We start from the raw sequence: 140643 nt of genomic DNA, 5'->3' as shown, positions 1-140643 counted from the left end.
TGGGAAAGCTATTCACTGTAAACAAACCACTGCCAAAGTGTTAATGATAAACATAAGAAACAGTGTAATAAATAGTTTTAGTTAAAAAAAGTGCTTTATTATTTGGGTTCTTAGATGTAAAGATCAGAACAGGGCATAACAAAATGCATTAACCAAACATGGACAAATATTAATACATGGTGCACAAGGATGCGTGTTGCATTCAGTTTATGAAAGATTTAAGGAATATAATGTGCCAAACATTAACATGGAATGTTAAATGTCATCACAATTAGAAGCTTTGAATGTTTTTTCAAGCTGTTTTCATTCCCACCCCCCCCCACCCCACCCCCTCCCACTGTCAGATTTTTAGTTGCACTCCTGGTTTTTGTCAGGTTATTCGACTTAAATCAACACAGGCTTCTGGCAATCTGTGAAAAGCAAAACAGTCACATATATTTTAAATACAGATAAAAATACGTGACAGAGAAAAAGAACAACATGTTTACTTGTAACAATGATTCAAACTGTTGATGAAAACATGGCACCCAACATGTGCGGTGTTTGTGCAGGGGTGATGGGAATGGTGGAGATGGACGAATTTGGAGATAGAGAGATGGACTTTTCTGTGTGGGACATGACGGATCCAGAGTCTGGAGAGTTTCAGGTAAAATCCCTGCTTCTTCATGTCATCACTATGATGCAACAACTGAGAGAAGACATTAAGTTACAGTAGGTATTTAGCTGGTGGAATATTTCAATTGTGTTGATTTGTTTATGATGGCTGAAGGTAAATAAACACAGACAGACACATGAAGCACAGACTAAGGGTATTGGGTAGGGATGGTAACTACAGGTGTTTGTTGCTATTTGTGCTTTCAGGTGGTGTGTGTGTATAACAGCAGTTTAAAGCAACTGGTCATGCAGAAAGGTCTGAACTTCCAGTGGCCCGGAGGCTCTCCACCTCCAGATGTGCCCAAGTGTGGCTTCAAGAACGACAACCCAGCCTGCCTCACACGTACGAAATACACACAGACATATATTGATATAGCTCGAGATGCAACTACAGACACAACTACAGAGTACAGACACAGCTAAACACAATGAAATACTCATAGAGACACTGTAAAAACATACAAAGAGGCACACAGCTACTGTCCACAGTACAAGTATGAACTATGGACACATATAGTCACAAATTAACACAGCAGGCACACCTAAAAACACACCTGGAGGCAAACTTACAGACCTCATACTGCATGTATAAACACATTGACTGACCCCAGACACAACTACAGACTACAAACACACCTACAGGTTGCAGACACACCACCTAAAAACTAAAATACACCTATAGACAGATATTAACTTTGCACAGACATCTTTAGTACTACAGCTATGCATATACACAAATAAAGAATCACAAATCTGCATACACCTACAGCTGCAGACACAGACTACAACCATGCCTAGGCACAAAAACAGACTATAAATGCACCTACATACATACATACAAACTGCAGAAACAGAGACAGATCAAGAAACACCTACCAACACAATCATAGATGCATCTTTAATGACCAGAGAAACAACTGCAGACATCAATTAAAAGACAAACACCCACAGCCAATGTGTGACACCTTTACTTGTTATGAATATTTTCATGGACACATGAGAGTATTTCCAGATCATGGAAAGGGTATTCCCCCTGTCAATGATCCGGTTTCACAAATTAAGTTAAAGGTATACAGATTCTTCTTGTTATGGTAGCCATGTAAAAATAATGACAGGAAGCTCTCAGGTCTTGTGATAAAGAAATAACAATTAGGTACTGAAAAAGTTCAGTGAAATTAAGTGAACCATGCAATATCAAACTGGATGTTCTTGCTTCCCTCTTATTCAAAATGAGACATTATTTTTCATGCAATGGGAAAATGTCTCACTTTCAACATATGATAGGCTACACATGCATGTAAAGTGAACAGTGTCTGCAAATTCTGATCAAAATTTCCTTCACATCTCGCCCACACAGGTACAGTTACAATGCATCAGATGGTTGCCATGGTGATTTGCTTTGTCTTTGTCATCATTGTTACCATCACCATCTTTATCTACAGGTGAGACACACATACAGTATGTTTGCACTCATTTTTGTAAACCTTCACTTGCAACCCTTTGAATATCTGTAGTAATATGTGAGGTTCAAACTGTCCTCACCCCACAAAAAAATGTCCACATTCCGAAGTCTTAAACTTAAATCGGTCCTCACAAAGATAGCTGCACAAGAGCGCACCCTAATTTCTGGTGGTTCAGGCTCTCACAGCACCTCTGTCTCTCTCTCTCTCTCTCTCTCTCCCTCTCTTTCTCTCTCTTTCTCCATTTTATTTTTATTTTTCTGTCGTCCTTCCCTTCCTTATGTTTACACATTCTCTTCCATTCTTTCTCTCTGTAATTATAGAGAGATCACAGCGAGGCCCAGAATGAGTGGATGGAGAATTACTATTTAAAAAAAGAATAAAAAAAAGAGATCTGACTTTTATAGTTTCCATACATACAGAAATTTCTGACCTTATAAAAACATCCTCACTTTTCTAGAGGCTTTGCACACTCTGAAACCAAGCTCAGTCACAAACCCCACTGCATATGCTTTAAAAAATTATATAAATTTTAACTTTTTGATGACACAAACATATTCTGCCATGTTTGCACATGACTTGATGAATATCTCATCATAGTGGTGGGATAACTTTGTTAGTAATGTATTAGTACAACAGACAATGAATTGTATGTTCATTAAAGTTTGTAGGTGAGCCTGTTTATAATCTGTGCAGTGTAAGTTTTCTATCAATAAATCAACACATGGGGAAAAAAAAGTAAATCATAAAGAACTCAAAGTCAGGTTGAGTGAGTTGTTCTGCTGAAGGCAAATTAATTAGTATGAAATCCTGCATTCAGTTATCTTGCTCTTTTCCTCTTTGTTTAAGTGTGAATAAACTTATCTGTGAAGCAAAAACCTAAAATGTTTGTGGTTTTTTGGAAAGCAAATAAATTGATAATGATAAAAAAAAACATTAATTCAAGTGTAATTTTATTCAGGTTTGAAAGGACTTTCAAGATGTTTATGACAATAGCACAAGGAAACAGAATCACCATGAACAGACTGAATGTTGAAAAGAGAAGCCACTATGACATCTCTCACATTCACCTCATTCTTCTCTGAAGGTTGATGCACAGAAGTTGTGTTCATCTCACACACACACACACACACACCCACACACACACACACACACACACACACGCTTTAAGATCCACTGTTTCTGTTTCTGTCTCGCTGATAAACTCACTTAACACTTCTTTATTTATCACTCACATCTCTCATTGTTTTCTTCTTGCTCATTTATTTTTTAACACACCTATACACCAGCTCTACCAACACACACACACACACACCTGTCCTCCTGTCTGTTAACTAGGAAGTTGAAGCTAGAGAGTGAGCTGGCTGCTCAGCTGTGGAGAGTTTGCTGGGACGACATCCAGATGAGCAACTTGGATAAAGTTCTGAAGAGAACATGCAGCAGGCTCACCATGTCATTGGTAACATACGTATTCTCACTCAAAACAAAGTTTCAGTGTATGTTTGCATAATCTATTGCTTATAAAGTTGTTTTTGTAGCACATAGATGATTATTTGCATCTCTTGAAGTCTGTTTTGAACTTTACAATCCACCTCTTATATAAGATATTAAAATTTGACAGTAATAGATGCATCGTAAAAAGAATGGATTTTAGTAAAAACCATGATCATTTGGTAACCCTACCAAAGTAGTGTTATTGTCTAAATCCAACCAGAAAGTGAGAAAAATATCCTAGTGTTATGTCATACTAATGGAACAAATTTCGATCTCACATCATAGAAAGACCATTAGTTGAAAGCGCTACACTACTGTACCATCCAATACCTTCTGCCTCCTTATGAGGACTTTGTGGCTTATAAATAACAGACTTAACAATGGTATAAGTGCCAGTGTGCTTCTGTTATGTGGGTTGTAGGCTCAGTACTTTACAAGGCACCTTTATAAGTCTTGTTAAAAATGACCTATATGGCCGTTTTAGATCATTAACTTAACCTAAGGTCTGCTTTCACAGAAATTGGTGTATATATAAATATAGTAAATTGAAAATTCTGAACCTTTATGAACTAATATGAAACTGAGTTATTTCATGTTTAATAGCTTTACCTTCTTTTGATTTGTGAATATATGGTCATTTTTTTGCACTTTAGGCCTGTAGCGTATTCCAAAAAACAGTTGGGACTGTCAAGCCCCATAATGCTGACAATACTTTTTACAGTACTTAAATGGGTGCTCTGGAATTGCATATACCAAGAGATAACATGTTTCAAGCATTTTTTATATTTATTTAACCACATTGCTAATCATAAATTGCCCTGCCCTCAAGTTTTTTTTTTCTGGAATGTGTTGCAAGCCTGAAATTAATGCATGTTAACACTCAAAATTATGTAATGAACATGGTATCTGTAGCACCATGTGGGTATGTCTACAATGACATAAAAGCCATAGTACAGAATTTTTTTGTACCAATTTCTTGTGATTTTAGGCTTTATTTTTATTAAGTGTAAAAGAATTTCACTATGACTGGAGTTCAGTTACACTCCCGCTGTGTAAAAGAACAAATATTTGAATTCTAAATAAAAAATATGACCAAGTGGCTCAAACTGAAATGGAAATATTGTGTCCACTCAAGTCTGTTTTGCTTCTCTACAGAAAGGATCCAACTATGGCTCTCTGATGACCATGGAGGGAAATCTTCAGATCTACACCAAAACTGGGTACTACAAGGTCTGTGACAGACTTATACCACCTGACACACTCTGACAGTAGTATTGCTTGTTTCTTGAAGGGACTATAGCAAGATGGTGTCATGAGTAAAGAAATTACCTTTCCAATTCTGTCATTTTCAGGGGAATCTAGCAGCGATCAAGTATATCAACAAGAAACGCATTGAACTGACGAGGAAGGTTCTGTTTGAACTGAAACATGTAAGAACTATCAAGACGCTGCCATTCCTAATGACCATCTTGTCTTACCTTATTGACAACTATATGTATTTTCTGGGTTAGGGCCCAACATCTGATGTGCTGGGGGTTTTGGCATGATTTGAACCTGCAGCCTCTGTGTTTTTGCAGATGCGAGATGTTCATAATGAACACCTGACTCGCTTCATTGGTGCCTGCATTGACCCACCAAACATGTGTATCATTACGGAGTATTGTCCCAGGGGAAGCCTTCAGGTACAACACATGCAAATCTGAACCTAGGAACTCAGTGTACCAAGTATCAACTGTCAGTACCCGCCCACCTGTATCACTTTGCTGAATAAGTCAGTAATACTGCTGTATAAACCATCAGAACACCCAATTTGCTTCTATAAAACCCCAGTACTTCTCTATCAATACCACGCTTTTAGCAATCAATACCACCATTTCAACCAACAGTTCTCTACAGCAATCTACACCATCTTATAGACACCTACATCAACAATAAATACTGCTTCTTTTATTATATGTGCCCCTTCATCTACTGGTGATACCCTTATATCTACTAACAATACTTTTCTGTCGATTTCAGTACACCTGAATGCATCCATCAATACCCCTCAATGAGCCATTTTTCATCTGTTAACCACTGACATCCCACTATCAAATATCAACACTCCTCTATCAACTGTAGAAATCATTCTGTGGTCCTTCAATACTGATTTTACTCTACACTCTTAGAAAAAAAGTGCTGCCTATATAAGGTTCTTCAGCTTAGCTGAAATGTTTTTAGAAGGTTCTGACTGGAACCTATCATAAAGGGTTACACCCAGAACCATCAGTAGAAGGTTCTACCCAGAATCCCCTATGAGAGGTTGTACAATGAACCCTGCAATGATGTAGTGGTTCCACCAATAACCCTTACTGGAGGTTGTAGCCAGAACCCTTTTATGTCCCAAAGGTTTCATCCAGATTCCACACAGGGAGTTCCATGGAGAACCCTTTTATATTCATATGGTTTTATCTACAACCCACATAGACTTCTTTTATGAGGATTTGACCACTAACCCCCCTGTCTTTGTTATAGTTATAGAATAAATTGATGCAACATGTTAGGCACAACTATTAAATAACATGCACACTGTATATTAAGTCTATTCAAAATCGTTGAGACTGAAAAAGCATTTCAGTTCAACTCAGTTCATTTCAACTTCATTTAAATCTGTTTTTATTCAAAAACCCTTACGCAATGATAGATAAGGAAGGCATACTCTTTGAGGAGAGTTTATATTGGTCCTATGGGGAATAAAGGTGAGCATAAAGGCCGGTGGAATCAGGCAGCCCAAGATGCCCTCAAGTGGATGAATATAATCTCCAGCAATGGTGACACAGAAAGGAAAGACAAAAAAGTCAGTTAGTAGCGTCTGTATAAGACATAATTACTACACTAGATGAATTACCAACAGTAATGGAAGGTCCAGTGAGAATACTCTGAGAAAAGACACATAGTAATAGTGACAGTGGAATATACTAAAGAAGCTTGTCCTCTAATTCCTGCGACACAAGCCTCCATTGGAACACAATCAGATGGACATGAAGGGACCACTTTCAACAACAAAACTGGGTTCACTTGGTATAAGATATTTTAGATATCTTCTTAGTGTTGTGGTTTTAATAGAACAAATGGGACACATAAAATTCATAACATCTCACCCAAAGAAGCGGATGCAGGTGATGAGAAGCCATTACACATGATCCCTGAGGGTGGGGGTGGGGTTGCAACCACATGATGTGATGCAGTCATCAGTGGGGTTAAATCAGGGGGGCAGGATTCTGGGGGTTTGCTTCAGACAATTAGCATGCAGTTTGGAAGTCAAACAATGGAGATGTTCCAGAGCACAATTGTCCCAAATGTTGATTGATGGATGTCCTGACATATGCTCCTGCTAAAGTATGGTATATGGTTTGCATGGAGGTATAATAAAACCTAGAGACATTCTGACCCTATTAATTTCCATTGCCAATGATAGGCTACCAAATTCATGTAAACAAAAGGTGCATCCATGTTTCAAATTGACTGCTCATGGGACTGATTTCTAGAACCATATTTATGACAACTAATTGACAACCACAGTGTAGAAGAGGCAATGAAGCTCATGCCAGACCACATACTTTGGAGTGAACACATGTCATAACATCCACCAATCAATATTCAGGAAAATGGTGCTTGACATGACTGACCCCCTGGAAAATGTCAGCAGCTAAATTGCATGCTAACTGGCTGAAACTCTGCCCCCCTAGGCGCAAGCTTCATTGTGTGGTCCTGTCTCATTTACACTGTGACTGCTGATTGGCTCTCTTGTAAAAATAGTGCTAGGACTCAGCCCCATGGTTTAACTCTGACTGGTTAGCACAGTTGTCTGTCATAGAGACTGAGGTTCAAAAGCAAGTCTTGCAACATTGTTTAGCAAAACAGCTCAGTACATTTAACTAGTCTATGACATGACATGACACTTCAGACATTGGCAGAACCAGTAGAATGAATTGATTAAAGCATTTCAGACACAGGCATTAAAAATACTTTTAAAAACATGAATATTTGAGGGTGATGATGTCCTAACACCCATACTTTCACCAGGCTTTGAAGAACTTTTTCTCCCAAAAAGGATTATCTCTGCATTAAAGGGGTTCCTAAAGAAACCCTTATTCTTACAGAGAACCCTTGAAGAAGCCTTGATGGACCGTTTCAATGAAAAGGGGATTTTCAGACTCAAATGGGTAGAAACTGTACCCTTCACGGGGAACCCTTTTTGGAATCCTTACTCCTGAGAGTGTACGGCCAAGCATGCAGCTTAAATGAACCACCAGCTGCAGGTTTTATTCCAGATCCCCTCCAACACTTTTTCATACAGCAGATGTATTTCCAATTTTTAGTTATAGTTATCTGTCAGTACTGTAACCTAGCAACCTCATGGCATGGTAACCTAGCAACATGAGAAGATATGTCAGCCTGCAGTGGGCTGATGTGGGCAGTGTCAGGTTGTTGCCAGATGGTCGCTGGATTTAAGAGCTGTTTGAGTTATTTTCTGCCCTGAGAGGAAAAAGGTATTTTCTGTGTTATGGATGTATAACTGTCCTAACAGTGCAGAAATGGTTTGACATTAGCACAATGTCTTCTCAGGACAAAATGTCCTTACAATGCAGAAATGTTCTTATAGAGCAGACACATACTTACTTAGCAGAAATGTCCTCATATTTCAGAAATATCTTTATAGGGCAGAAATAGTTGCAGGATGGAATCAGATTTAGGTTGAGGTTTAAGACCAACTCCTTCAATCAGAGAAAGTTTCATTCTGTCTGTATTCAAGTAAAACCTGAAAACTTTCTTTAGGTCCAATCAGGTGTGCAATCTTGTGTAACACATTACAGTCTTATGTCTTTTATTACTCCTTTTTAATGAGTCATGTGCAATAATGGGGATACAATTGTACGTTATGTAATTGTATGTATTTATGTTGTACTTTTTTTAGGATTATTGTTATTAATCAACCTGCCAAGGAACAACAGATGGAAATTAGCCAGTTGCTAAAATTGGACACATTTACACCTCAGTGTTAATTAATGTGCTCTGGCCCTATTCTTATAAGTTAAAAAAATAAATAGATAAATAAATAAAAAGCAAGGGAGGGCTTTATATCAGCTGGGGTCCCCAAATATGAAGTTAGGCCAACATGTGTGTGCTTATCCTCCAGGACCTGATGGAGAGCGACAGCATCACTTTGGACTGGATGTTCAGATACTCTCTCATCAATGATATTGTCAAGGTAACGATTTGTCTCTCAAACTAGAGCAGAGTGTTGATGGGTGGGGTAACCATGAACAGCACTTTTCAATCAAACCCTGTTAGGGAAGTTTCTATCATTCATACTCTTTGACTATGAGTTGTTTTGTGGTTTCTGTAGGTTTCGTTTTTTAATCATGTTGTGTCTGTTATTATATTGACTACATCTGATTCTCGCCCAACAAGAAAACAACACAACCGATTTTAAACAATGAATTTGATTTTGCGGGAATAAGAATTTAAAAAGGCTTTCTTACTGTGAACTTAAATTGTTTGCTATTGTCATTTATCTGTTTAGTAAATGTGTATGTATGTATTTGTTTGTTTTTCAGGGTATGGCGTTCCTCCACAACAGTGTCATCATCTCCCATGGTAACCTGAAGTCATCCAACTGTGTGGTGGACAGCCGCTTCGTCCTGAAGATCACAGATTATGGACTGCAGAGTCTTCGTACCAGCACTAGCCCTGAGGATACACATGCTTACTACGCATGTATGACACCCTTTCTGCTAATAAAATTCAATATTTACAAAAAAGTGTAACAAAGTTGTTTTTAAATTACTATTCATTTCATATTACAAATTACCTGGCAGGTAAGCTGTGGACAGCTCCAGAGCTGTTGAGGACAGAGTGCCCTCCTCTTTGTGGGACCCAGAAGGGAGACGTCTATAGCTTTGGTGTGATACTGCAGGAATTGGCTCTACTCAGAGGAGTCTTCTACCTCGATGCACACGCCCTCACTCCTAAAGGTCAGTGTGGACGACAGGACATGAAGGGCCCCGAACACAATGTCTCTTATCAAAAGTCTATCTGAAAAAGTCTACACTGAAACACAAGTGTGATGACAGTGTTGGTTTATTTACATTCCTGTAAAACAGTTGGATAACAGCCCTGTCAGCAAACACATTAACATATCAGTTATTCTTTCAGGAGCCATCAGCTCACACTCCATGTGTTGCATGTAATCTGAACTCCTGAAGCAAAAAAATGTAACTTTAACAGCCGAGGACATTCACATTATTGTGACTCTATGGATCATGCTAGCGTCACACTCCTTTACTGTTTTTTTTCACTTCACTTTCCTCATTTGAACTCTTGAATAATTTTATTTAACAAGTTTCTCAGGCTTTAGCAGCTTATTTTTAACTTTTTGTAGCATTGAATTTGAGCCCAATTGCTTCTGTCTATTTCATTGCCACCTAATGAATTTACTTTAGCATTTAGAATAGCATTTAGCATGTGACAGAACATCTCTCAGCAGCCTCTGAAGGGAAAATGATGAACAAACTTACCTGAATGAATTTGAAATAATCAAAAATATTGTAGATTCAACATCATTTAGATAAATACAGTACCAGTCAAATGTTAAGACACACTTACCCATTAGATTTATCATGTGTCCAGTCATACATACAACCACATTACACATCTAGATGGACAATTGGGCACTAGATGGCCCTCTAGTGGACACTGTGGGTTTGTAACAATGTTTACATCCTGTGAGTTTAATTTCAAAGACAAGTCATGAGTCAGATTTAAACTTCAAACAAGTCCTGCATAAAAACAATCAAATACCAAATGAGATGTTGCCTCATTAGTGGATAAAAAAAAACACATTTCTGATAAGGAGAAGGGAGGATAGACCTTAACTGTGAACTAAGAGTGCAGCATCACAAAGGCGAGTTGTATCATTTTACCCTGAATAAACTTATCTGTGGTCAGAAGCATCAGTCAGCGCTAAATGAAACCTGCTGTCAGCATTTTGGTATTTTCAAAATCTGCATGAGCCAAGCAGCAACTCCAATAGACCAGGTCATTACCTCAGTCTCACAGAATCTGAGTAGACATAGTATTTATGCCTTTTTAGAAAAAAAAAAAATATCAGCATACATGATTGATTTAAGTATAAATTAAAATTAAGTAAACAGAGAAAATGTGCAGTATGTTAATAAACAGGATTTAGAACTGAAACTCAAGCATCCTCAAAGAAAAGGTTAAAAACATTATCAAAGAAAAAAAAATCAGCACGCTAATCTGAAAACATTGAAAGAAAAAACATTGAAATTGTCAAAGACAAGCAGATAAAATTACACACAGAAGAATCAGAGACCGTAAAATGTTGAAATCATGTGACATTTAGTGATGACAGTGAAATTACCAGTGGTGAAGCACACTGGATGGATAGAGAGCTTTGAATAATTACCAAAACCACCTGTCAGAAGTTAGATTTCATTTTCTGTCAAAGCTAAACTACCGTGTTAGACTTTTTAATCTGGATCAGATGGGGGTTTTTTTTTTTTTTTTTTTTTTTTTGCTTGATTAAAGATCCGTCATAGGTTCTCAACTCAAATACTGAGGCTGTACGGTTATAATCTAATCAGGCCCATTTGGTTACAGTCCACCTCAACATACAGCTAGACACAAATCAAACAACAACAAAACAAAAATGACTTAAACGTTCAAATGAACTTGCTGCAGTACAGACCATTTTATACTAATGACTTTTTTTGACACATAAGTTTTTAACATGATCTTCTTGTGCCCATTGCCCAGAAATCATCCAGGCATTGATTCAGGGTGGCGTCCCGCCCCTCCGTCCCTCCCTCTGCTTCCACAGCCACAGTGAGGAGCTTGGGGTCCTGATGCAGCGCTGCTGGAGTGAAGAACCGAGTGAACGACCTGACTTCAACACTATTAAGATCCTGCTAAGGAAGCAGCACAGGTGCAAAAAACAGGATGCCATGGCCCCAATAGGCCCATATTTACTCTATATAATTTATTTACACTTTATCTGGTTAAAAAAGTTTGCTTGTTTTTTCTTTTTTTGCTATAAAACAAAAAAAAAAAAGATTTAATTTAAGATATTGTGTTTTCGATCAGTCATCAAACAAATAAATTTTAAACGTTGGTAAATAGGTTGTATAAAAAGAAGTTATATGAGTTTTGCTATTAGATCGCGAAAGATGTTGTTTTCAAGAGTCTGTTAGAGGTTTGTCATTCAGTGAACATTTAAGACCAGAAATCTCTTTAGAACACTTCAAGGTGAAAGCTGAATATCTCTTTCCCACCTGTGTGTCTTCCTGTGTATCATTTTGTCTGTCTGTATGCCTGTCTTTTTGTCTTTAGAGGTTATGGTTCCAACATCTTGGACAACCTTCTATCCCGTATGGAGCAGTACGCCAACAACCTGGAGGAGCTGGTGGAAGAAAGAACTCAAGCTTATAATGAGGAGAAACGCAAGGCGGAGGCCCTGCTGTACCAGATACTGCCGCAGTAATTATGCTGAAATAATTCTGAATAAAATACTAATTAGTATTAGTGCTGCATCACATGCAATTACAGTAACAATATTGTATCACACAAATTAACTTTGAACTAGGAACTTTGCAGAGGTGTCATGTCTCCGTTTGTGTCAGTTCTGTAGCTGAGCAGCTGAAAAGGGGTGAAACAGTTCAGGCTGAAGCTTTTGATTCTGTTACCATCTACTTCAGTGACATCGTCGGCTTTACTGCTCTTTCTGCTGAGAGCACGCCGTTGCAGGTTGGTAAAACCTTGATTCACTGCAAATTTTCAACTTTGATGTTTGGACCACAACCTGCAACTACTGGGCTGCCATCTACTGGTTTGAGTCATCACTGCAGCACAGATTATGACTTTTCTGTCTTATTAACAGATTGTGTGGTCAGATTCAATTTTGGTTTGTTGTTGCATTGTTGCAAATCGGTAAAGAAGAACTTTGTGAAATATTTGCTCAGTAAAGAGCAAATATTGAACTGCGTTGTTTTTGTCACCTCTAGGTTGTGACTTTATTAAATGATCTCTACACTTGCTTTGATGCCATCATCGACAATTTTGATGTTTACAAGGTAATAGATTCTCAAACTACTTACAAAAAATCCCCACTTTCAATCTATGAAGAACCAGTAAGAATCAGACCAGTTTAAAGTTCTGTGAATGGCCCCTTCTCAGGTAGAGACCATTGGAGATGCCTACATGGTGGTCTCAGGTCTACCAGTAAGGAATGGTAAACTCCACGGTCGGGAGGTGGCCCGGATGTCTCTCGCCCTGCTGGATGCTGTTAAGAGCTTTAAAATTCGACACCGACCTAACCAGCAATTGAGGCTCCGCATTGGCATCCATAGTGGTACAATAAAACAACACTACATTCCAACAACACTACTACACAATGCCAATTCACAAACTGAAAGTATTGTTGTTCTTCAGGTCCAGTGTGTGCTGGCGTGGTTGGTTTAAAGATGCCCAGGTACTGTTTGTTTGGAGACACAGTCAACACCGCATCACGCATGGAATCCACAGGAGAGGGTAAGATCCGCGTCTTTGCAGGAACCTACAAATTAATAAGCTTCCTGTGTCTAAAACACCAAGATCTCGAGTCCTGAAACAAACACAACATCTATCAGAGATTACCTCAACAGCAAACATACACAATGGAATACAGTAACCACAAGATACAAAAGCCAGTTTTCCACATAACCCCTTTAATGGTTAAGTGAAGTTACAGAAAGCTGCATAAATTAGATAAAGAAAATGCAAATCAGACTTGGGCTGTATTGTTGTGTAATGGAGAATCCCAAAGATGACGCCCGAGGATTCAAATAGTGGCTGTGGCCTTTCTGTGAGGATTTTGCATGCATGCTCTTTCATGTTGAGCTCTTTCACTGTGGTCCAGCTTCCTCTCACAGTCCAGAAACATGCATGTTAGGTTCATTAGCAATTCTACATTGATTGTAGTGGAGAGTGTGGGCATGAATTTTTGTTTTTGTATCACTTGTCTTTTTTGGCCCTGTGGTGAATGTGTTCAGGGTATGCCCTGCCTCTCCCCTGATGATAGCTGGGCTAGGCCCCTTCCATAATTGTGAATAGTATGAAACAGGTTTGGAACATGAATTAATGAACCAGTTTGGAGCAGGGTGTGTTTGATCATCAGAAGATGGCAGTAAAGTCTAGGTGCTTTTTGCTGCAAATCCATCCATCCATCTATAATCTATTACCCACTTAGTACAATTAAGGGTCACGGGGAAGCTGGATTTCAACATTTAGCAGAAGCAGGGTACACCCTGGACAGGAGCTGCTTATTCATGTGAGAATATGTTTCCATCACAGACTTTTTAAAATAAAAAAAGAATGGTAAAAAATGTACTCAAGCAAGAAAAATTTTTGGATGAGCAGTTCCTTCTCTGACCATGTTGCTCTGTCAAAACAAAGACAAAATATGCTGTATCTGTCTCAGTATGCCAACCAATTCTTTATACAATTCATAGTCATTTCTCACTTTAACTACTGCAGTGCAACATATAGTCCAAAACGTGGATACACAACTGATGTTTGACCGCCCAAAAAGGACATCCCTAATTTGTTTATTTAACTTTACTGGCTTCCAAGGCTGCTTGAACCCAATTTAAGTCACTAATACTGCCTATAGTGACAGCAGGGTATGTATCAGCTATCTAAACCCGGCATCCTGCTTCTTCTTTTTCTGTGTTCCTCTCAAGAAAGCTGCCTGATACTGTTATCTCTACACATGCAACAGTCTGAGCCCATAAGCTTTTAGAGCATCAGGAGCTCTATATTCCTTTTGACTCCTAAACTGACTCAGATAATGCCTGTTATTCATACACAATCTCTCCTTTTTCCTGTGCTCTCCTGTCTATGACCTGGAAATCAATTTAAGGAAAACATATTGAAGAAAGTCTAAATTTCTAAAAGAGAAGGGAGAAGATACTGCAAAAGAAGTGAGGATGTGCAATGTATAAAAAGGGTTCATTCTCATCTGACAGAATATTATTAATCACAGCAGTGGGCTGTAAAACAACATTTGGCAAATGATTAAGCCCTGTCACATACAACAAAATGACCAGTTTAAAATGATGGCTCTGAGACAAGTTAAATGCTCATTACTCTGACTCCTTTCCACTAATGCTTACATTTCTGATTAGAGGAATGAAGACATGAAGAGAGGAGTTGAAGATGTGCAAATTAAGAAATGAGATAAGGGGGCAGCAAAGTCATATATGATACAGTACATGATGTTGTGCTTTGTCCCATCTGCATGACACATTTGTTGTGTCTCCTCAGCCTTGAAGATTCATGTTTCTGAAGCTACTCGCCAGGTCCTGCAGGAGTTCACATGCTTCCAGCTACAACTTAGAGGAGAAATTGAGGTGAAGGGGAAAGGATCTATGAGGACATACTGGCTGCTAGGAGAGAATGACAAAAATTAATAAAAGAAGGATGGAGACTGACAGAGGACTTGTGCGGGAACATCTTAAACTAAGCCATGAACAGAAAAACAAATGTCAGAAACTGCTTGTATTAAGCCTGTTCTTCTCTTCAATTAGTTACATGTGGCATCATTTAAAGTGACAGTTCTGGAACTGATTGAAATGAACTGGTTTTACAAAAAAAAAAAGTAAAAAAAAATAGATACTGAAGGGCAAATGTTTCACTGTAAAATAAGTTGTCTTGAAAGAAAGTTGTGTAAATACAAAAATAAAATGTGTTGTTACTTCTGTACTTGGGAATACTTCATCATTTAATCTGTTTGAATACAAAATGACTCACCAGTCAACAACTATGTAAAACAAACAATCAAGCTGTCAAAATTCAGCAGATTTTAATAGGTAAGATTTAGGTAATAGGTAACGCGACATATTTTATTTGAGTAGCCCTTTTTCTGCATTTCATTCCATACTAATTTTTTTATTAATAAATGGGTTAACAAGTATTTCTGAATACAATGAATTAGGGCAGCAAGATTTAACTGCCTTTTTTTCCTATCACCCACATCCCTTTTAAAAGTATGCTTGAAGCACAGAGTACATAATTGTTATACATTTCATATAAAGTATGGCAGAAGTTTTACTTTAAGAATATTTAAAGCATTACTGTGCTGAGAAGTATAGTTAGAGCAGCAATTATCAGAAACTATTATTAGAATAAATTTTGTAGTTCTGTGAAATTGTTGAGTAATAGCATATTGCAATGTTTAGTAGTGTTGATGTTCTTTGTAAACAAGGTGAAGTCACGTCCATGCAGGTGGTCTCCAGAATAGAATGTCAGGGATTGGCTCCAGATTTCTTCTATGTTTATTGGTTCATACTAACGTCACTCAAATCTTTCAGCGATTTGATTGGCCCTCACGCAGTTCGGATGCCACCCTGTCCCTCTGCTAGATCGGTGCGGATGTCCGTTATGTTACAGTGGTAGGACGGTGTCACAGAGTAGGATACATAGACCTAGCTGTCCCTAAATAAGTTTTTTAAAACACATAATAATAGACCGAAGCGACTCACAGCAAGTCTCCGATCCTTACCGCAGTCCCGAACTATTAATTATATCGGCACACACATACACACACACACACATCCATAACACCCCTGCACCAGCAGTCCCAGCACTTCACAGCTCCGCGGGGCCCGGCGAGGCGCGGCGGGAGCAGATGGAGCCTGCACCGGCGAAAGCGAAGCCACAGGGCCGGCTCCTAGTGTCCACCCAGCTGGACGCCAAAGACGAGTTGGAAGAGGTAGGCAATTAGTTTTTTAGGCCTGGATAGCAGATAGTCCCCGGAGTGAACCAGGACCGAGTGGAGATTTACTGGCAAATATGTATAGTTTTATTTGTGAACAAGCAACGGGTACAAAGACATGATGGAACCATTTTATCCAAGTGCAGACTGCTAATAGGCTAGTTAGCATGGCTAGCAAAAGGCTAGTAGCGGTAACCCCAGAGAGCAATGCTGTGAGGTGCGTGGATACATTGTTGGAGGTGTGAGGCTCAGTGTTAGGTAGTTACGACAACTGTTCGTGGTGTTTGTGCTCTCAGAGATGCTGCACTGTTAATACGAATCCTCAAATCTTATGAATAGTTAGCCTAGCATGCTAATTCTACGTAAACATAGGGATGAGACCTATGACAGTTGCGCATGCGCACTATCTCACGTGTCAGAACTACTTAGATTGACAGTTGATCCATTTAATAAAGTTTGTTGCATTTAATGAAACCAGATTTTTGGAAAAAGACTTTGTTGGGATTGCCGAGTGACTGATTGATTATAGAGCTAATGAAGCACTTTTTCTGTTTAATTAGTCTTATGTTTATCATTGTAATTGGTATATCTCTTCTGTTTGCCATGTTGGTTTTTGTCTTTCTGACATTGTGTTTATGAATAATATTATGTTATACTTTGTCATTCTGTTCAAGTGTGTTTGTGATTGTCTAGGTTTTTGTCTTCATATCAGCTCTAATTCCATATTTGTGGTTGTGTTATTTGTATGTTTATTTTGTTAAAATAAGTTTGACATTTGACAGTTAGTATTGTTATTTTAGTTGCTTTGAGGTTATGGTTGGTTATTTTTTATTTATTTGCTGTGCTGTTTTTGTGGTCAGTCATGCATGTTATTGTGTTTGTGTGCAGAGATTGGAACGATGTGTTGGAATTGTCCAGGCATTGACCAATGGACTGTCGGAGAGAGAAGCTAACGATGCACTCACTGCCAACGTAAGGAGAACACAGAGCAATACAACAAATTTCAAAAGACAAACAAATACTCATAAGTTGGCGGCCAAACTGCACAACTACATCAGAAATACTGACATAAGGCCAACACCTACTTCAGGAAACCCTAAACATTATCCCTGATGTCGTGCAATTTACACAAATCCCACTTCCATCAATTAAGGAATATTTTTTAATGTGCAGACTTTCTTTCCTAACAACTTTTTTCGTCTGGGTTAGATTGTTTTTGTCAGTATTTCAGTATTAATTTCCATTGATAGCATTGGTTTGGTACTTTATCTCTTAGTATTTTTCTTAATTACAGTAACTAGGAGAAAGCTATGGTTTCTTAATCAAAACATGTGTATTTGAACACTACAATTAAAAAGGTTTTGTTTTGTTGTTGTTGTTTTTTATTGTTTCTACGTACCTATCCCACAGGTGTGTAAAGGCCAGCAACAGCATGAGGAAGTGTGTCAGGGTCTGTTTACTCTGGTCCTCACAGAACCAACCCAGGCCCAGAGAGTGAGTTATCATTACATATTCAGTTGCTTTGACAGCATTGTGACACTGCTGTAATATCACTGTGTTTTTTGTTTCAAAAGTGTTACAGAGATCTGACACTTGTTAACAGAGATGGGATGAACATAGTTTTGGTAAAGATAAACCAGATACTGATGGAAAAGTTCCTCAAACTGCAGGACGTCCCTAGAACACAGGTAATCAATGTTCTGCAAAAAATTCCAAAATAAGGGTATACAGGTATTTGCAATGAGGACTGTACAGTCGTTGAGTGTTAGTATTTATTGGGAATATTAACTGGTGTTGATGTGTGTGCAGCTTGTGTGGCTGGTAAGAGAATTGGTGAAGAGCGGCGTAATGGGAGCTGATGGTGTCATTATGACGCTTCTTAAGCAAATTGCAGGTCAGACTTACATTGGTCACATCCTTTGTGTCAAACATTGAGTGTCATCAGCTCAATTTTAATGTTGCTGCTTGCTGTATGCAGGTGGAGACATCTCAGCAAAGAACCTATGGTTGGCTGAGAGCGTCCTTGACATCCTGCTTGAGCAAAAGTAAGCTTCTCTTCTTATTTTTTAAAAGTTGTTGCTTTTAGTGTGCTTTACAGTAAATGCTCAGTGTCCTTACGTCATTTACCTTGTTTGACCACCTATGGATTTAGAGAGAGATTTTACATTGCAGCACTTAAATGTTTTGACTGTGAAGCAGCTCAATATTTATGCAGCGAAACAACAGAATGTTTTTACTTGAGGTAGCTGAATATTCTGTTCTCTGAAGGGAGTGGGTGTTAAAGAGTGGCATGCTAATAGCAATGTCGGTCTACACCTACCTTCGTCTGATCGTTGACCATGGAACCCCAAACCTGGTGCCTCTGCGCCAGAAAGAAGTCGACTTCTGCATCAACATGCTGAGAGAGAAGGTAGTTTAAAAAAAAAAAAGGGGGGGGGGGTAAGGTTTGTCAGCTATATTTATCTTTCAGTGGTTTCACTAGCATCCCCATCTTTCTGCGTTTCTGTAGTTCATGGAGTGCCTGATCATCGGCAGAGATCTTGTTCGTCTTCTGCAAAATGTTGCACGGATCCCAGAGATGGAGCTACTCTGGAGAGACTTGCTGCACAACCCACAAGTTCTCAGTCCTCAGTTCACTGGTAAAACTGCACAACCCATAATCCCAAGTTTACCAGTAAATAAGTCTAACCCCTCGGTTCCACCCAATACAAAAATGCTGCAAAGTGGCTGTAACACCAGGAGCTTTCCAGAGCAGAGAGTGTCTCGGCTGCGGTTGGATTCTCCAATTTACTTAATTACGCAAGGATTGCAACATTGCGCGATAGTTGGTGGACTTATGGGCATTTAAAAAGAACAATAAACCAGCAAAAGATGATTTGGTCAGTCTGACCGGGCCATTGCTCTTATTGTGCGACTTTCCACCTCCAAGATAAATGTCTTGTCGTCCATGATGTCAAGTAACACATGAGACTATCTCTTACCTGATGGCTTGGTGCCTGTGTCGCCGGTTATGATGTAATGTTGATGTTTCAGAGTAAAATGACATCCAAAGTCTGGACATTGTGTTTTACTTGTAAAATCGTCCAACGCCACTTAGTTTTTCATTCGCTGACTTCCTGTCTGAATGATCAGCTCTGCTCTAGATTGATGTAGTTTCCACCTGTCAAAAATAGAACAGCTGTATATTTTTGGGAAAGCGAAGCGTCACGATGCCGGAGGGAAACTTCAGAAACGCTGCACTGCACGCCTGGTGGAAGCATTCTGATTCTGGAGTTGCCGTGATCAATGTGTTCTAATGTGTGTTATCTTGTGTTCTGTCCATGCTCTAGGCATCCTTCAGCTTCTGACAGCACGAACCTCTAGGAAATTTCTGGCTTGTCGACTCACACCAGACATGGAGACTAAACTTCTATTCATGACTTCTAGGGTAAAAACCCATCTCTGCTTTATTTTCCTAAATTTATCATAACCCGTGGCTTGGGTGTTTGTATGTTTCTCCACGTGGCTTGAGTGTCTCTGTATCTCCACTTATGCTCAGGTCCGTTTTGGGCAGCAAAAGCGGTACCAGGACTGGTTTCAAAGACAGTACCTGTCCACAGCAGAGAGCCAGTCACTGCGGTGTGATCTGATTCGATATATCTGTGGGGTGGTACATCCGTCGAATGAGGTGCTGAGCTCTGATATCCTGCCACGCTGGGCTATTATTGGCTGGCTACTTACTACGTGCACGGTAAAAGGACATTGCCATGGAAAGTCTGAGGGCTGCAGTTATTTAAAGTTGGTAACCAATCAATAATTTCCGTCTCTGTAGTCAAATGTGGCTGCTTCCAATGCCAAACTGGCTCTCTTCTACGACTGGCTTTTCTTCAACCCAGAGAAAGACAGCATCATGAACATAGGTAAAACACACAAACTAACTCAAGCATTATGAAGACCCAAAATTGTATTTTAAATGAATGCTGAAACTAGGTCTGATCCCTCAAACAGTGAAGTGTAAAGCTGACATTGTTCTTCATTCAAACTTTACCTTTTCTTTATCAGTCTACCACCGGTTGAGATTTACAGAATTGTTGAAGTCAGCTTTATTTTTACTTTATTTGGTTGAAAAGTGAAAAGGTCATTACAATCATTGAACTTGATTTAAACAAATACATTTCATAAATTTACTTAATTTACTTCACAATTATCACAATGACTCCCATTTCAAATGGTGATTCAGTGACAGTGTATTCAGCAAGAAAGCCCCTTAAACCCTATGGCCTGGAAAAATTAATCAGAGTAGGTTTGCTAATAAACTCAAAAATGTTCTAACTTGATGAAAATGTTGATATGTGGCCTTCATTTAAGTTCAAGCTAAAGTTTAAGTGCATTAAAATGATTCCTGAAACAATTTCTGCTAAATTATGATTCTGTTTAGTTGCTCTAAGCAACAAAGCTATGTCCCAACCCAACTCATTTATACTGTATTGTCCTTATTTGTTATAAAATGGTTGGTAAATGAATGTTAGTTGACTGCCAAACAAACTACAACAGCCTGAAACAAGTATGTGCAAAATTATGACTTTTTTTAAATTATTTTTATTGTTAACTTTGCTCCAAAAGACCCATGCTTCCTTTGTTTTGCTAACACCTCTTCTCATAAGCAAAATGCTTTCCCCTCCATTTAAGTGGTAAACTCCTCCTCCCTGCTCGTCATCACTTCTTCCAGGGTCATCTCCCAGCTGACTCAAAAAGAATGGACCCACAGTCACCTGTGTTATTGGTATTCTTTTGTTTCAGAACCAGCCATCCTGGTAATGCATCACTCCATGAAACCTCATCCCGCCATCACAGCCACACTGCTAGACTTCATGTGCAGGGTAACATACACACTGAATACTGAAACACAGACAAAATATTAAAGGAATGTTTTCAAACAAAAGCACTTTTTTTGTGTGTTTGTTTAATCTGTTCCTGCCTCCTTTGTTCCCTCCTTCCCTACACAGATCATCCCCCATTTCTTCCCTCCATTGGAATCTCAGGTCCGTCAGGGCGTCTTCAACTCGCTCAACTTCATCATGGAGAAGAGAGTGCTGGCGTAAGAATTACATCCATCATTACTTCTGTTGCATACACATCATATTGATCAATGAATGTAACAGTCTCACACTGAGCATTTTTAATAAATGATTATTGATCTCTGTCTTTCAGTCACCTCGCTCCGTTGTTCGATAATCCAAAGTTAGACAAAGAGCTGCGATCGATGCTCAGAGAAAGATTTCCCGAGTTCTGCAGCCCACCATCCCCTCCCACAGAAGGTAGCACATGCACACATACTTGAAAACAAATCTAATGGTTACACACACATTTAACTCATGATGAACAGCTGTAAATTTACAAAAAACAACTTAAGTGAGCATGCGGTGCCCACATTTTGTCATCAGTTGACAAAAGACAAAAAGACAGCGGAAGCGTTAAAACATTTCCATGTCCTGCAGTGAAAATGGAAGAGGCAGTTTCCATGGAGATGGAAAACCATGTGCTGGACAAGGAAGAAGGTTGCTATGACAACACAGAAGCCGCTTTCAGCGATGACGAGGAGGAAGTAAACAACAAAGGTGACATAAATTATGACTGGCATAACCATTTCAGATTGGATAAACATGAATAAACTAACTTAAATACATCAAACTAGTATGATCTGAATAGGTTTAAACTAGTCCAAACCAGTTAAAGTATACTAAAATGCTTCATATCTGGAGATTTACATGATTCTAATAGATGATAAACTAATAACAGTGCACTACACCCCCTGTTAACCAATCACTGTACAGGAAAGAAGAGGGAATTCAGGTTTCATCCAATCAAAGAGGCTGTAATGGAGGAGCCTGCTGACATCACACCCTGGCTTGACCAATTAGATGACACCATGAAGGAGAAGGTACAGCAGCTTCAGAAAACCAGGTGAGACCCTACAGTCTTCCTTCAGTTCCTCAGATCAAACTGAAAGCCAGAGGTCACAGTCAGGAACACCTGTCTGTGTTTTCTGGTTTCTGGTTTTAACAACAGTGTGTCCTCCCTCAGCGATACAGAGACTCAGTGTGAGTTGATGCAGGAGATCGTGGATCTGATCCTGGAGGTCAGTTTTTTATATTTTTTTATTATTTACTTCATATGTTTTAATTTGTAAACAAAGAAAGCAGGTACCCCCACAACTAATTACAAACAAATAGCAAACATTTACACTTGAACAGTCAGTATTGTGATAACTTAATCATATTCAGAACAAAAAAAAAAAACGTGATCTTCTGAGCTATGTTGACTCCATCTGTCATGTGTACTTCTTTGCTCTTCTGTACTGCAGGAGGACTTTGATTCAGAGCAGATGTCGGCTCTGTCTTCCTGTTTGGCTGAACTGTTTAAAGATCATTTCAGAGGGGACGTCCTGCCAGACGAGATCACTGAAGAGTAAGACTGTCCTCTGTCTGAAACTGGACTGTCTTTATTTTGACCCGTTAGTCTCAATGATTACTGGTCTGTCTCTCTGCAGGTCGCTGGAGGAGTCGGTGTGCAAACCCTTCTGTCTAATTTTCAGGAACCTAGTCACCATGCAAGAAGACAACAGTGGGTTCTCAGTGCTGCTAGACATGTTGGCAGAACTTTACCAAAAGCAGCCAAAGATTGGATACCACTTACTGTACTATCTGAAAGCAAGGTGACCTTGGTGTAATGTCAGAGCTGATAAACATGCTTAACATTATGTTAACATATGAACATTAAGAATTTAAACATTTGTATGTGTGATCCAACAGTAAAGCAGCAAACGGTAAGATGATGCTATACGAGTCATTTGCTCAGGCAACTGCTCTCGGAGACCTGCACACTTGTCTGATGATGGACATGAAGGCCTGTCAGGAGGACGATGTCAGGCTTCTCTGCTACCTCACACCCTCCATTTACTCTGAGGTAAGACAAGCACCCACTAATGTGATATAGTCAGTTCACATTAAACTAATTCTGACCTGAACAATGAAATCGAATCATCTGAAGATGCAATTATTGACCAAAATGTTCTCATGATGCACATATGTCCCCACAATACAAGACTAACACCACAGAGCTAAGATTCTAATGTGTCATAGGACTGTATTGTTAATTTTGGACCAAAGCGCTGCAGTCCTGCGGGTTTTCAATGTTTCCCTGCTCCAACACACCTGACTCACATTGATTAGATCCAACAGCCTATAAAATTCTGCAAAATGACTCATTCATTTGTGTCAGGTGTGTTGGCGCAGGGAAACATCAAAAACCTGCAGGACCATGGCCCTCATGGGACCAAATTGAATAGTCCTAGTTTAAAATGTCCTGATTTACATGGTCTGAAACTTGTCCGCACAAAGTCAGATGTACGTAACACAAACACACACTCTAATCAAGATTTTTGTTGTTCAGTTTCCAGATGAAACACTGCGAAGTGGTGAGCTGCTAAACATGATTGTGGCTGTTATTGATTCAACACAGGTAAGACTGAGCAATCCCATCAATCTCTGTAGCTGTGAGGCGGAGTTCTCTATGTCAGTTGTCCAGTAACAAGGATGCCACTTGTCTGTGTGCAGTTACAGGAGCTGATGTGTCACGTGATGATGGGAAATCTGGTGATGTTCCGGAAGGACTCAGTTCTTAATATCCTCAGTAAGAAACTAAGCTTTACAGTGTGACTTGTGTTAGAGTTTATACAATAGTTTGTCTTCATGTCCTTTTCTTTTCCTTTTCATGTCCACAGTTCAGTCTTTGGATTGGGAGACCTTTGAGCAGTACAGCACCTGGCAGTTGTTTCTGGCTCACAGTATCCCCCTAGAAACCATCATCCCCATCCTGCAGCACCTCAAATACAAAGGTGATCGCTGAAACACTGTCAACTCAAAACCACTACAGAAACACACAAAACAGAAAAGAACTGTTGTATAGTTGGTTTACTATCCTTTGTCTTTGTATTTCTCAGAACACCCAGAGGCCTTGTCCTGTCTGCTGTTGCAGCTTCGCAGAGAAAAGTATGCAAAGCAACAAAACTATTTCCTGATATATGTAAAGTTTTTCTGTCCTTTTTAATGTCCCGTGTATTTTTGTCCCAGGCCTAGTGAAGAAATGGTGAAGATGGTCTTGAGTCGTCCCTGTCACCCAGAGGATCAGTTCACCACTAGCATTCTTAGACACTGGGCGTCAAAATATGACGACACACTGGGAGAACATATCAAGGCCCAGCTAATCAAAAACAACAACCAGCCACGCAAAAGACAGAGGTGAGGACAAAAAGAGGCATGGGAAAAATGTAGATGCAAAGAGAGTCTTGAGTTGAAGTGGCCAGGTTTTCCTTGGAGGGACAGAAAAAATAGTCCAGTTTCTTGTACTGCAGTTGAAAATGAGCTTATCTGTATCTGTCTCCGTCTTCAGTCTTCGTAGTTCGAGCAGTAAACTGGCCCAGCTGACTCTAGAACAGATCTTGGAGCACATGGACAACCTGAGATTGAGTCTGAGCAACATGAAGAACAACTGTGAGTACACATACCCTCAGAATTATTGATTTGCGACGACATTCAGGTCATTAACGGTCCAGATGTCTGTTAGTTTTTACTCAGACGCCCATCCTCCAAGCTCTACAGCACGTTCAGGCCAGCTGCGATGAAGCCCATAAGATGAGGTACATAAGAAAATGTTCTAAAGATGGCATCACATTTGCCAATACTGACAACACACCAGCAGATGTTGACATCACTTCTTCCCTCTTCAGGTTCAGTGATTTGTTCGCGCTTGCAGAGGAGTATGAGGACTCTCAATCAAAGCCTCTAAAGTCTCGACGAAAAGCTCCAGCTTCGTCACCTCGTTCAAGAAAAGGTGCAGCACCGCCCACCAACAATGAGGAGGAGAGTGCGTCCAGCAGTGCCTCGGTACGTGACCACACCAAATTGGTCTGGCAAAATTCAGATCCATAAAAGTCTGGGACTGGTTAAAAATTTTGCTGTGACATTGTTGTGTCTGTTCTAGGAGGAGGAAGACTCGAAACCCAAAGCACCGAAGAGGAAGCGAAAAGGCTCGTCAGCCGTTGGCTCTGACAGCGACTGATAAATACCGTGACCAAGCACACTCCAGCCAACCAGCCGCTTGACCACTGCAAGAGGTCCGAGATGGGCTCAGAAACACTGCAGGCTTTAAATCCATGTTGTAAACTGACTTTAACATGACAAGATAATATCTGTTTCCATGGAGACAAGGACAGATTGCAGGACTCCAAACCTAGGCGGGTCAAAAGTCAGTGTGTGGCTGATGTCCCATGATGCACTGGGGGAGGAAGCTACAAACTCTTGAACCAAATGGACTTATTTTAACAGTGGACTTAAATGATGACAGTGATTCTCTGTGCAAGCCCTGTTCTTTATTTTGTTTTGTTTTTCTCAAAAATTTTCGAGGGTAAGGGGACCTTGGACTGTTGTTTTGGAGGATCCCAACTTCCTGCTGATTTTAGCAGCTCCTTCCTGTTTGTCTCGCTTCAGTTAAAGCTCATCTGTGAGATCCTTTCAGATGAATTCTTAATATAAAAACTGATGGTTTCAGGGTGTCATACGTCTGTTACTTTGGGTTGGGATGAGGGTATGATGCGGCTCAAGGGAACAAAGGCACAGTCAATGAAATATTTGATGTGGGTGCAAAACATGTCAAATCCCTATGGAATTTGGTGTGGGTTTTGGGCTACTGAATACTTCTGGAATTTTTTTTATACAAAAACACATTGACAACTTGTTCAAGATAAAAACAAGTGTTTTTATAGTCTTTACATCTTTTACATGACTCAGATCATTTTTGAAAGTGAATCAGGACCTCAACTGCTTTGAGGCTGATGTTTCCACAGTAGTGTCAGAAAACATCAGCCTCATTTTAATTTTAATTAGACAGGTTTTATTATAAAGCATTTAAATTAAACAATTTGTCTGCACAAGTTTTCCAAAAAGCCACAAACTAAAATCAAAAGGAAACTCATCTTTAAGGGGGACCAGGTGTGAACACAGTCACTTTTGTGCTTTTATAATAAGATTAAATAAAATTTGAAGTAATTGTTTAATTGAAAACATTAAAGGGTAAAATGGGCTGGATTCCAACATCAAACTTGAGACAAAATGGGCTCATGTTTTATTTAACATTTTTACAAGTCTGTCCACACCTTAACAGGCCAAGTTTTAGTGGTAAAGGGATTAGGTTACTGTAAAAAAAAAAAAGAATAAACAAAAACAGGAAAAGATAAATGACTTCATATCATACTGACAATTAAGTGGCACCTTCCTGAATCTGGGAAATATTTTAGGTCTGGACAGTGTATGGGATTAGTTCACTGTCAACTAAAATTTCAGTGGGGTTTTTAATAGACAAACGCCTTAAATGTGTGCATTCTCCTGGCCTGCCAGTAGAAATAAGCCTTTTCTATCAGACAACTTTAATTCAGCTGTTAATGAGGATGTAATGAATGTTTGATTGTATTTTAAGAGTAATGCACTGTAAAATAAAATGTTTTGGGTTTTTTAAATAGTTTTCAATCTGTTGAAAACTTAAATTGCGAGATCATTGTCAGGATTATAAAGATTTTAGGTATACTCGATTTGGAGATGATTTTTCCTATTGTGAGTTTACTAAGAGACCGATTCTTTTGTGAACCAGGTCACAATCATTGACCCCATCATTGCCTTTCCTTGTTTATTTATTTAACTTTAAATATAGGCTGAAGATCTGTTTCAGTGATTTAAAAGTCTGGGTGGTTGACCAGACTGATTAGAGCGTGATTGGATCCACCTGTTGCTGCTATTATAAATGAATCATTAAGGGCTAGTTGCTTCAGACCAACTACAGTCATTGTAGTATATTACTGATCCCATTTCAGATATTTGTGGAAATTAATTAGTTTACATTTGAACCTTTTAATATCATTTTAGCTGTAAAAGGGTGTGTCGAGCATTTAGGTTCAGATTAACAAGTTGTACAAATAACTAATCAGGTAGGATATCAGGATGGTGATTCTAAATCAAACTACAAAGTTTGACTTAGTCTGGAATGAATACCCAAATAATTGATGATCATGTTTGCGTCTGCAGCTGAATCTGTCCTTGTTCTTCTAGGGCTTCAGGCGATATGTCGGCCATTAAATCCGGATCTACTCTACGGTCCATGGTTCTGACTCCGGAGCGGATCCCGAGCTTCTTAATCCCTTCACGCAGTCCCCTCCTTCTGTCTCCATGTTTTCGCCAGGGCTCCTCGGAACGGGTCAGGCTGCTTTCTGACCATGATGACCCACCGGGAGCAAGCTCACCCGAGACCCCGACCAGCTCAGTGGCCTCCCCACGGGTGTTGTTCCACTTGTATCCGCCGCGGGGCATCAGACGACCCCGGCGCGGCAACGCTGCTGGGACAGAGTCGGGAAACACGGACACAGATGTGACTACGCGAGCTGCAATGTCACTGTCACACGTGGCGAAGGTAACCACACCTTACGGTTTTGGTGCAGTGTTGGCCGCGAATCCTTCTACGAGTAGGCGGGAGTCCCTCTTCCATCGGAACAAACCTGTCAAAGTGACTGTCACTGATGCCAACTCACAGGACATGGAGACATCTCCACCACGCCCGGATCCTGGCAAGTCCCGGGTCAACCTGCGGCCCGTTAAAGATCTTTGTCTACAGGTGATGAAAGAGCTGAAGAAACCCGCGGCTGCTCTGGAGGGTCTGAGTCTCTCACCCCGGATCGGTGCCACTCGTTAATGTCACGGGCCCAGGCACCCCTAAGTTGACAGTTGAAATCGGGACTGTTTATTTTTATTCTAAATTTTAAATAAAGTTTTATGCAATACATGGCTTTTCCCTTCTTTTCCCCTAAGTGTTCAAAAATCCTACAATGAAGTAGCTTACTGCATCTGACGTGGCCTATGCCCCCCCCCCCTTTTTTTTTTTTTTTTTTTTTTTTTTTTTTTTTTTTTTTTTGTGTGTGTGTGTGTGTGGAATGTTTTCAATCTCTTACAGTCTCGAAAATTAAGCGGATTGCTTGTATACAGCATTCTCATGATGCCCAATATTTTGAATGTGGTATTCATTTGGCAAATTAAATTAAAGCACTTCATATTTTAACAATTTGCTGCAGCTCCCTGGGTTAAGAAGCATTTACCCCTAACGTCCATAAACCCTGCACACAACACTGAAACCTTAAAGGCGGCGACTAAAGTGACATCACACTGTGGATGTGACGTCACTGCTATGATTCCGGAAATGTAGTTTTTAGACGCAGACATAGTGGCGGTAAGTGTGCATTGGTTGCAACGCAGTGTGAATGTTAAGATTGTCTTTAATCTGAATGACACCGGTAGATAGGGTCTGCCTGACTGGACAGGCTCACCTGGAGTCCTCCGTTGTAGGAAGGACTGTGCTTTCGTGCTAACGTTAAACGCTAGCCTACAGGAGAGGTGTTAGCTTGCTAGCTGCAGAATGATTACGATCAACGGATGCGCGGACTGAACACTTCAAGCGTGCGTTAAACTGTCAACTGCTAATGGGAGCTAACTGCTAAATGTTTGTATTTAACAGCTAACACCGCCACAAGTGTCTAATTAGTAAAACTACTCTCGACTGTATTTGATTATTTCACTAATTGTTTCTTTGAGCTGCTTCACAAACGTGTGTCACAACTATAATTTTGTTTAACAGGAAAAGTTTAAGAGCTTCATAGTACAACTGGAAGAAACAGTAAGTGAACACTTTTAATGTCTCTTGTTTGCATGAAAACATGCCAGATTCGATTAAAACTCCTCTTGGAAAATGAACCGGTTAAAGATGAGTTCACATGTAGTCTCCCAGTGACAGAATATTAATATACAGAACTGCATCAGATGAAAATCAGCCACATTTTCTTTCTTTTTACAGCTTACTTTAAAGTTCACACTTTTTTTCTGCCGCTTTTATAAGGTCAGAGGTCATGTTTCTTCATTATGAACCCGGTCCGCAAACGTCTCAAACTAACCCCGTCCAAACTGCAAAATGCCATCAGCACCATCGGGACTGCTCACAGTGCGCCATCATCCGAACTCATCTCCCGTGATGCTTTGTTGCTACCACCACCAGCTCCTGCAGGAGCCAGAGCTGAGGAAGAGGAAGATGAGGGCTACCTGGTGGTGGAGGAAGACACCACAGATTCCAGCCTTGTCATCACCATGGGTAAAACAAACACACCCCATTGACTTACATTCATCTGTGTTTCTGGCTTTTTGAGGATTCTTGAATCAGATCTGACAGCTCAAAGATTCTGAAATAGTAAAAACTGTATAAAACATCCTCCAAATTAAAAAAAAAAACCCTCATAAAGCACTAATAGTATTTGGACTGATGACTGAAATATCTGTGTGTCTTAGAGGAAAGTCAGTTGGAGGTCAAGGTGCAAAGGAGTAAGACAGCGAGGAAGAGGAAGAAGAAGAAAACACTGAATGAGGAGGACGACGATGTGAAGGACAGGGCTTCAGAGACGGAGGAAGAGGGGGAAGCAGGAGTAGAAGTGGAGATTGACAGACAGCTGGACCAGTCACTAGAGTCAAAGTCCAAACAACATAATCTGACCTCTGTGAACGTCAAGAACATCATTCATGTAAGTTCATGCACCTGGACATGCCTAGAGAAACATCTGTGGTTAGTAATTTATTGTAATAATTGATTTATTGTAGTAATTTATTGTCAAAAGACTAGAATAATACTGTCTTTCTTTCGTTTGTTCATTCGCCCAAATAATCATTATATTTATTGAATATTACAGCATAAAAACGTTGGAAGTATCTTACTTAAATGATTACAGTTTGAAGCAGTACTTGGGCAGAACCAATGAGTTTTACTTACAGTAGAGTTCCATGGGCAGATGCAAATGATACAGACTAAAGACAAGCACAAAAAAATAGCAAATTTATAAAAAATATTTTTAAATTTTAAACCTCATAAGTCAAATTCTAAAGCAACACCTTTAACAGGAACAGTTAAAGATTAAAATAGAAGATCCATTTGTCAATTTATCTGTTGTGATGGTGTGATTTGAACAAATAACTACAAAGTGTTATGGCAAGATGGACCAAGATGTTTAAATTCTTGACACTTGTGCTGTGTCTGACTTACAGGAAGTGATCACTAATGAGCATGTGGTTGCCATGATGAAGGCTGCCATTAACGAGACCGAGGCAGTTCCTCCGTTTGTAAGTCACATGCTGTTTTATTTAATTCCTCGTTTACCCGTTTCAACAGATAAACGTGCTTTCTTTTTCCTCTTTTTAGGAGCCTAAAATGACCCGATCCAAGTTTAAAGAAGTGGTGGAGAAGGGAGTGGTGAGTTTGTTTAAAATGTTAATTATATTTAAATCTCATCAGAAAATAGACTTCCTGATGTTTGTTTTGCACATTTCAGGTGATTCCTACCTGGAACATCTCTCCCATCAAGAAAAGTAGTGAACTTAATAAGGTAAAACACAACAAATGCATCATCTGTCCACTTGTTGCTTCGCCCAGTCAGATGGTTTTCTTCCCAGGAGGAAAACACTGTTTACACGGTTTATACAGAGGACCAAAAACTGATATAATCATGAACAGATAAATATATTCAGAAATATATCTTTATGTAGTTTGGATGTTTGGATTTTTTTCTGTGTATATTTGATACAGTTAACTATTTATTTCCACAATAATAATTTTTTCCATGATTTATTTCTGTATTGGGCTTTTTTAATCTAGTTTTAATGCAGGGTTAGTCACCTTTTTAGAACCATGTAACCAATAAATAGATTAATAGGGTTAGGGTTAGGGTACAGGAATAACTGTTAAATAAATGTAGAGATGCATCAATAACTTGAGTATATGAATGCATGGACATACAGTATAGAATTATATTGTTAGTTTTTATATTGTGTAATTATGAATCTGTTATGTATTTTACCCTTAATATTTGACTCATTTTTACATTTATACCATCTGTTTAAATTTAGATAATTCATTTTAGTGAGTAGATTGAAATTAACAGTTGAATCTACTCATTATTTTTTTGTTCAAAATAACAAAAAAGATACGAAAATAAAAACTCAAAGAAACAATTTAAACATTCAGATTTACAGCAGGGCCTTTAAAAAAGTAATCAGATTAATCTCATCTTACAAATTAATCGTGATTCAACTGTGCCTGAAATCTGCCCATTTTTATTCTAATGTATCAACAGAAAGAGCAAGCCAATGCTTACCTGGGTTTTTCTTCACTTTTTTGATTTTAGATGATCACTTTAGTTGTAATAATCAGTTCAATATGATATAAAAATCCCAATCTTAAAGCGTCTCATTTGTGGCCCCCTTTTCCTGGTCAGTACCCCTGCCTAGCCCCCATCTAAACTTTTCTAGACCTGTCCCTGCATATCTGAAGTATAAATCCTTTCTGCCACCTGTCAGCTACTTTATTAAAGAGGAGACCTCTCGTGATTTATATCTCTGAACCGGTTAATAATTTCTCTCACTACATTAATGGCCCCTAAACGATCAGATCTGTGTCTCCAACATCTGCAAAACACCAATGTTTTAGAGAAGACATCTCCTTGTTTCCATGACAGTGACGTGGATCTGATTGACATGAGACTAATGAATGTTGCTTGTTAAATACTGTATGTGCCAGCGGGAACCATGAACCACTAGTTTCCTCCCTCTACGCTGAACGATAAATGCAACAAGAGAGACGTGCTAGCGATAGAAGAGCCGATCAGCTGATCACCGACAGCCGTCATGATTCACAACAGGAGAGGAAGGGGAGGAATAGGAGGCTGCAGCGCTGTGCAGACGACTCGAGCAGTGATGCAAACTACATGAGCAGCGTTTCCTTAAGAACTTTGAGGATAGGGAACAAGTTGAGGACAAAAAGCAGCAACAGGCCTTAAAAAAAACAGACATAACCGAAGAGCAGTATCTGAAAGTGATCACTAAATCCACTAAAAACTGAAGAGTGGTGAATCCAAAGGAAAAGTTTTTAATCATTGCTAAAGCATCATCTGTTTGTATTCAGGCTCCTCAGTTTGTGGACATCCCTCTGGATGAGGAAGACTCTTCTGACGAAGAATATCGTCCTGATGAAGAAGAGGAGGATGAGACGGCTGAAGATGTGAGAATTTGCTGTGACTTGATGAAGCACAGCTTATTGTTGATGACTAATTAATTGTGGATTGGTGTGTTTGCAGACCTTCCAGGAGAGTGACATGGAAAGCACAGCCTCATCTCCTAGAGGAAGTCGCCTGAATAGAGTTGATGAAGACAGCTGCAGCCCCTGGCAGGTAACAGCTGCTGAGTGCATCTTCAACACAAGAAACAGGGCCAAGGCTGTATATGATAACTGGTCAATATACTAGTTGATGGATGATAAAATAAGATCTGTTAATAGTTTTTCATTTCAGCACTTAAAAAAGACAACAGTTTTTGTTGTGTTAAAGTTATTAAAACTACAGCAACGGTTAAAAGCGGCTGCACTGTGGTTATCTTTTCGTACTGCTGTCATCCTAAATGTTAAACTCAATGAGTTTTTTTTTGTTGTTGTTGTTGCTGCACCACAAAATAAATGCCTGATGAATCGCCCCTTCTTTCTTGTCAGACCTCTCGAGTTAAGCCCAGGCGCTTCAAGGCTGGGTCCATGGGACCTCCTCCTCCTCCCCCCAAAGCTTTGCCCAGCAAAGCTGTGACTGACAGCACCTTCCTGGAGAAGCTTCATGCTGTTGAAGAGGAGTTGGCCGATTGTATGGAGCCTTATCAGGTAACTTCACAACACTGTGTGTCAACAGAACACAGGAGTCTTAACATGTTTTAAAACTACTTAAAACCCCTTAATGACCACTTTTAGAATCCTTCCAGACCTGTTGGTAAAGATTTAACACTGGCTAGGTATTGTTGTAGGACCCGTAATTAAAGATTTAAGAAATTTAAGATGAGCTTTTTTTTAAACCATAAAACCACAAAAGAGTCTATACAACTTAAGAACCTGTCAATAAAGCTGACTTTGAGTCGTTTATTTTAACGGCTGGCAAAATCATGCAAAGAGGTAAATATTTTAATTAGAGAAAACAACTGAGCTCAGGCTGTTGCATCCACCCATTTCACCCAGTGTGTACAAACAGAAGCCATTAGCAACATAGCTTGTGTTACTAGTAGTCTGTCAGCAACATTACCTTTTTTTTAATCTTGAAAGCAGATATTTTCTCCCTCACCTGACATTTTACCACATTTGCACCTTTTAAAATGGAGGTATACTAAAACTGTATATATGACGAGGGATTGAAAGACAGCTTAATTGTAATGTAACTGCAAGTAATGAGAATATGTACCAAACAGACATCCTGCAATAATCTTTGTTGTGGTGGCTCATTGTGCTGTTCCCCTTAATTTTCCTGATTAATAAATTGATTAATTTTACTGATTCTAGCCCAAGGATGTACAGCTGCATTTGTGGTTATTGTATGCTTGAAAATAGTGTGTTTGTGAATAGTATTCTGTTTAGTTTTTTGTTTCTTTTTTATCAGACACGTCATCTGTCACACATACCTGACATGTTTTAAAAGTAATCCTTCATCTTCACGAGAAGTGTCACTGGGTGGTTTTCTGTTTGTTTACAAGCTGCTGTAATTTTTCACCCCTCTGTCTGCCCATGCTGCAATTCAAAGAATCAGAAGATCCTTTCTCAGTGTATTCTCATTTTGAAGGAGACAGTAAATGAGGGAGAAAGTTGTGTCTCATTCTGAAAAATTATAACTTCTTTGGAGTTATGATGGGTGCACAGGTTATTTAGAGGCAGTCAAGATTAAGTGGAAATGACAATCCCAGGTCTGCTTTAAGCGAGGTAAAGAGAGGGAAAAAACCCAGAACTCTCTGTAACTTAACAAATTTAAAGCAAAAACGATGACAAATGTTAAAACTTTTAACTTGATTGACTTGTGATTGTTTATCTGTCCAGCCTCTGTCGGAGTCAGAAGATGAGGCGGGTGTGATGGCGTACCGGACTCGATCTAAACGTCCTCTTCGGGATGTGCCGCTGGGCCAGCTGGAAGCGGAGCTCCGAGCTCCTGACATCACTCCAGACATGTACGACTCCAGCTCCACCCACGAGGACAGGGAGTGGACTGATTGGCTTAGAGGCTTGATGACCTCAGATGTGGATAACGAAGGTGGGTGTTTGTCACACTGCAGGGACTTGACCTTCCTCTGAAGGAAATAAAAAGCTTGTCCCTAAAGTTTAGATTTAAAGTTGTTTAAGTCCTAAATAAAGATGAAGTGAAGTTTGTAGTATTTTAGAAATTTGTAAGTCAAATACCAGCTGTGGTCAGTCTGACCTCCTGGGAACACAGTATCTGTTTGTCTTTTTACCAGAGGAGTGTGATGATGAAGATGATCCAGAGTATAACTTCCTGGCTGACACCGATGAGCCTGACCTGGAGGATTACCGTGACGACAAGGCTGTCCGCATCACCAGTCAGTACACACATATAAACAAAGTTATAAGGGAATGTTTCAGTGGTGTTCATAAGAGCTGAAACACTCTCTTTTTTTAACTTGATTACAGGATCAACAAGGTTGACTTAGATTAGTAAAAGAAAATATCTATAATTGTGTGTTAAAGTACAGCAGAAGTTAGTTTTGATTCTAACTTCTGTTCTAAATTCCTATGTACAAACATGCACAAATGGCAAATAAACTATCTGAATCTGCATCTTAAGGTCTACTCAAGCTGGATTTTTGGACATTGGGAAGGTAGCCTTAGTTACATGTAGTCTAAATAACATTTGTGGTAGGATTGTAATGACTGTGCTCTCCATGTCATAATTATAGCTGAAATGTCATTCTGCTGTTCTGCGAACTGAAAAATCAGGAGCCACATTCTTGTATTTTAAAGTGAAACTGAGGAAATTTAAGCACCAAGTCATTAGCGTGATTTGTGTCTTCAATCTGCTGAATGTCCATCTATTTATTTCCTGTCATTTCATCAGGGGTAACAGAGTTATAGATTACTTTCCCCCATTTATCAGCTGTTCACTGATTCATTGCTGATGTACTGTCTGATGTTGTCTTTTTGTCCTCCAGAGAAGGAGGTAAACGAGTTGATGGAGGAGCTGTTTGAAACGGTACGAACACCGCTTCATTTTTTCACTACACTTGCTGCAGCTGCCTTTTAGTCAATATCAATAGTTGTACCTGGTAAAATTTACCCATAGAGACACCAGAGACAGGTTTCTAGCTTGTAAAATGTCAGTATCACTATTTTTTAAATCACATTAATCTTAAAGATCTGTGTTAGATCATTTGCACATTTATAAAAACCTTTTGCAGTTCAGAATTCAGATTAAAATCAGTTTGACAGTAGCAGAAATGCACTAACTGGTTTCTCATTGGTTATTAATCACTTCTGTTAAATTTGTGTTTGCACCACAGTTGAAAGAGGACCTGACAAGACCAGAAGTGGATGATGAAGGCCACGATGAAGAGGAAGATCCCCTGGATGAAACACACACTGTTCAGACCCATGCCCTTGAGGAACAGCACAACATGTGTGTAAAACTTGCACAACCACAGACCACAGATCAGAAAGAGCAGATTCTATCCTGCTGATTTTTTGTTTCTATCTTAGAGGGCCAATTGATGACGAGGCAGACGACGGACCAATCACAGAACTCCGTACAGTGAAACAGCAGCTGGCTTTGATCAGGAAGAGACGGCGGACACAAGGCAACACACATTCACAATGCCCAGAACCATACACACTGAAGCTGAACGCTCAGCAGAAGAGAAGACTACAGCAGCAGCTACAACAGGTATATAGGTGTATAATAAATGGGAAAAAAGAAACATTTAGGTTCAGCTGTTTACTGGAAGCCATTCCAGTGTGATGTCTTGATGAAGCTTGTTAACATGCTGGCTCACTGTATGTGTCTGTTGCTCTCAGCATGTGCAGTTGCTGACTCAGATTCACCTGCTGACTTCACCTGTTACCAAACTGCACAGTGAGGCCGAGACCACCAGACAGTTTCTGGTAAGTCACACAGCAAAATCTGACTATTTCATTTAAAATAAACAAGCTGCTCTTGGAAATTCTGAAAACTGTCAATTTGACTGTTTATCAGCTTAAATAAGAAAAAATAACCTGGATCTGATTTGTCAAAAATATAAATTACATTGAAAAATGCTGCTGACACTGCTGATGACTCCTGGGATTTTTTGTTGATTTTTCTGTCAGTTTGAGTTGGACATGTTGGCTCAGAGGGGCGAGCTAATCAGGTCTGCAGGTCATCCTGGTTTCTGCAGCGCCTTCAGAGTGTCCAACCTGCAGGGGGCGCTGGAGCTACTGGAAGAGCTGCGCCAGACTCCCATCAACTACCAGCCACAACACCGCCCACCTGACGCCAGAGGATACAGTGAGTAGCCCAAAGCTAGTAATCATGAGAGGTTTGGACAGCCAGCTATGGTCATGGGTTGGCAGGTACTACCCTGATGGACAAGAGGTTTTTTGGTCGACTAGTTATTTCCCTTCAGTGTTTTAGATTTTAGCCAGAGTACAATGAGATGTCAGTGGTTGTGAATGTCTCGCTCTTTGTGTTCTCAGTGCGTAGTTTCCCCGTCATGCCTCCTGAGCTGGCCTGGGTCTTTGCCACTCGTCCCGTCTTCCTTTACCCAGAGTTGCTGCCCTGTGCAAGCCTTGACCCAGCTCTGTACTGTCCCCGCAGAACAGCAGCTTTCACCGCAGCTGAGGATTGGTAACGCTAACAAGCATTGAAATATTTTGCAGAATTTTCATTGCACACATTAAAAGAATAAAAATTAAATCAAACAAGAACTTGTAAAACAATTTAAACATATGTGTTTTTATTAGCTTACTAGTGCTTGGCCTGAGGAACATGGAGGGATCATGTGACCCTCCTAAACTGGTGTCTCAGTTTTTGCTGAGGAAAACTCTAGTGCAGGTCCGTCGAAGAATCCTGCAGTGCTGTAGACCTGGTTTCCCTGACAACATTGTCAAGGTAACACACATACACACAAGTGTAGTGGACTATGATGTGGCTAGGCTCGGTGCATCTGACAGTGTGCCCTCTGCAGGCCTTCAGATATCAGCAGGTGCTGTGGCCGATGCCAGTGGCCTGCCATCATGTTGATCCAGCAGAGCGCCGTCCACCTGTGGAGAGAGAAGAAAGTGTCATGCCTCTTTGGCTCGTGGTACACTGACTGTTTTTCTTTCACGTTACCGCACCAATCAGCTGTTTAGTACAAAGCACAGAGCTTAATCTTGGGCTACACAATTTTGGGGTAAAAACTAATGTTGCATAATTTTTTTTTTCCTGCCAGCGGAGCCTTCCTGTCATTTACCCAACAATCAAACACTTCAACAGCCCAACTAGCTCCGCCCCTGAAACCCCACCCTCCTGCAGGAGAGGTAAAGTCCGTCAGAGTCACCTGGCTTTTCTGCGCTCCACCCTGGGCTCCTACAACTTCCCACCAGGGACAAAATACCCACCTCGCCTCCCAAACAATCTAGACTTCAAGCGCATTGGGTTTGTCATGCTACAGCAGCCCCTCCCCCTTCCTCTCCCTGACTCTTCCCCTCTTTCTGACGGTCCCCTCAACACTTCCTCCCCATCTGTTACTTCTCCACGATCACTCAGTCCACCTCGAGTCTTCCTCAAGCGTCTCATCCTGACCAGGGCAGACACCCCTGCTAAAGTTAAAACCCCCTCCACTGTCTCCACGGAAACAATGGATCAAATCAGAAGCCACTGTCAGACACTTGCTGGTCTGAGGAGGAGGGGACTGTCTGCTTCTCCTCCTGGTGCAGGGGAACCCAGACGTAACGAAGGAGGAATCAGGAAGAGGAGTGAGATCACAGCTCCTTCTCCTGCCTCCTTTCAAGAGCCAGACGATGATGTCATCAGTAAAAGTGATACAGAAGAGAAGGAAGAAGAGGAGGAGATGGAGGAGGAGAGTGAAGTACTTCTGGCTCTGTCTGAATCTTCATCTAGCACCGCGGGAAGTGTTGCACATGATGACAACATCGCTGATCTGAAGGAGGCAGATTCAGAGAGTGAAAATGAAGCAACTGTGGTTCTATCTAAAGTAGAAGATGATGATCTTGGAGGGATGTCTTCAGATGAATCGAGAGCATCCGTCATCCACCTTCAGGTAAAATATTTTCATGTTATATGTATGTTGATGAGATGCATAGCTACTTCCAGACTCAGTTCACAGCACAAATACTTTCTCATTAAATGTGTAGACTAACAATTTACTGTGTGTGTAGGAGAGGCTGTCGTCAGAGGAAACCGAGGATGAAGAAGATGATCAAAGAAAGTCTGAGGACATTTTGTTTGCTCGGGATTATCTACAAAGAGTAAGGGCACAAACATTTGTTAAAGTACAGACTTGTTTTATAAAATTGATTTGTACTTTCCAACATATAGAGGTTAATTATTTTATGTTAACCTGATGAACTTCCTGTTAATATGTTTCTCTCAAACTACACTCTCCAACTCTGTTGTAGGGAAATGGGAAAATGAGAAGTTGCACAGTCCAGTATATTTTGATTCCAAAAAGTGTGATTTCTCTTCAGCTTCCCAAAAAAGAAACTGTTCAAACATGTAAAATGTTATCAAAAGTTGTTTTAATTTATTACCAAAAGGGAAAATAAAATGATGTCATATCATATTCTCTTGGTTTATCTTGTGATTGGTCCCCAGTTAAGAAATATGTTAGCAGCACTGTTTGTTGTGTCCTCTGCAGGTATGTGAAACTGTGCAGGTTAGTCCGGGCTGTTCTGAGCAGCTATTGCAGGTTTTGGATGAATTCTCAGCTTTGGGTCCTTCAAAAGCCCCAGAGGTCTTGTATGACAGACTAAGCTGTGTGCTACAACCATGGCCTCAGCTGCTAAAGGACTTTGCTGCTTTTCTGAACCGTATACAGGCTCGCAAATGTGGATTGGTGGGTGCCATCACTTAGATGTCACAGTGACTATTCATGAGTTAATTTTGGTATTGCCTTAAGCTTATTTTCTATTTTGTTAGCTGATGGAGCAGCAGCTGTTTGAACGAAGTAGGACGTTCCTACGGCGATTGGGACGGCGTCTGGGAGAGAGCTCCCCTCTTTACCAACAGGTGGTTTCTTTGCTGCAGGGAAGCTCCACCACCTCATCCGAGGACATGGAAAAGGTAGACAAATAATTTTGACTCTCAGCAATCAGTTAACCTTCGTTAGTGTCATGATTCGGCATGCTTTGGTCAAAATGTGAAGAGACAGAACAATGGCTTCTTTTTCCACTGTGAATATCTACTTCTGTTCAAATTGATTTGTTACAGTGTGTGGAGTGACCCACCTCTTGTCCAAAGGGTTTGCTTTTGAGATTATTATTGCAAAACCTTTTGTAACTGTACGAGGGAATATACCAAAAATACCTTCAGAAATAATACTGGGCTACATCAGCGTAAACTAAGCTCCACACCAAAGTGAGAAATCTATCAGCTCCTTTGAACCTGGATTTCATTGTCACTCCATTCCTCTGTTTTGTTCAAGTGTTAATAGGATAATGTTAAGAATATAGTCTAGTTATTTAGGCAAAAAGTTTGTAGATATTAGAAGTTTATTTTTGTAGTGTTGTATTCCAATATCATGCTGCATTCAGCAACAAATAGGAAATTGATATTTTCATCTTCTGGAGGGAAAAAATAAATGAAATGGCACCAACAATACAAAGTTGTTTTATTTTTATCTGCTGATTTCTCCTCTCAGGTCTTGTCTCTGTTAATACACGATCCAAACCTGCAGGGAGAGGTCCAAGGGTTCTTTCAGCAGGTCCGAACGTGCTCATCACCTGTAGCAACCAGCTCTAGCACCTCTAATGTGGACTTTACCACTCAGAATTCTACTGATGGGAACAGGCGCAGTGGTAGAAAGAAGCAGGAGGAACAACAAGCCGTTTGTGCCAAAAACATCACAATGACATCTACTGGGGAGAAGGTCGTCGTCTGGACACGGTCAGAGCAAAATATGCACGCAGTTTTCTTTATTCTGTCCCTTTCTCTGCACCATAGAGAAGATCTCCTTAGTCCTTAACATTCTCAGAATTTACATGATTTAGAGTGTAGGCACTCGCTGATTTCAAAGCACATCTAGAAGCGCTTAGAGATCGCAGTCATGTCTTTTTTAGTTGGAAGCTCTAATGGCAAAATTATCCCTACCTTGACTCCCCATAGTGAAGAATCCTTTAATAAATTTTAAATAAATCTTAATAAATATATATAAATAAATATGAATTTTAATAAATATTTTTTAAATCTGTCCATAGCTTTTTATGTTGCTAACAGACACAAACCAATGTCACCGAAAACATGACCTACGCCTTGGCAGAGGTAACAATTACTGACATATAGAACCCACAGGGCATCTCATCTTGACTAGGAAAACTGTTGTTACTTGGTGTATTTATTTTGTAAAAGAAACACTAATGAATAATGTTAAAAATAAATGTAGACTAATATAAAAACAAAATCATAGATTTAATGGAATCGTAAACCAAAGACAAAAGGAAAAATCCGCAATTAAAGACACTTTAAAGGGTTTTTATTTTTAAAGTTGATAGCAAACTGGTCTTTCTGTTACAGTGAGGCAGACCGTGCCATCCTGACAGCCTGTCAGCAGAGAGGAGCCAACAGAAAGACATTCAGACAGGTGTCCGCACAGCTGGGAAACAAATCAGTCCAACAGGTAAGAGAAGCTAGACCATTACATACTCCATGAGAATAGTGAAATTTGTTTTTGTTCTTGAGGTGGCAACTTTACGCTTCACACTTTTCCACATTAAACACGCTTACTTCAATCAATTGTTCTCGAACGTCCAGCAGTCATTGACTGATGTGTCGCAAGAACTTGTCTAATAAAATTAAGACTGTTCTGTGCTTTCTTCAGGTCCAACTTCGTTTCTATGATCTGATGAAACTTTTCCACTCTGCGTCCAAAAAGTCCACTTCCTGGTCACCAGAGAGCCAGCCAATCAGCAGTCAAGCTGCAGCTCCAGACTGAAAAAGGGACTAAGCATAAGGATGTCTGTAAACCCCGACAATAAGTCTTCAATTGAGCTGAGACTAAACTAGCTCTACTGTTGTAGGATTATACCTGTGGCATTTTGGCTTCATCTTTGGTTGATAACCCTCTGTTGCCAGTTGAATCGACATGTCTGCTCTGCTGAGTCTGTTCAGGAGCATCAGTGCACAATCAGTGTGACTTATCAGGCTCATCAGAATGACCTGAAAGCCTTTTAAACCTGAGCCCCCCCTGAGGAGAAAAGAATGACTCAAGAATTCATCTTAATGAGTCTTGAGTTTAATTCTGGTTCCAGCGTTCATTTACGGCTATTCAGTAGTTTCCAGGAAATGTTTCTGGAATATGTTTGCAGTCATTGTAGACGAACTCAGAAGGTCCAAAATCGGCATTGCTGTTATTTGCCAAACTGAGTCAGTTAAATATAAAAACTGATCTGCTGAAATGCCTTAAGAGTTTCATCTAAGTAAATATCAAGAACCAAATTTGACTCTAGAGCCACATAAAATTGTTCTGAGTTCAGGAATTTTTGTGGAGTCCATAACAGATTTGACTAATTTTAGCTTTAGTCTGACTGGGTCCAGAATTAAGCCGAAGTCACTGTAAAGGTCTCATGACTGATTCAGAAATGGTCTGACTTTAGGCAAGACTATTGTTCTAGATTTGAGGATTAGATTTAATTCAGATTTTTCCAGAGGAAACCTCAGTGAATGTACCAGTTTATTAAATTGGACTCCAGAATTGGTTGATTTCTATTTTAGATTTCACCCACTATGACTTGAGAGATAATCTGACTCTCACAATTTTTTGTTTCCACTTTGACTATGTATCACCTGTTCTAGGTGGCTGGTCAGTACATAATTATATCTAATAGCAATGTACTAATTCATCTCAGTTGACCTCAATGAGGAGGAGTTTCTGAAAGTATTTGCTGCAGCTAGATCCTCCAAATCTGAAGGAAATGTAAAAACCTATTCTAGTCTGCTGAAGTTAAATCACGACATAGATGTGCAGCAGAGGTCAACTCTCTTCAACTTGGCTTTAGTTGCTTATCTTTTAGTTTTTGCCTTGTTTGCTAGTATGGCATTTCCTCACATTCCACCTGCTGAACAGTAATAAAATTAAACTATTATGAATTGGTACCGGTGCTCTAATTTTTACAGTTTTTATTCTTAAACCTCCAACACTCAATGTTTTTTCCCTCTTAAGCTTAAACTGTTTCAGGCTCATTTTAGTAGCTGTCGCAAGTTAAAAAAAGTTTTTATTATGTACAAATATGTTCATTATTAGCAAGCACATTGGGTTTTATTTTCTGTACAATTTTACAAACAAGCTGTTTGGCAGTAAAACTTATTTATATTTAAACAAACATTTGTTTTTCAGGGATGCATAGGGGGTTAAATTGTCTTAAGCTTCTTATGTGTTTTTACAGCTTTATATACATGTTTGCGAAGGATGAATCAACATTCTGAAGGTTTTGTTGAAATGTTTATTCATATTGAATATGAACATATTAAAATTGACTTTAATCAAATAAACTTTTTTACATTTCTAAAACTGTGATCAATTCTGTTATTAATAACTGACATTTTTCCAGAGCAGCACTGAAATTAAACTGATCAACTTTTTAAAGAACTTATTTTTAATAGAATGTCTAAGACTTTGGAAGTTTTGGAAAGGAAAAATGGTTCACAAGATGTGTTTTTCTTAATAGAATTAAAACAAAGCTAAAAATGATACAAAAATGGCTTTAAAGTTAAGTTGATTACTTATTAATTATATTTGTTTTAGATTAGTTGAAATGTGTTTGAAATAAAATAAGCATTTGTGTTTATCACAAATTATGTCAAACTGGAAAAGATTTTTAATTCTCATTCTTAAAAAAAAAGCGGAGAAGACTGGGATTGACAGCCCATTTGACTAATAACATGATTACATCACATCACCTCTACCTGCTTTTGGACCAATCAGAGAACATTTCTGTTTATGTCCCGCCTTTCCCCTGACAGCTGGAGAGACAGCGATCACATTTTACTGGAAACTACCGGAAATACGATGATCCTGTCTTCAAAATTCAACCAATGGGTTTCACTTTTAAATCATAAACAGTACAATTTCTTGTTTTATTCGTACGATGAGAATTTCAGCTTTTAGAAAGGATTATTCTAGCAAACTACAAGATTTCCTGTCAATGCACTTGTTTACCACTTGTTAGTTTGACGTGTTTCATTTTGAAAATTACAACCGGAAATCTGCACATAACAGATTGTGACGCTTCACCTTTCAGCGGTCCTACCCGTTTTATGATATGCTTATCCGTATTTTTAATTTCTCTGTGTAATTCTGCGCCTCTTTTATCTCAGTTATGGTGGAGGTTGTCCGTTTGCTTCTCGCCATCATATTGGTGCTAATGTCTTGCTTTACTGCTGCCTCGTCTTTGCGTAGAGACGTTCTCGAGCTCGGGGACGCGGACTTCGACTACCTGGCAACAGAGCACGAGACCATGCTGGTGAAGTTCTATGCTCCATGGTAACGAAGCGTTATTAGCTTCGCACACATAGCTCTGGAATTACTCAGTTTTATGTGTATTTCGTTGTATTGTTAATATGTTGTGTGTTTCCTGCCATCCATCTTACCATCCGTCTCTCCTCCTGTTCTTTTTTCTATTTCTCCTTCATTCATCCGTCTCTTCTTTCGCTTCCTCTGTCATGCTCTATTTATTCTGTTTACACCCCCCTGCTTTTCTTTCCTACTGTATGTTTTCATCTGCTTCCTCCTCATTTACCTACATGCTTATTTCTCTTGTTTTCAGGTGTGGTCACTGTAAGAAATTAGCTCCTGAGTTCGAGAAAGCAGCAACTCGACTGAAAGGAACCGTTCAGTTAGCAAAGGTAACAATATCTTTAATTGTGTGAATGTTGCGTGTGTGAATTTATACAACTCCTTTATTGATTTACTGTCAATGAAATGAATGGCAAACTCTAAATTATTCAAAAACTTGTAGCCTTTACAACTTCAGTATACTTAGCTTTTTCAACAATTTCAATACCAAAAAGGTAATGATTTTAAGTAGGCTGTTTGAATGAATAAAGAAAGTTTAAAGCTTAAAAAAATCTGTATTTTCAAAATCTCACTACTTTATATTTTAGCAATTCAGCAAGAGACACCATTCAAACTTGAGACAAGTCACAATGGATTGGACCAGATAGAGTTTTTGAATATCTTGTGTGTACAGAGATACATATTTGAAGCTGTCAAAGCTCTAAAAACCCCAGTGTCACACATTTCACGGTTCACATGTACACCAGCAGACACATAATCCTACAGGTTCCCACATTTGACACATTTCAACAGACAAATAGTCATTAACCAACACACACAATCACACACACTATTGTTAAATTAAATTATTTGCCCTTTGCACAAACCACGTTTTCTTCAATAATGTATTAATTGCACTTTACATACATTTATATATTGACTTTTTACCTTCTTCATGCAACATTGTTTAGTTGTGTGATGGAAGATACTTCAGCTCCAGTTTTCCTATGTAGAAAACTTGTTTTGCTTCTTCTTATCTATAACATACACTAAGCTTCTGCTTTATAAAAAAAAAAGACTCAGTAAAGACTCAACACTTTGAACTTATTTAAATACCAGATTGAATTTCATGTCCTTCCAAAATTCCATTTTCAGTTTTAGAGCTACTTCTGCTAAGACTCAGCATCAGACCATTACCTGTTTTGATCGAAATTACTATTTCTTCAGCAGTTTTAAGTGCATTCATTCTGCATATAGCATTCACACTGCTGTTCTGGAGGAATAGCCTGTTATTATAATTATTGTTGTTATTATTACTACATAAACAATATCACCGGTTGCTATCCTACCTGTCTGCCAGGTGGACTGTACGGCTAACTCGGATACCTGTGGACAATTTGGGGTCACTGGTTATCCCACTTTGAAGATTTTCAGGTATGGCAAAGACTCTGCCCCATATGATGGACCCCGCACTGCAGGTAAAGGCAGAAAAATTAAAGTCAGAAATAAAATCATTTGTTTGAAAGTTATGCATGTGTAAACATTTATGTATGCATTCAGATGGAATCTATCATTACATGAAGAAGCAGAGTGGTCCAGACTCCGTTCACCTGAAGACTAAAGAAGACCTCGAGATATTTGTCAACAACTATGATGCAAGCATTGTTGGTAGGTCTCTGATGTACCACAGGTTTACTTTCTGACATAAGTCAGGCTTCCAGGCTGTGATGGATTTATTACATCTTGTTAATCCACCAGTCATGGAGACCTGCATGACTTGTGGATCATTACTATCTGTTAAAGCACACAAATTTGATCACTTAAACACTTTTGTGCTCATTGCTATGTCACATGTTTTTGTGTGTCTGTGTGTGTGTCAGGTGTGTTCTCAGGTCCTGAGAGTTCTCGTTTGGCTGAGTTTCTGAAAGGTGCGGGTCTGTTGAGAGAACAGTTCAGATTTGGTCATATCACTGATCTGCAGATAGCTAAGGAGCACAACAACGACTCTGAGTGAGTTAAATATGATTAGTAAGATGTGTATTTTGTTCTTATTCCATTTTATATTGTTGTATCATTGTATTTTTTTTCTACTTTTACTTCACAAAGAACATTATTAGTTATGTTTTCAAAATGATCTGTGTGATTTCCTGATGAGTGTTGCAATTCTGTTTTACATTATGTGTGTTATCATTACCTTTTCAGGAGTGTGTTGCTGTTCAGACCTCCCAGACTGGCCAGTGCATTTGAGAACAGCGTTGTTGTCTTCAAAGATTATCTGACCATCAGTTCTTTAAGACGCTTCATCAGAGATCATATGTGAGAATCTTTCACTTCACTCACACAACTGCATCTGTTGGACATCATAGGAACTGCAGCCTTATTCTGCTTGTCTGTGTCTCCAATCTATCTGTGTGTAGCCACGGTATGTGTCCTCACATGACGATGGAGAACAGAGATCGTCTGAGAGTTCGTGACCTGCTGACAGCATACTATGACTTGGATTATCATCACAACATCCGTGGGTCCAACTACTGGAGAAACAGGTAACACGTGCATTTAAGTAACACACAAATACAGGTGATGCCTTGTTCCTTTCTTTTGAAAACCAGTGAAGGATCTGTCTTTTGCCTCAAAGATGGGTGAGATTCTCAAGTTGTGTGGTGCAAAGCACCCTGAAACTATGGGTTATTAATGTATGAAGATCTTTTTCCCCCATGAGTTTTTCCCTTTTTTTCTCAGATGCTCCCTTATTGGCTTCAAATTCGATGCTGAATTTGTTGTCACGTGTATGCTAGTCTTTACTATCAATGAAGAAGCCTATCTTTGAAATGGTTTCTGCAGACCTCAATGTTATGTTTTTCCCTCTCACAATTGATCAAAGAATACACACTCTGGCAGTCTCAAGTTTAAGTCATTATCCTATGACAGGTAATATTTCAGAATCAGGAACTGGAGACTTAGCAGATCTCCTGTCTGTAGCTAATCTCTGTGGACGTATTCCTGCTGATTGAGTTTAGTGCATAGGCATTGTTACTGCAGATGTTTCAACAGGCACACCTGCTTTGTGAAAGGGACTCATCTCTCAGCTACATGTCAGTGTTTGGATACTGTAAACAGCTAGCACTCAAAGGAGTTGTCAGCAGTGGATATGTGGTCCTCCTGTTCCTCAAAAGTTCTGGTGTCATTGATCATGATAGTACCCAGGTTACACACCAAAACACACAGGGAATATGTAACCTGTGACGTAGACTTAGTCGAAGAGCACGAGTGCAGATATATTTAAACCTTCCATGTGTCTGTTTCCAGGGTGATGAAAGTAGCATCTAAATACACTGGGCGGGGTTTAATGTTCTCAGTAGCCAATAAGAAGGACTTCCTGGCTGAGTTGGAGGATGACTTTGGTCTGGGAACTTCCGATGGAGGAGAGCTGCCTTTTGTCACAATTCGTACCAAGTTGGGCTACAAGTACATCATGAGGGAGGAGTTCACGTAGGTAACAGGGCTAAAGTTAGCTCTATCTGGTAAAGGTGGATATTACCCATGATCATTGTATGTGTCTCAATAAGTATTTTAAATTGTTATGTCAGCCTTTCGAAATCCGATCCATTAAGCCAGTTGGGTTATATTAACAATAGCTGCTAGTCAGTTATCAGATTATTGAAGTAGATGTGTGTGTTTCAGGAGGGACGGGCAGTCACTGGAGAGGTTTCTGGAAGATTATTTTGCAGGTCGCCTTAAGCGTTACATCAAATCAGAGCCCATACCTGAGAAGAACTCTGCTTCTGTCAAGGTAAGGTGAGCTTTATGTGAATATCAGATTATTTCAGTACATCACTGATTCTTGTTTATGTTTCTAAGCATTATAAGAACAGGTTCTTTGATGAAGAGAACAACAGAAAAAAGATGGTGACATGTCTGGAGTCTACTCTGGCCTCACAGCAATTCCACATTTTCTTTTATTCTACAGGTGATTGTTGCTGAGTCATTCGATGATATTGTTAATGATCCAGATAAAGACGTTTTGATTCAGTTTTACTCTCCATCCTGCCCACACTGCAAGAAACTGGAGCCTGTCTACAGAGAGTTGGCTGACACGGTAGAGAACTTTATTATGTTAACTTCATGTGAAATGCTACCATTTTGTCTCTGTTTGTCCACTTTAATAACAAAGTGAAGACATTATTTTAGAAATGTTTTCAAATTTCTTGACACACAAAAACTGTAATCTTTAATGACATCTGCCAAGGCGGAGGTTATGTTTTCTGGCTGCGTTAGTATGTCTGTCTGCTTGTTAGCAACATAACTCAAAAAGTAATGGACGGATTTTGATCAAATTTTCAGAAAATCTAAAATAGAAACAGGAACAAGTTATTAGATTTTGAGGATGATCTGGATCACAGCCTGGATCCGGGAATTTTTTTAATACCCCCAACATTCCAATATCCCCTAGAACTGCCAGAGGGGGTCATTTTGACACCCTGTCGATGCAGCATTTAAAATAAAATTATAAAGATAGTGTTTTTTTCCTTTACATATTTTTTTATCATTTAGAAGTAGAATAAGCTTCAACAAATAAATACTTGATTACCATGTGGAATTACTTCGGGCTTGTATTTCAAATAGAAAATGCCAAATATTTACCAGCTTACAACATTCACCAATCAGCCAACATGTTACAAAATTAAATTGTTTTTAAATGTATTTACAGTTTATATTGATTATTTGAAGGGAAAAAATAGATAAAACATCATATAATGCTAAAATAACGAAACAGAGCATTGGATGTCAGCTTATTGATTTATTCTATTGCGTGTCGAGAGCTCAATAATGATAATAATAAAGTCCCGGGTCATTCTGGCATCAATGCAGCGCCAGTAGAGGACCCATGCATTTAGTGCAGCAATGTCCAAAACATTATAAAACACCACAACAGGCCATCTTCTCGTTGCAGCTCAAGATGAATATTACCTCTGCAACTTGTCAAGGATGTCTAAACTTGGTCCTGCTGTAGTAAGAGGAGCTGATCATTTCTCCTCCATCTGAGTCTTCTGCATTCATTTGTTGGAGCATAGCCAAAACGTATTTTGTATTCATTCTTCAGCTTCTAGTAAATTTTTTTTTATTATGTTTTGTTATGCGACGTTGGTTTGTCTGTCTGTTAGCAACATAATTCAAAAAGTTATGGACAAATTTCGATAACATTTTCAGGAATAAAGGAATAAGGAATGAGTGATTACAGTTTTAGGGTTATCCGGATCATTATCTGGATCCAGGAGTTTTATAAAGGATTCTTCACAACTGGGAGATAGGGATAATTTTGCCATTAAAGCTTCCAACTCAACAGATAATGCCCAGAATCACTGGCAAAAAAAAAACTACAAGACGACATGGTAGATTTTATAAGCTGACATTGAATCATGTTGATATTTTGGATCTGATGTTCCAGAAGGTCAGAAATACAGGGGATATTGGATGGGCTTTTGGGTCTTTTGGGGTTTTTCTGAGTGCTTCTGGTTGATTAAGTACTTGGTTCAATACTTTGTTTAAATCCATATTCTGGTCAGCTTGAGTTTGACTCTGGAAGCTTTGCACACATGGATTTTGTGTGCTAAATAATCTTGTACCTCCCAGGATTTTTTCCCTACTTAGTTTTTGGAATTCCTGATCTAACCCAAACACCAGTAGTAGACAGAGACCCTCAGTTATAGATGTTGATGCCTAATAGATTTATAAATGTTTGACTTTCTTGGTACCAGATTAAAAATCAAACTTTTCTTACTAGCACTTGTTTAAATAGTTGAATCCCCCCCTTTCAATCTGCTCATTGAGCCTCAATTGTCCTAATGTGTGAACTTGCTTTATTTATTTTACAGTTGTATTCTGATCCAAACATCGTGATCGCTAAGATGAACTCCATCGATAATGACATTCCATTGGGCTACGATGTCCAAGGGTGAGAATGCAGGATTTTATGCGCAAAAAATGCATATATACTTAGCATTTTTATCTATATGTCTTTATGTCCCTTTCTCTAGATATCCAACCATTTACTTTGCTCCAGTGGGTAAAAAAGTTGACCCCATACGATATCAGGTAACACAAAGCTGAATTTTTAGTTACATCAAGCTGAAGTTGGTAAATGTTTTAGTTTGTTAGTCACATGATATCTCCTATCTGTTTTTAGGGTGCTCGAGAGCTTAAGGACTTCCTGAAGTTCCTGAAACGTGAAGCAAGTCACAAACTAGTGTTTAGTGGGAATAGGGATGAACTATGAAACACAGTCACCAAACAATCAAAACTGATGTCTGAATATTAAACCAACTGGTCTCTGTGACAACAACCAATATATAAAGGGACAAGAGGATTTCTGCTCCTGCTGAAAAACTTGGATTTTAACCAGAGACAGCAAGTCAGGACATGTGTTGACATCAACCAGCTCATGTCCTGCAAAATAAATTGAGTCCAATCAGATTCCTCTGTTATCCCCAAAATACCTGCCCATCGTGTCATGCTGCCTCACTGGATTTATTTATTTATTTATTTATTTGTAAAGCCATCTCATATGAACTGTTTTTATTTATTTGTATTTCATGCAAAACTCAGTGATGCTCTTATTATTTATCTGTGGAATTTATATCTGGTGCTTCTTTGTATTTATTTCAACTTTAGCAGACTCTTGTGTTTTGTGACAAACTGGTGGCTGTTACTTATGCAGAAATCTATTCTGAGCCTTTTTATTGTCAGAGTAATGCTGCTGGGATTATTTAATAAAACACTTAACTGTCATCTAACAGTATTCACTGACTTCACTCTGGCCAGGAGTTTATGTACATCGTAAGCATTAAGCAGTATGGAAATATGAAATGATTATACACTAAGAAAACACTCACATAAGCAAACATTCACATAACCTTTTTTAGGCCTAAATTTAAGAACTAAAAACAGACAACTAATTGGATATGGGAATGGTTGTTGCTCCATACTTTCATACAATCTCGTATTATCCATACAATCTTGTATTATCCTTATACAGTGATAACTTTTAAAGTATATCCTTTACCAGCGTATTGCCCATTTAATATAATCTATGTATACATATGTATACATTTATGCACATATAAACATACATACATACATACATCTAATCATTTATAATATATGGGAATGTTGTTAAAACGATTTCAGCTAGTTATTCTTTTATGAAGTAAAATTATGTACATAAAATTCTGTCCATAAAAGGATGTTCGCCTCAAGTTTCAATCTCATTCACTCAATTGGTGGATCTACATGTCAATCATAACAATGCTATTAGCTGATTGGTCAGTGTTTAGATTGCCTCTTCCTTGTCTTTCTGGTACTCCCTCTCCTCGTGCCACCCAGAACCTTCCAGGCTGCTGTTGTCCGGCACGCGCTGTCAAAATGATCGGCCAGCAGGTTTTAGTGCTCAGTAAGTATCTAAATGTATGTTAAACTAAACAATTATTACTCATATTAAATGGCGACAGCTGGGTGATACATCTTCATCAAGTTTTCTTTTAGCTGCTTCCAGTCAGAGCGGTCCGACTGCGACACAAAGCCGGGAGCAGCTAAGCATGTGCTAACCTGGCTATAACTGTACCACACCACACATCCTAGTAGCAGTTCCACCCGGTCGGGATTAGCATCGTTAGCTTTCATTACATTGTATCATAGACACATATATATGCTAACAATAGATAGTCAGCTAATACCCCCGCCCAACCGGCATCAGCATCTTTAGCATGTGTATGGAAGTAGCGGAAAATGTGTGCGGATGCTAGGCTAACTTAAGCCCACTTATACCCGTTACTCAGCATTAACATAAAGCTAACAGGCTAGCAAGCGTTTTTGACGAGTTGCTTAGCTTTACATGAGGATGTTAAACTTGATAACCTCAGTGGGTAGAAAGCGCAGACTGTGAGCTGCCAATGTCACTTAATAGTTAATGACAATATGTTGGAAGCTGTTTTTACCAACGATAATTGTGTTGTTGATGGGTGCACTGATGTGATATGATGTTGGATAATGTTGGAACAACACTATCATTGAGAGGGAAGCTCCTCATATAAATGTTTGCATGTTGAAACTGAGCTGTACAAAGATTTGTTATTAACCATTTACTCACACTGTCCTAAGAAATATTGTTTTAGCATAATGAATTTTCAAAGTTGTAATAAATAAATAAAAAGCTAGCTTAATTAATTATACAGTGGTGGTAATGCCCATTTGGTTTTAATTCAGTCTGATAGTCGGTGTTCTTTTATTTATTTTTTTTTTATTATGTCCTGCTGGTATAATGGGACAAGGCCAGCCCACCAAAACCTTTGTTAGACTGTTTCAGTTTGTGTGTTGGTTAAAAATAATAAATTGGTAATGTCAATTTTTCCAATAAAAGTCAGCTACAGTTAAGGGGGTGTTTCTGTGCCAATAGTAATATTTTCTTGGTCATTTGTTTCTCCAGACCAGAATGTGAAGAGAGAGTCTGGACGTAAAGTCCAGACTGGGAACATCAATGCAGCTAAGGTAAGTTTACACTGGAAGGCTTTGTTTGGGCTTTTTCTTTTTAAGACCTCCATCCTTAAAGATCCAATCTCCTTTGATTAGTCTGCTGATTGGCCAGATATTGTGACGTGTGAGGTAGCTATTAATTCTTTGTTTGAGGCGTGTCAAACTTATTACTAGGTAGGCATTATGCAAAATTGTATTTTCGTGATGTTGACCATGAATGGAAGAAAAGGCTGGGAGTTTCCAAAGTTCGTGATCAGTGTCTTGTTTGGAGTGACTTCTTCTGGTATAACTTTGTCAGTAATTGTAACACAATGATCCCTTTTGCTCATTCATTATCTAATACTGCTTTTTATTTTAGACCATTGCAGATGTGATCAGGACCTGCCTCGGCCCGCGGGCCATGATGAAGGTCAGATTGCTTAAACATACTCATCACATTCAGTCATGCGCATTTTGTGTCATGAAACAATGAACATCTGTAGACTAGACTAATAACATGCTCCATATTTCTACATTTGGGTGTAGATGTTACTTGACCCCACAGGAGGAATCGTGATGACTAATGATGGAAATGCCATCCTCAGAGAGGTTAGAAACACACTTGTATCTTCTCTCTCATATCCACAAAAGAAACATCACTATCCTTTTGCGAGTATTGGATTGTTTAACTTCTACATTTCATTGGCAACAGATTCAGGTGCAGCATCCAGCAGCCAAATCGATGATTGAGATCAGTCGCACACAGGATGAGGAGGTGGGAGATGGGACCACTTCAGTCATCATATTAGGTAAGGAATAATTAAGGAAGACTACCTCTTTACAGGCAAGAGAAGTAACTTGATGTAACATCTGCCTGTCTCTTTGCTTGTCTGTTTCTCAGCTGGAGAGATGTTGTCTGTAGCTGAACAGTTTCTGGAGCAGCAGATGCACCCGACAGTGATCATTAGTGCCTACAGACAGGCATTGGAGGACATGCTTGAAACTCTGAAGGAAATAAGGTATATAACCCATTTTAGAGGTTTTCCTCTCATCAGGACTCTACAGACCATTATCATTGGATTACTGTTACACTTGAGATAAGAAATTGCATTCATATTTTGCAGCACAGCTTTTGATAATTTACCATCTTTTCCTTTTAAATGTCAGAACAACAGTAATTTAAATCTCTGCTTAAACCTTTATGAAACACAATTTATCAGAGATCGCTTACCATAGAGTCTGACTTAAGGAAATGTATTTAGGACGTGATGAGTTTAAATTGTACCCTTCCTCCTGCAGCACCCCAGTGGACACATCAGACCGCTCCATGATGCTGAAGATCGTCCACTCTGCCATTAACACCAAAGCTCTGAGTCGCTGGTCAGAACTGGCCTGCAGCATCGCACTCGACGCTGTTCGTACAGTGGAGCTGGAGGAGAACGGACGCAAAGAGATTGACATCAAGAAGTACGCCAAAGTGGAGAAGGTACGACTACCTCACCATCCTCGGTTGCTGGCTACACGTGGCTGCTCACTTTAAACTGTTCAAGGATTTTTTCCTGTCAGTGAAATTGCTGCAGATGGTTTTAACTCTGTGACAATTTGAAACCTGATTCTTCATCTTCCATTTCTCATGATTCATGTGCTGCATGCAGGTTCCAGGTGGTATCATTGAGGACTCGTGTGTGCTGAAGGGAGTGATGGTAAACAAAGATGTGACCCACCCAAGGATGAGACGGATGATTAAAAACCCTCGAATTGTCCTGTTGGACTGTTCTCTGGAGTACAAGAAGGGGGAGAGCCAGGTACAACATGTTCTGTAACATGCTCTGTAACACGTGTAGCTCAGTATTTAATGTACAGTGTGTCTGCAGACTGACATAGAGATCAGTAAGGAGGAAGACTTTGCCAAGATCCTACAGATGGAGGAAGAATACATCCAGCAGATTTGTGAGGACATCATCCGGCTCAAACCAGACCTGGTCTTCACTGAGAAAGGCATCTCAGGTATGTTACCAGTGTCACAGCTAAACTACAGTAATACTGATTCCTTCCTCAGGTAGCACCTTGTTACCATCACACCAGTGTTTAATGAATTAGACTGACAGCCTGTTTACATTGCAGAAGCAAAGAAACTCAGAGTAGTGGACAAAAAGTAAAAATCGCTAATTTTTAACTGTTTCCTCTCAGATCTGGCCCAACACTACCTGGTAAAGGCAAACATCACCGCCATCCGTCGTGTGAGGAAGACTGACAACAACCGCATTGCTAGGTACACGTTTTATTTTCTTTCATTTTTCACTGCAGTCATTTCTCAGTAAGCAGTGGAAGTTCAAAACTTACCCTTAAACCCACTCTGTCTTTTTCAGGGCGTGTGGAGCTCGCATTGCCAGTCGGACAGATGAGCTTCGTGAGGAAGATGTCGGTTTGGGGGCTGGGCTGTTTGAGATTAAGAAAATTGGAGATGAGTACTTTACCTTTGTCACCGAGTGTAAAGACCCTAAAGCCTGCACCATCCTGCTGAGAGGGGCCAGCAAAGAGATCCTGGCGGTGAGAACACTGGCCCGCTGACTGATGAATCAGTCTGGTTAATCTGTTCAAATCTGTAATGATGTCTCTGGTCTGCAGGAGGTGGAGCGGAACCTGCAGGATGCCATGCAGGTCTGTCGTAACGTGCTGCTCGACCCCTACCTCCTGCCTGGTGGTGGTGCTGTGGAAATGGCAGTGTCCAAGCGGCTGACAGAGAAATCCCGCGCTCTGACAGGCATCGAGCAATGGCCGTACCGTGCTGTTGCCCAAGCCCTGGAGGTCATCCCCCGTACCCTGATCCAGAACTGTGGAGCTTCCACCATTAGAGTGCTGACATCACTGAGGGTAATGGAAAACTTTATTTATAATGTCAATAATTAAAGTTATATCCATATTAATACTTTATTCATTGTGAAATCTTTTTGTATTACAAAGCCAATTAAAAAATATATATATACACAATTTTAAGTAATGTGTGTTTGTGTGTGTTCAGGCCAAACACACTCAGGACGACAGTGTGTGTTGGGGTGTCGATGGAGAGACCGGATGTCTTTCTGACATGACAGCTCTCGGTATCTGGGAGCCGCTGGCTGTTAAAGCTCAAACCTACAAGACTGCTGTCGAGGTCAGAACTTCAGTCACAGCGTCATCCATTCTGATCAATACTGATCATTACTGATACTAATGGGAGTCAGTTTGACTCACTTGTCTTGTGTTTTGCAGACGGCCATCTTGTTGTTGCGTATCGATGACATCGTCTCCGGTCACAAGAAGAAAGACAAAGATGAGCAGATGGGAGGCCAAGGAGCGGAGTAGATCTAGGTTAACCCATTACAACATCAGAGTCACTCCGAGAATGTGTGTTTGTTTGTATGTGTGTGTATGTACGTGTGGGGACCAGACGACTCACTGAAACTTAATAAAACCAAGTTCAGAACCTGATAAAGTTTTTCTGGTATTTCTTTGATTTATTTATGGTAAACAACTGTTTAACTCACCTTGGTCTTCTCAGTAAAACTGTTTTCAATCTGAAACCATCCATTTTCTATACCTGCTCACTCCAGTTCAAAGTCTGGTTGGGAGGGTGTGTATCATGAGCAAGACAAACAACCATTCAGCTAGGGTTAATTATAAATTGCCAATTAACTAAGCATGCATGTTTTTGGACTCCAAAACTGTGTGTGGGAGAAAATTGGGGTACCTAAAAAGAACCCACACTACATGGGGAAAAGCCAAGGCTAAAACCAGGAAAGGGGTGTATAAAACCTTTCCACGAAGCCTTATTTCAACCCCCAGTAAAATCCATGTAAAGACAGGAAAATTCTAGAATCTATAAAATTTGAAACACAAATCCAACTTCAGAGTCTTGGAAGAGATCCCTGCTCTGCTTTTGATAAGTTACTGACAAAGCAGGCAGAAGGGACAATTAGATGTGCTAAGCAAAAACTACATGAGCACAGAGACAGTGTTTGACCTGTTTGGCCTGACAGAATAAAACGGACTTTCATTATAGATCCCTATGGCAGTTATTCAATGCTAAAATGATCAATGATACATTTAAGTACTTTTACCAGAATCTATAAATCTGACTCAAACCCAGGTGTGCATCAAGCAAGAGATGCTTTATTGTCCTCCATGAAGCTTCCCAGTTTGTCAGAAGATCAGAAACAGATCTGAATGTTCCTTTGTCTAAAGAGGAATTATTGAAAGCTAATAATGGGAAATCTGGAAAATCACCTGGACCGGATGGGCTTGGTATAGAATTGTATAAAGAATTTCAGAACCTCCTTGTTGATCCCTTTTTAAATATTTACACTGACTTATTTAAGAGGTATTTGTTTTTTGTTCTTTGTTTTTTTTTTTTTTTTTTTTGTTTGTTTTTTTTCTAAGGGAGGCTAATATTTCTTTGTTAAAAGAAAGGAAAACAATGCGTCTTACAGGCCAATTTTATTATTAAATGTGGATTTGAAACTTCTTTCTAAATTTCTTGCTGTTTGCCTGGAAAAGGCACTTCCTTCCCTTGTTAAATAAGATCAAGCTGGCTGTGAATAATTTACATGAGCTGCTGAATACCATTCAACAACTAATCCAAGGTATGGTGATTACATTAAATGTGGAAAGGCTTTCAACCACATTGAATGGCCTTCCCTGTTCTACACATTTAGTAAATTTGGCCTAGGAAATTTGTTTATTAAATGGGTTAAGGTTTTATATTGTGATCCCCTTGCAGCAGTTATTACTAATGATGTACGATCTTCAAATTTTCAGATTTACAAAACCGTACAAGACAAGGATGTCCTCTTTCCCCTCTCCTATTTACTCTGCTATAGAACCTATGATTGAGGCAATTAGGACCTACACTGGTAAACATGGGATAACTATAACAGATAAACAACATAAGATAACATTATATGCTGCCCTGATTATCCTATCCAAGTCTTCAGTTAATTTGGTATATATACATATATATATATATATATATATATATATATATATATATATATATATGTGTTGGTCTAAGTTTAGTGATCAAAAATACCAGATACCAGACACTGTATGTTGAGGTTTGGGCTCAATATGAAGACGACAAACCATGAAGAGCACTCTGTGTTACTACAATATTCCAGTTAAGAATATATGATCAATGATGCACTTGTAAAGAAGCTCTCACATAGCCAACAATATCCTTAAAATAGCATTCAGTGTTACACAAACATAGGTTTTTGTAGTTAAATTGCATATAAATAAAGAAGAGAGAGTGTTTCTATGGTTTATTTCTAAAATTTTAAAGTAATATTGTATATATACTATATAGTATATATAATATAGCTTTCATAGAAAAAATAAAATGTCAGATGAAAATAATATACAGAAACTTTGGGAATAAGCAAATCTATAGACATGAAAAGCAATGGAGGGGAAAAAAACACCACTAAAGAAATTAATTAAACTGAAAATTACATGGAAAAATACATATTTATAGTATAAATACAACATTGAATTAATTTTATTAGTTTCTTAAGGGAAAAACGATTTTTAAAATATTTTTGGTTAAATTAATCAATTAATATAAGTTTGTTTATTGAGCCATTTTTATATTTCTGTATTTATTTTTTGGCAGTTTCAGTCCTACATCATTAAAAGCTTTTAATAATTTAGCTTTAAAACTATAAATCTAAATGAAAATGGATGACGGAAATTTGAAATGAGGATGATTTTACTTTGCAGAACCATTATGAGAAATTTGACAGCTGAGCTCTTTATTTATATAACTGATTTAATAATAGCGTATAGTTGAGTAATTTTTTATTTATTATTATTATTATTATTATTATTATTATTATTATTATTATTATTATTATTATTATTATTATTATTATTATTATTATTATTATTATTATTATTATTATTATTATTTTAATGCTTAAGACATTTAACCCGTAATGGTGTAAGATTATGCGCGATGGGCGGGTCCTCTCCGCAGTCAGCTGACATGAGAGAGGAAGTCATGTGATCCGAAGCGCAGATCGGTCACAACGGAGATGGCGGCTGCAGCGAAAACACGAAGCGGTGGAGTTTGTGTCGTTTTACTTGTTTGTGTTTTTACTTCGTGTCAAAGTTGGGTCCACAGAGCAGAGACGTACAAAAGACAGGTGAGCAAACAAAATGAGAGTTTGGAATTAGACAACAAAGAGCAAAAGAAGGGAAAGGTTCTTTTTTAAATTATTGCATATGTACAATATACAAAACAAAAATTGGGCGTTTGTATGTATATATGTCAGCATTAAACTTAACTTACTTTACTCAGATTGAACAAGAATAAAAGCTATCAGGAACAAGACAAGATGTAGGAAGTGAAAATACTGATCAGACTTTAGCGTCAAACTTAAGGCCTTCTACGCTTTAAACCTGAAAACCCTTGAATCTTTGTTTTCTTTATTATTATTATGTTTTATTATTATTGTTGTTATTATTATTATTATTATTACTTTGTTTGTTTGGTTCTGCTAGTTCTATCCCTTTAAAGAAACATTTCTGCACCCATTAAGATGTAGTCTCTTTTTTGCTGTGTGTTTGATGTCAGGCTGGTATTATTGCACCTATTCATTTTTCTTTTTGTAATATTCCGTATTTTCTTAAATAGGCACATTACAGTCAAATATAATTTGATGTACTTTCAGTATAATTAAATAACTTAATACACCATGTTAATACATCTTGGTGTCAGTTTAATGTAGATTACTTCTTACAATACGTTATATTTAACAAAGAGTCTGTGTTCAGATTACAGTTTTTTTTCAGTTTAAACTGTTTTTTAAACCTTTGTTTCTTCACATTTTAGCCTGCAGAGTCAAGCTGAATTAACAAGCCAGTTTCAATCATTTTAAACCTTTAAGACACATAAAAGATCTGTCTGATTAAAACTCTGAGTTTTTATTAGTTTGTCCCGGTTTCTTTCTCATAAAAAGATTAGAAACACCAACAATCATGTGATCTGTTATCTAAACTGGTTGAAAAAGACAAAAACAACTGTAATCTTATCTCCAAACATTTCTATTCTGTCCACATTGATTAAATCCTTCTGAACAGGTTTTTGTTTTCATCATGTAAAATTACTTTCACCTGATCTGATCAACGAACCAATCAGTGAGCTGTTAACACCTTTGACTGATTTACAATAAATTTGTTTTCTTTCCTTTGTCATGTTTCAGATTTCGGTGCAGTTGAACCCCAACTCTACCTCACCCCCCCCTGGTGGTGATCTGCTGCACGTGAGAGCTGTGGGAGATAACGACACGCTGCACTTCTTGTTCTGCAGCCAGGGGGCGCCAACGCTGCTGCTTGTCCACACCAACTCTTCTTCCTCCACTGTCACGGTCTGGTGGTATTTCTATACTTTAAGCTATCACAGATAAATAACCAGCAACTGTAGTAATGATAATAATGACAAGATTTCCATTCCATTGTTTTTGCTGTGTGGTAATGTACATCTATGATATGGTCGCAAAAAGGATTTTTTTTTCATGTTTAACTGTCATTTGAATAATTGTGATTAATTTTTTGTTTTTTGTTGTTAATTTTATGCTTTGGTTAATTATGGATTAGAGTTTTTACTTTTTTGCTGTACACATCCAAATACCTCAGCTTAAAATCGAAACGTTCCCACAGGTATGCATTGTTGTTAACACCGATGTCAATGGGTGCTTATCAAAATACAGTCAAGCACTAGAAGTTAAAGGCATACTTTGTACTTTTACCACTTAAAATAAGACTATCGTTCCTTAACTGGTACTCTAGTCAGGATGTAGACAATAAACACTTAGACAATAAAGGAGGTAAGTAATTGTTTTATGTTAAGATTACAACAGAAAAACTGACATCTTCAGTCGTCTTGTGTTAGTGAAAATGCACAACCAATGCACTAAACAGACACATGAAACATCATTAATATATGAACGCAAACATAGCCTGTCAGGCTTGTTTTTCTCCCAATTGGTTCAGAGTAACGCTATGTCAGATGTTTATTTTAATTCATTTAAAAGAGGCAGTGCATATAAATGTAAATATTCCATCTTGGTGGATTTCATGTGAAAGCCCAGCTACTGCCAACAAAGCATCTACTGCATTTTCCCTGTTTGGGAGTCTGCACACTCTTAGGCAAATACATCCTGTAGACGCCACTCATAAAGTGCCTGTAAAAGCCTGTGTCTCTGCTGGAACATAGATTTAACTGTATGGGATTAAAAAACCCCACAAAAAAACAAAAAACTGAAGATTGATAAACAGTTACTGCCATTAAACCTGAGGAAAAAAGAAAAAGAGAGTTCAAACAGTGAAATTGCCTTCAGGTGTTTGTGTTGTCAGTGACATGATGACATTGTCATGTATAATGTTGAACTTTGGCTTTTGGTTAGAAACAATAGATGTTAAGATCAGTAGTCTGCTTCAGAGAGATAAGGTCTTTACTGTGGACAGAAAACTGAAAAATGACTCAGTTTAAGAGGTTAAACGCTGCTTTCAAATGAACTCGCTACTGAATTGGTACAAAAACTCAAGAATAAACCTTCTCGGTATGATGGGTTTAGTGCAGGATTATGCTGTTATCTTAAACCAAAGCTTCCTAAATAGACATCTGAAATTAGACTTGTTGTTTTGTGGAATATGTTTGTTTTGTACATAGAACAGCACCTGTTAAATGACTATTTATTACATTTACAGCATACCAGAATCTTCCATAAGCTGCATCCTCCACAAAGCACGTTGCTGCTTCATGCATTAAAATGAAAATAAATGTTCAGTTGCTTGCATGTGTGTGTTTAATGAGCAACTGCTGGACATAAACTGAAAATATCACGATGAAACAACCACAAGTCTAACATTGCTTCCTCAACACAGAGCAACTAATGTTTAAATCATTAGGAAGATTTCAAAACACTTTGTTCATATAAAATTTATATTTCAGCCAAATTCAGTGCAGAGTCCTTACTTCAGCAGAGCAGGCGTTTAATTATGATAGTTATTATGTTAATACCTGCCAGAGTTTGATTATTTTAGTCTATTATTAAAGAATGAATGGAGAAATTGGATTAAATCATAATGAACAATTTTCTGTGTTTTTTTTTTATTTTTTAGGTTGCATGTTGGATGCACCAGGCGTTTTTTATTATTATTATTACTATTATTATTATTAATATTATTTATTGTAAATATTCTAATACATGTGTAAGTAAACATGAACATTTGTGTTGCATCTCAGGTGAACTGGCCTGAGTTTTTGGCCCGTAACAATAGTGGCAGCCTGACGGTGGAGCCACAGAGCAGCATCCTGTACAGCACCGCCATCGTCTTCAGTCGGGTCAGAAACATCTTCCAGTCCACTTTTATAATATTTAAGGACTCCCTCAGGTTTGTAGGTGTTTTTTTTTTTTTTTTTTTTTTTTTTTTTTTACAATTCTTGGTTTTGTCTCTTAGTTGCTGGAGTACAATGATGTAAACGACACGGCCGAGGCCACCTCGAAATTTTTCCCTCCATACGAGCTGCAGGATTTCATCTGGTCCCACCTCCGCTTGTCCGGTCCCGTGGCTTTGCTTTGTGGAGCTAACTCAACTTTTAGCAATGGATCACTCTGTCTGAAGGTCTGTTGCCATGGTAGCTATGGCCGTTTTAGAAAAAGTTGTTTAACAGAGTAATATATTTTTGACACGCACATTTTTCCTTTCCAGTTGTCAGTTTTTGACTCAGAGGGCCGTGCCCAGACGTGGCCCCAGCTCCTTCATTCAGCTAACTCCTCCCAGGTAGAGGTGTGGCTTGACGGCATAGTGCCACGAGCAAATAACTCCAGGTTCCTGTTGGAGCTGCAGGCAGTGGGCGGAGCTTATCCTTTCAGCAGAGTGGATGTTCGGCGATCCATCGATGATGAGTACACACCAACAATATTCAAGGTGATTAACAGTTCTGTGTTCAGTCCTGCTCTAGAAATTGAGATGAAAACGATGAAGAAGTGCATTCCTGGATGAAATTTATTTCATCTCTGTTCAGACACATTTAATGGCATCTTAGAGAGACAGAGCGAAGAACATGTGTTTTGGAACACGTATCCTTTGAGTAGTCACGGGGCGGCAGTGGCTCAGGCGGTAGAGCAGGTCGCCCAATGATTGGAAGGTCGGCGGTTCGATTCCCGCTCCCGCAGCCATCTGTCGTTGTGTCCTTGGGCAAGACACTTAACCCTCCTTGCCTCCAGTGTTGGCATCGCTGGTGTATGAATGTGTGGATGAATGTTCGGTGATGGTCGGAGAGGCCGTAGGCGCAGACTGGCAGCCACGTTTCCGTCAGCTTGCCCCAGGGCAGCTGTGGCTACACAAGTAGCTTACCATCACCAGGTATGAGTGAGGAGTGGATGAATAATGGATTCACACAATGTAAAGCGCTTTGGGTGCCTTGAAAAGCGCTATATAAATCTAATCCATTATTATTATTATTATTATTAGTCCCTCAGCATTTTCCCTCAGTGGAAACACAATCTGTTCTTTTCACCCCTCAGGTGTCTCAGTGGGTTTCATCGGCAAATGGCAGCTCAGACATCCTTGGTTTTGTCCAGTGGAAGCCAGTGGCATACCTCCAGTCCCTTCCGGCTCTAGAGAACTCCACATCATGCCGCTATTCTGATCCAGTTTTGCAGAGTGGGGAAGCAATAGCTTCTTCATCTGCTCTGATCCAAGGCTTCTACTCAGAACCAGAAGCTATGGGACTGAATGTGAGCTTCGGCCTCGCAGGAGATCCATTTTACAACAACACCATGTTCCTCAGCTGGTCTGTACATTCTCTTGCATTCTGCCGATAAGTCAGGATTTATCAGTAAGTAAAATGCTGACCTGTTCTGCTTGTGTTCTCTGTGTCCTTCAGGGCGGTTCTGGTGGGCATTGGCTCTCCTCCCGTTGATTCGTTCTCTCCACTTGTTATCACCATCATGGCAGTGGGTCTGGGTACTCCCATGGTCCTCCTCTTGCTAGGCGGAGTCTGTGTCTGCCTCCATAAAAAGAGGAACAGCTCAACGTCGACCTATGAGCCAATTAACTGATAGCTGAGTCCCAGCCAATGAGACAGCAGAGACTCTTTTAAATGATGGACATGTGAAATCACTGTGACATTCTGCCCTATCAGGATGCTGGAGAGTGTTTTTTTTTTTTTATTATTATTATTATGGTGCAGACATCATCTTGAAAGGTCCATTATTCTGACTTTCACTTCAGAGATCAGTGATTAATAAGTTATTATTATAACATATTGATAAATCAGCAGGAATGTCAAGTATGGTCAATTTTAAAAAGGAAGACTTAAAATAGGACCGGATGCGATGCAGCTCAGAACTGAAGGCATTTGTAATAGTTTTTAAACTTTTATAAGTGTTTCATTGAATTGAGTTTTAAAACGGCTGTTTTTCTTCTCAGTACTTTGGTTTTGAGTTACTGAAGCTTTAAACCTTTGATGCACCTCAAATATTTATTTTAATGTAAGGAACTTTTTTTTCTCAATCTGCTAATTGCTTTGGTTTTTATGAAAAAAAAAAAAATGTTTTATTTTTGTTTTACCAGTTGGGGATATTCAGCTGCAGATGACTGCCGTTGGTTCTGTTGCTTCTCTAGCAGCAGGACAGTGTAAATAAACTATGGAGTTTTTTGATGGCGATGAGGTGTATAATTGTTATAATTGGTGCCACTATTGGTTTAAACATATCAGAATCTTTTGACTGGTCTTGGCCATGGTTGAGCAATCATAACGTTATATTTTACACAGATGCTTATCCGGTTTTTAAACAGAACAAAAGAAAACAACATAAAATACCAAGAAGATAATGAACATGAAAATAATTGATCTGAATAGCAGATTGGCGTTTTGCAGAGCAGCTCAGTAGCTAAATGGAACAAAAAGTTTCACCTCAGAATTTGCAATGTGTGTTTTATTTTAGATACTGGCTTATTACGTGCTCATGCCACTTCAGATTGCTTAAATAGTTTTCTGTCTTATTATATTTTTTTATTATTTATCAAGGCATTGATGGCAGCGAACCTCCAAGCTACTGAGAACAGAGAAAATCTTTAAGGTTCACTTCTTTTTATCCCAGTTACTACAAGACATTCATCAAAGTTCTAGTGAGTCATTCCAACACAGGCTAAAAAAAACAAGCTGCAATTAAGTAAAAACTGTATTGTTTAATATATAGTTTTAATTATGCATTTGTTGATTTTTGTAGAAAGCAACTGTTAAACCTAGTTAATGCTTGTGCATGTCCTAACTGTTGTGAGCAGTCCTGGCGCCAGGACACAGTAACAGGTCAGGCAATTGATTGCTGTGGATGGAGCCCATTTAAGAAAGCCCACATGCACCTAAGCTGTTTAAAGCTGTGTTATAAGAAAAGTTAGCATCAAGAACAGTACTTCTTACCACACAACAAAAAAAATGGAAAATTTATCTTTTTTTTTTTTTTAACACTTATGTGAACTTTCACCAAAATCATGCTAACTGAATGGCCTGAGGTAACTGAGTTGTTTAAATTCAATAACTTCTAAAGGATTTTCAAGGAATATCCCAGTACTGGACAGCTGTAACTTTTACCATCAGCTGTGAGTGAGTCAGCTGGCTTGTTGAGACCAGGAATCACATGTTAACCCACATTAAAAACTATGGACCAAAGACTGACTTGAATGTACTTCAATGAAATTTTCATTTCCACACCTTAGAGGACTGCTCACTGTTTGTCCATTTGGTCTTTGTCCTCCTGTGCCTCTTTTGTTTCCCTTTTTTTAAAAAAAATAAAAGATAACCTCCTCTGCTGCAGCACAAATCTATGGGTATCAATAAAGTAACTATAACTCTAAAACATTAAGGAAACATTAGCAGCAGACAAAAACCATACTGAAAATGTAATTGTGACTTACTACACTTCGTAAGGATGAGTCGGACTGAGTTTTATCCAGCTGCAGACGATTCCTCCGGTGGTTGCTAGGTCTTGTTACATTGCTGGAATCGTTCAAGCTGTTGGAAGTGGTTTATTCTTGCAAGGCAACACCTGACACATGTTCCTTCAATTTATTTTTAAACCTTTTCACTTGTCAAAAAGTATCGGTCTACTACTACTTTATTAAAGATAGCTAATGACTTCACACCAAATAACTTAGAAATATTGATAACTTACAGAGCAAAATGTGCCATTTATGTTATCACAAGATTTGATGATTACATAGATTTGATATACAGATATTTAAATTTGAAGCCACACATTCAATGACCCTCTATTACAGATTAAATAAAACTAAAGAGTTAAAAGTTTTTAAAATGTTTAAACTAAAAACATCTGTAAACAAAATTGGAAAGTTATTAGTTTTTATGAAAATAAATTATTTTTTTTAATTAAAGTGAATGAAATTAACTTAATATGGAAGCATGGAAAATGGAAGGAAACGTTAAGAAATTATACCAAACAGTAATTATTTATTCCTTCTCATGTCCCGTAGGGCGACTCAGTGAAGCATCTTTAAATAAAAAAAAACACCAAGTGTGTTTCATACATGGTTTTTCTACTGTAAGTTGTATTAACTGCATGAAATTAACCTTCTTCTCTTCCATATGTGAATCTAACAGACTTAAATTACATTCCTGTTTGGCCCTGGTTTGTTTGATCATCTCCTGGTTACATAGACTGGAGAAGTGGCTCTACCTGCGGTTGATCTGACCAACTAACCAATTCCTCATAACTAGTAAAACTAAAAGTGTCGTTCTAAGAGGCTGTTCTTTCTCACACTTGCTTTGAACTTTGTGAAACATGCAGATGAAACCAGCTGCTGAACATTTTCACCTTCTCTTTAGTTTATTTTGTCAGAAACATCATGAGAAACAAGGAGAAAATACACTAAACTATTATTTACAATAAAGTTATCAACATTGTCTCTACATGCTGCTGCATTTAGAGACACTCATATTTAACCACTAACTGTTGAATGGAAACACTTTACACAAGACTATTAGGAACAATTTACACTGAAAACATTCTGACCAATCAGAGAAGGTTAAGATGATGACATCACTTATTTCCAACAGGTTTTAAAATGTGTTTGCATCAGTTATCTTTGTTCAGTTTGGGTCAGGAACGAACTGGAACTCAGGGAGTTGTGATGACAGGTTTCAAAACAAAAAGCAGGATCATTGTAGTCCAGACTTTTTTTTTTTCTGTTTTTTTAAGATTTTTCCCCAAACAGAATCACTGTAAATAATCCATCCATTCAGGATTAAAGTTTTTAAGAGAAACTGAAACCCATTTATTCCCATTATAACAACAAATTAGATTTAACTTCATTTTTCCATCGCATTAGACAAAATTTAATCCAGTGATTTACAAAGTGAAAAGATTGACGATGGGGAAAAAACAACCAAAACAAACTCTTTGGGACCACTTCAGATCAGAGATGTAAAGATGGTGGCTTGAAGAAGTGAAGTTGAAATAAGTAAAATGAGTGCTGATGTCTGTGGTGATGTCATTTCCAAACAGACGATTCTTCCTGGTCATCAAGGACCGTTAGTCTGCAGCTCAGGTTTAACAGAGGCGCCGTCACTGCTGCACACACTCTGATTGGATGTAACATCACAAGACCATTTCAGTTTCACTTCTGTCCAGTCAGTTCAGGTTCAGTTTGAGGCTCACTTTGTCCAACTTCTGTCAAATCTAAACTTTGAGTCATACTTTTATCTTTAGCTGATTTAACTTTAAATACTAAAATAAATCTAGAAAGTTTGTCATCATCAAGCATCAGAATGTTTTACAGTTTTAGTGTTTGACATTGTACCAGAGAAATAGTCACTGGTGAAAACGAAAGTTAATTGATGAGTTCATCTGTAAATCTTAAAACTTGCTCTGTTTCCGTGTAATATTTATCAGCTCATTTTAAATAAAGTTCAGGTTGAAAACATCAAATGGTCCTTTTTTTTTAATCCTCAGTCCAAACGCTGAATTCGTTTTAATTCCACTTGCTGTTAAAAATACTGCTATAGGATAAAAACAAGACCAGGTCCTGGTCCCAGTGTGTCCAGAAACCTAGATGGACTCAATCTGGCGCCGGACTTTTTCAGAGGCGAGACGATCGAGCTGACGCTGCCGGACAACTACCAGGACAGTGAAGAGAGCCATCAGAGCCAACATGGCTGCCTCGAACTTCCAGAAGAGATGTTCCTCCATCAGAGCAGAGCGACAGCTGGGAGGAGGAGGATGACAGTTAGCACCTTCATCCTGACCCAAAGTCAGCTCAGACACACTAAACTTTTTCAGCTATTTAAATGATTTAATTTCCTGTATTCTTTGTCTTGAGGCATCAGACCTCTTAGCTCGTTTGTCTGAGCTGTAATAAAATGCTGTGCTAATAAAGTTTGCTGCTTTTTTTTAGCCACACGGCTGAATCCTGTTCTAATTATTCAGGAACCTAAAGCACAAAAAAAAAGTGTATACCATGAGTCAATTTGAGCCAATTTCAACTCAATTTAGCCACGCTGACATCTGTTTGAAAATGCAGCTCCAAGCTTCTCTAACTGATCGCAGTGTCAGGAAGAAACATGGTTGTCATTTTAAACTCTGCTCCAGTGATGATGAAGAACTCACCTCTTGAACTCTTCTTTGTTAGATTTGGTGCAGTTGATTTTCTCTATGTATCCTGTCTGTCTGCAGGCTGACTCAGCCCTCTAAAACAAACATAAATTCATCACATTAAAGCAGCACTACTAAATTTTTTTATAGAATTTTTTGCTGAATCAGTCATGGTGCACGTTCAAAACAGCTAAGGCCAAGATGTTGATTTTTAGTTGCTGGTGGTGTGACTTGTTGCAGTAAAGCGAAGTCCAGGTGTAATGTGATGCTTTGGGATGGAAAAGAAATAGTTATGAACTGCAGTTTCTCAGCCTCACAACACTGCAGGGCAATGACGGTTCCAGGAAGGTACATAATGTCATTTTGACAACAAAATGGGTTAGAAACAGAGTTTTAAGGTCTGAAAGTTACGTAGTGTTGCTTTGACATAGCTTGTCCATGGAGATCTGGATCAGCTTCAAAGAAATGATTCAAGTTTGGAGCCATTTTCTGATCAATAATGTCTCAGGATGTGTTACAGGTGCCCAGTGTCATCAGCAGCAGATTTTCAAGTGAAGGGTGAGAATGTATTATGGGTTCAGCTGCTTAATATGTTCCCAATATCCACTTATGTATTTTACAATGACTTTTCAAAACCATCTGTCATGGTTGCCAACAGTTCACAGTTACGTCTTTTTATATTCTAACCAAACAATTTCAATATTAACCTCCAACAACGCTCATTAGCGTTAAGCAGAACTTCTAAACTTTTTAAGCTGGGATTCCTTGTGCTACCATGATGGAGATGTCTGGAGACAGGCTTGTACTTCCAATGTAGCTATTTTGCAAAAACTATCATTTTAACTGTGCAAGCCACATTTACATAACCTGGAGAAACGACACAAAAGAGAACCGAGCAGCAACAGCAGTGGAGCCACTTTGGCACTCGTTGCTGTGTTAGAACAACAACAGAGAAAACAAACTATTGATGAAATCTTAATAAATTAGATAATGAATTATTGGAGTCTGGACTAATCCAGTGAAATACATAAAAGCTATAAAATCGATTAAATAATTATGTTTAGTCTCAAATAATGTATAAGAAAAGGGTTTCATAAAATCTGCACCCCTTCTTCCGCATTCAGCTGTAATGCTTTTAATGCTTTATGTAATAAATGTAATACAAATAAACTTGCCGTGCCGTGAAAAATTCCAGGAACACATCTGTGTCTAGCGCTGGGTATTGTCACTAATTTCCAGAATTGATTCTATTCAATTCACAGCAGCCTATTTTGATTTGATTTAGATTGAATCTGATTCTATATGGATTCATTTACAGCTAATTGTGTAACAACAACTATTTTACTTGAATATTAAAGACATTCTCAGATAAATATTTTTATAAAACATGGAGTCCATTTACGTGACAATCAAAATCAGTTACCTGAGAGTAATCAGATAACTGTAATAATCTGATCTGACTGTGCAGTTTTGAGAGAGAGCAGAAATAGACAGGGAAATACCACCATATGTGTATAAGCTAAGATCTCACCGAGCCTTGGAAAGTCACACGAGAGCAGGATTGAGTTACCGGAAAAGAGGACGCATTAAAAAATTGATCACCAAGTTTTATGAATCGATATTGGATTTATTAAATTTGAATTGATTAAAATATAATTGATTTTTAAAATCCAGCCATTTCTGTATCCAATTTAAGGAATCTCCTTTTTAATTAAATAAATCTGTTTGTAAAAAACACATCAAACAGGACAGAGTTTACTTACAGAGTGGAAGTCGCTGCAGCGGACACACTCCTCCAACACTACAAACTCCTCTATCAGCCAGCATGGGGCGACCACAGGCTTTACTGCTGCCACAGAGGGAAATGGTATACGTCAGACAGACATTCAGTTACAGTTTTTATGTTAACACCTTTTTTTTTTTAGGTTTTGAATGTAGCTTGTTTTTACCTGTAGCTTTCTCTTCACCTAGCAGAGCTGCTCCAAACACTCTGTAACATAAAAACAAAACAAACCAAAGTTGGCTATTTTTGATTTTCACCTGTTCTATTAATTTTTCTACCACAAAACATTTAGAAACTGACCAAATCCAAGTGTGAAGCATTTTTTGAAACTCCCCTATTATGGTTACTAATATGCACACTAAGAGTACGAATGGTTAAGTTTATGTAGTACAGATTAACGGGAAAATTGCCAGTTAACTATTTTAAATGAAAACTCCAACACATTAACTTTATAGGTTCCTTTAAGGGTAGATTGAAGTCCTGTAAGGGTTTTTATGGCAAACACTAATTATAGCAAAAAAAAAAAAAAAAAAAAACCTCAACCACTGTCAACAACACTTGAAAAAACTGAATCCACATAGATGATTTTAACATGAACTTCAGTTTATGACACCATTTTATAGTCGGTCTGTATAAGCAACTCATTTTCACTAATGGAGATTATTTGCCAATGTGAGACATAGACACAGCAGTATCTTTGTACAAAATATATCAAAGGTGTGTTCTTATTCACCTTTCTTTTTTCTTTTCTTTTTTTTTTTTGGCATTGCCATCTCTGCAAAATTTAACAATTTTAATAAACTCCATCAAGATCAGGAGCAATAATCTCATGCTCTGTGATCCTGCTGCTCCCTGCCAGACCAACCTGAGGGAAACGAGGCACCAGAACACAGCATGGAGGAGGAGGATTCTGGGTCGACAGCAGGCGACTGGGATCCGACAGTCGCTCTCCATCAGCCTGCTTCTCAAGCAGGATGAAACCAAAGCCACCCTGACACTCTTGTGCTGGTTGCTGACCAGTTACTGACCGGTTCTAGACTTGTGTGTAGTGATATTTTTTCCCCTGATTACATGGTGCTCAGACTGAACAAAGTGTTTTAAGGCAACAGGCAGTTGAATCCTGAAAAAATCAAACAGATCAGTTAGAAAATCAATAAATTTCTAATTGCTCATGTCACAATCATCTTTCTATAACAGCATTTTTAGTTAAAAAAAGATTCAGTCGACTGGTTATCTTAATTTACAGTTTCCATTTGGCCTTGATGTCAATAACAAAAAGGTGCGGAAGTAACTGGCTTTTATCCACGTCAGTGAAGATTTTACTCACTGAGACTTGATGTTTTTAAAAATGAAACACTAGATTGGCTGAAAAGACATTAAATTTAGGTCATGCCAAAGGATAACAGACAATTAGACAAACACATCAACAAACAATATCATCAATAAAGAACCTCACCTACTTTCGCCTCTGAAAACTATTTCTAGCTACGTCATCAATTATACACTCATAATAATCAGCTGATCAATCGATTGATGATGTTGAACAGACTCCAAATCTAGCTATCACGCATCAGCAGAGATCTATCCAGCTTACGTGGCAAATGAAAAGGAAACAGACTACTTAACAGTTTAAAGTTATGAGCTACGGTTTGACACAATAACTATGACACTCTAGTAACGCTAACAGTTTCCTAAAGCCTTACAGTCTGCTAACGTGTTTACTTACAAAGAGGAGCTAACATTAGCTGAGCTTAGCTTAACTGAAAACACTCACCGTAATTCACTGATAAAGTAGCCATTTTGGTATCAACACAAGAGAAGAAGAAAAAGAAACCCAGTTTAGACCGGGCAAAGACTAAATCTGGGTGTTAAATTTACCGACTAATGTACGAAGAGTTGTATAAACTCATCGACAGTAACCGGACCTGTACACGGCCTCACGCCGACACGATAACTTTGAAAAAAACTTAAGTTACTCTTCCGGTATAAACTCTTCACAATAACAGTGTATGTACAGAGTTAGCGTTTGATACCACGATGGACAGGAAAACTGCTCAGGATCTATTCTGGTTTAAGCCACCTGCGACCCGGAACAAATAAATTATAGACAGGAATAAATTACTACACAATTTTTCTACGTTTCGATGGAAGATGATAATGTAAATATGATTTAAATGTTTATTTTGAAGGTATGAGACTTCTATTTCCGTTAGTCTGGTCAGTGTGTTGGAAACGTAAATGTTGGCGGAAGTCAAGGGTAAATATCATAAGTGTTTTCTCAACGACCCCTAACGGCGGATGATGCACGTTACAGCCTAAATAATGAAGAGTCGGTCTTCCACAGAAATAAAAATCAGTTTCTTAAATAAAGCTGTAGAATCGACACAGATTTTAACTGTTTATCATTTAATTGAATTTTATTTAGTTTAATTTTCAAAAAAGTTCAAATAAAATCTCATTGTCCATCCAGAGAAGTTTCAGATATAAGAAACTCAACAAAAACACAATTGAATAGGCAATTAATATAAAACATTAAAGTGATAACTTTTAAACGACAATTTTCTTATTTTTATTGAAGCAACCATATTCATTCATATAAGAAAAAAAAACCAATTCTCAATTAAACAAAGCTTGTCTGCAGGAACTAAAATGTTTGTGCTTGTCGTTCCTTATTCAGAGACTGTGGAGAAAGAAATGTGAACACCTTGAACCCCGAGGGCACCGACACACCTGACCAGGTGAAGCCTTCTGGTTTCTCCACCAACTCCGCCCCCAACAGAACTTCTCCAGATTACACTGAAAGGGGAGTAGAGAGAATTAATGTTCCCTCAGTAGATAGAGGCATAATAGGGAGATAACACAACAACACCAGACAAAGTCTCTGATAATTATAAATGGGGTGAGAAATGGGGAGTATAATGATATTGTAATGTATAGTTGTGGCATTATAGGCCAATCTGTAAGAAAAAGGTTAGTGTGGGTAATTACCAGGATTGTGACTCTTCGTCTCTTTAAGCGTCGGCAGATTCCATGAAATCGCCTGAAGCCATTTTTCTTTAAAGATGTGACAACGTTTGTCTCAGAGTTCACTGAAACCTTTTCCTGGGAGAAATTAAAAAAGTTCATTTAAATGTAGGTTTCTTTATTATCAGCTGAGTATAGACACGTTTAGGAGTACATGTGGGCTTGCAACCAACCATAAGTACTGTTATGGGAAAAAGAGAAGTGGACCAATTTCCCAAAACACTGTATAATAATATTTATAATATTTATGATAATATAAAGGAGGAGTACAGTGAGAATTGCAGGAAATGTAAATCAATCATAAAAAAGTTGCCTAGATCAACACAAAGTTTACAAAAAGTTGCCTGACCCCAGACCTTAAAACTCCAGAGATGTGAAGAGCTAAAAGGCGCCATTGGAGTGAACTGTGCCATTTATAAGTTGGCAAATGCTGCTGTCTGAGATGATGTATTTGCTAAAACCTTTCTTTATTGTGGAAGTTTTAAATATAAAGCAAACCAGTGCTTTGACTTTCTTCTTGAAAAGATTTTTAGGTTGATTATGAAAAAACACTGTTCAAAACACAGCAAAACGTCACACACAGTATTTCAGAAAACAGCAAACACAGCCTAATTTCTTTTTTACAAAATGTTTCCTATTAAAAGACATAAAATCAAACAATGGTGAAAAATAGAACAATTTCTAAAGAAATATAAATTTTTCTTTAGTTATAGACTAGGTGCCAGATGTCTCTGTGCATGTTTATAGAACATGAGCTTCTAAATGATCTGTCCTTTGAATTTCATTGCCATTGTTTCAGTTTATTCTCCCAGGACACATTGTCATAGAAGCAAGAGCAAGAGAAAGAATAGTCTTTTTTGGGAACTTTACATGTTTTATTTATTTATTTATTTATTTAATATTATTCATTAATCCCCACTAGGGTCCCACAGGATTACAATCAGTGCCTCCCCAGATTAGATCCACCTCCATAACATCGACATTCAGCCCCACCTTGACAATCTTTTCTCCTAAACACCAGTCTTTTAAACAGAGGCTAGTGAAGGCATCACAACTGAAATATGTGAAATCATAGTTGATGTAATTCAGGATAGGCTTGCATCTTTGTATGATTATCAGGAAATACCAATATATTTAGATTTTTTAAAATTTAATACAAAACCTAGTGCCTGTGCTACAAAGCAGTTTCAACATGTCTAGAGTATCTTGTTATCTGGCTTAACTAACAAGATCTTGTTGAGACATATTACTCTATAAGCCAACTTGGGTTTTCTGACTCTCGACAAGTTGGTGTCGGATGACCAATTACAATACTTTTTAGAAAGTTTAAAACAATACTGACAAAACAAGAATATCAATAGCAGCTGAATCAGCTTTTTGATACTGAAAACTCAGAGTTAAATGTAAAATGACTTAGGTAAGGCATTAATCCTGCTTTGAAGGTTTCACAGGCCTCCAGTTGGGTCATTTTTATTGTTTCTACAAACAGATGTGTTGTTACTAACTGGGACCTAATATAACTGAATAAAACACATTTCAATAAAAAAAAACCTGACACCACAGAAAAACTCGTGCTGTGACCTTGGGTATTTTTGATCAACTGCAGATCATGGTTGTGTTACTGGTTTTTATCCCCAGCATGCATCTTTCCTACCTGCAGTGACGGTGTTGCAGGACTGAAGTCTGGCAACCTGCACTCGACTCTCTGCAGAGAGAAGAACAGCAGCAGAAACACTGCACACACTTTCAGCTTCATTTGTCAATAGGCTGTTGATCATTCAATCAATCAATGGTCGCTCACAGGTTTCTGCTTCTTCTTGGAATAAAAATAGCAGCAAAAGAAAGAAAAAGGACTAAAATAAATAAATAAATAAACAGAAGGGAAAACAATAATCCTCTTAGTCTGGTTTAGGAGTCACATGACCACATGATGACATCAAACTCATGCCCTTCAATGAAATACTGACACATCATACTACAGCATCAACATGTCAACATCTCCAGCCCTCAGTGGACTGCACTGCCTCTACAGGAGGCCTCAGAATCATACATCAACAGTCCCTCATACAAAAAGACGAAACCTTCCAATCAAGCCCAAAATTTAAAAAAAAGAAAGAAAAAAAAAGATCTGCAGGTTAATTGTTTCATGCCAGTGTGAAGTCTCATGTGAGTTTGTGGGTTTGTTTTATGGCCAGATGTTCTTCTGCACTCTAAGCAGCTGAACAGTTTCTTACCATCCTGACACACTGTTTCAGCTTCAGTTATGACTGAGTTTAAATCTACCAGTGCTTCAACGCTACAGTCACCATCACTAGCATTTGTTTCTGAGGAGTAATGGTTACAAAACTATAACATCTAGCATAAAAATCAATGTTTAATGTTAGCTTACATACTCTTCACAGTCAGACAAATTGTAGAATAATATTAGCTTTTGTGAAAAACAGGCTACATCACAAGCAAACGTACGTATTTGACTGCGGTCAAGCCAGTGGCTCCTGCATTTTAAGTGTGGATTTACCCTGAAGTTTATGGTGAAAGCAACCACCACCAATGATTACTTCCAGATAAAATAAAAAGCATTTCGCTTTCTGTGTCCATCTTGTCTTGCAGTTCCTTTCGGATAGCAGTAACACGCAATTTTGTCTAAGTGATATGAAAAAAAAAGAAAAAGAAAAAGAAAACAGCTTAAATAAAAACCAATTTATACCATAACTAGCTCAACATGTACTACTGGACTCAGTACTTCATGTAGTACCTGCACAAATATTGTCAACTACTTTTACTGTGTAGTTTTCAATAATCCAACGCCCAAGTCCCTTGCAGATAGCAATAAGAAGCAGTAGTTCTCAAAGCGTGTACTGAATGAATGAATGAATGAAATGAATGAATGAATGAATGAATGAAAAATACTTTATTAATCCCAAAGGGAAATTCAATATTGTAGTAGTAGTACTGCTGGATTTAGTACTTTTTATACTACTTGCACAAATAATATGAAGTACTTTTACTGTGTAGTTTTCCAGTACTTCATTGCCAAAATCCCTTACAGACAGCAATAATTTGCCTTTTTGTCTAATTTTGAAGTAGACAAAATATTACTTTTATCAATAAGTAGTCCACAAAACTTGCACTGTTGGACTGAGCACATCATTAAATACTTGCATAAATACTATAAAGTACTTTTACTGTGTACTTTTGGAGTGATTCACTGTCAAAGGGCATATGCATAACAAATAAAAGCTGCCATTTGTGTTTTATTTTTAAGTGCATTAAAATTAATTTATTCCATAAGTAGTTCAGAAAACATGCACAGTTGAATTTATAACTTCAACTACTTGCACAAATATTATCAACTACTTTTACTTAGTCGTTTTGCAGTAATTCATTGCCAAAGTCCCTTACACATGGCAATAATTCGCATTTTTGTCTAAAGTGCAATAAAATCAGTGTCTTCAATAAGTAGGAAGAGTCATCCTGCATATTCTGTTCAGAGAAAACTCCCAGCAATGTTTAACTGATGTCTGTAGCTCAGAATCATTTCAATGCTCACAAAGTTTCAGCAGTTATGGGCTACTACCTTAAAAAACTGATGCCTGTCCAGGATTTAGTACATTTGCATGAAAACAATCATTTTCAACACTCAGTGGGTAAATGGGCACATATGAATAGCAGCTGACTATATGTGCAACTGAGCTTCTTGACATATCTTCAGTAACTTTTTTTTGTCTCTTCTGTTAAATGTTTAGAGTCCTCATAGACCATCTTATCTCAATGACTACCACACTTTCATTTTTCATTCAGAATTGCTGTATTGCAGTCCTGAGAGTGCCCTGCCTTCTGCAACCACTGCCAAGCCCTATGAGGGTCAGCTGGGAAAGAATGCAAATCAGGGTTACTTTTACACCCCACATGAGCACAAATCCGGCCCAACTTAGTAAAATGCTGTTGACTTTTACGTAGACACTCAGTGAAATATTCTTGGCCTACAAGGCGAGGCCCCGTCTTTTTTGCTCCAGGAGGGGGATGCAAAGTTTTCTTCTTTTGTTATTGTGATTTAAGAGTCCCAAATGGTCACTTCTACAACGGGTACTGTCAGCCATCTTGCCACAGTCAGCTTCCTCACTCACAACATTGCTTTAATGGTGCATGCATTTTATAATGCTGATGCCAGCTAACAAGGGGTTCCCGTCTCTTCTGGACCTCCTCGATCTAAAGGCAGCTTTTGACACAGTGGACCACCATATACTCCTTCACCACCTGCAGCATACCATTGGTCTGACTGGAGCTGTCCTTAAGTGGTTCCAGTATTTTCTCACAGGTAGGACTGAGTATATGGCCCTGGGGGATGCCAGGTCGAGGCCCCATGTTGTCACCTGTGGGGTCCCTCAGGGGTCTGTCCTGGGCCCAACTCTGTTTAACATCTATATGCTCCCCCTGGGTCACATCATCGGCAAGCATGGAATTTCTTTCCATTGTTATGCCGATGATACTCAGCTCTACCTACAGACTGACCCTACCTCACTGACGGCCACCTTATCCACCCTCTCATCCTGTCTGGAGGAGATAAAGGCATGGGTGACAGAAAACTTTCTACAGCTGAACAGCACCCAAATTGTGGCCATCCTCATTGGCACCCCACATCAGGTCAAATCCTCTTCCATCAAAACTATTTCATTTTCCAACCACCCCATCCCTCTCTCCACCTCTGTCACAAGCATTGAGTTCAGATTTGACCACCACCTTCAAGATCTCTGTAAAACATATTTTTTTCATCTCCAAAACATTTCCAAACTTCGCCCCTCCCTTTCCCTCAGTGATGCTGAAAAGCTGGTCCACACCTTTGTCTCCTCCAGGCTGGATGACTGTAATTCTCTCGTCGGGATCCTGGGCAGGAGCTTGCAGAAGCTTCAGCGCATCCAGAACTGTGCTGCTTGCATCCTGACGAAAAGACGCAAATACGACCACATCACCCCTGTTTTGCAGTCCCTGCATTTGCTCCCTGTCCAGCAGATAGAGTTTAAGATCTGCCTGCTCACCTTCCAGTGTCTGCATGGCCACGCCCCTGGTTACTTGACGGAGCTACTATCTTTACACACCACCACTCGCCACCTCTGGTCCACTGACTCAAACCGCCTTTGCCCACCCAGGACCAAACTCAGCATAATGGGGGACCGGTCCTTCCAGGCTGCTGCTCCTCGGCTATGGAATGCCCTGCCTTAACACTTGAGGGTGCCACAAACAGTGGAGTCTTTTAAAAAACACAGAAAAACTTTATTCAAAAAGGTTTTTATATAATTTGTGTAATTTATTAGTTTATGAATTGGTGTGTTATGTTTCTTTTGATTTTAACTTGTAGCACTTTTAGATTTTTTCTAAAATGTAAAGTGTGTTATAAATAAAATGTATTATAAATCATCTCAATTTTATAGTGATTTTGAAAGGGTCTGGTTTGTTATAAACGCCAGAGATGTAGCTATGACAACACATACTTATGAATAATTATAACCAAATAGTCTAGAGTGGAGCTTTAACCATGAAGAGATAAGTGCAATGAATATACACATGCACAAGGTATTTGTTAAATCAATAATTAGGCTACTAAAACTCAGCGTGCAGAATGACAGATAAATAATTTTAATTACTACATGTTTAAAACATAATTAAAATTATATTGGTAATATTTATAACACAAAACATTCATAATACATGACTCTCTTCAATGTCTGTAACATCTTTGACAAAAAAGTTAAATTTATTTGCAATACAAAATAGATACGAGATTTACAAATATCCATCAAGAAATGCAGCTTGTTGAAATCCCCGCCCTGTACAGAGAACTAGACTATTGTGGAGTTTACACATTAAAGACAGATAAAAACAGAGACGTGTGAGTGAAAAAGTGGAATTGAATTTAACACTGAAAAGGCCTCCGAGTTACACTGATATACAAATACACAGGGTATAGCAGAGTGTGTTCAAACCAACACAAACTATACCTCAGAAATCAAAGTACAAACTCTTGCAAAACAAAATTCAAAAGAAAGAAAAAAACATAGCTTGGCTAATACCCTTTGAAAAGGACTGTTTTGTTTAGCTTCTGGTGCATGTTGTTTCTCTGTATGCTAAGTATAGTCATTTTGGCAATGTGGTGCAGCTTTAGCTTAAAAAACAGAGACACAACAAATGTCAGCAGCATATGGTAATGAATGTTTTTGCCATACTGAATGTAGGCGATGTGCTCCCTGAGCAAAAAACACATCCTCCAGCCCGATCCTCTTCCGTACAACGTGCATGACCTCCAGCAGTTCCATAGGCTGCGATTGTCTGAGACTTGCTGATGCCTGGCGAATGAGCCGCTCTGCTGCTCCTTACTGTGCCTTCTGATGGAATCACCAGACCTCCATTGTTTTTCAGAGTCAGCAACTGGTAGCTCTGGACCTTGCTGGCAGATGCAGTGTCTGGCACAGAAGACATCACATGACAGCTTCTTCAGAGCCTGTCGGACAACAAATCCTGACATTAGAGTTAAACCAATGAATAATATTATAATTTATAATAACTACTAATCAGCACGGGGAAATAAAGGGGACATTTCTTTTTTTTTTGTTGTTGCCCTATCATCTGATTAATCTGCCATCGTTTTCCCCCAGATTTTTACTATTGGCCCTATCGGTTATAGGCACAATCGACTTTCAGACAGACTTTACCTGAAATGTACACAAGAGCGTTGTCCACAAGACCATCGAAGCGGGTGGGAAGGTAGCTGTGGTCATGCACTAGGGGATGGAAGATCTCCCACTCCTGCTGCAGAGGACAGGTTTGTAGATATGTCGATTGCAGCTGGTGGGGACTAGGGCTGCACGATAAATAGTTAAAAAAAAAATCGCGCTCTTGATTCACACATACACGTGATCTTATTTCTACACACAGCGATTCTAAAGCATTTTTATCACGAGCTGCATCACAAACAAATGCTCCTAATTTCCTCCCGGATTTTTTCAAGCACCCCCAAACGCAGCACTTCCGTGGCCTCCCTCAACCAATGGTAAAGCGGCATTACAACACGTAGTTTAGTGGAGGAAGCCCGCCTGCAGGCCAGTGTTTGGAAAGAACACTTAGCGAGAGAGTGAAGCCTGCGGTAAGGAGGTTTAAATGCATAGCGACCAAAACCCAAGTGGTAGCAGCGAGAGTCCCCCCCCAAAAAATGTTCGCATTCAGCAGCGGTGTGGAAGTATTTTGGATTTAAGCCAGATGATGACAAACAGTGCGAGTTGCATAGTAAAGTGGGTTTTGCCCTGGTTGTAGCACCGCAAGGCAATGTCACAAATCTCTACAATCACATTAAACATCACCACAAAGTACAGCATGATGAAGTCGTACAAAGCAAGAAACAAAGACATTTTTGGCTGTTGTTTGCCTGTAGAAAATGTTTTCAGTTGAAATTACTCTGGAAAAAATTCATATAGAGTCATAATAATAAATTGCAACAGATCTGAATAGGCTTTTTTTTTTTTTTTTTTTTAAATGATTAATGTTTTATAGGCAAGAACTACGAGGCTCTGTTAGTTCCAGGTTCAATGTGTGCAATAAGGTCATTTTAAAAAGGTTTTTACTAAAAAGTGAACCAGTTTGGACCTCAACTTCTTACAGTTTTTTCTTTTTGGCCGCTGTGTGTTTAACTTTGACACCCCTGCTCTTCCTGAAAGACCATTTAAATGTCCTTTTTTGTTTGTTTAGTTAAAGTTCAGTGCAAAAAACATTGTGAAAAAAAAATCGTGCCAGAGAAACGTGATCTTAATTCTAAGCGCAAAAAAAAAAAAAAAAAAAAAAATCACATTTTTCTTCTGAATCGTGCAGCCCTAGTAGGAACTGTCATCCCGCGCCATCACATAGCCTCTGCAAAGTTTAAACCCACACCGGGCCGCCAGCTTTCTGAAGATGCACTAGAACTGGCTGGCATTAGAGTTGTAATCCAGCCGCCTTAAAAAAGACAAGATATGAGTATATTACACAGATATTCAATATGTGCTTCAAAATGTTTAGAACTAGCCATCCCTCACTTAGGCTAGGTACACACGTAAAGATTATTGGGCTGTTTATGTCCCGATTTGACCTCTTCCTGACCAAGGACGGCAAACGCCTGATTATCATGACTCATATAAGATTTTTTCTGTACATTTATCATTTGGTCTGAGGTGTGTTAAGAGTAAATTCTCCTCGATAAATCGGTTCCGAAATGGGTCCTGGCCAACAATCGAAAATATTGAACATGTTCAATATTTACGACCAAAAACCTTGACTTGTGTGAGGACAGCCGACAACTCCTGAGTTGTGATTGTGGGATGGTGACGTGGAACAGAATGTAGCCTATCAGAGAGCGAGCTGACCGGAGAGCAAGGAAGGATATAAAGTCCGGTGTGTCCAGGTGTTGTGTTTTTTTGTTTGTTGCCATGGTTGTTCTTCATTTTTTCAGTTTTTGCTATGTTTCTTCTTCTTTTTAAAAATTTTTTTTTTTAGATCAAGTTTGATTACGACAGATTTCCGGCTCAGATGACTAGATTCTAGATCGGTTGCAGGACAGCGTCGTTATGCGTGTGTTGTTCTGTGATGAGATTATCAGAGCACATCACATGATCAACACTGTTCAATGACTGATTTTTTATCTTCATGTGTGAGGTCTCGACCAAATAAAAACTCTCATCAGATTAAAAAAAATCCTTGTGTGTGTACCAGGCCTTAGTGTTGCTGCTAGTAAATAGAAATTATAAACCATGTTTTTCTTTGCCCTTCTTTCTCTCTTCAAGGCATTAGTCTTCTCCCGCTGCAGTTTCCTCACTCTCGCCGAGGCTTCTTCAAGTTTGGCTTTTATAGCCTTAGGGCAAGAAGGCAATGCATACAAGTGGTCAGTTGCCTGTTGCTTGCAGCTCTTTCTCCTCTCTTCAGTGGCTCCCTGTTGTTTTGGCAAAATATACAAATATATAGTAATATAACTGATAAGTTACTTATTCAATGTTTACTTTTCAATTCTGTAAACCTGAATACATGTTTAGGTTCTCAAATTCTCCAACAGAAAACAACAGCATACTTTTAAGAAATTGTTTAGGCTTGCCTCCTTAAAAGACAAAAATACATTTTGTGGCTCTCAACAAAAATGGCCCTTTTGATTGTAAAGGTTGTTTTCCCCTGGGTGTAGTTTTAATGTTCCCACATGTTTATTCATTCAAGTGTATGAGTGACAGAGCAAGTGAGATAGCCAGTGGTTCTCAAACTTTTTACACAGAATACCACCTCAATTAATATTGTGCTCTTAGACTAGTAACATCGTCATATACCTTTCTGGGTACCATAAAGACAAAGGATTTAATATGACAAGCCAAATGATGCTCTCATTTGTTTGTAACATTCCACATGCAAATACTCACAACATCAGGTTGAGGAGCTTTCCAAGACAAGTCCAGTGGCAGGTTGATGTCTGTGCTTCCTGAAGTGGTTGTGCTTATTTTTGCTACCGACTAAGATAAACATAAGAAATTTTGAGTGTCTAAAATGCGCTGTAATATACAACACACTATATAAGAAGCAGAAACAAAAACTAAAGTGTGACATTTAATCACATATTTATATATCAATCTTTTAAACCTTGAATTATTGTTGACCAATGATACACATACCCTTCGAAGATGTGCTGGAAAACTGAAAATGGTTGGCACAACACCGTCTTTAAGCCGGACAGTCTGCCCTGTCCTGTCAAAGTCTTCACTCCTGAAGTGCTCACTGCAGAGCAGCGTCCTTTCAGAGGCAACAAAACCCTCCCTTCTTAGGGCAAGTTCCCACTTCCTCCTCCTCTCTCCGGTTTTGGGAAAGCTTAACAAAGTTTGAAATGTACCCAGATATATAAATTATTGTCAACATTTTCAACCCTTCTTTTCCCATTTAAATAAAGAGTAATGACAAAAATATAGACCTACATAAGAGATAATTTAGCTGACACCCCTAGGTACTCGTTAGCATTAAGTCATATCAGAGGGTTATTCTTAAGTTTTTTTTTTGTTTGTTTTTTTTTTGGCAGAGTACATATATGAATTTAGGGGGATGGTAATTAGTCGTGCTTCTACTGAAACACAGGACGGGGTAAAACCCCTATCAAAATACTAACTAAAACATTTACCATTCACCAAAATAAAACATTCCTGGTCAAATTTGGGCTGCCAAATAATACCACTAAAGATTTGGTAATTGTAATCCACCTAGTAAGTAACTAACGATTATTCTAAACAAAATCATAATATCGTCATATCTTACAGGTGAAAGGTGATCCCACGTGTTCTCGTGTCGAGACAACGGCGATTAGAGCATCCGTAGGCTGCACAAAAGTCTGGCATCTTCGACTTCTTTCTTCTGCCAGTGAGAAATGTCATTATGTTATGTTAGCAACTCTGATTTTGGGAAAAGCACCCCAGTTAATAACTACAACCACACCCACAAAGACAGTAATTTAGACAAACGCGAGTTTGTCATAAAATCGTCATTGGTCGTCAGTAAAACCTAGCTATATAACAGAAATGTTCAACTGTGGGCACAGCCTTCATAACTTGCCCATGGCTAGCTAAAGTAGCCGTGATGCACAACTATGCTGCACGATTAGCTGGTTTTTCAAAGTAAAGAGATGCAATTTCAACATATTCAAATGTCCAGAATTATAGCCACGTTAATAACTTTTGTAAGAAACTAAACCGTTTGTAAATCGGTCAAGATTTCAGTGAAATAAGAGTATTTGCGTTTGTGTAGATCACTTACCTCAGATACCACAGATCCCGCGAGAGAGCGTGCCTGTGACAAGATGGCTGCCGGTAATGACGTTTGAAACTACTTCCGATGTTTTTCCTCTCTTCTTTGGGTTCGGCAGATTGGCGTATTGCTGCCACCTAGCGTTCAATGTTATCCCAGCTGGTAATTGTTGAAATTTTGTAATTTCGTTGCACTTTTGTGCTTATATCAGTTTATAAAGTTTAATATAATGCAAAAAGTCCAACAGCTTCTTGATCATGCACACTAAAGGCTGCTGTCCCAGCTACTCCCAGTTCTCTAAACTGGGGTGTACTTTAGAATCCAATCAGAAATACACTACAAGCCAAAAGCTTGGGCACACTTTCCCATTCAATTTAATTGGAAAGTTTGTCCAAATGTTTGACCTGTACTGTACCTAATTATTCCCAGAGGGTAACTGTTGCATTGTCCTTAGAAAACAGAAAGAGAAATAAAAATTAGAAAATAGAGTGTATGTGAGAAGTGGTAGGAGTGAGGTGCTGAGTTGAATAAAAGAATTGTTGGTACCCTTCGGTTAATGAAAGAAAAATTCACAATGGTCACAGAAATAACTTGAATCTGACAAAAGTAATAATAAATAAAAATTCTATGAAATTTAACCAGTGAAAGTCAGACATTGCTTTTCGACCATGTTTCAACAGAATTATTTAAAAAAAATAAACTCATGAAACAGGCCTGGACAAAAATGATGGTACCTTTAACATAATATTTTGTTGCACAACCTTTTGAGGCAATCACTGCAATCAAACGATTCCTGTAACTGTCACTGAGACTTCTGCACCTCTCAGCAGGTATTTTGGCCCACTCTTTATAAGCAAACTGCTCTAGTTGTCTCAGGTTTGAAGGGAGCCTTTTCCAGACGGCATGTTTCAGCTCCTTCCAAAGATGCTCAATAGGATTTAGGTCAGGGCTCATAGAGGGCCACTTTAGAATAGTCCAACGCTTTCCTCTTAGCCATTCTTGGGTGTTTTTAGCTGTGTGTTTTATGGGTCATTGTCCTGTTGCAAGACCCATGACCAGAGACCAAACTTTCTGACACTGGCCAGCACATTTCTCTCTAGAATCCCTCGATAGTCTTGAGATTTCATTGTACCTGCACAGATTCAAAACACCCTGTGCCAGATGCAGCAAAGCAGCCCCAGAACATAACAGAGCCTCCTCCATGTTTCACAGTAGGGACAGTGTTCTTTTCTTGATATGCTTGATTTTTTCGTCTATAAATATAGAGCTGATGAGCCTTGGCAAAAACCTCCATTTTTAGCTCATCTGTCCATAGGACATTCTCCCTGAAGCTTGGTGGCTTGTCAACATGTAGTTTGGCAAATTCCAATCTGGCTTTTTTATGATTTGTTTTCAACAATGGTGTCCTCCTTGGTCGTCTCCCATTAAATCTACTTTGGCTCAAACGACAACAGATGGTGCGATCTGACACTGATGTTCCTTCAGCTTGAAGTTCACCTTTAATCTCTTTAGAAGGTTTTCTGGGCTTTTTTTGTTAACGTTTGTATCATCCATCGCTTTGATTTGTCATCAATTTTCCTCCTGCAGCCACGTCCATGGAGGTTGGCTACAGTCCCATGGATCTTAAATTTCTGAATAATATGTGCAACTGTAGTCACAGGAACATTAAGCTGCTTGGAGATGGTCTTATAGCCTTTACCTTTAACATGCTTGTCTATAATTTTCTTTCTAATCTCCTGAGACAACTCTTTCCTTTGCTTCCTCTGGTCCATGTTGAGTGTGATACACACCATGTCACCACACAGCACAGTGACTACCTGTAGCTTATATATAGGCCCACTGACTGATTACAAGATTGTAGACATCTGTGATGCTAATTAGTGGACACACCTTGGGTTAACATGTTCCTTTGGTCACATTATTTTCAGTCTTTTCTAGGGGTACCATCATTTTTGTCCAGGCCTGTTTCATGAGTTTATTTTTTTTAAATAATTCTGTTGAAGCATGATTGAAAAATAATGTCTGACTTTCACTGTTTAAATTTCATAGAATTTTTATTTATTATTACTTTTGTCAGATTCAAGTTATTTCTATGACCATTGTGAGTTTTTGTTTCATTAACCGAAGGGTACCAACAAATTTGTCCACATCTGTAACAGCATCAAGAAGGTGACTGGCCATCACAGATAAAATATCCTGAGCATCATCTGGCAGATGTTGTAAGACCTCAGCCACCTCAGAAAATAGAGATGAAGTCAAGTTTATTGTCAATGACTAGTCTAAGGTACTTGTAGTCCTCTACAGCAGTGGTTTTCAAATTGGGGGTCGCTAGATAATTTGAGGGGCGTCACCAGAAAATTGAAAGAATATGTAACCAACATTTATCAAATAAATTTGGGATTTTTTACCAGGGCTGTCAAAATTGAACCATTAATGAATCGGTAAGGAAAGGCAAGTTCATTTTTATAGCACAGTTCAACCACAGAGGGATTCAAAGTGCTTTACAGAAATATTGAAACATCAGAAAATTTGTGAAAACATTTGAAAACAAAAGAAAAGAATAAGGAAGAACATGAGATAAAACATGATAAAGGTTAAAAATTCAAGCTTAAAAGAATCAGTGCAGACTTGTACCTTTAAATGAAAACTAATCAAATGCAGCAGAACACAGGTAACCTGGATTTAAATAAACTGAGTGTTTCTTACCTGATGAATCTTTGAAATTAGCATGTTAGTTTTTTTTTTTTTTTTTTTGCGAAAGACTCTAATTTTGGGCATGTAGGTGCCTTGTCACAGCGGTGAACCAACAAAAACCACTTTAACATCCTTATTTATCAAGATTCTGACAGTCTTCCAGCCTGTCATTAAAAAATCATTTTGAAAAAAGATAATAATTTGTTAAATTATAATATGTCTTGTTCCATCAGATGTCAATCATCCATACAATAAACAACATCAACTGACAGAAATTATTTGGAATTTTTTTATGGGTGCAGCCCACATACGCAGCTCTGCTCATCCCACAAATACATTGTCATAACAAATGTGTGTAATTTTTTTTAACTTGTCCTGTCCAGCATTGTAGCAAACAGAATATTTTTTTATTTCTTTCTGTGTTTCTGTATTTAACCATATTGTTTTATCTTATTTATTTGGGATTATGAAATTTATGTAATCTTGCTGGACCAGAATAAAGGAGAGTAATGAAGAGAAGTGAAAAGGACAGTGGAAAAAAGGAAGAAGAGTCAAAGATACAGTAGATAAAAGCAACAACCTTTAATCCAACCTCACACCAGACAACTGCTACACCTATACAGAAACACAGCAGAGAATTTCTTACAGCTTTTACAGGTAAACTAATCTGACAGTAATTAGGAGCTCCTAAAAAAATAACCAAGAGAACAACAACAAGATGTATCACAACAACAACCGAAGTACCAAAAACACAAACATAAAAAACGAGAAAACCTAAATAAAAGTAGCTTCTGAATAAACCCACAGGACAATTCAGTGACAGAGGATGAAACATTTTTACAGCTGATCTTTCTTTCTCAATTTCTGGCTGTTTTCGTTGGTGGAAAAGTTAAAGTTGAAGTCAAAAGAGAAATCAGAGAACAGAGAAGGTCTGAATGTCCTCTGAAATAAATCCAATGTGTGAACAGTCTTTTGTGAACCTGGTGAGCATGTTTTTGTCATAAGGAATTATAATTAATAGAGTCTTTCACAATAAGTTGTGAAAATAGCAAATAAAAACAAAAATGTGGTGTACTTTAAGGGGAGCTCCCAGCTTTTAGGGTTTCGACATTTGCCAGTTGTACAGCAGATGTATCCAACAACCCAGTCTTACAGCAAAACTTGAATAGTCATGAAAACACTTTCTCATTTTTGGGCCTCATTCACAGGTTTGAGGACACATGATTGTTAGAAAACCTTTAGAAAATTAACTGAATGCATAAAAGTCAGGGAAAACTCATGGCATTCATTCAAACTGAAAATGTAGTAACGTATTATATAAAAATTGTCTTGGATTAGTGACGGGGGTTTATGGTAGCGTGGTGTTTAGCACTGTAGCTTCACAGGAAGAGGATTCTTGGTGCTTAAATGTATTTTCTAATTAATCAAATATTCTCCATAATGAACAGTGTTTTTATGTTTTTTTTTTCATCCATTCGTCTATTTTTGTTTTCTTATGTGTTCAGTTGTAACTGTTTCAGTCTGCATGTCTGCAAGTATGGCGGCCACGTCCCACAATGCACCGCGGGATGACATACTTTCCCAAGCTCTGTTGGTGGAAATCTTGCAACACCAGCCACCAGAGTCGCACCGCGCATGTGTCATCAAATTGCTAAGCACGGAGGCAAAATCCAAAGAAGAAAGGAGCAGCACCACCTCTACCTCAATAATTAATACGACATCTTTGTATGATCACATAAATTTTTTTTTAAAAGGTCAGTAATGATACAGGAGGGAGAAATCTTGCCTTTTTGTGTAAACTTTGTCAAGAAGCAACTCCGGACATCAACAGCGTCAATAGCAAACCTGTAATGGCATACTGATATAAAACACCCGGCTAGCCTTCCCATGTATGTAAACTAAATGTCATAAAAAAATAAATCAAAAGACACAGCAATAGCATGCCAAAACAGATCCTCTACCACTCAAAACCACCTTCACCTTGCAGCCACATCTGGACAGTCTGGCTTTGTAGTATATTGTAGGACACCTGCAGCCTTTGAGGCACATGGAAACCCAAGCTTTCATAAACTTGACATGCAAAACATATGGTCCTGTATATGTCTTTTTAAAAATTGTTTATTGCTTATTCATTTGGGCTGAATATTGTACTTTTATGACCCAAGTTCTAAAACTTTTCTTTGGGCAAACAAAAGAAAAAAAAACATCTACAAAAAAACTGAAAAGGGACTTAATGAAAAGATAAATAATGTTTTAAAGTTTTGCACTTTAAATATTGCACTTTGAGGCACACCCTTTGTTTCCTACCTCAGCCTGATTCCTGCCTCAGTTTGTTTATAATTCCTCATTAAAAACACAATTCAAGTATACTGTAGGAGTGAAAGCTGCAGCTGGTTATGAATGTGGACTGAATGGGAGGCAACATTTGGGAAAATGCCAGTATTCTGAGGGTAATAGCTTGCAGCAACCTTGTATCCATCCATCCATTATCTTGACCGCTTATTCCATTATGGGTCGCGGGTGAGCTGGAGCCTATCCCAGCATTTTAACATTTCACCAGTCTGTCGCAGGGCCAACACAAACAACCATTCACACACACACCAATTAACCTATCGTGCATGTCTTTGGACGGTGGGAGGAAGCCGGAGAACCCGGAGGGAACCCACACATACACGGGGAGAAGATGCACACAGAAAGGCCACCGCCCTCAAGGTTCGAACCTCCCCCGGCGACCTTCTTGCTGTGAGGCTGCGGTGCTAACCACCACACCACCTTGCAGCAACATATTGGGGAAAAAAGAACTAGTTCATTTTAGGAACTGAAAACTTAGTTTAAAAAACTGAATTGTGAACTATGAGCACCTAGTTCATTTTAAAATATGCAAACTGAAATTTGAACAGCTTCATGTAGAAACTGAACTTTCCCAGCACTTATTGGCTACTTCGTTTTAAAGTAGTTTTGTGCTATTAATAGTAGGTTTAATGACATGAACTGGCTATCTCAAGGCTATTGCTGAGTCACTGTGCGGTCCAAAAATACCACAGGGTGTGATTGAGTCACCTGTAAGCTTTTTAATTAACTGACTGTTGAGCGTGTTTGGTTGTATTTCTATCTTTGGCTGCAGGTCTATGTTTAGCTTTTCCACCATCCTCCACCCCACCCTAACCCACCACCGCCGCACCCGCCGACGACCAGCTGATCTTTGTTGTACGTAACGCCGTTGTGTCGTGGCCCCGCCCCCTTCCTATGGAGGATTTATTTATTTTCTCCTCCGTCTCCTCCGCCACTACTGCGTCCATTATCAACGAGGCGAAACGAAGAATCGCGGCTGGATAACGTGACATTAGCAGGCCGAGTGGAAGGGCTGGACCGCGCAGGAGGAGCGAAGGATGAGAGCCGACACCGAGATGGTGAGCCGAACTGAGTTGCCGCCGCTGAACACCAGAGGAGGCGACATGACTGCGGTATAAACAGGCAAAAGGACGCCGCTGCACTGTTGGTGAGAGAGGAAGAGAGGCGATGGGTGGATGCATAGATGATGGATGTATAGATGAACAGATAAACAGGTAGATGATCTGATGGCGGGTGAAGGTGCAGATGGAGCCCTCTGACCGCTACTCTGTCCGTTCCTCGAGGCTTCACCGCGGTCATAGAGCTGCACGAAGATCCGCTGAACGCACCTGGAGCTGGACAAAATTATATGAACACTGTGCTGCTGTGCAGCCTCCATCATCATCATCATTATCATGATTTATTGTTGGTACTGACGGCCTTCAGCCACGCCGAACTGGACTGACTGACCGCGTCCTTGTCTCCCAGCGGCGCTCAGTCAGGATGTCTGGAGCGGCCGGACCTGCACCGTCCTCTGGGGCCGGGTCGGAGCTGCCGGACCTGAGCCACCTGACCGAGGAGGAGCGGAGCATCATTCTTTCAGTGATGGAGCGACAGAAGAAGGAGGAGGAAAAGGAGCAGAGCATGCTAAAGTATGTGGAGTAATAGTTAATAATCATTCATAGTGATTATGGTATCATCTGATGATTCTCTGTTGGTGGCAAGTCACGCTAGGAAATAAATGCAAGAAATGTTCCTGTTTAGACCTTTTACATTTAGAAATAAAGTCCATGTTAGAAAATGCTTTGTCAAACGAAGATGTCATATTACATCAAAAGAAAGGTGACCTCTGACCTTTGCTCATGTCACAGTCTGAATCAAGAGCGAAGCTGAGGTATGTGAGAAGAGCCAATTGCCATAGTGATTACATGGAGGAACAGATAGACCACTATAGCCTATATTAAAATTCTCTTTAAATAAAACTGCTGGAGTGTTATCAGCTAAACACAAGGAGAAGAACAAAGCAAAAGGTGTCCTGACAGCTGGTGAAAATGTGCTGATGAGAAGAAACAGCAGTGTGAATTCAAAATCTTCTCAGAATAGTGGCTTTTTGCTGCAGCAGAGAAATAATGGAAATAATGGGTGTAAGTGTGGGTCCATCTGAAGGCAAGAGAGGAAAGGGTCTCTCTGAGTCTTGTGTCCTGTGGTAGAGCAATATTAAAGCCAGCATCTGGAGCCTAGGAGGGAAAAGATTAATGAAAGCATGAAATGTGTCAGCGTAAAAAAAAAAAAAAGTTCAGCAGTTGTTTATCAATCACATTCGTTTGAGTCTGGGGAAACCTCAAAATGTGCTTGGTAAGCGTTTTTCAGATCTCCTTTGTTGAATCTTGTGCTGCAGCAGGGTCAGAATTCTGGGAAATGTATTTTAAACCACAACAAGTGTGTATAACCCAGTTAATTTACAGAATCTCCTGACGACTCTATGGTCCTAGTCAATGGTGTGAACAAGGAGTCTGGTTGTTCTTCCAGTTGGATGCTTATTGCAGACAGTCCTTCTGTTTCTGTTGGTTTTAATAGGACTGCAGACTAAATCCAGTTATCCCATTAGTTGGGGTGTTGGTGGACTGGGAGTTGTGTTTTCATGTCATTCAAAATGTTTTGAGATCTTTGAAGACAAAAATGATTTTGTAATAAATCCAATAAAATTGGATTGATTCATATATAACTCTTTAGAACTGATTAATTGATTAATTAATAAATAGAACCAGAGTGAATGAATGGGGTGGGGAATCAGCAAATGTGAATGTAACATGTTTCTGTACAACTGGAGATGAGATTTTTGCTCATGGAGTGAACGGCTCTAGTCACCAGATGTCAGTAAACACAATCGGTGCTCAAGTATGGAAGTCCCACTTTTCATCATCGTCTTTTTGCTGCTGACTGACAGATTATTTCAGCTTCTAATTAAAATAATAATAAAACACATATTAATTTATTTATTATAAGACTGGTGTAAAGTCTAAGCTTTTTCCCTCAACACTTTTTTTTCTGCTGCTGTAATCAGATTTTGAACTCTGCAAGATTTAACATTTTCCTCCATTCAAGTAAATAGACTCACTAAAAATTAAACAGATGGATCAATAAAAATAATCTTCTTACTCTACCCTTGAGATTAAAACCAAATTTTCAGTTTCAATTTATTTTTGTTTATTTATTTTTCACCTTTTTAAGTCTAGTCACAAAAACATACCTGCTGTGACATCACATGATGGGGGCGTGGTCAGACAAGCATCCTAACTGGTGCTTTGCCCAAAGGACCCAGAGGCAGTGTTGATTACATCATGTCTGTGTCTGGTGTTACTTTGCCATGTTTCTTATCTGATTTTGCATTAATTCTTTGTTTTGTTTATGTTTGTTTTTCAATGGTGACGTGGGTTACTAAGATCATCTCTTTTTTGTGCACTTTTACAAAAACAAAGATTTAACTGTAGAATTATAGGGGTGGAGGAAGGTTTCAGTAATGTGATAAGCAGCGTTCTCACTGACCTCTAAATTTTTTTCACTTACTTCCAATACCTTGAACAACTCTATGCATACAAAGATCAACTTTAATGATGATACCAACCCACTGACTGAACTTTAGGAACTCCTCACAACCACTGAAACTTATTGATCTTTTGTTGAGCTCTTGTTGACTGCTTAAAACCTGTTATGACTTCAAGAACATCTTTGGTGACTGCTCAAATCTTCAAGAAGTCCTCACTACCATAGAACCACTTCTGGACCTCTAGAATTCACCCTCTGAACTCCAGTTGATCCCAGTCACGCAGCTCTCTAATCTCCTGACTGATGAGTTCAGACTTTATGTCAGATTTTTAATAACTCGACAAACAATTGAAATTTCATTTTGGTCTATAGAACTTCCTCATTGAGCTATAGTAGCTGTTTTTCTGACCTTAGTAACCTTCATTGATAAGTATGAGCTCCTAACTGAAGCTCATTTCTAACCTCTGCAATGAAGCCCCTAAAAAACCTTTATCACCTAATTTTGACCTCTAGAATGTCCTCAGTGGATCGTGAAAGCTACTCACTGACTACTTGAGACTCTTATCTGATCTCTAGAGGTTCCTAACAGATCACGATAACCTTTTCAATAACCTTTAGAACCTTAAAAACCTACTTTATAAATCTATTCACTAAATACAAACCTTTTCATTGAAAACTGATAAACTTCCAGCAACTTTTGGCCTCTAAAGCTCCTTGCTAACCACCGAAGCCTCATTGATCTATAGAGGCTTTTAACAGACCACAATAACCATCTATGTAGCCTTTAGAACTTCATCACCTTTCTCTTACATCTCTTTACTGACCTCCTTGACTAATCTTTAGAACCTACTCATGACCTGGGTAACCTCTTCTCTGGAATCTAGAAACTCCTCACAATTCTTTAAAACCTATTTTCTGATGTCAAGAGGCTTCTAACAGACCACAATAAACACACACTGTAGCTTTAAGAACTTTGTCATGTAACTCTTAAACCTCTACGCTAACTTCCTTCGTAAAGCCCCTGACCATAGCACCATACCTTATCTTGACCTATACAACTTCCTAATTAGTTACTAGAAGCTGCTTGCTGACCACTAGAATTTCATCTCTGAGTAAATGTTACCTCTGAGGTTGGCCTTTTGAGCCCAGTCACCTTCAACTGGAACCTCCCCATTGATCAGTAGGGCCTCCCGAAAGATTTTAAGAATTTTTCTCCTTAATCAGGAGGTCCTCTGGCACATTAAAAGATCCCCTGTGATTTCTAAAACCTTCTCCTTGATTTTAAGAAGCACATGATCATAGCTTTGGCTGTTGGGGCTTGTTTTGCTGCAGAATAAATTGCAGATAATCAGATCCCCTTTGTGGCAATGAAAAAAGTCATAGCACCGCTCAAAAACTTGATCGGATAAAGGTGCACTCCTTTTTTTGCCATTGTTTTTCCATGTTTGATTATTTTATGTTTTTATTTTTATTTGTTTCTGTTCCAGCATAACCTTTATTTATTTATTTATTTATTTACTTTACTGTCATCGTCATCATCATCACAATGTTTGTGTCTGCAGGGATCAGGAGGAAATGAAACCTCCCTCGACCTCGTAAGTACCTCAGTCAGATCTACATCACCTGTCTTGGCCACGCCTCTTTCACTCATTTAATTACTTCCTGTTTCCACAAATGCCCCCATACCCTGGTGAATGTGCTTCCTGCCAGCTTACTTTCTGTATTACCTGGACAGGTGGAATCCATTCTCAGGGTTCAATCAGTTGGTCAATAACGTTGCTGCCAATGTGTCCGAAGTTCTGCAGGTTAAAAGTCCGACTGACAACGAATTGTGAGTAAAAAACTAGAAGATGAACTGATCAGAGGTCTGTTTCAAACGTACGGCCCAGCTCAGCGAGAAAACTGATCCAGTGTTGTGTTTCAGTTCTGCTTTCTGATGTTCTAGGAATGAAAAAGTTGACACGAGGTGGATCAAAACCAAGGAGTGAGATTTAGACAAGCATTAGCTGCGTCGAATGTTGCAGTAGAAAATAAACACCTCCAACCCTTTGATAATAGACTCATAATGCAATGCAGCAAAAAGTGACATTTCTTTTGTTGTGTTTTCCTAATAAGGACGAGAGTCTGCCCAGAAAGTACTTTTTGTTTTTTTGTTCCTTTTCATTTTGTATCATATATCCTTCCTCATCCATTCTGTCCTGGAGAATCTCTCAAAAATTGTGTTATGCTGTTCTTGCAGAGCTCTGGTTGCACCTGGGCATAAATATTACCAGATTAATTCAGTCAGGCATCCTAAAGCCTGATCCTCTCTGGTTCTGTAATGAATCTGATGTGTAAACTGACAAAACGGTAAACTCGCTGGAATCGCTCAGCTGTTCAGACCTCAGTAGAGCTGGACACATCATTTGACATGTGACCACGAGACCACCATCTTACCTCTCCTCCGTCTTCCCACAGAAAATTACATCAGCAGTTTGAAATGTATAAAGACCAGGTCAAGAAGCTGGGAGATGAGCCTCCAGTGGCTCAGACGGCGAGGGCAGACTCTCCCACTTGTGGGGTCTGTCATAAGACCAAGTTTGCAGACGGCTGTGGTCGAGCCTGCTGCTACTGCCAGAGCCGCTTCTGTGCCCGCTGTGGGGGGCGTGTCCCACTGAGAGCCAATAAGGTCAGTGTGTATGTTTGAAATTGTTGGTTTTTTTTAAAAATTACTTTATCTGGTTGCCTTGTGGTATGAAACTAACTTTGTTGTAACAAGCATACCTGATGCTGGTGAAAGCCGGGTCTTGAAGAGACGAAAAAAAAAAAAAAAAAAAAAAGAACCTGTGCTGTGGTTGTCATAAAATATGAGTCAAGATTGGGTTAATGTTAAGGTTGAGCATTAAGTTTTTGTTTGCAGTCTCAGTGATTGAAAGTCACCATAATGTTCAAGTAATGTTAGTTTCATAGGGGTAAAAAATTGTAAATAAATAATCCACAATATGTGTATATCAACACAAAATATTTTTCTTGGGTGAAGAAGGTGTGCTAGAGGGAGTCCCGTAACTATATTTCTTTCTAAATTGAGAATGCACATCCTGTGGTACTGACATATGAAAGCTTTAAAACATGACTTTTTGAAGTCCAATACAGCTGGAACTCTATTCCATTGAAATTTTCTGTGCCACAGTTTTGAAGTCAGTCTGGCAACTAGTATTTGAAATGCTATTGAGACGAGTTTGTCATTCAGAAGTTATAATTAGAGATTTTAAAAAACTTATGTTCTTCCAATATCTGGCTTAGATTTGACTAATTTAACCTCATCTGTCAGCATCACAGTGACACATCACTATCCAGTTGGAAAGCCAAATTAATAACTGTTTTACACTTAACATTACTAAATTATCTATTTTATCCAATACATTATTTTATATCTATAATGAAAATATTCATCCTAAATGTTACAATTTTGACTTTGAACTAAATTGCTGTTAAATGTAAAGTACTGAATTTGCCTCTAACAACAAATAATAAATGACTGAATTAAGCCCTTTAAATGGTGTCGAAGATAATAGCGGCTGAGTTTGGTGTTAAACGGTACTTTCACCTGGCGTTACAGTTGGTACTGTGGCTGGACACCAGATGGAGCCATGTGTTATGTAAAACAAGTCTTAAAAGCTCATTGACTCTCTTTACCCTTCCCTCCCTGAACCCACAGAAAATGTACCCATAGTAGAATAATATTTATTTGTTTTTCTATTTGGGGTTTATCATGTTCAGGGTCTCAGAGAGCTGGGGTGTATCTCATCTGTCAGATTGCCCGTCTCCATACTGTCAATGTAAAACCACCACTTGCGCTAAAATACATATTTTATGACTGTGGGAGAACAATCAAACTCCATACAGAAAAAAGAAATGTGACAGAACTGATTAGCAGCATGATTAATTTTAATGTATTTTCAATGATTTCTATTTAATTTGACGTGTGTGTGTTGGCCCGTGCTTTAGGTGATGTGGGTGTGCAACGTGTGCAGGAAGCAGCAGGAGATTCTTACCCGGTCAGGAGAGTTTTATTCCAACACATCACTGCTGACTGTTGACCACAGTTCACATGGAGCTCCACATCCACCAACACAGGGGCCGCAGGGGGCCATGGGACCACTGAGTAATGGAGCCACAGAGCAGTGAGTAATATTTTTGATACCATATAAATGTGTGTTAACAGCATAGTTTTGAGGGAAAACAAAGCAAGCTGTGAAAAATCTAAATGTGGCTAAATGCTGTAGTTAAAAAAGAAACTGTCACTCAGTCAATAGATGAATCAGTCTGTCAATATTTATTTTCACAGACATAGTTTTTTCTCTACATCATCTGAGGGAGGAAGGTTTTGTAAAAGGAAATCCTAATTGTAGGGTTATTTATCCCAGTTGCGTCTGCAGGCTTGTTCTGATGAAACACTGTGAAGAAAACTTCAGACTGGTCCTTCAAATCTGATTTAGTCTTAATTATATCACACACACAAACACGTGTGCAAAAACACATGCATATATGTACACATACATATATACCCAGACCCCCTCCAGTACTGCCCAGAATAACCCCTCATCCGTACGTAGAGATTGCCCACCCATTACACACACGCACACACATATATCTCATGCTGCATACACACAAATACGCACGGTAATCAGATTAACAGATTAATAATCCTGCAGCTCACAAGGGATTATTGCTCCTGCTAAATGCAGCATGCTAACACACACAGGCTAACAGCAGTGATGTCATTTCCTGTGTGGGTGGCGTCGGAGGGGGAGTGGCTGGAAGCAGGGTGGGCAGGGCGTTTTTTTGTCTTCCAGCTGTCAGTTATAAACCTGCTGAGTGTGTGTTAATGTGTGTCAATGTGTCGTGTCTTGAACCGCAATGAAGCTTCAAACCTTCGAGAACTGACAGAAAAACAGTAAGCGGCTCTTTATTTTAATCTCTGATGTAAACTTTTCAAACATGTCATTGAGATCCTCATCTGGTTACAGGGTTTTATCTGTCTGGAATAAGTCTCTCACTCTGTTGTCCACTTGACAGGGGAATTATTACACACTAAGCAGGTACAGTACGTATTCAGCACGTGGTTTATGAATAAATTTCACATATTCATTAGCCTTTGGTTTTACTAAACTTTTACTAAAATATTATTACATGTGTTTCTAGATAATGTTCAAACTTTATTGGGCCGTCCAGTAATGACTAAAATGATTAAGACAGCTCTATTTTCAGCAGCTTAATCACATGGAAACTGTATTCAGATGTGTTACATAAATAAAAGTAAAAATAGAGCAATTAAAGTATTCCAGTGCAAGTAAAAAAGTCAAGTGTAAACAACAATAAAACATTTAAGCAGCAGCATTTTTTCTAATGAAAGTACTGGCTTTCCTCTGCCTGATACATTCTTGTATATTACATTACTGATGCTGAAGCGTCAGTATGTGAGCAGCTTGTTGCTGGGTTAGCTAAAGGATCTGGAGGAAACTTAAAGGCAATTATACACATGTATGTGCTTTAGCTAATCTTAATTTTATTCAGTTATAAATAGCATAATTTCAACAGTTTTTAAAATAAAAACTTGAGAAGTTTATGGACATATAATCTCTACTCAGTGAAGCTGCTGACCACACTCACAAATTGTGATTCCAGTTTCATGTTGCTTTTTGTAAAACTTAAAAAAACATGAAGTGGAAACCCCCTTTTTAATCCTGAAGGGTATTTAATTTTAAGAACTTGTGGTATCCAATGTATAATTCCTTAATTTTTCAAATTAACTATGAAGTAAAGCTCCATTTACAGTCATCTAAAACTGAAGGCATACTCTCTTGCAAATCCAGTGTTTTATGATGTTAAATAAACAAATAAATGACAGATCTGGTTCTTAACAAGTCCTAGAATTGCATGCTTGGGTTCCCCCCAGGTTTTCCTCCCACAACCTGAATTTTCTTTAAGGCATTTTTGGTTCCTCACATCTTTGTCGAGGTATTTAGGCCCATTCTTTTACCAAATGTTGCTTAAGTTCATACATGTTTGCTGGCGTTCATTTATGCACAGCTCTTCTAAAGTATTTCAGTGGGCATGAAGTCTAGACTTTATTCAACCTGTTATAGCTTATTTGGCTGTGCTTGGGATCATTATCCTGTCTCAAAAACCATTTTTATCCAAGCTTTAGCTGTCATACAGATTTGTTGACATTTGACTCTAGAACTCCTTGGTATCAGGAAGAGTTCATGATCAAATTAGTGACTGCAAAAAAAAGTTCATTTCATCAGCCTTCTATATAATTTTGTAAACTTAAGCTGTGCTGCCATATTCTTCAGACTTTCCCCTGGCAACACTTTGCTCACAGACAGGTTGTACTGTCATGAAATGTACTATTTGACATGCTAAGTGTGGTCAGTAAAACTTGACATATAGTACACATTTTAAAAATTTCCATCCATCCCTTTTCTGTCCCGTTTAGGCCAATACGGGCACACGGGGAAGCTGGAGCCTGTCCCAACAATTAGCAGGAGAGAGGCAGGATAAACCCTGGACAGGTCGCCAGTTCATCACAGGGTCAACACAGAGAGACAAACAGCCACTCACACTCACTCCTAGGGAGAATTTAGAGTGACCAATTAACCTAACATTCATGTCTTTGGACTGTGGGAGGAAGCAGGAAAACCCGGACAGAACCCAAGCATAAATGAGGAGAACATGCAAACTCCACATAGAAAGGCCACCACCCCCGCAGCCAAGGTTCAAACCAGCAACTTTCTTGTTGTGAGGCTGCAGTGCTATCCACCACACCACTATGCAGCCCAGCTTTTTTTTTATTTGACTAAAAAAAAAAAACAATCATACAGTATAATAAGTTAGATTTTTGTCTGAGGTTGTATGTACCTAATTTCGATTTTAAGACCTGGTAAGAACCAGATGATTTTCTTTTTAAATTCAGACAACCTTAGAATTAAAAGATAACGTACTATCTGTTTTACTTCACTGTTAATGTTGAATGGAGTAGACCTCCTTCTACCTGACTCATCTGATCCAACAACTCATCAAGAAGACATACTGGGAGTGCTGATTACTTTTACAATCTTAAATGTACTTTTGGTGGTGCAGATGTAGGGTGGACAAACAAAACAAAGAAGCAAACAAAGTGAAAAACTAAATCTATGTATGGAAGAGAAACTAAAAACTAAATGCTTAATTACCAGATGAGACCAAAGCTTCAAAAGCTTCCTCATAAAAAGACAGCAGTGCGCTGTTAGGAATACCATTTAGAAAATTTAAAAACTTTAGATGATCAATGACCCTTGTCACTCCAGATGTCTGAGATTATTGAGCACTTTTGTGACCTTTTAGGCAAAAAAATACCCCAAATCAATGAATTAAGTATCCCAGACTCCAAAAAATATTCATGTGTAACAATAATAACTATTATATTGATTATGATGATGATGGTGGTGATTATTGTTGTCATTGTTAAGAATGAGAACCACACAGTCTCAGCAGGTTCTTAAACAGCCGGCTCTTTTTTTTTTTGGAACCATGCTTTGTTTTGGTAAAATAGGCTCCTCCTCTTCCTCTCTGATTGGACAATTGTGTATGTTTGACAGGAGGCGAAGTCCCTCAGGGTCATATTACGATGGTGGGGGAGGGAGGATGCATCGCTCGCCCTCTGACCATGGTATGGAACGCCGCACTCGCTCACCACACAGCTACCACGGTAATGGAGAGGAGGAGCTTAGGGCTCGGAGACGGCCAATCAGAGACGGACGAGGCCGCTGGCACTCACAGGTGAGTCTATTAGAAACGGTTGAGTTGTTTTATAATTATTATTCTTTTATAAATTTGTACATGTATACATTTATAATTGTATATATTTTGGAATTACAACACTTAAATAATTCTTTATAAATCTGATATTTGAAATTTGTTAAAAAAATGCTTACAACTAATGTTTAAAGAAAATCTAATAATACAAAACTAATAATGTTTTACAAAATCAACAAATTCAAAGTAGCTGTTTTTCCCACATTCTTATTGTCAGCATTTGGCTTTCATGACTTTCTATCATTGGTATTTTATTATCATCATTTTTTTGCTATTTATTAGAAATATCAACAAAAGGAAAAAAAACAACAAAAATAAAAAAAAACATAACCTCTCTCGAGCATCGTTATAAAACTCGCTTATGAAACTACATACTATTCTTATTTAGACAATAACTGTTGATAACCACAGTTTTTGACTTGGATGATGAAAATTGCTCAAACTCCTTGTCTTCTCTACCAGGACCACCCTCTGGACCAGGTTATGGTTGACCGTGAAATGCGACGGCGGCAGGAAGAAGAGTTTCAGGCTCGTTATCGTAGTGATCCCAACCTTGCTCGTTACCCAGTGAAGCCACAACCAAGTGAGGAAACCATGAGGATGCTGGCTCAGGTCGGCAGAGTCCGCCACCAGCGCCGCCACAGTGACGTCTCCCTAGCAGCTGCTGAGCCTGAACACCTGAACCTCAGACACACAGGTAGGAAAACAACTGACAACTTACTAGTACTTTGCATCAGGCTGTGACAGCACTCAGCCTGACGCTTTCTTTTCCCTCCAAGGTATCCGTCAGAATCGACCTCAGGGTTTCGCTGGATCTGGAGGTCAGAGGTCATTCTCTGTGGACAGGGCAGCCAATCATATGAGCCCAACGTCTCCCCGTCGTAGCCCATTGCCACAGCAACACCTGGACCCAAGCTCCGCCCTCAAGAGGAAGCCTGCCAATGACGGAATGGGACAGAGGGTGCGGATGATGGGGAAGATGCATGTGATTGGTAGTTTCAGCAGTTCGGAGGAGGAACTAGTGACTACGCCCGAATATACCAGCTGTGACGAGCCTGACAGTGAGTAGCTACATGTTAATTGGTAGTTTGATGGCTACATGATGACAGCTGTATGATACAGTATTTATGGAGAATAGAAAAATAATCCACAGTCTTTAACTTAGCACTTTTTCTTGACCTTATGGTTGGTAGAACTCAACTCAGCCAAGTGCTGAGGCATTTGACAAGTTACTGAATGCCAGTCAGGAATGTGCTGATTCCAAAAGAAATGTTGGCGTCAACATATTTTGTTAGACACAAAGATATATTTGTTTGAATATTCCTATGCCCTGTAGTGGAGTAACTGTGTGTCTCGTCCTGTTGGAACATGTAACTTTCAGTCAGACATCATGAGTTTTTAGGCTTTGGCTTGAGAGAAGAAACAGGAAGGAGAGAGTTGAGCCAGAGAAACTGAGTATGTGTTTTCTGTCTCTGACTTAAATGAGCTCAGTGTGATAATCTTCTTACGGCAGAATCTGGCTTCACCTCCAACTGGCTTCACCTGCACTTCCTCTGCCTCGCACTAGAGGGTTTCACTGAGAGCAGGGCTCAGTGCAACCTATGACCTGTGATGTTGAAACCAAACTCACAGAGTATTACACTAAATAAAGTTCTGTAACTATGTTAAGTTCTTTGTTCTATGTTCTGCTTGTTTCTGGTGGTGGTTTTTGGGTTCCTTGGATTGTTATATTGGTGTGTCATGAAGAGACTGTGTTAACCCATAAAGGCCCGACCCATGAAAAAATGGTAAGAAAAGTCCAATTTTTTAAATATGAGGTCTTTATTTGGCCCTTAAACAAAATGTAACAAACAATTAACATTTTTTGGGGGTGATATCTACCATTTATTACCAAGTGATAGTTTAAAAATATTATGTGGTTTTCTCCTTCTGGGTATCTATTAGGGGACAGAAGACAAATATAAGATTGTGTTCAACAGGATTTTAAGCAAAGTTTATACCATAAATTGAAGCAAAATGTCTCAGAAACTGTATGTGACAAATATGTCAAGTCAGACTCTTATGGGATAAATTTCTGTTGTTCTGGTTTTCAATCAAATATCACTGCATCTTCAAATGCTTTGGTACTGTAAGGACAAACTCTTTGCTAAGCTATTGGTGCAAATGTCCTATATGTTCAAGTAAGTTCTCCTGTCCTTTTTTGTTGTCTTTAGTATCCTGCCACTTTTCTGTAAGGTTCTGTTTGTGTTTGGAAACTATGATGGTTTTCATGGTTCTGGCAATGTGGATCCTTTTATTCTTTTTCTGAAAAACAAATCTGCCTCTCCACATGTTCCTCTGCTACTCCCTCCATTTTTTCTTGTGCTTTTCTGGTTTTGCTTTTGTTCTTTTGGGTTCTGCTTAAGTCTTAGAAGTTTCTCTTGTATTTCCATTGATCTAAGCTCCTATTTTCTACACCATTCTCCAACTTCAGATCGATTGTGTATAAGTTGTGCTTGTTCTGTCGGACTTGTGGTTTTTGGAGTTCCTGAGATGTTCAAGACAGATCCACTTATGGTTTACTGTTTGATCCTGAGGGAATTGTCGCCAGTCTGATCTTGTCAGATGTTCTTTTATGTTCTTTTATGCTCTTATGGCTATCAAAGGTGTTGCAGTTGCTGCAATTGGTCTAGAGAAATCAGGCGTCATGGTGATGAGTTAATCTGTTACGTCTGTGTCATAGGGCCAAAATCACCTGGTCAAAGATTATGAGCTCTGATTGGCTCAAGGGGATATTGACTCCTCCCATCAGGTTCATAGGATGACAGAGCAGCTTAGAGTTTCTGATGCTGCCATTCTGAAGACACCCGGACCGAGCGATGAAGCCCACAAACATTTAACAAATGTAAATAGTTCATGTCTGGAAAACCCCACAGAGTCCTGGAGGATCCTGGTGAACCTGTTTGGTAATCCACTCCTGATAAGGGCAGTACACCTTGGCTGGACTGTTCTGATGCTGCTGGACCACTGAATCACCATCTCTGCAGTCAATTGGATTAAAAGAGAAGAGTGTGGATTATCAGGAGTCACTGGAAAGATACAGAAATAGAAACGCAGTGAAGGCAACACAACTTTGGACTTCCAACATGTGAACCTTGCTTATACTTATGGCCGGTCAACTATGGAACTGGGTAACTTGCTGATCTGGAGTTTTGCTGATTGTCTGATAAAGTGCCACATTTATTTGTGATCTGCTGGAATTTTTTTTATCTTTCATGTGGTGGAAAGGTAGGCGAAAGGGATCAGGGTTGATGCTGTGATGTTGCCTTCAATTCACCTGTATCAAGCTTTACAGTCTGCCCAGCCCAGTCACTTTTAGACTTGTAAACTAAGGCTATCAAATAACAGGCCTACTCTGTTAATACTATGATACAAACAAACTAACAGTGGGGTCACTGGCAGAAAGATGGACTCAGTGTTTGGACTTAGCTAATCTTGTTACAGACAGGTATGAACTGCTCTGCAGCCTGCAGGCAGAACTCGGGCCAAACTGCAATCCCAGACCCAGAGAGAAAGAGCACAGAGGAGCTGCAAGTTCACCTCCTCCCCTTCATCTCTTCTTCCTCTTTTGAAACCTCCTCCTCTCTCATGACTTCCACACAGACCTGTGAGTAAGCAGGGAGTTTAAAGCTGCTTACTGGCAGCACACTGAGAGCAATGATGGCTTTGAGAGACCCCCTCCTCTTCCTCCATAGGTTAAGACCCTGTCTGAGTGAGTTTCAATGTCAGAAAACTCATTTATCTGGAATTATTCTAACTCAACATTCTCTGACTGGTTGGAAATGTAATGGGTAACTTCAGGAACAAACTGCAAGTCACATATAGCTGCATGGCAAAGATCCTGGAGCGGTTATATGCAGTCTCATCAACAGTCAGAATACGGTGCTCCTGTGTAATCTAGTTCTTATCAGCTTGAAACGAAAGATCTTTTTATCTGCCCACATTTTATGTTCTAATATATGATGCAATTTTATGTAGCAGAACGCTCACAATGTTCTTTGTGGACCTAATAAATTGTATGTTTGAGAACCCTGAGGAGAAAAATCTGGTTTCATCTTGCAAGATCACTGTCCCTCTTCTTGAACTCTGATTTGTCATTTGACAGGCCTCCGCTTTACTTTAAATCCAAGAACACTAATCAGAATTAGATAAAAGTTTCAAACAGAGTTTTTGTCTTAAATGTAATGTTTGACCTCTGTTTGGTTGCCAGGAGACATGGAGAGCCAGTGGTGGGATCATGGCTCCTGGCACGGTGAGCCTGGGCCTATGTCTATGGTAAGTCAATGTCTACAGTTACAACCCTTCGCCCACACTTCAGAGATTAGTTTTTTGGTTTTCTACCATTTAATAAGAAAATTTTAAGAGATTTTGCTTGTGGCTTTATTAACCATGTGTTTTTACCATTGTGACACATTAGCAACCGGTGACATGGCAACCATCCAAAGATGGAGAGCGCCTGATTGGTCGAATTGTGCTGAACAAAAGGATGAAGGATGGGACAGTTCCCGCAGACACAGGAGCACTGCTAGGACTCAAGGTGGTGCTCCATATTTTTTTCTCTACTTCTTCATCTGTCACTTCTATGTATACTTACTAACGGTTGGTGTGTCTCCAGGTTGTCGGGGGGAAGATGACAGAGTCTGGCCGTCTCTGCGCATTCATCACAAAAGTGAAGAGGGGGAGTCTGGCTGACACTGTAGGCCACCTGAGACCAGGTAAACACATTTAGATTTACTGACTGGCAGGTGGAGGGTTAATTATGGTGTATGCAGATCTGGTGTGATGGATGGATGGATAGATGGATGGATAGATGGATGGATAGATGGATAGATAGATAGATAGATAGATAGATAGATAGATAGATAGATAGATAGATAGATAGATACAGAGATGTGTACCATAACAGAATATTTCTAATGTTTTAATTCTCCTGTAAGGATTTATGCACCTGCAGATATAGAATAAGGCACTTTAATTACTTATTATGTTCACCCACCTGAGGTTGAATGACTTTACAAACACATGCATGCACACACCACCTCTTTACACACACACTCTCTCTCATACCATTTCTGACTGCCTCCCTTTCATTTAGAAACATACAAACAGGAGTAAATTACTTGCAGTGCTTCAGCACTGTTTCCAACTTCTTTAGTTTATCCGGATCAGCTGTTGAAAGGTTGCTGCTGTAGAACTATGAAGACGTGTCCGCTGGAAGTTATCCATCACAGTTTGTCTTTAGGGGAGGAGGAGGGCTCTCTGAATTAGCTGTGTGCTGCATAGCAGGAGGTATTTGAGAGGCGATGTACTACGGTGGTAACTCTGTTCCCATCAACAGTAGATTAAAAAATACCATGTTCTTTTCAAGAGAACCATCTTTCAGAGCTTTGAAGCTAAACTGTCTGGTTAAATGACGCATTTTGTGTCCATTTCTGCTTCAGAACCACATTATTTCTGCTTCACTTCCTGCAACTTCCTGCATCTGCATAGATGGTGTGTGTGTGCGTGCAAGTATGATCTGGGATGATTAACAAGAGCAGTAATCAGTAATATGTTGCAGCTTGATCTTGAAAGTGGTGAGAGATGTCAAAGTTGTCAGTTTGAAGGTACTTTGTAAAATATTCCAGTTGTTTGCTGCTGCAAAACTAAAGGATTTGCAGCCCCAAAAAATAGTAGAGCTGTTAGGAATGAAGAACGTGATATATTCACATGCAGCATGTGCCCATTGTTCATGCACTTATTTTAGTTTCATTTCTGAAATGATATACTGCATAGTTCTAGTTGAAACAAAGACATTTTCATCATCTTTCGCTCCCTCAGGCGATCAGGTTCTGGAGTGGAACGGTCGAGTTCTTCAGGGCGCCACATTTAATGAAGTCTACAACATCATCATGGAATCTAAATCAGAACCACAGGTGGAGCTGGTGGTGTGTCGACCAATGGGGTGGGTCACAGTCAAAATTTCAGATTGTAATGTTTTGCTTCAGACACTGTCTTAAAAAATGTTTACTTAAAATACGTAAAACATCCCAAATCTTTATTATATTAGACTGTCATGCTAAGAGATTGTTGCTTTTGCATTTTTTTAGAGATGCTTCAAGAGCAGCAGACGGCTCCCACGTCCACATGGACTCTAGTGAGTGCTCTATTCTTTAAAAACTCGGTTTTCTAAAATACCAATCAGGATGTAAATCAGGTCCCTGCGGAAGCTTGAAGAGAATCTCTTTGCTGTCTGTTTAGGTTCCAGTTCATTCGACTCTCAGAAAGTCGGTCCAGCCATTTCTGTCACGTCTCCGATGAGCCCCAGCGTTCTGTCTGGGCAGGTCTCTGTAAGTTTACCCAGCATGCACTGCATAGTCACATGTTATGCAGTCAATTAGCCATCAATTAACAGCATAATACCATGGTGGTGTGTGTGCTTTCAGACTGTAAACAGGCATCCTCTGGTTCCCAGAATTCAGGTAAACTGTAGAGCAGAGCAGTGTGAGATTTCTGTATTCTTTGTATATTTTTGGTCTGTAGTTGTTAGTCTGTTAGGCTGCAGATAAATGTAGAGTACCATACAGTAGAATCCTTTTGGTCTTCTTTGTTTTAGATTTAGTTTAAATCTCTTCTTGATGGCTCCTCTGTTTTATAGGGTTCCACATTGTTGCTGCTCGGTTCTGCCTGGGACTTCTGTTGTTACAAAGGTTTCTGCTGCTGTCTTATAAGAATATACTTAAGATGGTTCCTAGGGTATCCATTTCTTTTGCAAATTATTATTGTCCAATGTCTCGTGGTTCTTTTCTCAAGTTGTGCGTCCATCTGTAAAGTTAATTTGCTTTTGCTATGACATCTATCTTCTTTTTCAAATGGTTCATGCTGTGTTCATTTAGACTGGGGTCCACAGCTGTTCAGGGGGGTTCTGTTTCTGGTCAAAAGCTCTTTTGCTCAGTAGGGCTCTCTGCTTCAGTTTTATTGGCTTCCGTCTTGGGTTCAATGGTCTATGGAACGCTCTGGTTTCCAAGTTTATTTGTATTTATTTCAGGGGTTGTGTTTGTGTTTGACATACCTAGATTTATATGTATGGTTCTGCATCTTTTCTCTCTACCTTTCCCATTCAGTAGGAGTATGTGGTGGTTTGCATTCTTTGGGGGTCTTCATCTGTTCTCGGATATTCTAAGTGATCCTAGTAATTAAGTAAATTTTTGGTATGGTTCTGCTGTCATCCTGTATTTTGTTTTAGTTTTTTTTACATTTAATTAAAGTTTTTTTTTCTGTGATATCACTTATCAGGCTCTTCTGCTGTTGGTGCTTCTCTTTATGCTCTATTTGTTCAATATTTCTCGTCAAATTAATCGGTTCTTTTGGGATCAACTAATTTTAGACAAGTTTCAGCCACTGTTCTGTCGTCCCTTTCTGCCTTTGTATTTGCAGTTCTGTATCCTTCATAGCTCTACTGATAAAAATCAGTGGACTCTAGGGTTGTTCTTCTAATTTCTGGTATTTGTGTGCTGTTCTTTCAGCAGCATGTTTCCACTCCTGTTATTTAAGAGGTTTTCCTCCAGCTGTGTCAGGTTTTAATGTTGCTGTTCTGGGGTGTTTTTCTATAGATAAAGCTGTGGTACGATAAAGTTGGCCATCAGCTGATTGTCACTGTTCTTGGAGCAAAAGAACTTCCTGTTCGGGATGATGGCCGGCCTCGGAACCCCTATGTCAAGATCTACTTCCTGCCAGACAGAAGGTAAACAAGTTGTATGTCCAAGGAGCTCCTTCATTTGTTTTCCTCTGGAGAACAAATTTGTCTGCTTTCTTCAGCTGTTGATTGTTTCTTCCTTTATATACAGCGATAAGAGTAAACGTAGGACGAAGACAGTGAAGAAGTCACTGGAACCTCGGTGGAATCAGACCTTCATGTACTCTCCGGTGCACCGTCGTGAATTCAGAGAACGAATGTTAGAGCTCACAGTGTGGGATCAAGCTAGAGTCAGAGAGGAGGAGAGCCAATTCCTGGGAGAGGTGAGAACAAATGAAGAATCTTATATGCTTGTGTACACTCTCTTTAGATTATTTGTGTTTATGATCTCATTGCCTTCTTGCTATGTCAGGTCCTGATAGAGCTGGAGTCTGCACTACTGGATGATCAGCCCCACTGGTACAAACTGCAGCTTCACGATGTTTCCTCTCTGCCGCTGCCCAACGCCTCCCCATACCTGCAGAGGAGAGGACTGCAGGCTGAGCCCACACAGACCAGCAGGAGGCTTCAGAGTGAGTTACAGACCGCACCACACTAACTTACACACATTGATCACTGATACTGTTCGTTAACACTCACCACACTCTAAATCTGACTAAACATTTTATGTTCTCTTGTTGCTTCTGTAGCTGCATATTTTAACATTTTTTTGTTTGTTTGTTTGTCCTCGGTGCATGTCTAGTTGTTTAATGTGTTTTTCCTCTGCTTTTGTTTACTTTGTTTCACTCACGTGATGGTTTGCCAGACAAAGGTCCTTACTCAGGTAATAACACGTCTGAGTGTGTGTGTCTGGAGGTGGCTGCTGACCTTTTGTAACTTATGTATATTCTTGAGGCTGTTCTCCGTGTGTTATTAAGTAACAACCAACATTGGTGTTGAGTTTACATCTTCATACATTTTTCATGTGAAAGTGGTTGTTTGATGTTTTGACTACAAAATTTACCACCTTGTACTTAAAAATGTTTTTATGTATAAGAACAGCTTTGACCATGCATTTTTAGACATTGCAGCAATCTTAGTATTTGTCAGTCATTCTTTATTTCATCAAAATCATAATTACTCAGTTAGTAATCTTTTATTAAAAACAAACAGACATATAGCTTAAATGGTTTCAAAACTTACAGAAGACACCTGTGACAGACAGGTGAGAACTGATCATTACTTATCTAATGTTAACAATATTTCAAACTCTGTGCACCACCATGAGTGTTGTTAGACGATCAGTTGATCTGATCACTGAGATATTTTCTGATCAGATTCTTCCCAAAAGAGATCCTATTTTACTTCTAACGTGACATGGGATCTGTGTTGCAAAGTTAGATACACTACCATTTCTATGTGGTTTTGGTCACCTACGTGAGACAGTAGACAGACAGGTTGGATATTCCCTGACCATCACTGAGTTGCATTACATCATCTGTGCAGGATTCATCATTCCTATGGACTAAAATACATTTATCTCCCTGGAATTATTCAACATCAGGTCAAAGGAGGGCTGCTATGATGCTGGGAATGTGTGTGCAGAGCTTCATAGGATAAATAAATCTAAATATATATATAAATATATTTATATATATATTTAATGGTTTGATATGGCACAATTTAACAATACAGATGTCTGTCTTTTTAAAAAAAATTGACAGAGAAATTCATTCTTTCTCACCATCACTATGAGGAGAAACACATGTGATTCCCACCAGACTTTTGAAGGGATGTTCTGTTTCTATATATGGTTAAATCAGGGCGTTTCTGAATGCAAATGACCATGAACAGGCACAAGTAAGTGATTTACAACATGTGGGATGTATTAACAGCTAAATATGGGTTTTACGGTTATGAGACTGTCCTGTGCATGTTTGATAAATCTACATTTTTTTGTACACCGATCATTCTAAATATCATTTGTAGGAGGGAATTTAGGACAGTTTCTATGAACAATTGATAAATGAGCGTCAGGAAGGCTCCTCTCAGGTGTGTTAAAAGATGTCCTGGAAATACAAAGGTGTCTAGTAATGCCTCAGCTGTGCAAGAAGAGAATCTGGACATCTTTGAAAGATTCTTGTGGGTCTTTGATCAAATGTAAAAAATTATTTGGGGTTCTTTGGGAAAAAAACAAACTTGTTCCGTGGGTTCTTGATAGAATAAAAGTGGTATTTAAGCTTAAAAAAGTCCACAAGAGCACATTGATTATTGTGGACCCTAAAAGGAGTTTGAGGAAATTAGATATAGGGGTGAAGTTCTTATACACACACATCATTTTTAAATATAATATATCATTTATTGAAATCTGATTAGAATTAAATTATCTTTTTTGGAAGTGATTCTGTTTTTTTTCCTTCTGTTTTTGTACACTTCTTACTATTTCTTGAAGAAATTAAATTATTTCAAATTTCACAGATGATTTACTGAGATCTTTGATGTTTGAATGGTTCTAAATTTCTTTAATTCACTTGCAGTTGTTTACACGATTAATTTATTTATTGCAAATGGCTTTTAATTAAGCAGTAGAAACCCAGGGAAGCATGTAATATGGGAAGGATAGGAAAGGTTCCAGTTTCCTTTTTTATGTCCTTGGTGACATCTCACATATACCTAGATGAGTCCTCTAGAAGACTGTTGAGTTCATTTACAGGAGTCTCTAGGTTAGTGAAAATGCCCCAATTGTATCCAGCGAGGATCAGAAAGTCCCAGTGAGATTCCTGTGAGTATGGTACAGTGCAGGGCTATTCAACTCCAGCCCTGAGGGCCACTCTCCTGCAAGCTTTAGATGCTTCCCTGCTCCAGAACACCTGATTCAAAGGATATTGATCCAATAGCTTGTTGTCAAGTTTTGCATAATGACCAGTTGATTTGAGTCAGGTGTGTGTAAGCACATAAACATCTAAAACCTGCAGGACAGTGGCTCTCAAGGGCTGGAGCTGAATAGCCACAGTATAGAGTTTCAATGTTTTAGTTATTCAACCTTTTGGGAGGTCTGGATATTTTTCATTATAAATTAGGTCTTTCACAGAATGATGCAGTTTCAAAGATTCTTCAGGTGGTTTAATTGTCTTGAAAGAGTTTCATGGAACATTGTGTGGGTTGTGAAATTGCTCTTTCCAGCACTTTTTAAATAAATTCCCTCAACGTTCTCAAGTTTCAGAAGATGACAGCGTGCCAGTTGTCCCTCATGTGGTTCAGGATCTCCAGGAATTTGTAGACCAAGATCTAAGGAATTTGTCCTGAGATGTTTGTGTGTAAACACGTTTCTCATCTTGCTGCCCAGTCTGACACGTTCAGATTTGTTGACCTTCTTGTGGGATTATAGACGAGCAGCTTACAAGCTTAACATCTTCCTTCTCTGTGTCTTCCTCTCTCTCTCTGTAGGGTCTCAGAGGATCAGTGACAGTGAATTTTCAGATTACGACTGTGAAGATGGCATCGGGGTGATATCAGGTAAATTATACCCCATCGTATATTGAATCATAAAGTCAGGCCAAAAAATGTTCAGGTGAAATACGATATAAACTATATAAAATTTACATTATGTGTACAATATAAATTTGAACATGGTGCAGTGTTTTGCAAGTCATTCATCTGTATTTTTTTTAGTATAGTACAAAGACAATATTAGATGCTATTGGATTATTGTTTTAATCTATTATTGATTGATTGATTATTGGTGCAACAAGAAGTGTTTTGATGTTGATGTTCTGTTATAATTTGATGTGGTGCATAGCCACGTATGAAATAAATAAATAAAATAAATTTAATCATACTGGCAAGCATGAACATGCATGGGAAATGTACACATTTGTCAAGGAATGATGCATACAGATTGTGGAGAAAATATATTTCCAGCCAGACGCCTTTGTGAGGAAAGGTCTTACTTATTTCAGCAAGACAATGCCAAACCACATGTTGCATGGTTTTAAAGTAAAAGTTAATGCTAAACTTGTCTGCCTACAGTTCAGACTTGTCACCCTCATTATGTAACAACAAATGCAAGAGGGGAGCAGCTGTGGAGCAGCAGCAGGAAGAATGGGAAATCTTTGACTGTTTTTCAGGTCCCAAACACTGGCTGCCTTTTCCAGGAGATAAAAGGTTCTCTCGGCCTCGAGTCTGCTGCATTTCCACAGGGTAGATTAGACAAATTAAGTCTGTTGACGAGTGTCGCTTCACCCTGTCTGCTCTCTGGAGTCTTGGCACTGCCACACTGAGCTGCTGTAAAACTAAGGAATCTGCTTTTAGCTGTAATAACAAGATCGGTCCATGTTATACATGGGGTTTTGGATGTTTTTATTTGAATCTTTAGAATATAAACCCTGTAAAACAAATCAGAGGAACATTCTGATTTCACTGTCTTGTCACATTCGGTGCAACCTCTTGTTCTAGAGTTCGTTCCAGCCCTGCAGCTCGGGCTGCACAGTGTCTCCTCATTTATTTCCCACTCTGCAGAAGAGTTTATTTAAAATGTTATACATTTCTACAAGGTTTTGGATCATTTTATTTAACTGTCAAACTCTGGTACTTGAGGGCGACTGTCCGGTAGGTTTTAGATGTTTCCTGCTTTATCACACCTGATATAAATTAATAGGTCATTAACAGGCTTGTGCAGAGCTTAACAATCTTCGAGGAAAGCCATTTAATGTAAGTTTGATAACAAAGGAAAATGTCTAAAACCTGCAAGACCGCAGCCCTCAAAAACCAGAGTTTGACATCCCTGCTTTAGAGCCTAGGTGCAGTGAACCAATCAGGAATGAGTGTTTTATTTACCTTCACCTCATTCACTGTAGAATGCCCAAAATAAATGTCTGCTTTTTTAGAGTCTAAACAACTCCTGTAGTTAAAGTGAACAGATTTAATGAACTATTGTGAATGTTAACTCTGACATGAGTGAGAAAGAAAGGTGGAAATAAAACTTCAGAAATACTGAGCCAATCAGACATATGGTTAGTGCTCATCCCACAGGGTAAGGGTAGCCTCAAAGATACTATCTTTTTTCAAGGGCACGTTTTTAGGGCTGCAAACTCTCCCTTCGAACACCTTTTTCCCTGGTGCCTTCATTAGGAATTAAGGGGGCTCATTCAAAGACTTGATGAAAAGCAGCAACAGTGTTGTTTAAAGAAGATGTGATGTATCACTGTGTTTAATGAAATAAATTAAAATTAAATTAGGGCATTTTACTATCATCAATCTTTTATTTTTTTTGCATTTAGAGCAGGTTTTCTTGTTTTAACATTCACATACTCTGCAGTGACTCAAATTTGTGTTCTACTCTGTGCTTTTGTTGCTTTTACAAATGCCCTCTACCTTGACTAATTTTCTTTGCACTCAAAATTATTCTATGGACTTGTGAGACTTCGGCTTTTATATTATCAGTTTTATCTCTTGGGTTTCCATGGAAATTCCAGAAAATATGGTGTCAGATTTTCTGGAACACCTCACTTCCTCAGTTGTGTGTTTGTTCACTTCACTGAGTCTCAAAGTGGGAAAAATTTGCTCCTGATGAAGAACAGTGAGATACCTTAGTATATTGGTGAAATGTGATGACAAACAGAAAATAAAGAATTTTGATGTGCAGCAGAGCAAATTTGGATGCAACTGGAAAATTATTGTGTTATCAGAGCTGTGAGGGAAAGCAGTACATTGATACAAAAATGCATTTAAAAAGAGTCGTGTTTTTATTACCTTTAGAGCTACAGTAGGCATTTATATCTACAGATATTGTTGGTCCTTCTTTTCTAGCATCTTACATTGCCATGATGATATAGAATACATTTGGGACAATCCAAATGCGGGCTCTTTAGTGGGCGCGGCACTGTTTTTCCTCTTCCAAGGGCAGTTGAGATGGGAGGATGCAACTTCATCATACACATTGGCCTTCGAAAGGTTCTCTCAGCGTTCTTCACAAATGCACTGTCCTGGAGTATGGAACTGGACACCAGTAAATCCACTGATGTTTACTGGTGTGATAAACAGTCTCATTATAGAAAATAATAGATAGAAATAAAAAAATCTCTAATGATTGACGATTCAGGTCAGTTTGGTTTCTCTGTGTGCAGATTACAGACAGAATGGGCGGGACTTCCACAGCTCCACCCTCTCGGTGCCAGAACAAGTGGTATCTTCCAATCACCTCTCCCGATCTGACATGGTCAGGATGAGGTCACGGTCGCCAAGTCAGCCACCTCCTCAAAGGTAAGCAGCAGTGGTTATTAATGAGATTTAGACCAGTTAGACTGAGATAAGTGGATATCAGAGAAGGTGAGATGATATGAACAGGTAGCTGCCCAGTGCAGACGAGATGACATTAGATAACAGTCTGAAAGAGTCAGCTGATTAAAGCTTTATACTTATTAACTTTTAAAGTCCCAGTTGCTAATTATCTTCTTAAATTACCCGTCCCCTATCTCTTCTTTTGCATCTAAATTCTTGTGACCTCCGACCTTTGGTTGCCAGCGGTAACCCTCCTTACCCATTGTACCGGGAGGATGCTGTGCGGTTGCTGCGAGGTTCAAAACTGAGTCGAGCGTTCTCTGACGCCAGTCAGTACAGCAGCCTCGATAGGTAACCATGGCAGCACATGGAAAAATACCTGACCTGGGTAACCCGGACAGCAGCCAGTCAGCATGCCGACTAGATCTTATTTGTGAAAATACATAAAATGGGAATATATAAATCAGTTGAGGTAATGGGTATACATCCTGATAGGAGGGAGCAGCTTATGAATCAGGGTCAGCGCATGGTAATAGCTGCATTAACTGGTCTGAACCAGGACTCAGGTCTGGACTTGATGTAGTAATATTTTGTAGATTCTATTTAGTAGTACTGTTAGTACCTCTGCGTTGCTACTTTTAGTTGTATCCAGTCAGAACTAGAAAATACTTGATGAGGAACTGGTTTTAGTCTTCGTTGGGTTCCTTGTTGTGCCTCAAGACATAAAGATTTTTTGTCCTTAGTACTTATTGTACTCCCACTTTTCCTTGGAGTTGTAGCACTGCTTTTATTTCATCTTGTAATAGTTCATTGACCTACTTTTTTAATATAATTGCAGCACAGTTTGTAGTGACATTAGCGTAGTCTGTAGTGCTGGCTATAGTAGAGCCGTTCTACTGAGCTGTTTCCCTCTTTCTATGTATTCAGGCGACCAATAAGGAGAATGTCTGTGGCCACCTCTCTTGATTCCTATGACAGGTATTGCTACTGTGGCAGTAAGAACAATGTCATTATTAGTAGCTGTAATAGTAGTAGTGATTGTATCTGCAAAGTTAGAGTAATTTCATCTAATGTGTTTTCCTGTGTGTAAGACATTTTAATGGTCCACAACACACCTGGACAAACCATATGATGAATGGGAACTGTGAGGACTACAGGTGAGCACTGAGAGTTATGGGTAATGTAGTAAGGCTCAGATTTGTCGTGTCTGGACTGGAGTTCTGACGTATTTCTTTTCTTTAGTCAGGACTTCATCCCTGACTTCCCCTATGAGCCTGATGCTTACGATGAGGAACTACTGAGGTAAACAGGCAGCAAGATAGACAGATAGTTTCAGACGTAAATAGGAGTTGTAGATAAAGAGGACAAAAGTAGAGTATACTGTTAGTTGGTTATTTCTGTGTCTTGTTTTAGCTCTCTGCTCCTATTTGAGGTCTCAGTACATTCTGTGCTATTTTAATCCATCTCTAGAGTCTAGTTGGTTTATGTTTTTTATTGAGAAAGATCCTAAAAATAACCTTCCTTTCCTTCCTCTCATCCATTCTCATAATAAGGTCTTCTTGCAAATGTAGAGCCAAATTCCAACAGGTTTCTTTGGTGCAGTGCCTTATACTTCTTATTTACAGACCTCCACAGGTGATGGCAGCCTGGTTGCCTGGATTATCCATCTAACTAACCAATCCCACAGGTGAAGTGGTTTTCAAGGTGAGAGTGGATGACAGTTGTTATGGTAACGTACAGGTACAGCCGTGGGATGGACCGGAGGGATTACTACAGTCGCTCTCGCTCGGCCGACCAGCGAGCGATGGCTGACCGACACATCTACACGCGCTCACACTCCACAGACCGAGCTGACTCTTTTCACCTGAGGTCTGGTCGTTCCGCCCCCCCCTCACCTGCCCTGATCAGGTGAACCTGCTGCCAACCGATCGAAAAGCTGCTCTGTCTCTGTGGTGTCTGCTGAGCATGGTTGTCGTTCCTCGAAGACAAGTGTGAATTTTGAGTCACCACTAACCATGCCCGATTTATCTTTACCCATCCTCTTTGTTCTCATTATAGTGATATCACACCACTAACTTTTTATTTTTTCTTTTCTTGCATGTGTTTCACATCTGATCATATTAATTTTGCAGCATGTTGGCCGTGGTGTTTGCTGGTTATGTTGCATGAACTTGTTAAAAGATTTTGTCTTCTTTCTGAAATATGACTATAAATCTGTATTACCACTGATTCTTTGCTCTCAAACTAAATTCTGGGCTTAGAAAGACTCCTTGAAGGCTTTAGAGATGCAATCTATAATACGTGAAGTAAGACAGTTAAATGTACAGTAGTTTGGAGATTTGATCCATTGAAGTTTTGTTGCTGACCTCCAGTGGTTCAGTTCTTACTTGGCTGCTATGATGCACAATTATACTGTGAAACCCAGTAGCAGAACAAATGTTTGTAGTTACAGGTCTAGTTTTTGGTCCAGGACTATAGAAAATGTGGCACCTCTTGTTGCTTCTCAGTGCCTGTGAGTGCAGCTTATTTGAAGCTCAATTTTCAGATTTAAGGTGTTTTAGTTTCCTACTACATCTTAAATCTGCAGTAAAATTAAGTTGGCATGTCAGCTAGAACCAAAGTACCTTGAGTGACAGCACATGCAGTAAGAGCTCACTAAAATATTCCCAAAGTAGATACTTGGTTAAGTCAGTCCCTGTAACAATATCCATGTCCAATGTATAAGAAGACAGCTTATTTAGGTTTCAATCAACTCTCTAGGTAATCACATGGTTTGAAAACTGGTTTGAAACTGAAATAAAAATCTGCAATGAAAACCTTAAACTTCCATTTGTAAGAACTTGGACCACTTTGACTCCTGATCAAAGGTTTAAGGTTTAAGGTTGGTAGTTTTTATTTATTTCTTTATTCATTCCTTATATTTTCTTCTCTCAAACAGGGCGAATGCCCGAGGGGGATCTGCCCTCACAAGTCCAACAGGAACGCCAATCTGCAGCCGCAGAGGACGGCAACTTCCCATTGTCCCGCCAAAAGGACCCCTTGACAGAAGTATGTATACTGGGGAAGTTGGATACCTCTCACATGAAGGTTTCAGCTAAACACTCAGCTGCTAGCAGGACCCACATACAACATGTATATTGCATCGGTTTTTCAAGTACCAAGTGATGCATTTCAAATGTTGATTTCCGTGTTCCCCAGAAGTGGGAATTAATATCTCCATTTTCATTTCATTTCATTTATTAACAGAATGAGATTTAGAATGCTGGTTAGTGTCTCAACAGGGGTCTATACTGTAGATGCCCTTCTAGAGTTTATTTGGCCCTGCCAAGTTGGAGTATGAGCATGACAGTAGGGGTCATGGCAGCCTAACACTGAGTTGTGTTTTTCAGATGGAGAACCTCCTGACTCTGTACAGACAGGTACTGACTTTATAAAATGAATGCTGTTTACTTGCTTGGAACTAGAGCAGTTCTACGTATTTTCTGTAATTTTGTAAAACTGTGTAGTTTAGTAGCAGCAGTCATGTACATATTCATTATAAACTGATGACTACAGGTAACAGATTGGGATCTGTATAATAAGGCACTTCTTCAATGACATTATAGATGATCTTCATACGTGTCCTGTGCTTCTCTTAGATATTGGCAACTTTAACATAATTAAAAGACTCCTTCATTTAGCTGAAATACTGTCATGGCAGAAAACACCAAAAGAAATTTCATCCTCTTTGAAAATCTGAAAATTTCAGTAATCAGCAACATTTGCTGCATCAGTCAACAAGCACTTGCCTTAAGGGCCAAGTGTGTCATGAGTTCATTTGGAAACAAACCTCTTTGCTACTAGCTGACCAATATTTTAAATTATAGTAATGACAAGTAGTCATTTTACTTGTTTAGCAACACCAACCTTTTTGTGCTGGGGATTCTCCAGCTTGTCTGAATTGTGGCGCCAAAAGGTTGAGTTTTAAGCCGACTTGAGGTTGAACCACCTATTAACCCGTTACTTCAGTTTAGTGTCCTGAATAAACTAGTAATGTGATTGGTCAGTCTCTGAAGCTGGTCATGTGGGCATTCATCTTCTCATTGTGTGTTTTAATCCATGTCCCTGATCATTTTTTGTTTCCATTTTCTCTAAAACATTCTGCTGTCCATCAGTTTTGGCCATGCAAACCACAGGAGCACCAGCAACAACTGCAATCCCTCCCACCCACCATCATCATCTCCCTACCCCTATCCAAAATCAGGCCCCTCCTACTGTAAATCATCAACCGCCTCCACCTCCAGTTATACGAATCCAGGGGCCACCGCTTCCTGCATGCAATCACCCACCTCCTGCACCTGCACCTGCACGTGGACCTGGACCCACACCTGCACGTGGACCCTCAGCTGCACCTGCACCTGCACCTGCACCTGCACCTGCACCTGCACCTGCACCTGCACCTGCTCCTGTTCCTGCACCCCCACCTGCACCTGCAGCCGTACAACCACCTGCACCCACATCTGCACCTGCACCTGCACGTGCTGCTGCACCTACACCTGCACCCGTCTCTGCACGTGCTCCTGCACCTGCCCCTACCCCTGCACCTGCACCTGCACCTGCACCCGCACGTGCTCCTGCACCCACACCTGCACCTGAATCCGCACCCGCACCCGCACCTGCATCTGCACCTGCACCCGCACCCGCACCCACACCCGCACCCGCACCTACACCAGCTCCTGCACCTGCACCCGCTCCTGTTGTAGTTCAGGACCCAGCTCCTGTTGTTCAGTCACAGCCACCTTCTGAACCCACCTTGCCCCCTGTACCTCCTCCAACACCTGTCCCAGCACCTACCCCTGCCCCTTCACAAGCCCCCTCACCAGCACCCTCACCAGCCCCACCCCCACAAACTCCAGGTGTGTACTTCTAAGCTGTGACATGTCTGTCCAGTTGGTGTAGACCAGGGTCTCATGAGGTTTTCGATGTTTCCTCCTCCAACACATCAGACTCTAAACAATGAGTCATTGTGCAGAACGTCATAGGCCACTGGATCCATTTAATTTGAGTCAGGTGTATTGGAGCAGAGAGACATTGAAAACCTGCTGGACTGCGACTCTTGTGGCACCGAATTGAGTAGCCCTGGTGTAGGCCATTAGAGCCAGTAGCTGGTTACAATTCAGTTAGGTACAGTATGTGTGTGTGTGTGTGTGTGTTTGCGTGTTTGTTTGTTTGTGGGTGTCAGACTTTTCTCACCATTAGTACAATTCATTCATTTATATGTTTGTGTTTGTTGCATCATCTTGACATCATCACATCACACCCACAATGATCAGATCCAGAGAGACGCTCAGCGACACCTGGAGGGACTAGAAAAGGCAAGTCCAATCTCAGGGTGATCTCACACTTTTGTTCAGGAGATGGCTTGTTGTGTTGGTGTGGTTTATGATTAACCCAAAGGTGTGTAACCTGCTTGTTTAACTGGTTTGATATTAGATAGATCAACTGAACAGTCAGGGTGTCACTGTAGTCTGACCAATCAATCATGTCTATCTGAATGGTGCAGAGGTCAAATGGGAGGACCAACAGAAGAAAACACCAAATGGTATGGTACCACCTGTTAGTGACCCCCAAATTCACACAGGTAGTTTCTAGACTTGTGACCTAAGCATGTGATATTAGTTCTTGAATCTGCAGTGAAATGATGGCAAGAGGTCTTGGATTTCATTTAGCTATCTTAAAATGTTAATAATCTCTCTATCCAGACATCCACCCATCTTTCAAACCATCATTCACTGAATGATTTTAAGACTGTCGCATAGTTATCAGTAGCTTATTTATTTTATTTTATTTATCAAACCTATGTTTAACCAGGAAATAAAATTCTTGAGATTTAAAAGAATTTTTCCAAGACTGTCATGGCCAGTGTGGGCTGTACCACAGATTAGCATTGATACACATTGCAATACAAGTCTTATATTTTTAAATAATATTAAATAATAAATACTGACTGTATTTGTTAGGACTTTTATTTGTTGTTTCTTCAGTTTTAGATTATTAAAGTAGGAAAAATTCAAGTTCATGGCGCATTTTTAAATAAAGCAACAAAACACAGAATTTAAAACTGAACAAAACCATGAGGGCATTTATGGTAACTACATAAATAAAACTGCTATACATTCAGAAATCTTTCAAAAGAAATGTGATCTTGTCTTGTTTGGCCTTTTTTTTTTTTATATACTAGAATGTGCGCTGTTGTGTTTGACTGCATTGCATAGTGAGTACAGTTTTTGTACATTTGTAGTCAAATGACTTAGTAGTACCTATACTGACTTTCCCCCTAATCGTCAGTGTATTCAGCTTTCTGTCCATCATTAATACATTGTGTGACTTAAAATCTGTAATTAATTTTTGTTGGGTTTTCTGTTGTTTTCATCCATCATAATCATTTGAAGGGGAGGTGTTATCAGCAAACAGAGAAGGTAGAGACTTGTTTTCTGCCTCATATTTTCTCTCTGAGCTGCTGTTTTGTGTTTTTCTAGTCATTTTTGCCTCTAAAGATTGTTTTTCTGCTGTCAGCAGATGTCACACGGACATTGGTCCAGAAAATTTGAAACAAGATGTGTAATTTCATATGGCTTTTTCACACATTACTTAGTTTTCTTCTCTGTTTAATAGTTTATTTATTTATTTATTATCACTGATGAATCTTAATGTTGGTATTATGATGTGCATCCTTCTGTCTGTGGCAGACACATAATGACATTGTGTGTCATGTCTCTTTAGTTTATAGCAAGAGTGAAACAGGAGAACACTACTGGGGATTTTGTCTAATTTTTTGAGGACACTACCCACGTGATTAACTGTGTTGATCATTCCCCTGATGCATGATTCTTACATGTTCAACCTAATGTAAAAGTGTCTAATCGGGCTTTCCAACCATGGTTAATACAACACCAACTGGTATTATGAAAGAGATAATGAAAGATATGATATGAAAGAAATAATCAGCCAAACCCAAATGTCCTTACTGTTTATGCTTAAGTGTAAATACATCACTGATGTGACAACAATATCCATAGCGCCAAACAACACACTCTGTCCAACCTCTGGCATTGCTTAATATTGTAACAACATAAACAAAACAAAAGACTAACCCTCGTCTTGTTTTTCCACAGGTGTGTTGAAGGATCCCACAAAGGTGAACACACACCACAGGATTACATTATTTAACATGAAGTACTTGATTTTACATGCACCTGCTCATGTGTTCTTCTATCCTCTGTCTCCAGATGAGGGACAGTCTGTCCTTTAAATCATCAGATAGTGATATCAGCGATGTTTCAGCCATGTCCAACGCCTCTGACAACCGAATTGTCCGTAAGATCAGGTGAGAAAAAGGAACCAATCACAGATGTTGGACCACAGACCAGGCTGATGTAGGAAATACAGTTGATACACCCCCAAAAAAAACACAATACACACACTGTCCCATCCTAGTTTAATTGAATCAATTTGTGTTGTTTTTGTGTAAGTAAACAGATAACTACCAGATAAGTAAATGCACATGAAGAGCTTTGTTGGGTCTGTACTTGTTAACGTCAGCAGCACACACACCTCGCTCAGTATGCACATTATTAACACTTTCCAGTCTCACTTCCATTAATCTATCAGTCATCCATTTTACAGTCTGATGTTGTTTTGCACACTTCATGTTTGTGTTAGCATGTTTTGCATGGTCATGTTCTGCTATATGTAATCTACATTCTGCATGTTCTGTGTGCATGCTGCTGTTCTCTCGTCTTATTGGCTGAAACAGTCCTATGGAATCTGTGGAGGGTCAGTCAGTGGAGGCAGGTTCAGTGGAAGCTCAGGAACAAGGGGGGGCAGCAGAGGGTGCAGCCACTTTGCAGAAGAGCGAATCAGTGGACGAGCAAGTGGAGGAGGAGGAACCTGAGCCGTCAAAGTAAGACTGACCAGTGAGGTGTAACTGGAACTAGATTAGTTATTCAAGCAGTTGCACTGAGTAATGCTGTGCCTTTCCTCTGTGTACTGTTGTGATTTGTTTATTCCTCTTCCATCATATCCTCTTACCTTCAAGTGTTTGTTCATCCCCTCCTACTGATGTGATTGTTTGTGCACCTCTGTGTCCAGTGTGTTTATACCACAAATCTTCAGGGTACTACAAAGTAATTAGTGGTTTAGCTGGGTAAATCTAAATTCAGCGCTTGGTTTTTAGTGTCACAAAGTAGTCAAATTCACCCTGAGGCATATCACTTGTGGAACTTATGTATTTGCATTCCTCTAAGGGCCAACCATCTTCATCATATTTCCTGCTCTCTGGCTTCACATATACTTTATAATACCACAGCCAAATTCCCTATATAATTTGCTTTTCTTTATATATGTCTCTTTTTCTTTGGTTAGTTGATAAAATAAATCTGAAATGGTCTTTGAAAAGTGACTATGTGTCAATCTGTGGTCGCTACCAAAGCATTACCAAACTGTTCTGCTATGACGAAAGTCAGTTCACAGTGTGCACATGTGCAAGTCGCTACATTGTCAAAAATCAGAAAGGTTCTGGTTTTAGCTCTGTCCATTTTACATAAATACACTCATATCCAGAGTAGGAGCCTTTACCCCCTCAGGGGATTGAAATGTGTATTTTTGCCCCTTTCTTGTGGGGTCTGACTGATGAAGTTGTACTTCTGTCTTCCTGAAGGGCAACACCAACCCCTGGAGCTCCTCTTACCAAGTCTTCTAGTGTCGGTGGGGAGATTTGCTCACTGGGGAGAAATGATGATGATGATGACGACAAGAAGAGACGCTCAAGCTTCGGAGCAAGGATGATGGGAATGGTCGGACTGGGAAAAAAGAGTCAGAGCGCCTCCCAGCTCAATCCAGAGGGTCAGTCCTTGTTTAACTCAGGTCTTGGTTGGTAGCAGTGTCTGACAAGCATGCATTTTAGGTCCTTCTGCTGTTTATTTTAATAAGTATTACATTGAAACATTTTACAGTTTCACTCAATAGAGCCAATGGCGGAAATTGAAAATATACAGTAATCAGCTGGTATTTACAAAAAGAGAACCTGATTGATTAGCTGTTGAATAAACATTTAATGAGCTTGTGTCTGAATCCTGCTGAGATGTTGTGGAGACTTCTGCCTGAATAGAAATAATCAGATTATGAATCCTATTCAACCAGAGGAGGCATCGGGTCTGACTGGCTGATGAACCGCTTTAATATTTTTTACTTACTTTAGATGAATGCTTTCTGTCATCCCCAGCAGGCATCGTGGAATTACTTTGGCCCATCAGCTGTACTTAATCACTTATTCTTCTCACTCTCGCTTTCCATTGGCACATGCAGAAGAGGAGAAGAAGAAGAAGGTGATAAGACTTCCTGTCCAGAGAAGTGTGGAGACAGGCTTGGCTGTTGAGTTTAAATCTAGATTCACTCGACAACCTAGTCGAGATCCAGATGCTGAGGACCCCAAACCTGGAGCGTAAGCATAGAGTTTCTTCCTGCTTACACTCTTTTGACTCTGCCGCTCCTGTTTCTTCTGTCACTTTCAGTCCTATTTATTTAGATTTTTGTATTTTTTTACCATTCATTTTAACCTTTCTATCCTTTAATCTTCTTCATATCTATCTCCAGCTCCATCCTTGAACTTAACTACAGTTTCAGTTTGTCTCAACTTCGCAATCGCCCCCTTATAATTTTTTTCCCATCAATGCCCCTTGATTCCTTTTTCTACTTTCACCCCCTTACTCTGGTCTCTCAATCTATAACTGCTCTTTTTACTATGTCACTCCCTCTTGGTCAAATTACTTTTCTCCTAACACTCTTAATTAGCATTTGTCCCTCTTTTAGTCCATTACTTTTTAAAGTTCTACTTGATGTGTTTGTTGTATTTTTTCCTTTTTTAAATAAATTTCTTATGATTTAATTTTAAAGCATGTTACGTTGAATATTTTCTATCTAACTATGCCTATTTTTTAACTTTTTCAACATACCACCAGTCTCATATTCCCAGGAGTGAAGTTGGCATCAGACAAACAGTTTACTGGCTTCTTAGAGGGATTAGGCCCCGCCCAGCTGGCTGGACGGCAGACTCTGGCTACGCCCCCCATGGGTAAGAATATACATTGGTATTTAATTTACGTTATCACTCATTATTTAAGGTCATATATTTATGGCCTTGGAAATTGACTGGAAACATGGTTAACAACAAAAGCTACTACAGCTTTTATGTGTTTAATCTTTTATCTTGTGTGATCAGGTGACATCCAGATTGGGATGGTCTACAGGAAGGAGCGTCTGGATGTGGAGGTGATTCGAGCCCGAGGTCTTGTGGGTAAACAAGGCAACAAGAACACTCCAGGTGAAAATACTTAAAAAACAAAGATATTAACTGCATTATACTATTAACACAAGAGGCTTTACTGCACCACACACCTTAAAACACCTTTTCCAACAACATTAGTATTGCATGTAAAATTAAATTATAAGCATAATTTTGAAGATGATATAAATCTTATATTTATTTGGGAAAATAATTGAGAAAGTAATAAAATATTGTTAATAAGAATTGTTATTTAACACTTGAATCTAGTCTTTCAAAATTATACACTGAATTACTGTATGACCATGTATATATATATATATATATCAGATATTAACAGTCACTGAAAAAAATTTAATTGCAGCAATCAAATCAGTGCTAACATTCATTAAACACAATTTATGGTGGTAGTAAGTGTTTTTATATTTACTTAAATAAATATATGTGGTATGAACTGTTGACATGAATATTGGTGCATTCAGGTAAAGGAGAGTTTACAGCACCACCTGATGGCCAAAACACCACCTTTTTGCTGTTCTAATGCAACTTGGAAAACAGAATCTATCAGCTTCACAGTATTTGTAGTACTCTGAAAGTACACTGTTGTATAACTGTTACGTTTCACAGAAAACCAAAATTTCACCTAAATGAAAAACGTCTAAAACTTGTTTTTGTTTATTTTCCTGTGGTTGTAAAATAAATCAATTCTACAGTAATACAACTACTTCATACCTACAACTGCTATATTTAAGTAAACCTAAGATAAATCCCACTACTCATTTTGTTATTTAGAAAAGCAAGCTAGAGAAATGCAGGTATTCTCTGTGTGTATTTTGCTAATACAGACTGTATTTTGCAGCTCCTTATGTTAAGGTGTATCTAATGGATAATGGGAAGTGTATATTGAAGAGGAGAACTCGCCTGGCAAGAAAAACTCTCGACCCTCTTTATCAGCAACAGCTGCAATTTGAAGAAAATCCTGAAGGAAAAGTGCTGCAGGTATATTACATACATTTACCTTTTTGACAAAAGTGGGGATCTGACAAACATACTCATACAGACGCAATCAGATCTGTCAGTCAAACAGACTGGAAATGCCCACTCACACAAAATCACATTAGAAAAAACTGAACAAAATCTCATATTTTTTTTACGTAAACATTATATTAGTCAGATTGCAGACTTTTAAAAGTGTATTATAATTATATTAAAGATATGCAATTATGCTTATTAGCTGAGCAGTGATGTTGATTAGCTGACACAGAGTCATAGCCAGAGTCTGCATGAATCAGTTTATCAGTAATTTATTTTACCTGTGGAGTCAATGTCAGTGAGAAATACTGGCAGCACCACCAGCTTTACTCTCCCTTCACATCTGCTATAATCAGTCTGCTCTTAAACTTGAAGTCATTTTGAACAATCAGTTTCACTCAGGTTTGCTTTGTTGCTGTGTTATTAACAACAAAAGCTTATCAATGATGTATGAAACACATATAACAAAAGACAGAGTTTACAGTTTGCTTACATTTTTGGGAATTATATATATTGATAAAGTGGGCGTTGAAAAAGCCTTATCCAATTTGATGATGAAATCGGATTTTTCCCTAGGTGGCAATTGTAAGCTCTAATTTCCCACTGGCCAACAAATTGACTCATTTGTGTTTGATGTCACTCAGGTCTAACCATTCTGTCTCTGCAGATCATTGTCTGGGGCGACTATGGGCGGATGGACCATAAATCCTTCATGGGTGCTGCTCAGATCCTATTGGATGATTTGGACCTGTCCAACATGGTGATTGGCTGGTTTAAGCTATTTCCTGCCACCTCATTGGTGGACCCTGCCTTGGCCCCACTGACAAATAAGGAAACAGAGGGTGGCAAGTCGTAGCATCAGGAGACGGGACTGACTGTATCGTATAAGTAACGGGCCAGGACCAAGCAGGAGGAGACACATTGTTGCTGGGTGGGGTTTAAAAAAAGTCCCGTGATCCTCCTGTGCTGCTGCATGCTGCATGATGATGTCACGTTGATGACGTAACAGTGCCATGATGATGTCATCGGGAGAAAGAAGGCTCCATACCTTGATCCAGAGAGGGACAGGGTGCAGCGACAGATGCGTTGAAAAGAAAGGATAGGCTAAATGACCTCAAGCTGCCAGCCAATCACAGCAGCTCCTCGGTAGTCATGTGACTAATAGAGGCACGTCCAGGACCAGAAGACTCAAATCTGTCACTTGATAGTTTCCACGGAGACGCAGGAACATGGAGGTCTGCTTCTTTATGTTTTTGCATGGAACGATGAAAAGATTAGAACATAAAAAAAAAAAACATCTGAAACATCAACTGAAAAAAGAACATGAGAATGTCGCCTGAAAAACAGAAAATAAAAAGATTCTCAAAAATTTCCTGTTGTTCTGTTTGGCCTCTTATCGTTTGTGAGTTATCACTGACAGAGGTTTGTTGCTGCCAGTATCACTGACATATCTATTTGCACATGGTTCTAGTGTTGTTACAGAGGCAGTGCTGAAATTCCTCTCATGTAGTGCTGGTCCAAAGGAATATGCCAAATTTTTTTTTGTTTTTGTTTTTCAAATGGATTTGTGTGATGTAATCATGAGTAGTCATGATTTTATTTGGAGTAAATGGTAATCAGATTTTGGGAGGAATTAACAGCTACTCAGGAGAAGCTGCCAAAAGAACAAAATTCTGCCATCTAAAAGAAGTCATACCTTAAACAGTCTCTTTCATTGTCATTGTTTTCCCAGCCAGGTAACATCCATGCTAGCTGCTCAGTGTATCCTGCCACTGTGACTCAAGTCTGTTTTATCAATCACAAAATAACAACAGAGAGACAATGAGACCAAATGAAAAATAAACACCATCTTTTAAATCTAATGCCCAGCTGGAAGCCATCCAACATGTCTGACACAACTCCTGATGGACTCACGGATCAGCGGCAAGATACTGTGAACAGCTAATGTGCAGTCTGGGAAGGTCAACAGCTGTGATGCAAAATTGTTATGGTTTAAAATTCTCTGTGTTTCGTGTTCGTTCAAACTGCTTTGAAATTTTAAAAAATACATTTCAAACAATGTATTCCCTTGAAAATGGCACATATCAGATTAATCGATTATTGATATTTAATTCTTACAAATATACTTGTAAAGGTGGGGCATATATATATATATATATATATATATATATATATATATATATATATATATATATATATATATATATATATATATATATATATATATACCACTTTCATCATCTTTCTTGTTGAATAATACTGTTAACATTTATAAAATAATACAGAATGGGGTTTGAGATTATCTTGCTGAACTAGGCCTTTGTTTAATGATGACGGTTCAGTGCTGATGCAGCTGCTGAAAAACTTGACCTTTCTGAAATGCTCTTAACTAGTCATGTTAGTTAATTATTTCTTATTTGTGGGATATTTCACACTGTGTGTGTCTTTATTTTCTGAACCAATACACAACTTTTCCAGTCTTCTTGACCCATCCCAATTTATTTAAAGCTTGTTTCTAGACTCAAAATTAAAATGCAGAACAGTTTTCTTTTATCCTGTTTCAATTGGCTTTAGAGTGGAAATAATTTGTAAATCATTACATATGTTCATTCACATTTTACACAGCATCCCAAATGAATTTGGAAACAGGACCATACTTCTTTTTTTAAAAGGCAGGAATCAAGGGTCTTTTAAAGGATTTTTAGGCTCTTTTGGCCTTTATTTAAAAATAGACTGGACAAGTATGGAGGCAGGGTGTTGATACTCAACAAAGGGCCCTAAGCAGGGACACAAACCTGAGCTGGTTGCATTGAGAAGCTTCACTTTTGGTACATAAAGCAACCACTCAACCAGTTCTGATTCTGATTAACTCAAACTGTAACTATGTTTTTGAAGTTTTTGGGTTAACATTGTGAAAATAGAAAAATGAGTTTAAGAAGCATGGTTGCATGTACAGCTCAGTCCAGCTTAACCTTGTCATTTTTTTTTAAAACCACTGTCATTGGTCCAACACGCAGGCATAGAAGAGTTATCAAGTTCACTGAAGAGCACGCACTGGTCACTTTATTAGGTACACCTTGCTGGGTTGGACACATTTTCCCCTTAAACTGCTTGAATTGTTTATGGCACAGATTCAAAATGTGTTGGAAACATCTTTCCGAGATTTTGCTCCATGTAGACATGATGGCATCACAGCTGCTGCAGATTTGTTTACTGCACATCCATTATAAGAATCTCCTGTCCCACCACATCTCAGAGGTGCTCTGTTGAATTAACTGGTGACTGTGGAATGTTGCAGCTAAAACTGAGACTCATCAGACCATTCAGCACTTTTTTCTATCTTCTATTGTCCAATTTTAGTGAGCCTATGTGAATTGTAGCCTCAGTTTTCTGTTTTTAGCTAACAGAAGTGGCACCTGGTGTGGGTATTCTGCAAAACTTGGTTGTAACTAGTGGTTATTTGAGTTAGTGTTGCCTTTCTATTATCTCCAGCCAGTCTGCTCATTCTCCTCTGACCACTGACCTCAACAAGACATTTTCGTATAGACAACTGCTGCTTATTGGATATTTTTTTGGACTATTTTTCTGCAAACCCTGTTGGTTGTATAAGAAAATCCCAGTATATCAGCAATTTCTGAAAAAAACAGACCAGCCCATCGGCATTGGGCACCAACAACCATGCCCATCACGTTCAAAGTCACTTAAAGCCCCTTTGGTCCCCATTCTGATACTCAGTTTGAACTTGCTGAGTTGCTGCCATGTGATTGGCTGATTAGTTAGGTGTTAAAATGGTCAATGAGAGAAGTTTTTTTTCTAACTTTATTTGTAGGAGGTCTTTAAATATCTTGAATAGTGATTTTGTCAGTTGATGCTGCAGTTATGAAATGAATTTTCATAGCGCTGTGCAACATTCTGGAAATGCCACAAACTGAGCCTTACTGAGCTGCTCGTGTCACAATTTCTGACATTTCCTTAGCCATCTGACTAAAGAAACAACAAAATATGTTAGAGCAGATTTAATGGGGATTTGATAGCATTATTATACACTAAGGTTTTACCAAAAAGAAGGGAGCTTTGAAGCTGGTACAGTGCTCCTAGGCCCATTTATGTGACCTCCAACACATTCTGGGGATGTTAGGCTGATTTTGAGAGCTATTGTTGAATACTAACAGACTAAAACATTTACATGCATTTTTTCAAGTCCACACGTCTGTATATTTCTTGTCTTGTATCCCAAGTGCCTGAGCCTCACGTTCAGACAAGGTAAGACCTCACCAGCAGAGGGTGATAGAACTAACCATGAAAACATGGTAAACATGCTTTCTGTACTATATGTGGACTACAGTGTTTGTTTCACAATGAAAATGTGGCAACAAGAAGAATCAAGTTTCTGGAGTGACATCAACCCACTTAATGTGAACCTTTAATCTTTAGTGCAGTTTACGAGGTTTTTAATTTTACAGACTCAAAGAAAAACACCAAACAAGTTGAATCATGCAGGTCAGGAAAACAGCTACACAACAGCAAATTAACACAATAATAACCATAGTCATATTAATAATAATAAATATACACAGTCATACTCACACAAGGTCAGCTGAGTACCAAAAACAGTAACAAAGTTCAGAAACGCGGACATTTGAATGGCTTCAGTTTGGGAAGGGAGAGGAGTCACAATATAGGAATTACACTGTTTATATTATAGCTGTATCTGATGCTGCCCGTCTGGCTTTAGTTCCAATTCTGACCCTTCCCGAAGCTTTTAATTATAAAAACTCTCTAAATGCTGTTCTGCGTATTTAGTCTTAATTCTTGATTAAACTGACACCTTTGACTCTAAGAAGCGATCGTCTGGGTCCAGACGTTCTTTAAAAGTGGTCTGAACCGAACAGGCAGTGACGCTGAACGCAGGGAAGGAACCAGACGGGAATCTTAGCCAGAACAAGCAACATGAGCAAAACAATGTGATCAGGGTCATGTGACCAGGAGATGTGGCATCGTCATTTGCTAAAATACTGCTCTTTGTGGTCTTAGTTAAAACGTTTGAAGATTTAGTTTTAAATAAAATAAATAATAAAAAAAAACTGACAGTTGACAGTGTTGTGCTTTGCATTAGAAAGTGATAAAAAATGTGACTGTTTAACACAGGAGATGTGACAAAGTAAACATTTATTCTCCTGATTAATATACTGACTATTTTCTCCATTAATATTTTTAAAGAAACGTAAAACAGGCATGCTAATACAAACTTCTGTCTCTGCTACTCTTTTCTTTTTGGAGAACGCTTAGGTACTCAACCCTGAACCTAAACCTGACATGTAACAAGGCTTTATTGACCACCAAAAGTGAGCTTACTAAAAACCATCTTTACCTGCCTTCCCTGGTCACATGACCCTTATCATTCTCTTTGAACAGACTCAACCAGCAGTGTTGGAAATGGTTAGACCTTCTAATCTGACAAACCTGACCAGGAGTCCTCACATATCTCTTGGTCAGTAGGCTTATTATCAAAATTCAATGTTCCATTTACAGGGAACCATCAGTCTGTTCCATTTGGACTCCGTTTACAGTCGTACCAATAAGCAGGACATCTGCCTATTAAGGGGATGAGAATGGGAAGCTGGCGGGTGGTTAACGGACGGACCAGGGGAACATCAAACAGTTTTCATGGTCGTACCAACAATAATCCAATCAGCAATATCGCTCTTGTAAATCTCTGGTTGGTTTGTGTATTTCCGACATCAATAAGAAATAACCTTTAATCCAGCTAGCATGCTAACAAAAGCTCACACATGTTAGACTTTGGCTCGATGGTGTCCAGTGTAAGGTGTTAACATGTTGGCTAGCTAGCTGAGGTGGAGAGTGAAGCTCTTATTTGAGGCATTTAGCTTGCCTTGCTAACAGTAAGCTGTAAGCAAACTGTTTGAGAAATGTCAGTACGTCTGTTAGCATGTAAAGCAAAGGTTTAGTCTGCCTGCTGTAAGTGGAGTGTAAAATATGCTAGTTTTTAACTTAGCAAGTCAGCCAACATTGACTGAAGTATGAGATGTGTTAGCCTACTGGTTAGTTGGGATGTTAGCATGGAAGGTTTTCCTGTTGGCATGTCAGTTATCTTGTTATCCCCCTATATTAAAGTGTTTTAAATGTCAGTCTCAAGGTTAACATGTTAGCCTGTGTGTTAGCATGTTAGCTGGTTGGTTAGCCTGTTAACACAGCAACAGCAGTTCATCATCGCTGCTTTCCGTCTTGCCTGTGGCCTCAAGACAGGCATCAGGGATCTGAGCCGTATGGACCATCCCACAGTGTTCACAAGTGCCATCCCGCCCTCCTCGACCACTGTGTCCTCGTTGATGATGGAGGGTGTGCCCTGTGGTGCAGGAGGGGTGTGGCTCCAGCAGAGGCTGTCGCACATCACTAACCAATGAAGAGGAGGAGGACGAGTCAGAGTCGGAGACAGGGATGAGGAGCTCCACATCTTCCTCTTCCTCTCTGCTCCCCTGGCCCTCGGCTGTCTCGGCGCCACTGCTTCCTGTCTCCAGCTGGCGAAGTGGGCTGTGATTGGTCCAGGTCTGATTCTGCTGGTTCTGGCTGGTTCTGGTTAGATTCCTGGCGAAGCGCTGCAGGTTCTGGGCCAGGCGCTGTAGTATGGATATGGAAGGGGCCTGGAGGTCCGAAGAGTCGGTGTGACATTCAGGTTCTGGACTGGAAGTCACCACGGTAACAGGGCTGGAGGGGGTTGGGGCTTCTCTGGGACGGTTGAGGCCTCGATCTCGGCTGGGCGTAGGGGTCACGGAGGTCGCAGATGCGGCCACTGATACTACAGCCTCCACAGCAGAGGGCGGAGGGGTTTTATGGGGGAGTGGGGCAACTGGCCCACCTACCGCGCCCACGCCTCGTTCCCTCCCTCGCTCACTCTCTGTGTCTGTGTCATCTGAGTCTGGAGAAAGGAGGTCTGAGCCAGAACTCCCAGTGCTCCCAGTGCCACCACTATCCTCCAGGTCAGCAGAGACCAGAGCCAAAGAACCTGACCTGCGAGATCGTGAGAATGTGAAAAGTCTACGCCACAAGTTGCTATGACGACCAGTGGAAGGGAGTCTGAGGGAGGTGAAGCCAAGCTGAGATCGCACAGCCAGACGGAGGTTTTCCAGGACTGATGCCTGAGAACAGAGTAAGACAAAACTGTCAGATAAAGCCTCCCTCCTCATCAAAGGACAGATTTTCTGCAGTGATCAGTGAAATGCACATGACCTTAGAGATGGAAAACAATGTAGTTTTGAAATACTTGAGCAAGCAGCTTTAAATAATGGTGGTTTCCTTTGAGTCAGTTATCACGGGACTGTACCTGGTTCCCAGAGCACACTGGGAAATCTTCCACTGGTGGGATCAATCCCTGCGCAATCAGTTGCCCATAAGAGGGTGGGGCCTCCCTCCTTAGAAGCTCTGCTTCCACTCTGGACAGCTGGGTCTCAAACGACCTACAACAATTAATCATGTTTGAATCTCACAGATGACACTGACAGTAAAATAGAGAAGTCACCAATTAGTCTAGGGAGTAAAATGTAAAGGGAAAAGACCCAAATTTCCTCACCTGCGTTCAAACATGCGTAGTGAATAGAGTTTGCAGGTGCAGCCAAGGGCAATGACTAATAGGAGGCCACAGATTAGGCTGCCGATGACAGCAGCAGTAATGACTCTGGTGGGAACAATGACGGGACAACTTTCCTCATCACTGCCATCACCACAGTCATCCTGGGCATCGCAAACCCACGACTCAAACACACATCGGTTGTTCTGTAGAGGTAAGAGGGATTAGATTTAGTTCTTTATCTTTTTTTACCAAAAGCTGCATGCTTGAGGTAATACCATTATTATTTTGAATTTACCCACTGTAGCACAAATATAAATATATAAATAAAGTCTCATCTTATCAGAATATCATTTAACCTCATCTTATTCTAACAGCTGGTACTATTTTACTTTTCATTTGGCTCTCACTGCAACATGGAAAAGATGGACTACTCTGCTGCTGCATTCACATGCTGGTCTCCTGCAGCCTGGGTACTGAGGAAAGCTAAACTGCTTGGAACATGTGGATCATGAAAAAATAGCAAACTTAATAAATGCCTCCTTACTGTGGGCTGCATGTTTACACACAACCAGGCTTTCATACCTTGCAGTGAAAGTTTCCAGGCTGGCAGAAGAAGCAGTTCTTTTCATCAGAACCATTGGGGCAGCGGTTCTGGTAATTACAGCGTTCTGATCGAGGGTAACAGGCCCCATTCCTGGAACAGGGGAACTCGTCCTCCTGACATGTAGAACAGTTGAGCTCATCCCGACCGTTGGGGCAGTGCCAATACCCATCGCAACGCTGCTGCTCAGTGTAACAACCCCAGTTCCCCCCACAGGGAACCTCCCAGGGCAGGCAAAACCCATCCACCTTAAGAACAAAGACACAGTCACAGAAATGGGTCATACAGAACACATCCTCCCAAAAAATGTAAAGGCTTAAAGAGGTTAGAAGCTGTTCCTTTTAAAATTATGCTAATATAACCTGTCCAACATCAGACTACATCAACACACCTGATAGGTGACGTTGAAGCCTCTGGCAGCGTTGATCTTGTCAGCATAGAAATTAACTCTGAGCTGACCCGACGATGAAACTACAGCAACTGGTGCTCTGGAGTCAAAGGCCGTTAGCACCCTGAGAAGCCGGCGAGGGTTCTCCTCCAGACCATCGTAGACCTTCACGTAGTCACCATAACCTGTCCCATCTAGTTTAAAATCAGTAAACCTGAGGATGACCTGCAAGTGAAGGATGAGGTGAATGAACAGTGGGAGGGGGTGGAGCATCACAATGTTAGCTTAAAAGTCAAATAGCAGCTCAAATGAGAATTTCTTTAAGTCTCTGCCAAGTTGACTATTACTGTTTGTAGGATTACAGGTATTAGCTCAAAGGTTGGATGTTACCTTCCGATGGTCTCCAGTGTCAATCAGCCAGGTGCAGTTACTTCCAGGGGGGTAGAAATCTGGGTAGTTTGGAGAGCTGAATGAACCATAGAAGTTTCTCAACCATTCTCCACAAGTGGGGACGTCACAGTCGATTTCATCACCAAGGTCCTAGAATAAAGAAAAAAGTCTGGATCAAAAACTGACTTCATTCTGAAGATACTGCCAGCAGGATTTTATCCAGACTGAGCTCAGCTGGAGAACCCCTGATCAAGATGACATGGAAATACAGCAAGAAACCTCTGAGACTCTTCACAGAGGACGCAAAGCTATAGAACTGAGGGAGATTAGTCCATTTCAGAATGATGAATTGTGAATAGGACAATGTCTCTTTTACATGCGTTGTTAGGAAGGGGAACAATTATGTCTGCTTGGGTGAGTTGTGGCTGTAATCTTGGAGTTTGGATTTAAGGTCCAAATTGTTGTTAATAAGTCAGATGTTCTTTACTACTGCTTATCCCAGAGTTGTTGTGGTCATAAAACAGAACTGGAAGGGGCAGTAACATTAATATGGAGTGTGAAGATTTGGATAACCTGGAGCCATAATTTTTGTGACAGCAATTAAACAAGGCACAGAGTTCACAGGAGTTAATTCATGGGTTTTCATGACTTAATAGCTGGTCAGTGACTGAACGGGGCAGTTACCTGGCAGTCGATGCTGCCATCGCAGCGCAGACTGTGTGGCAGGCAGGTGTAAATTCGAGTATAACGGGACAAGCAGGGGAACTGGTTCAGACTGCAGGGCTGAAAGGAAAATGGCGAATCCACACATAGCTCTTCATCTGAATTGTCACCACACTCATCCATGGAGTTACAGCGCCACCAGTCCGGGATGCATTTCCCATTGGAGCAGTGGAATTGGTCCACATCACAGCTGGATGCCTCTTGCTTCCCTACAACAAGATTTTTCATTTTTGATTAATTACTTCCAGCCACCTGATAACAATTTACTAAGAGTTACTGATCTTTGTGCTCTTCCTGGTTCTCTTGACTTAAATCTCCCATTCAGAGGATTTACATCAGCCTCTAAGTCAGGATTACATCACTGCTGCCTGCTCTGTAAACTACTGTTATGTAACAATCCAAAGAGTTGCCAGGCCTGCTGGTCAAAGGATGGTCAGGACAGAGAGATTGTCAGTTCAAATTACTGCTGCGGTGGGAAATCTGCTAACACAACCCAGCTTTATAGACTGAAAACGCTAACCCTCACCTGTGATGTAAGACAGTCTGAAGCCTTTCCCTGTCAGACTGTCATCAGAGTGAAAGTGAATCCAGACATGGTCCTGGGAGGAGATATAAGGGGGAGGCAGAGAGGAACCACAAACGCGCAGGCCATCCAGGCTCCTGTAGCTGCTGATGGACATCCAGTCTGAGGTGCAGCGATGTGAACCCTGGAGGTCAAAGTCCTGAAAGCTGCAGAAGGAAAAGATGACTTTATATTTATGACTGGGTGTAGGGGATTTTGATTACTATTTATTTGGTTTCAGTACAAAAGCGTGATTTTACAACATTCTTGGTTATTTTATTGGAAGTGCTGATTTTTGTTGTACATGTTTCTGGTTTTCTAAAAAGACCAAAATGGCTTTACACCCACTGAAATAAAAAAAAAACTCGGATACTTTAAGTTCCACAGCGTGTTATAACATGCAAAAATTTCTCAACTTCCTCCCAGCAATCAAGACTAACTGCAGCAGAATTTCTCTGTGCCAACACGAAAAGGTTTTGTTTGATAACACTCACTGGGTTGACGTTCACAGTCCCAAATTTTCAAGTCCAAAGACCTCAGTGTCACTGCAGATTGTGATTTACACAAGTCAGACATGTTTCTTGCAGCCATTATTAAAGAGAATGAGACACCAAGATAATCAGCTCAAATAATTGTAGATAATCAGAAGTTACTGGGAGGTGCAGCCACCTTGAAGATACAAACCGTCACTGACAGTTTGAGATACATGAGCTGGAAGCTGCTGGAAGACCAATGTTGTCGCCTACAGTCAAGTGATGTTTACACTGCCCTGCACCCATCAGCAGCTGTGCAAGAAAGAGGCCCCTGCCCTGAGACTTTGTATTCAAGCTCAACTAAAGATGGCAACTAACAACACAGACAATGAAAAGGCTTTTGCGATAAAAGATTTATAATCACATGAAACAAGGATTAAAATATTTGACCACAATAATCACAGGTTTGTTTATAAGGGTGAAATTTTCACAGTAACACTAACCTGCTGTTAATCATGTTGGAAGCAGCATCACAGCAACATTAATATGTAGCCAGAACTCTGCACGGGCTTGTTAGTGGTAACATGTAGACAAGGTACAACTTGCAAGGTGTACTTTGTTTAACCAAATATTTGGTGTACTGTATGTACATTTTCTTTTTTTTTTTTACTGTGACCAAAGATTTTGAACCATACCTTTATGAAAAACAAAATTAAGTGAACACTGATAAACAAAGCTCTTATGCTTAAGTATTGTCATGTTTTTTTAAACTAATATAATAAAATGTCTGCACTGAAACTCAACACATCAGCAATGATACTTAACATTAAAGACTTTTAAATTTTTATCCACACTTATGATAACTTGGTGTTAAGACTTTACTACCCACTTTGTCCCCGAAGATGCATCTTTTTATCCAAACATTTCCATGGAAACAGTGTGTGCTTTACCTGATAGTGATGGAGTCTCCAGGTCGTGCTCTAATGTTCCAGCTGCAGTTCAGTCTGGCTGGATACTGAAAGGGCCACCCTGGGCTGGTAATGACGCCGCTGGATGCCCGCAGGAGCTCCGCCACGTCGCCGCAGGCTGAAGGGAGGAAAAAGGGTGTAAGAGCTCTGCTGCAGATATTTGTGCTGACAGTTATGATATCGTAAGTGTAATTGTGACCTCACCGTTCGAAAATCCAGACACATAGACGTTGTCATTCCTCTGAGAGGCAACAATGCATCCTGGGAAATAAACAGATCATAAAGTAGTTAACAAGGCAGACAATACTGTCACAACAAAAAAGCAGTTAATAATCATCTAGTTTTTTTTCAGCTAGGAATATGCAGAAATTCTCAGTTTACATAATGGTAATTCAACTGTAAGCTGAGTATACGTTGAAGGAGCGATGCAGTTATTATACATACATATATGTTATTCAAAAGTTTTCAGGATGACATTTGAATTAATTAATTTTTTTGTAGCATATATTCAAAATATGATGCATTAAGCATTAAGGTAAAATCCTCAAATAATTTTTATCTTTCTCAATGTTTACCTGTGACTGTTGACATGCCAAAACATAGCCATAACCAATAATCTCTGTAAACTATGTAAAACAAACTAATTCCGGACAAAAACTGGTCCATAATGATATTTTTAATCAATTTCCCCAAAAACACACAGACACAAAAACAAAAAATGTAAAAACATCAACATGGACAAATAGATAATAAAATGGTTACAGAATGGTGTTTAAAATGTTTTAAAAAGGAGGAAAATTTCATTATTAGATCATAACAAGTGGACAAAAAAATCCTTTTAGTTTCACACAGCTATTGATCCAAACCTGTAAATATCAGGTGTTAGGTTAAAACTGAATGGGAGGCTGATCTGTGATTATCTCTATTTAAAGACATCAGATCTGCAGCTTTGACTTCAATGAGATGGGATTATGTCAAGAGCAACTTCCACTGTCTCACCACACAACTTCTGTTAATGCTCATATTATCTTCTAAACAAGATGATAACTTCCTATTAGACTAATAAGAATAAGGATAAAATGGTAGCTTTCAATGCAGTAATAGTATGATAATATACTTTTTAATTCATGCAAATCTCTAATAAATAAATTCAATTACGATATAATGTTAAATGTTGTAACTTTATCACAGTAAGCAGTTTATAATATTCATGAATTTTGCAAAAATACAGTCAGTGATTAATTGTCACTAGACTGAGCATCACCTCAAATGATCTAATTTTACATCATACAACAAAAAAAACTGAAGACTTGAAAGATTAGCTGGAAACTCTGGAACTTTTAAACACACCGGAGGAAAAATATTAAGTGTCGGATTAATCCTGACACATCTGTACCAGATATTTAATGGCTGGTCGGAAGTGGACTCACCTGAGAGGATGAGTAAGTAGACGATCCTCTGCCTGCAGCCTGATCTGAGAGCCATAATAACCCCAATGTGGCCACCAGCTGTTTATTTTGATGAATCTGTTGTAGATTAGGACTCCAAGGTCACTGGACTGTACGCTGCATGTCAGCTGGCCGTAAAACAAATTGATCTAAGACGCTGGCTTGTCTGTCAACGTAGCATCTGATACACACAAAGAGTCATCAGATAAACTTCCCTAACCTACCCACTAACTGTGCTAACACTTGCAGCTAACCACTCACATCATAAAACTGTTTGCTGATGGAACAAAGACATCCGAGTCCCGTTAGCTCCAGCTAAGAGCTAGCGTTGCCTGGCAAGCTGTTAGCAGAAAATCGACCTGCTTATAAAAGGCTTCACCACAACAGCAAACTCTGCTGCCTTGACACGAAACATACTGTAATTAAATAATGCTATCTAATACTCACAAATCATGCTAACCAGTAACTGTGACACAAATAGTTCACCACAAACTAACAGCCCGGGTCCGGCTAATAAGCCTAACGTTACTAACAGTGGCCGATTAGCCGCAACATGCTAACAGAGCTACACGGCCATCCAGCCAATCCGTCCACCACGACAGCAAGGGCTTTGAGCCCGGAAAAAGGCAATCAAACCAAGTCAGGAGAAAATAATTAACAAAACCAAGACAACTGTTAGCAGAGCGAGCCTAGCTCTGCATGTCGAGTTGACCGCATCTTTTTGACTCCTGTTAGCTGTTAGCTTCTCTAGTACGGGCTGAACAACAACAGACCAGCAACAGTGAAGAGAGCGAGCGCGTGAAGCTCCGCCCCAAACGTGACAAACTGATCCCTCGCCCGCCCCCCAATAAATAAATATTTACTTATTTCCTTGTTACTTATCTAAAATTATTTTTTTCAAGAACGTTTAAAAGTTTGAGTAATCTAATCGACATTATAAAAACTATTTAAATATCTTTCTTTCTTTCTTTCTTTCTTTCTTTCTTTCTTTCTTTCTTTCTTTCTTTCTTTCTTTCTTTCTTTCTTTCTTTCTTTCTTTCTTAAACACATTTAACCTATTCACGTGAGGCTGTGCATTCATACACATGCAATGAACACGTGATAATTTAAGAACATGTCTATACACTCACATGTTCTATTACCACAACAACTGAACATCTGTTGTCTGCGAGTGCGAGATTTTCACTTTCTGGACAGCAGCTGGAGCTTCTCTCATCTGTTGTATTGTTCCTTTGAATTTGGTGGACACCCCCCCTAAAAGTGTCCATCTGCTGAAAAATACATGTAGGGAAGAGAGACTGTGGGGGTCACACCACTTTGGATAATTAAACCTCTGTGACTGCTGTCATAGATATGGGTGCAGTCTGAATAAAACAGAAAAAATGTACAGTTTTTTTTAATTATATATTTATTCTGAGACTGGAATGGAGGTAAAAGAAAATCTCCCCTTAACATTTGACTTCTTTTATAGCAAGCCCCTCTACAAAGGGATATTAAAATGGGGAATTTAAATTTTAGACAAGCGACACTTTAAAATGATGGGATAATGGGAACAAAAACACACAAAACAAAAGGAAACCACACAATTAATTTAAATGGAAACTAGGTAAAAACTTAATTTACAGGAGAATTGAACAAATGTAATTGAGAAGTGCAGAAAGAACTGATATGGGCTATTACAGAAGAAGAAATGAGAGAGGGGATTTTGAACTTAAACTCCCATTTTGTACTTTTTTAGGTCCTTACAACCAGGAATAGGAAACAATGATGGAACAATTTTGTAACCAATGGGAAACCACTGGAACCCGGCCAGTTGAAATCTTCTATGGCTTGCCAGGAATCTACAGACAAACAAGAAAATAGGGAAGATGTAAGCAAATAAACTGAAACACTGAGATGAGAGGCTGAAACGTACTGGAATTTTATT

At 39.2% G+C, this 140643-nt stretch overlaps 10 protein-coding genes and 1 long non-coding RNA gene across 19 annotated transcripts in view; 7 read left to right on the top strand and 4 right to left on the bottom strand.

The window, feature by feature from the left end:
* Nucleotides 1-15396, top strand: part of npr1a (natriuretic peptide receptor 1a) — a 36116-nt gene extending 20720 nt beyond the window's left edge. Inside the window, exons 6-22 of the mRNA XM_041967111.1 lie at nucleotides 552-646; nucleotides 862-997; nucleotides 2012-2096; nucleotides 3453-3573; nucleotides 4764-4838; nucleotides 4961-5038; nucleotides 5186-5290; nucleotides 8788-8859; nucleotides 9209-9368; nucleotides 9470-9625; nucleotides 11430-11598; nucleotides 12003-12149; nucleotides 12293-12416; nucleotides 12674-12742; nucleotides 12846-13020; nucleotides 13101-13199; nucleotides 14973-15396. Coding sequence (XP_041823045.1) covers nucleotides 552-646; nucleotides 862-997; nucleotides 2012-2096; nucleotides 3453-3573; nucleotides 4764-4838; nucleotides 4961-5038; nucleotides 5186-5290; nucleotides 8788-8859; nucleotides 9209-9368; nucleotides 9470-9625; nucleotides 11430-11598; nucleotides 12003-12149; nucleotides 12293-12416; nucleotides 12674-12742; nucleotides 12846-13020; nucleotides 13101-13199; nucleotides 14973-15118 — 2012 coding nt within the window. The 3' untranslated portion in view covers nucleotides 15119-15396. The remainder of the gene's footprint in view (nucleotides 1-551; nucleotides 647-861; nucleotides 998-2011; nucleotides 2097-3452; nucleotides 3574-4763; nucleotides 4839-4960; nucleotides 5039-5185; nucleotides 5291-8787; nucleotides 8860-9208; nucleotides 9369-9469; nucleotides 9626-11429; nucleotides 11599-12002; nucleotides 12150-12292; nucleotides 12417-12673; nucleotides 12743-12845; nucleotides 13021-13100; nucleotides 13200-14972) is intronic.
* A 681-nt stretch (nucleotides 15397-16077) lies between these two features.
* ints3 (integrator complex subunit 3) lies at nucleotides 16078-26974 on the top strand. The gene is made up of 29 exons (XM_041966989.1): nucleotides 16078-16419; nucleotides 17311-17394; nucleotides 17833-17916; nucleotides 17997-18110; nucleotides 18232-18316; nucleotides 18401-18467; nucleotides 18691-18832; nucleotides 18932-19061; nucleotides 19752-19849; nucleotides 19961-20152; nucleotides 20234-20321; nucleotides 21202-21281; nucleotides 21408-21499; nucleotides 21613-21719; nucleotides 21900-22019; nucleotides 22236-22365; nucleotides 22486-22540; nucleotides 22766-22869; nucleotides 22952-23116; nucleotides 23214-23367; nucleotides 23854-23922; nucleotides 24018-24093; nucleotides 24185-24298; nucleotides 24404-24452; nucleotides 24534-24701; nucleotides 24853-24953; nucleotides 25027-25099; nucleotides 25190-25346; nucleotides 25444-26974. The coding sequence occupies exons 1-29, from the start codon at nucleotides 16336-16338 to the stop codon at nucleotides 25519-25521; spliced, it is 3060 nt and encodes a 1019-aa protein (XP_041822923.1). The 5' UTR covers nucleotides 16078-16335; the 3' UTR covers nucleotides 25522-26974.
* Nucleotides 26975-28677: 1703 nt separating this feature from the next.
* gon4la (gon-4 like a) lies at nucleotides 28678-42045 on the top strand. Of its 3 annotated transcripts, none has more exons than XM_042012643.1 (27): nucleotides 28678-28728; nucleotides 29134-29172; nucleotides 29392-29640; nucleotides 29835-30064; nucleotides 30582-30656; nucleotides 30736-30786; nucleotides 30866-30919; nucleotides 32494-32589; nucleotides 32666-32758; nucleotides 33073-33231; nucleotides 34426-34636; nucleotides 34839-34940; nucleotides 35550-35590; nucleotides 35898-36013; nucleotides 36094-36277; nucleotides 36409-36495; nucleotides 36700-36877; nucleotides 37066-37216; nucleotides 37333-37480; nucleotides 37557-37673; nucleotides 37803-38633; nucleotides 38752-38841; nucleotides 39231-39428; nucleotides 39512-39655; nucleotides 40233-40477; nucleotides 41105-41207; nucleotides 41409-42045. In XM_042012643.1, the coding sequence occupies exons 3-27, from the start codon at nucleotides 29415-29417 to the stop codon at nucleotides 41520-41522; spliced, it is 4044 nt and encodes a 1347-aa protein (XP_041868577.1). In that variant the 5' UTR covers nucleotides 28678-28728; nucleotides 29134-29172; nucleotides 29392-29414; the 3' UTR covers nucleotides 41523-42045. The 3 variants fall into 3 exon arrangements, with proteins under 3 accessions (XP_041868577.1, XP_041868579.1, XP_041868578.1); XM_042012644.1 differs by lacking the exon at nucleotides 28678-28728 and adding an exon at nucleotides 28930-28998; XM_042012645.1 differs by lacking the exon at nucleotides 39231-39428.
* Nucleotides 42046-43820: 1775 nt separating this feature from the next.
* On the top strand, nucleotides 43821-50867 carry LOC121628308 (protein disulfide-isomerase A3-like). The gene is made up of 13 exons (XM_041967326.1): nucleotides 43821-44069; nucleotides 44353-44431; nucleotides 45442-45559; nucleotides 45642-45749; nucleotides 45962-46091; nucleotides 46284-46397; nucleotides 46499-46624; nucleotides 47388-47570; nucleotides 47763-47871; nucleotides 48049-48177; nucleotides 49955-50034; nucleotides 50117-50174; nucleotides 50266-50867. Exons 1-13 carry the CDS (start codon nucleotides 43906-43908, stop codon nucleotides 50353-50355), a joined length of 1488 nt encoding a protein of 495 aa, XP_041823260.1. The 5' UTR covers nucleotides 43821-43905; the 3' UTR covers nucleotides 50356-50867.
* A 545-nt stretch (nucleotides 50868-51412) lies between these two features.
* Nucleotides 51413-56057, top strand: cct3 (chaperonin containing TCP1, subunit 3 (gamma)). The gene is made up of 14 exons (XM_042011783.1): nucleotides 51413-51528; nucleotides 52561-52622; nucleotides 52966-53016; nucleotides 53133-53195; nucleotides 53299-53395; nucleotides 53488-53605; nucleotides 53886-54072; nucleotides 54242-54391; nucleotides 54461-54593; nucleotides 54777-54858; nucleotides 54956-55136; nucleotides 55215-55460; nucleotides 55609-55740; nucleotides 55839-56057. Exons 1-14 carry the CDS (start codon nucleotides 51501-51503, stop codon nucleotides 55929-55931), a joined length of 1623 nt encoding a protein of 540 aa, XP_041867717.1. The 5' UTR covers nucleotides 51413-51500; the 3' UTR covers nucleotides 55932-56057.
* A 2567-nt stretch (nucleotides 56058-58624) lies between these two features.
* On the top strand, nucleotides 58625-64784 carry LOC121656675 (glycosylated lysosomal membrane protein). Its single transcript, XM_042011784.1, has 7 exons — nucleotides 58625-58768; nucleotides 59828-59992; nucleotides 61873-61971; nucleotides 62088-62252; nucleotides 62340-62558; nucleotides 63158-63426; nucleotides 63520-64784. The coding sequence occupies exons 1-7, from the start codon at nucleotides 58658-58660 to the stop codon at nucleotides 63692-63694; spliced, it is 1203 nt and encodes a 400-aa protein (XP_041867718.1). The 5' UTR covers nucleotides 58625-58657; the 3' UTR covers nucleotides 63695-64784.
* Nucleotides 64785-66776: 1992 nt separating this feature from the next.
* Nucleotides 66777-72067, bottom strand: jtb (jumping translocation breakpoint). Of its 2 annotated transcripts, none has more exons than XM_042011785.1 (6): nucleotides 71803-72067; nucleotides 70894-71148; nucleotides 70195-70235; nucleotides 70009-70094; nucleotides 68261-68340; nucleotides 66777-67859 (listed from the first exon to the last, which is right to left on the bottom strand). In XM_042011785.1, exons 2-6 carry the CDS (start codon nucleotides 70980-70982, stop codon nucleotides 67703-67705), a joined length of 453 nt encoding a protein of 150 aa, XP_041867719.1. In that variant the 5' UTR covers nucleotides 70983-71148; nucleotides 71803-72067; the 3' UTR covers nucleotides 66777-67702. The 2 variants fall into 2 exon arrangements, with proteins under 2 accessions (XP_041867719.1, XP_041867720.1); XM_042011786.1 differs by having other exon boundaries at nucleotides 70009-70091.
* Nucleotides 72068-78719: 6652 nt separating this feature from the next.
* LOC121628353 (THAP domain-containing protein 6-like) lies at nucleotides 78720-83893 on the bottom strand. Its single transcript, XM_041967389.1, has 7 exons — nucleotides 83850-83893; nucleotides 83355-83450; nucleotides 82724-82916; nucleotides 82475-82564; nucleotides 81823-82002; nucleotides 79760-81032; nucleotides 78720-79548 (listed from the first exon to the last, which is right to left on the bottom strand). Exons 2-6 carry the CDS (start codon nucleotides 83432-83434, stop codon nucleotides 81012-81014), a joined length of 564 nt encoding a protein of 187 aa, XP_041823323.1. The 5' UTR covers nucleotides 83435-83450; nucleotides 83850-83893; the 3' UTR covers nucleotides 78720-79548; nucleotides 79760-81011.
* Nucleotides 83894-89772: 5879 nt separating this feature from the next.
* On the top strand, nucleotides 89773-126882 carry rims2b (regulating synaptic membrane exocytosis 2b). 6 transcript variants are annotated; one of them, XM_042012442.1, is made up of 34 exons: nucleotides 89773-90517; nucleotides 93974-94006; nucleotides 94147-94242; nucleotides 94869-95079; nucleotides 96399-96574; nucleotides 100034-100214; nucleotides 100713-100947; nucleotides 101030-101311; nucleotides 104500-104564; nucleotides 104707-104826; nucleotides 104905-105004; nucleotides 106110-106233; nucleotides 106379-106425; nucleotides 106530-106618; nucleotides 107882-108012; nucleotides 108116-108287; nucleotides 108377-108536; nucleotides 108770-108787; nucleotides 111391-111459; nucleotides 114069-114204; nucleotides 115963-116130; nucleotides 117161-117270; nucleotides 117612-117641; nucleotides 120443-120475; nucleotides 120654-120680; nucleotides 121377-121399; nucleotides 121491-121588; nucleotides 122018-122164; nucleotides 122921-123105; nucleotides 123568-123703; nucleotides 124221-124333; nucleotides 124481-124582; nucleotides 125403-125542; nucleotides 126243-126882. In XM_042012442.1, the coding sequence occupies exons 1-34, from the start codon at nucleotides 90369-90371 to the stop codon at nucleotides 126429-126431; spliced, it is 4095 nt and encodes a 1364-aa protein (XP_041868376.1). In that variant the 5' UTR covers nucleotides 89773-90368; the 3' UTR covers nucleotides 126432-126882. The 6 variants fall into 6 exon arrangements, with proteins under 6 accessions (XP_041868376.1, XP_041868374.1, XP_041868377.1 ...); XM_042012440.1 differs by lacking the exons at nucleotides 108770-108787; nucleotides 120443-120475; nucleotides 120654-120680 and adding exons at nucleotides 118377-119117; nucleotides 119535-119576; XM_042012443.1 differs by lacking the exon at nucleotides 120654-120680.
* Nucleotides 99345-109817, bottom strand: LOC121657076. The gene is made up of 3 exons (XR_006013511.1): nucleotides 109727-109817; nucleotides 103418-103424; nucleotides 99345-99355 (listed from the first exon to the last, which is right to left on the bottom strand). It is a non-coding gene; the product is annotated as an uncharacterized LOC121657076 (long non-coding RNA).
* A 3089-nt stretch (nucleotides 126883-129971) lies between the features above and the next one.
* lrp12 (low density lipoprotein receptor-related protein 12) lies at nucleotides 129972-139514 on the bottom strand. The gene is made up of 11 exons (XM_042012375.1): nucleotides 138699-139514; nucleotides 137473-137529; nucleotides 137251-137386; nucleotides 135792-135994; nucleotides 135227-135474; nucleotides 134543-134692; nucleotides 134156-134377; nucleotides 133746-134012; nucleotides 133164-133366; nucleotides 132918-133050; nucleotides 129972-132732 (listed from the first exon to the last, which is right to left on the bottom strand). The coding sequence occupies exons 1-11, from the start codon at nucleotides 138751-138753 to the stop codon at nucleotides 131782-131784; spliced, it is 2625 nt and encodes an 874-aa protein (XP_041868309.1). The 5' UTR covers nucleotides 138754-139514; the 3' UTR covers nucleotides 129972-131781.
* Nucleotides 139515-140643: the final 1129 nt, after the last annotated feature.

The sequence above is a fragment of the Melanotaenia boesemani genome, chromosome 17 (genome assembly GCF_017639745.1).
Source record: "Melanotaenia boesemani isolate fMelBoe1 chromosome 17, fMelBoe1.pri, whole genome shotgun sequence".
Taxonomy (NCBI): Eukaryota; Metazoa; Chordata; class Actinopteri; order Atheriniformes; family Melanotaeniidae; genus Melanotaenia; species Melanotaenia boesemani.
Note: the sequence above shows the minus strand (reverse complement) of the source record. Positions and strands in the feature narration are given on the sequence as shown.

Bases quoted from the DNA above. Each gene is read 5' to 3' on its own strand.
- ints3 (XM_041966989.1), top strand. From the start codon at position 16,336: ATGGAGCCTGCACCGGCGAAAGCGAAGCCACAGGGCCGGCTCCTAGTG. The intron at 22,870-22,951 runs GTAAGACTGTCC...GTCTCTCTGCAG, and splicing joins CCAGACGAGATCACTGAAGA to GTCGCTGGAGGAGTCGGTGT. The intron at 24,702-24,852 runs GTGAGGACAAAA...CTCCGTCTTCAG, and splicing joins CAGCCACGCAAAAGACAGAG to TCTTCGTAGTTCGAGCAGTA.
- gon4la (XM_042012643.1), top strand. From the start codon at position 29,415: ATGAACCCGGTCCGCAAACGTCTCAAACTAACCCCGTCCAAACTGCAA. The intron at 32,590-32,665 runs GTGAGAATTTGC...GTGTGTTTGCAG, and splicing joins AGGATGAGACGGCTGAAGAT to ACCTTCCAGGAGAGTGACAT. The intron at 38,634-38,751 runs GTAAAATATTTT...CTGTGTGTGTAG, and splicing joins CATCCGTCATCCACCTTCAG to GAGAGGCTGTCGTCAGAGGA.
- LOC121628308 (XM_041967326.1), top strand. From the start codon at position 43,906: ATGGTGGAGGTTGTCCGTTTGCTTCTCGCCATCATATTGGTGCTAATG. The intron at 44,432-45,441 runs GTAACAATATCT...CCTGTCTGCCAG, and splicing joins GAACCGTTCAGTTAGCAAAG to GTGGACTGTACGGCTAACTC. The intron at 47,872-48,048 runs GTAAGGTGAGCT...TTTATTCTACAG, and splicing joins AGAACTCTGCTTCTGTCAAG to GTGATTGTTGCTGAGTCATT.
- cct3 (XM_042011783.1), top strand. From the start codon at position 51,501: ATGATCGGCCAGCAGGTTTTAGTGCTCA. The intron at 53,396-53,487 runs GTAAGGAATAAT...TCTGTTTCTCAG, and splicing joins CACTTCAGTCATCATATTAG to CTGGAGAGATGTTGTCTGTA. The intron at 55,461-55,608 runs GTAATGGAAAAC...GTGTGTGTTCAG, and splicing joins GAGTGCTGACATCACTGAGG to GCCAAACACACTCAGGACGA.
- LOC121656675 (XM_042011784.1), top strand. From the start codon at position 58,658: ATGGCGGCTGCAGCGAAAACACGAAGCGGTGGAGTTTGTGTCGTTTTA. The intron at 62,253-62,339 runs GTCTGTTGCCAT...TTTCCTTTCCAG, and splicing joins ATGGATCACTCTGTCTGAAG to TTGTCAGTTTTTGACTCAGA. The intron at 63,427-63,519 runs GTCTGTACATTC...TGTGTCCTTCAG, and splicing joins AACACCATGTTCCTCAGCTG to GGCGGTTCTGGTGGGCATTG.
- jtb (XM_042011785.1), bottom strand. From the start codon at position 70,982: ATGGAGAGCGACTGTCGGATCCCAGTCGCCTGCTGTCGACCCAGAATC. The intron at 70,095-70,194 runs GTAAAAACAAGC...CCTCTGTGGCAG, and splicing joins AGGTGAAGAGAAAGCTACAG to CAGTAAAGCCTGTGGTCGCC. The intron at 68,341-70,008 runs GTAAGTAAACTC...TGTTTGTTTTAG, and splicing joins GCTGCAGCGACTTCCACTCT to AGGGCTGAGTCAGCCTGCAG.
- LOC121628353 (XM_041967389.1), bottom strand. From the start codon at position 83,434: ATGCCAGACTTTTGTGCAGCCTACGGATGCTCTAATCGCCGTTGTCTC. The intron at 82,917-83,354 runs GTAAGATATGAC...AACTTTGTTAAG, and splicing joins CGTGGGATCACCTTTCACCT to CTTTCCCAAAACCGGAGAGA. The intron at 82,565-82,723 runs GTATGTGTATCA...TGTTTATCTTAG, and splicing joins TTCCAGCACATCTTCGAAGG to TCGGTAGCAAAAATAAGCAC.
- rims2b (XM_042012440.1), top strand. From the start codon at position 90,369: ATGTCTGGAGCGGCCGGACCTGCACCGTCCTCTGGGGCCGGGTCGGAG. The intron at 121,400-121,490 runs GTGAACACACAC...CTCTGTCTCCAG, and splicing joins TGTTGAAGGATCCCACAAAG to ATGAGGGACAGTCTGTCCTT. The intron at 121,589-122,017 runs GTGAGAAAAAGG...TGGCTGAAACAG, and splicing joins CGAATTGTCCGTAAGATCAG to TCCTATGGAATCTGTGGAGG.
- lrp12 (XM_042012375.1), bottom strand. From the start codon at position 138,753: ATGGCTCTCAGATCAGGCTGCAGGCAGAGGATCGTCTACTTACTCATC. The intron at 137,530-138,698 runs GTGAGTCCACTT...TTTATTTCCCAG, and splicing joins CTACTTACTCATCCTCTCAG to GATGCATTGTTGCCTCTCAG. The intron at 134,693-135,226 runs GTAACTGCCCCG...TCTTTATTCTAG, and splicing joins ATGGCAGCATCGACTGCCAG to GACCTTGGTGATGAAATCGA.